Genomic DNA, 143,161 nt, shown 5'->3' with positions numbered 1-143,161 from the left:
GTGACTTCGGACCATCTCGTTAGAAAGCCAGGAGCCGCCTTCTTAAACCAACAGTTCTGGGCTCCTTTTCTGAATCATGAAAACGTCATGACTGCTGGAGTTGTAGGGCAAATGGCTGGGTTCTTCCAACAGCTCCAACAAATGAGGTTTCAATACTCACCCCATCATCGCCCACTGCTCTGATAAGAGAAGAGTGAAGAGCAGAGAAAGGAGGTTTTATCAATGTGCCGTAAGAAGAGGAACCCATAAAGGGGACAGTGACTCCAGATCCATTTTCGGTACACTCATGTGAGCTTCAGCTTTGACTAGAGGAAGAACTGAGGTATGTGGTATGCATAATCGATGCATGGTCAAGATGTGGTCTGGCTGATTATTGGCTGTGTTCCAGTTCTACGAGTGGTTAGAAACGGTGTCATCACTGTCATTGCCTGAGATGACTAATCTGGTTCCATAAGACAATGACTCCTGCTGTAGAGTATGGCCTGCCCATCATGGACAACTGTTCTAAACTTGGGAGTGCAGTGCCCTGTTTACTGTTGCTTGGAATCCAGGGAGACTGCAGGTTCAGAAAATGACTCATCTTTGTGCCTTCAGTCTTGAAGGGGGATGTGTGGTGGTTTGAGAGAAAATGGCCCCCAAAGGGAGTGGCACTATTAGGAGGTGTGGCCTTGTTGGAGTAAGTGTGGTCTTGGAGGAAGTGTGTCACTGTGAAGGTGGGCTTTGAGGGCTCGTATGAGCTCAAGCCATGCCCAGTGAGACAGACCACTTCCTGTTGCTGGCATATCAAGATGTAAAACTCTCAGTTCTTTCTCCAGCATCATGTCTGCCTACATGCTGCCATGTCCTGCCATGATGAGAATGGACTGAACCTCTGAACTGTAAGCCACCCTATTAAATATTTTCCTTTATAACAGTTGCTTTGGTCATGGTGTCTTTTCACAGCATAAAAACACTAAGAGAGGGTGAGATAGATCAGGTAGACAGTCACTCTTTAGTTTCTCAACATACCTCTTCAGACTCAAGCAGGAGTCTCATCCAATGTGAGGAGACACATAGAGTAAAGGCAGAGGAGCCAGGCTCTCATTCTGGTCTTAGCTCAAGGGCCTGAACGAGGAGTCCATCTTTAAATCAACCTCTAAGTGGCTGTCATGGCTTCGTTTGTGGTGGCTATGGGGTTGGATCTTCATGAGCTCTCAGGGAGGTCTAATTCAGTAGTCTTCACCCTGGGGTCCCTAGACCTACCTGTGAGGGTTTCCCACATATTTTAGGGGAGGTTTGCAAGGCAGGAAAGAATAATAGAGTGTGCTGTGTGGGAAGTCTTGTGGGAGCAAGGCCTTACAACTATTTTTGTGATGGTTAAAGCAAGGCCTGAAGGGGCCTGGAGAAGGGGGGTGGGTGCTACAGAGAACCAGCCAGGTCAAGGCGTCTGGGACCAGTGTGACTGGCAGGGGACCGAGTGGCCGGCTGATGTGAGGACGGGAGGGATCTCATCAGCAGGGGTAGGGATGGGGCATAGGGTAGGGGAGTGAGGCCTGAGAGGGAAGGCGAGAGGCAGATGGAGCAGGGCCTCCAGGCCCTTAAAGGACTTCAGCTTTTTCTCAGAGCAAGAGCAGGGTCTTGGCGTGTTTGAGCAGGTTGAACTATGGGAGCTATTCTGGGAATCTAGCCCTGTCTTCCTTCTGGAAAAAGCTTCTTCCCTTTCTTCAAGGATTTTAGTTCTCCTATAAGCTCCCAAAATGCCCAACTTCATCCTATGCACAATTATCCTCAGTACCTATCATGGTCAGGTGTTATAGGAATTCAGTAAATTCTCAGAAGGGTGAGAACATGTCATCTTCCCTGAAGCATGGCTCTGGTTTGAGCTGGTTAGAACTTAGGAAAAATTCAAAGTTGTTGTTGTTGTTTTAAATAAAAACTAGAAAAAAAATTCCTATGAGTAATGATGTATTGTCTTTAGAGAAACCATTTTATTTATTTATTTATTTATTTATTTATTTATTTATTTTTTCTAGACAGGGTTTCTCTGTGTAGCTTTGCGCCTATCCTGGAACTCACTCTGTAGCCCTGGCTGGCCTCGAACTCACAGAGATCCACCTGGCTCTGCCTCCCGAGTGCTGGGATTAAAGGCGTGCACCACCACCGCCCGGCTAAAGAATCCATTATCAAATACCTACTACTCTGGCAGAAAACCAGAAAAACAGCAAGCTGTCCCTTTGCAATGATAAGTAAATCTGAATAAAAGATTCCAAGGCACTGGAAAGCAGAGCCGTGTCTCCTGCTTCAGGTCTTGGGAGGGTTTCGCAGCCCTCTCTCCCCTTATGCTCAGAATGGGGCTGACTTGCACAATGTGGCCACCCTGCCCTGATTGGGACCCCCCAAGGCCTTCCTCTCTTCTCTGCTTCAGTCTCATCCTCCGCCCGCTGCTGACCCTGTCACCTCCCCGACTGCAGGCAAGACTGGAAGTCCGGAAACACTGATGCCTGTGAGAGGCTCTGGACCCCTGTCCCTGTCCCCATGCTTGAGAAGGGCAGAGGGGAGGCCAGTGCCCAGATTCCTTTCAGTAGCTTTATGGAATTCTGCTAACGGGGTGTTGTCAGCTCTAGGCTCTGCTGCTAAAGCGGAGTACCGCAGACTGGGCAATAGAGAAAGTTCATTCAGTTCACGAGTCTGGAGGCTGGGAAGTGTCTCAAGGTGCCCCATCTGGTGAGGGCCTTCCAGCTGTGACATCACATGGAGAGAAAGCCCCCCGAGAGACCGAAGGAGACCCAAGGTGCAGTCTCAAAGCTGCTCTAGAGGATGTTAATCCACTCACAGTGTGGACCCCTCTGGACCTCAATACCTCCCATCAGGCCCCAGCTCCCTCCTCGGCTGCACTGGGCATGAAGCTTCTAACACATTCAAGTCACAGAAGGGATTTAAGAAGACTATCACTGCTTAGCGGAATGGACACGTGCTTTATTAAGTCCCAAGAGTAGCCTCCATATGCTTTCATGGTCTACAGGATGGATCTTTTCTATTTAACCATTTCTTTTCATGAAGCAAAGTCGGGGAGTTATTAAAACTATTTTTAATGGAAATTTAAGCTGGAGAGAAGGGGGAGAGAAACAGTTTCACACACCCAAGTATACGCTTCTTTCCCACTCTTTCTTTCTTTCTTTCTTTCTTTCTTTCTTTCTTTCTTTCTTTCTTTCTTTCTTTCTTTCTTTCTTTCTTTCTTTCTTTCCTCCCTCCCTCCCTCCCTCCCTCCCTCCCTCCCTCCCTTCCTCCCTCCCTCCTCCTTCCTTCCTTCCTTCCCTTCTTTCTTTTCTTTCTTTTTTTAAAGACAGGTTCTCACTGTGCAGACCTGACTGGTTTGAACCCTGCTGTGTAGACCAGGCTGGCCTTGAACTCACAGCGATCTACCAACCTCTGCCTCCCTCATGCACCGCCAGGCCCCGAAGGCTTGGATTTCTCAAGCAAGGCTTACCCAGATGTCTGTCTCTCCAGTCCAGTGGCTGGTCCCTCATCTATCTGTGCAGACCACAAGGTTTCTACTGCAGGAGCAATCACGGTTGCTTCCGCTCTGCCCTGTGTCCTCAGCCTCACTACTTATGTTGACCACTCTTTCATGGGCCTGTTGGCCACTTACGTATCTTCCTGGAAGAAATGTCTGTTCAAATGTTTTGTCTGCCCCATCAGGATCAAGCTCAGGGCCTCGCCCACACGGCACTTCACTCTCCCTCCGAGCGAGACCTTCAGGCCTCACCGCCTAGTTTTCAACTGAGTTGTTTGGATTGTGTTGTTGAATTCTAGGAGTTTATTTATAGTCCGGACTTTAAGCCTTTATCATCTTTGAAACACTATATTTATATGGTTTGCGAATATTTTCTCCCACACTGGTGAGTGTGTTTTTGAGAACTGTTAATAGTATCCTTTGCTAGAGAAATTTATTTTTATTTTGATGAAGTATAGGTTTTTCCCTTGTCTGAGGTTTCGATGTCCCTATCCCCATTTTTCACGTGGACAAACCATAGTAGAGAGAGATTAAGTAGCTTGTATGCGATGACACTGTTGCTGAGGTTGAAGACGTAGCTGTGAGCCGAGGCACTGTGGCTGAAGGTCACTTGCTGGTAAGGTACTCCCTCTACCAGCTGCCTCTCTGTTCCCTAGAGTGGAACAGTGCTTGGCACAACGTGGACACTTGCTGAGTATTGAGCTAATATATGGAGGTGCTCAGTGATGATCCCCAGCTTTCTACACGTTACCTGAGTCAGTTTTAACACCGTGGTGCCTGTTACTCATCTGGGAAAGCGGAGATGTTGCCACACTCCCACTAGAGACAGCAGGGGAACCCGCTGATCTGTTGGTTATCAACCTGGCATCTGGCAAGGCATTGCGGCGATGATGCTGACACCTGAGGTATGGCCTGAACCCAGACAGTGACTGATGGGGAGGACAAGACCCGGGGAGTAAAAGGAGGCTTATTGGAAAAATAAACATATAAAAGCCAGATGAGGTTGACATCATTGCCAGGGGAATAGAGCGCAGAGAGAGATTATGGGGGATGAGGACAATGAAATATGAACTGGATTGAAAGGAGAGGTATGGGGAGGCATGCTTTAGGTGAAGAGTAAGAAGCCTCAGTGCTGCTGAATGGCAGATGAGTTCGGGGCCTCAGAAATGTTGAGCTAGCAGTTGACGATGAAGAAGAAGAAGATCCAGAGCTGGGAGTAGCAGCGTATGGGTAACCCTAATGCTCAAGAGACTGAAAGGGGAGGGTTTTAAGTTTGAGGTCAGCCTGCATTGCACAGTGAGTTAGCAACCAACCTGGGCTGTAGGGTAAGACCTGTCTCCAAAGTGAAAAGGGAGGACAAGAAGAGGAGGGGGAGGAGGAGAGGGGGGAGGAGGAGAGGGAGGAGGAAAGGGAAGGAAGGGAGGAGGAGGAGGAGAGGGAGGAGGAGAGGGAAGAAAGGGAGGAGGAGGAGAGGGAAGAAAGGGAGGAGGAGAGGGAAGAAAGGGAGGAGGGGGAGAGGGAGGAGGAGAGGGAAGAAAGGGAGGAGGAGAGGGAAGAAAGGGAGGAGGAGAGGGAAGAAAGGGAGGAGGGGGAGAGGGAGGAGGAGAGGGAAGAAAGGGAGGAGGAGAGGAGGAGGAGGAGAGAGGAGGAGGAGAGGGAGGAGGAGAGGGAGGAGGAGAGGGAAGAAAGGGAGGAGGACAGGAGGAGGAGGGAAAGGAAGAGGAAGAAGAACAATTGTGCGGGATAGCAAGCCTGCTGTGCCTCTTCAGTGCTAAAACATGATTTTGAAAAAGAAATGTCAGAATATTAGTAAAAATGTATCCGCATGAACTGTCAAAAGGCTCTCATAGCAGGTTCCTACACCCTTTCCTCCCTTTTCTTCACTTTTTAATGATCCATTTATTTTTCAGGCAATTCTTGCAGGAATTTGAAAGTTTAAGCAGAGGTTACAGAGAGAACTAACAGGAAATGTCTCATCTTTCCAAGTTTATTGTTGAGAGTGGCCAGATGTCATTTGTTTGTGAGTGGGAAATGGGAAGTTAGATCACAGAATGTGAAATTTAAAACTGCATTTTTTTTCTCTAAAGAAAGGGGGAGTGGGCCAGAGGAAAACACACAGGGAAGCCACTTTGACTCCTCAGACTTTGTTAACATCATCAGTGGGGCAGTGCTCGGGAGAAAGCCACCCACGAGAGACTATGTTTACCGTCTGAGACTTTGCTCTCACCACGGGCTGTGGTGAACAGCTGGTGTCCGCCTGGCCCGGGCAGGGTGTCAGGGGTTCTCTGTGGATCTGCCCCAGAGAGGGCCAGCAACAGATGCCAATGCTCTTCGTGGTCGTCATGCCTCAGAACAAAAAAATCAGAATATTAACTTGGGCGTCCTTTGACATTTGTTAAGAGAAGTCACAAAAGCAACTCCATTGAGTTTTTTAAAATTGTATTTTCATCCTTGCGGTTTAAACTGTGGCTCACATACTTCCAAGCTGCTGGGGCCTGCTGGCTAAGATCTGGCCCTTGTCTCTGCATTGCTCTGCTGACAGTCCAGGAAATACCCTCTCCATCCTTCCCTGTTGCTATAGTGGGCTTTTGGCATGCTTCTGCTGGGCCAGGTGTTGTCCCCAGTCATCACCATGACAACAATATACAACAAAGACTCCAAGGGGCTTGGAACTGACGGGCCAGAGGTAAGGCCTGGATCCCTGTCTCTAGCCCATGGTTAGTTGATCCATCTGTGTGTGTGTGTGTGTGTGTGTGTGTGTGTGTGTGAGAGAGAGAGAGAGAGAGAGAGAGAGAGAGAGAGAGAGAGAGAGAGAGAGAGAGAGAGAGAGAGAGAGAGAGAAATTGTGTGTGGATTGGGCTTCTTTGGAATATCATGGGCTCAAGGCCAGACAAACAGATGAAATCTTGGACGTTGTTATTGGACCACTGGGCCAAACATGGGACACTGAATGCAAGGATATACAGAGCGAAGTGAGCCAGCAGCAGCTACAAGGTTCAGAATTTCTGTCCTGCTTTGCAAAGAAAAAAAAAAAAAAAAAAAAAAAAGCCCCCAATCTGCCTGCTGGATGTCCAGGGGTAAAGGGAAGATTTTCTCCAAGCTCATTTCCTCTTCTATCAAGGTTTTCAGCGACTCTATGTTCCCTGGGTCCTGCCTAAAATTCTCAGATCCCCACACCCACCTCTCCTTGGAGCTAAATTCTCAGGGCTTCATTTTGCACAAGCATTGAACTGAGCACGCCAGCCCTTTGCCTGGCCCGTCTGCCACACTTGCTTCTCTGCCAGTGTGCCCCTGGACTGTGACAACAGACACAGGTTGTCTGCTTGTTTGAGACAGGCTCTCACTCTGTAGTCCATGGCGTCTTCAAAAGCTGAGATTCCCCTGCCTCAGATGCTGGGGTGCTGAGATTAGTAAGGGCCAACATTCACAATTTTTGGCATTTTCAAGAGTACAGTCCAGTGTTCTTAAGCCAGTGAGTTGTGTTGCCATCACCACCATTTTTAGAACATTCCCATGGTCCCAAACAGGAACTCTACCTATTAAACAGTAATTCTTTAATTCTCCCTCCCCATCCACTGGTCTCCTCCATCCTCCTTCCTATCGATAAGGATTTTGCCTCATTTGAGTATTAGCAGGTATTTTATATTAATAATTATTATCTATGTAAACAATGCAGGCATATATATGTATACACACACACACACACACACACACACACACACACACATATATATATTTTTTAAATGCACAGCCACCTAGAGAAACCTTACAAAAATGGGCTTATTCAAAACATGGGCTTTTTAAGTTAAGATTTTAATTTGGGGGAATTTAGCAGAAGAAAAAGTTATTAAGGCGTCGGCAAGCTATTGCCAAGTGATTCTTTGCAATAAAAAAAAAATATGAGCTGTAGAAAGCTTCCTCTTTGTTAGTGAGACAATAAAGATGTTTGACTCCTTCATTGGCTGTTGATAGTTTTAACTGGGCTGCAGCAGATGCATCACTGAGTAAGGGATAGCGATGCTCTAGCACCCATCCCAGGAGGCCTGCTTGCTCTATAGTGCCCAGACCACCTTCTCAGAGTCAGGCATGGTGCTGAGGAAGAAAGGTGACTCGAGAATTCCCAAGAGGCCATGCAGGATGGTAGCTTACCATCTTGCACACATTAAGTTCCTTCGTCCTTGTTATCCCCTGTGATCAGTGCTACTGACTAGAGAACCTAAGTTTTTACTACATGAGTAAAGACTCAGCAGAGATACATGTTCAAGGTCTCAGAGCTGTGGGACATGGAATGCAGGCAGGCTGAATACTGAACTCACAGGGCCCATCAGAACGAGTAGCCATTAGTCCTTCAAAATCAACAGGGCTTCGCTAGCAGGCTTTACTGGGGTGCGAGGGGTGGTATGAGACAGGGAAAGACCACCACAAAAGTGGACAAATGCAAAGAAAGGTTAGGGATCTAGTAGTTTGTAGAGTCCTTGCCTAGCATGCATGAGGTCTGGATTAATTCCCAACCCTGCAAAAAAAACAGGCATGGCGGCTGACATCCGTAATCCTAGATCCTAGCACTCAAGAGCTGGAATTGGGAGAATTGGAAATTCAATGTCATCATAAACTAACTAGTGAGCTTGAGACCAGCCTGGGCTATATGAGACCAAGTCTTTTAAAAGACCGAGTCTTTAAAATTTTTTAATTACACTTTAAGTTATGTATGTTATCTTTGTATAGGTATGTACATGTGAGTGAAGGGGCACATGGAGATGGGAAGAGGGCTTCTTCTAGCTACGGGCACTTATGAGCCATCTGATGTGGGTGCTGGGAACTGAACTCGGGTCTTTTGTAAGAACATGGCTGCTGAGCCGTCTCTCCAGCCCCAAACTCTGAGCTCTTAACCTGTGATGTGTTAAAAGTGTGATGTGCAATTTCTTCTGCCTCCTCCCTGACATCCTCTTAACAACTCTATCAACAAATGCCAGATGAGGCCGCAAGGTCAGAATGTTTACAGGCTAGGAGACCCTTAGGACTGGACCAAGCTGAAAGCTAGTAGGGTTCCCATGGTTACAGGGAGGACAACAAAAGGTGATAATTACAAAAGAAGAACCCTAATAGATCCCCTGTTTTTTCCTGCTTAGTAGTCTTAAAAATCCTTGGAGGTCATACAGCTGATACACACAGGTTACTAGCTGGCCGTTCATATGCTTAAAAATCATAAAATAACATGTCTGTTGTGTGAGTTATGATAACAGTTGTCTAGGTTACTTTGTAAAAACTTAAATGTGAAAAACCATTGTCTCTTTACTGACGATGACTAAAGGTAGTAAGAGGCTTGGCATCTCTGCCTTCACTTCTTATCTGCTCCCATTCCATCTCAGTTTTTGAGTCAGACTCTGCCGAGCTTTGCACGTGGGTGTGCTTGAGAACTGTGTTAGCTGAGACTGCAGTAGGGGGTAAACTTGGCCGGTAGCCTGGAGTGAGTATGGGCGTGTGTTTTCCTAGCCCACCCTGTGCTTTCTCAGCAGCCTAAGTACCGACAGTGCCTCAGCCCCATCGTAAGGCCAAGTATTTACGTGAGGTGACGATGCCTGAATGGATGGAGTGGACCCCCCTTAGCCCACCAAGTACAAGGTCAGGATGTTTGTACACATGTTTGTTGTGCCCATGGCCAATTGGCAATTGCCAAACTTTAGCCCATCAACCAAAAGGAATCACATGCTTGCTGCTTCCTTTGTCCACATGAACAGTGGTTGGGCCACCTCTGGCCAGCACTGGTGACTTTTGCCTTAAGTCAGCTGGCTCAACTCGAGGTCTCAATAAAGGAGTCTTGCCTTGGTTTGGTTTCATTTCCACTGTCTCTATGCTACAACCTCGTGCTGTCCAGTAGCCTTGGTGACCAGCTAACCCTGTGTGCTGACAGGGCGCATTCCCAGGAGTGAGCTCATTTGCTCGTCTCCATTTTATTCCCATCTGGCAGATGACCCCAGCACAAGCGCAGAAGTGACTCTTCCAGGCACACAGCTCCACATCAGCTTTGGCTTTTCCTTCTAGAACCATCTCCTTCTGCACTCTCTCCCTGAACTCTCAGTTGTCACTTGGAACACTTAACTGAAAACAAAAGATTCCCTTCTGAATGAGCCTTTCTTGCTGGGTGACACATAGATTAAAATCATGGCTACCGGTAACCCATTTCCACAAACTGGGTGTCTTAGCTCAAAATTACATTCACGTGTGGGTTGGGGATACATGTAGAGAAAGGCACTATGGATAAACAGCATAGTGTTCTTCCACAGACTGGGTCACTCGGGCAGTGTAATGCTTCTATCTACCAAGGCAACACTGGGACCCAGCACAGAGCTGTACTCTTCACAGCTCTGGAGACCGTGCATCCAACATCAAGGGGCCAGATGGACCTCACTCCCTCAGAAGGCTCTAAGGAAGAGCCCTTCCCTGTCTGTCCCAACTCTTGGTGGCTTGTGACAGTCCAACATTCCTTGGTTTGTTGTTGTACCAGTCCAATCTCTACCTTCTTCACACCTTTGTTCCTCTTGTAAGGATATTTGTCATTGGACTGAGGGTCCAGTCTAATTCATCATAATCTCACCTCTAGATGGTCTTGGTTTTGTTATGGAGACAGGATCTCTCTACATAAGCCTGGTTGTCCTGGAGATCACTCTGTAGACCAGGCTAGCCTTGAACTCACAGAGATCTGTCTGCCTCTGCCTCCAGAGTACTGGGATTAAACTACCACACCTGGCTTCTTACCTCTAGATGTTTAATTACCTTTAACGAATACTCCTCTTTCAAGTAGCATCATAGTCCCACATTCTGAATGGATGTAGCTTCGTGGGAAGCAGCTACATGCTTCAAGCCCATCAACAGTGAACAAAATAACCACCATACATAAACTTCAGTTCCATCACAGGAGATAAATCCTACCTCCCAGAGCCACAGCAACTGCAAATGTCCCTACATTTTGTCATTTCATAGAAATTCTCTTTGAAGCTTAGAAATATACATCTGCAATCTGTGGATACAAAAGAGGGAAGAAATTAATGCAGCAAAGCACAAAACCCATGAGGCCATACCATCGTCTATATATAGTGTTCTCCTGTTGATCATAAAACACCCTACAGAGAAAACTCTATGATTTGAAGAGTCCCCAAGTGTATAGGACATACGATGGGGGATGAAGACGCTGACGAACTGTTTGGGGGCTATAAACCTGGTCCAGATCCTACATTCAAACCTGAAACCTTCTGTCTGATTTCAGCTGTGTCTCGTAGGGGTGGAGGTGGGAATCCCAAGTCCTCCCACCTTAAAGGAAGCAGACACAAGTGGGTAGGTTGGGTAGATCTTGGCTCCATGATGGTCAAGAGATCTTGACCACTATTCTCTATCAAAAACATCTTTCTTTCTATCCTTCTCTCTTCCCAACCTATCCTACACCAAAAGTCAGGAAGCTGGAGATGGATGCTTCTTTGGTTTCAAAGATCTTCCCTAAAAGTGAGGCTCATCTCTCATCAGTCTGACTCACGGCTGATTGACTCTTCCCCACTGTGCCAGGTGACCTCGGGTTTCCCTCTGAACTCCCTAAAGCTTTCCCACTGACCTCCTTTGTCAGCCCTTGTGATACACCCCTTCCTTGACACCAGAAGGCAGATAATGCCGATTTCCTGTCTCTCTTTATCCCCATCTGTGGGATGTCAGTGTTGACCTGCACTGGAAGCCTCTGGTTTTCTAAGAATGTCCCCAGCTCCTACCCCAGGCCAGTAGTAAAGACACTTAGTTTCACAGAATTCATATGTTTTAGAATAGTTATCTTCCATTGATGTTTAACTTTCCTCAGAAGTGGGTGTAGAATTTCCTAGCTTTGATCCTTTAAAAAGACTCTCCTTATTAGTTGTATTACTTAGCCAAAAAGAAAAGGAAGGCATCATATCCAGGGATCTGGCCATTTTTATCTGTGACTAATGCTGTCATCAGAGAATCTGTGTAATAGGAATTATCAGACATGAATTCCCAAGGCTCCTTCCCTAGAAAGTGACTCTCCAGCAGCCTGCTTACTGTCAAGTGCATGATTCAGTGGTAGACACTTTCTGCCATTACTCGGTGGTCCTGCCTCATAACTCACTCAGGGCTAGTCTGAGCCAGGCACTGTCCACTACTTTTTAAAGAGCTGAGTCCTCTGACAGGCCTATGTAAAGAACATTATTATCATCTCCATTTTAAAGCAAGAAAACTAGGATCCTGGGAAGTTAAATAACTCACCCAAGCTCATAGACTTGGACCTTGGCTGGGCTCAGCTTGTGCATCTGACCAGTACTGTGTCATGGTCATGGCTACAAGGCCACACTGCCACCTTTGGGAAGAAACAGTGTATACCGTAATAACACACACCTGGGATGTCTCAATGTGTAAAGGAAGCATGTTCAGTGTGATAAGGCTTCCAAAGATAATGTGTTAGTTAGGATTTCTATCGCTGTGATGAAACACTATGACCAAAAAGCAAGTTGGGGAGAAGAGGGTATATTTGACTGACACTTCCACATCACCATTCATCATCAAAGGAAGTCAGGACAGGAACTCAAACAGGGAAGGAACCTGGAGGCAGGAGCTGATGCAGAGGCCATACAGGGTACTACTTACTGACTTGCTCCTAAGGGCTTGCTCAGCCTGTTTTCTTATAGAACCCAGGAGCACCAGCCCATGGATGGCACCACCCATAATGGACTGGGCCCTCCCCCATCAATCACTAATAAAAAAAAAAAGTGGTTTACAGGCATTTTCTTAATTGAGGTTCTCCCCCCTCTCAAATGACTTACGCTTGTGTCAAGTTGACATCAAACTAACCAGCATGGGTAATCATGAGGGTGCTGCCTTCAGGTCTATCTTACATGTGAAGAAACTGAAGGAGAGAGTCAGAGTCCAGCTCCTCTGTCCAAGTCCTAGGCTCTCTCTCCCACTCTTAGCTAATTCCTGAGAACACACCTTCTTCCCGAAGCTGACACGATACTCTGGCTCTGCCCTGCTTCTGCTGAGGAAACTCATACCCCGGGAGCATCTTGGACACTTGTGGGCCTCCTTGTCTGTAGTCTGTCTGCAGCTCTGTCTCTCTAGAGCCTGTCCTCCTTCAGTGAGGCTTGAGGTCATCCCCAGACCTGATCCATTCATTCCCGGTAGGTTTCTCCAAGAAATTTTTCAGTTGAAATGCAAATGTGTTGCCTGGCAGAGTGAGGACTCTGTGGATTGTTTTCATCCTAGAGAGCAAGGGTTGGGCGTGGTGAGACTTACTAGGGTGACATGGTACATGGGCGGAAGGCTGCGGAGGACAGTGGTCCTAGACAATTCAAGTGCAGCCCCAGGGAGGTGAGAAGAGAAAGCAGCTCTGGTCCTGAAGACGCACAAGGATGGGACAGGCCCTATTCTCTTCAGCTTCACCACAGCCACCTGGCTCTTGGAAGCTGTGAACCTGATCCCCTCCTCAGGCTACGGAGGCTAATCACTGGCGAAGTCCAAGGCTGTGTCTTCTCAGTCCCAAGAAGGGCAGAAAAGTAGATTCTCCCGGGAGCACTCAGCTGCCCTCTCATTCTCCCCTACTCATTCCAGGTCTGGCTTTCTCTCATAGAACAGCAAATGAAAAGGAGGCATCATCTCTCACCTACCTCCCAGTCAAGTTCATCAAAGGATCTGCTTTCCGGGGCTGGAGAGATGGCTCAGAGGTTAAGAGCACTGCTTGCTCTTCCAAAGGTCCTGAGTTCAATTCCCAGCAACCACATGGTGGCTCACAACCATCTGTAATGAGATCTGGCACCCTCTTCTGGCTTGCAGGAATATGTGCAGACAGAACACTGTATACATAATAAATAAATAAATCTTAAAAAAAAAAAAAAAAGAATCTGCTTTCCCCTTCTCTAAAGGCAAGCTTTCTCCCAGACCTTCTCCCGGCATCAAAATACAAATGTAGATATAGTGCTTAATAATGGATCTCACACAATATACGGTTCCGTGGCTTAGAGGTTCCATTTAAATATATTGGACATCTCCCTGTCAATTCCAGTAGATAACCTATGGTTTTAAGACAGCTGCATTGTATCACATAGCACAAACCCAATGTGTCCCGATAGTCTGAGGTCAGCTCCCTGCAGAATGATACAGTTGTCTTCATGGTTTGTTTTTGTTTCTGTTTTTCTTTTGAGTATTGCTGCCAGCAGCATGTAAGTGCCTGTATCTTACGTGTGTGGAACTGTATCTTAGACAGTTCACAGACTACAGTGTCTATTCCCGTGGTCTGTGCTCAGGAAGGGAGAGGGCTACATCCCTCCCAGACTGAGCCTGCGAATCTCAGCTCCAGACTGCCCTCCTGACTGCGGGGCAGCCAGTGAATCATCATTTCAGGGCAGGTCTGAGCCAACACCAGGGAGATCGACCAAGAGTGAGGATCTTGACCCCACAGAAACCACCCAGGTGGCCTCTGGCCTCCCGTTCCGGGGAACGGAGGCTCTCCGGCATCATTTTCTGTAATGTCAGAGGAAATCCCCGGGGAAGGTGGACTCCCTCCCTGCCTCCCAGAAGGCACTCCCACGGAGATAACCAACCGGACGAGTACTTTCCTCGTCACCACTCACAGCTCTCCGTGGCCTCTGCCTGCCAAAATAACCCACTCTTTCAGCTCACTGCTGCTTCCGTCAGACACAGCACTTCCTAGAAAACCTCACTCCAATTACTGTCTCTCAGGGTGGCTAACCATTTCCCATAAGCTCTTGCAGCCTGGAAGCGGGTTTTTGGCAAATCTCACCAAGTGTCTCCATGAAGAGATGCTGTGTATCTCACATTCTCGGATGCTTAATATATTCCGGAGTAAAGGAAACCAAGAGCCTGTTTCTTTGTTCGTGACACAAGGAAGTGTTCAATAGTTTCAGCACACCCTATGGTGCTTTACCAGCATCCTCTTTCCCTGTTAGAAAGTCCCTGCACTGTGTAGGTACAAAAAGAGAGTAAGACCATTTGCCCGTTACACTGGACGACAGCACAAGTCCCCATACTTGGCCTCGGCCGTTGGTGCGTCATCTCCCACACTTTGAATTCCGTCGAATATTCTGTGAGCCACTTACACAACTAATTTCTCATAGTGTTTAACGGCATTTTTAGTTGCTGGAGTTTCATCCTCATTAATATAATGGATTTGGCATGCTAATCGTATCTTTAATGCATATTAAAATTTAAATTGTTGCCTATCACCTAAAGTGCTCTGGAGCCCAGAACAGTGGCACACTGCCAAACACTGAACCCCATGAGGTCCCAGATTCAAACCTTCCGCAGGGGAGCTGTCTGAAGCTAACAGGGGCTAAGAGAGACTGCCATTTGCCTCTGCATTTTATATAACACGGGTCCAGAAACTGGGTATTGGGAAGGATGGAGGAATTGCCTCTTTTTCATGTGAAAGATAGAGCAGCTGAAGAGAAAACATGTGGACTTAGATACAGATCTAAGTAACCTTGTGAGTGACAATAGACTCCTTGTTTTAAAGTAGGGGGGGGGGCATGTTTCTAAAGAAATCTGAGAGCCACTTTCTAAATTGGAATAAAGAGTAACTGAGATAAAATAATCAGGGTGTCTGGTTGAGAGAGGTATCGTTGACCCCAGTGAAGCCAGCATGGCCTTCAGGGGGGCTGCAAATGTGACAACCGCCCAGCTGTGGGCAGGCCTAACCCAGGGCGGAAAAGACTCACTTGTTTCTGGAGGACCCTGAAAATGAAATGGAAACTCAACAGAAAGAGGCTTCGAGTGATGGGAGAGTCAAGGTCTCTGAGAAATGGAACCCCACTACGGATCCATCAGGAGTCCCGGAGAGATCGTCCTGAGATTATCTCGGACAAGTAGCCGGTGGTCTTTTCCTGGTGCCCTGGGCTCCTACACCTCACAATGGAACCAACAAGCAAGGGCTTAGAAATTGAGGTGAGCTTTCAGGCATGTCTCCTGAAAAACAAAAGGTGAAGTCCAATGTGAGTTGTTTAAAATGGGCAAAGGCAGTGTGGTGCCGTGGTGCAGGGGTGGGCCCTAGATTGGTACCTAGGCTGGAAGGCTGCCTCCACGTCACACCTGTTCTAAAGCACCAACCTATGCAAAGTGCCTGGGACAGCAGGAGACTGACATGGCTAGAGCGAGCTCCAGGAGGGCCCGATGCCTCTGGTGCCGGCACACCCACCCTCCGAGGTCAGGTCTGGGCTCTACCTCTCTACAGCCATGTGATCATGGCCCAGTGGCTTAGCCAACAGAGATCACAGTAGAGATAACAGTATCTAGCCACAGAACCACTGAAAAAATCAAACAAAATACATGGCCAAACCCCCTAAGACCACAGTAGGAACTGGCAGATACTCAATGTTTTAGCCCTGTACCAGGGTCACCAGGCCTCTTGGGACTAAAAGACTGGGCTCTTCTCTCGTTGTCTTCTGGAACTAGAGGACACAGAGAAAAACTCTTGGCCCCAAATAGCATTTCTAAAGTTCCAAACGGCCACTCTGGACTCATGACCACACTTACGCTTCACAAGCCTCACCTGCCTTTGCTCTGGGTCCAGTGTGCCTTTTCAGCTCCCGCATGGTGTGGGGTCCAACCCTCCCCAGCTGATACCACACAGAGGAGGACAGTGTTGGGCCACAAGAAGGCCTGTTCCAGTTGACTTCCTGCAGTGAGATCTCACGCGGTCGGCCTCCCTCGGAAGATGCGCTCAGATGTGCTACTGAGAAAACAACTCGCTTCCTGCGGAGACTTCAAAAGCCCACGCCCGCTCTACCGCGGCACATTTGTGCAGCTGAGGGAGAAGCGGTTGGAAACAGGAGTTTCCCTGATGTCATCGTCCGAGGCCAACTGTGTTCTCTGGGAGACACCAGGGAGTTGGCTCAGGAAGGGCTGGGTGGGAATAGATGCTTCTTTGCTCAAAGGCCCTGGGTTCTTCCCACGGGGAGGCGACGCCCAGCTCCGAGTTAGCTGAACTTTCACCTCCCCCGATGGACCATCACAGTCCTGATTATGAGCTGGGAGTGGGAGAGGGAGGCAGGTACACTGTGAGAGATCCTCTGAAACACTTCAGCCACTTAGATTATCGTCTCCCCAACTCCCCCCGCCCCCCAGATCTCCATCCAATGGGCTCCTCTTGCTCCTCCTGACTCCCACTCTTCAGGTAGTTCTCAGAGGTGCCTGGATGGCCCGGGGTGTAGCTCAGTGGTGGAGTGTGGGCCTAGCGTGTTTGAGGCTCTGAGTTGGATTCTCAGGACTGCAACAACCAAAATTCAATGGGCCCGGTGGCTCATCAAGGCACTCAGCGCACAAGCCTGGCCACCTGGATTTGATCCTGGGACTCCAAGTGATAGGAGTTGTCTGTGGCATGCCTCTTTCCCCTCCCTACGCACATGATACTACACTCACGAGGGAGATTTTTCACTGTCGTCTATTGTTATGAGTTGTTGGGATGATAACATTTTTCTCAGAAAATTGACAGGAAAGAATAAACATATATCCCACCATTCTGGGTGAACTGTACTTCAGAATAACTGAAGAGCTGATAAGGTGGAGCTCATCTTAATGTAAAAGTCCATGCCGCAAATGGAAGCATACACCTATAATCACAGCATTCTGGAGACTGAGACAGGAAGATTTTTGAGTTCAAGATCAGCCAAGATGCCATAGTGAAGTCTTGTCTAAAAAAACCTAACTTTTCTCTAACAAATGCAGAAGGATTGTGGAATTAGAAAACGATGGTTTTGCAATCTTTGCTAAAATGTTGGCTTTAGAAGTGATTATCAGTGGCTGCTAGCTATTTGGAGAAGGGAACTTTAAAACAAGAAAGGATGACAGAGACCTATCTTTTGTTGCTGTTTTTGGTGTGACTGTGTTTGAAACAGTATCTCTGTGCGGTGTCTGGGCTGGCCTTGAGCTTTCGACCCTACTGCCCTCTCCCCTGAGTAGCTGGAATCACAGGTATAAACTGCCATGCCCAGTGTAGAGAACCCGCACACAGGAGCCTCAGCCAGGTGCACGACCGGCCGCACCCCAGCCATCAGGAGGCTGAGGGAGGAGGACCTCTGATTCCCAGAGTTCAGGCGAAGCCTGGAAAGTGTGATGACACGCCATGACTTTCAAAGCGGGGGTGGGGAGGAACGTCAATAGCAGGAGCAGATGCTGTGGCATGTTCTTTGCATGGAAAGTGTTTTCAATAGAGGCAGTGAGATAGATGGGTCAGCAGGCAAGTCTGATGGCCTGAGGTCAGTCCCCAGAATCCACGGTAGAAGGGGGAAACCCATGCCTGAAGGGTGTTGTCTGACCTCCACATGTAAATGTGCGACACCCCGTTCCCAGCCCCCCCCCCCACCTGCACACACTAGTGATACTAATAAAGTTGTAATGGAATCCCGGCGTGGTGGTTTGAATGGAAATGTCCCCCATAGGCTCAGGTATTTGAACACTCTGTCTCGAAGCCCCCCAGTGAGTGGTGCTGTTAGGGGAGATGGTGGAGCCCTGCTGGAAGAAGGGTATCATGGGGCAGGGGGGCGGTGGGCTTTGGCATCTATAACCTCCCCCCACTTCCAGTCCACTCTTCCTGCTGCATGTTTGTGGTGGAAGATCGACCTTCTGCTCCTGCGACCTGCCTTGCCTTCTTCACCATTATGGACTCTTCCGCTGGAAGCGTAAGCCCAAATAAACGTTCCTTTTACAGATTGCCTGGGTCATGGGGATTCATCAGAGCAACAGAAAGTAACCACCACACCGCGTCTCCAGCACTGTGTCGTTCAATGCAATAGCCATGGTGTCCCTCAAACACCCAGAATGTGATATTCTCATTGGGCAACACTTTGAACAGCTAATTCATATCTGATTTTGAATAATGTAAAGATGGACAAAAATATTACAATTTTTTGCTTTGTTTTCTTTTGAGACAGGGTTTCTCTGTGTAACCCTGGCTATCCTGGATCTCACTCTGTAGACCAGGCTAGCCTCAAACTCACAGAGATCTACCTGCCTCTGCCTCCGGAGTGCTGGGATTAAAGGTGTGTGCTGCTGCCACCTGGCTTGTTTATAATTTTAATATCAATCACATTTTGAACTGATAACATTTTGGTTATTAAATTAAATTAAACATATTTAATTAAATTAAAATAAACATATATTATTAAATTAAACATAGCATTGAAAGTAATTTCAGAGTTAAAGAGATGACTCAGTGCTTAAGATCCTTATAGTGGACCTATGGTGGAATTCACAACCTCTGTAATCCAGATCCAGGGGATCCAATGCCCTCTTCTAGACTCTGAGGGCACCTTTACTCATACACAGACAGACAGACAGACAGACAGACAGACACACACACACACACACTTTTTTTTTACTTAAATATTTTTTAAAAGTAATTTCACCTGGTTAACTTTTTAAATGTGGCTGCTGAAATGTTTAAAATTAAATATGGGGCTAGAATTTTATTTCCACTGGACAGCACTGCTCTACCCCCATTTCACAGTCTGTAAAAGTTCTGAGCACAGCAGAATTAGTTGGACAATGCTAGAATGTGGGGAAATTCTGCCAGTACAGAAATCACTTGTTTTCTACAACGACTAAATGGATTTAGAAAGAGAAGGAAAGACAGTGGCTTTAGATCCCAGTCTCTTAGACTGTGTGTCTCAGTTAGGGCTTCTATTGTTGTGAAGAGACACTATGACCACGGCAACTCTAATACAGGAAAACACTTTAGTGGAGGTGGCGAGGTATAGTTTAGAGTTTTAGTCCATTATCATCATGGTGGGACATGTCTGATGTCGGATGTATGCAGACAGACATGATCCTGGAGGAGCTGAGAGATCTTGATCTTCAGGCAACAGGAAGTGAATTGTGTCCCACAATGGGTGTAGCTTGAGCATATGAGACCTCAAAGCTCACCTCCACAGTGATACACCTCCTCCAGTAAGACCACACCTTCTAATAGTGCCACTCCCTATGGGGGCCATTTTTTCTTTCAAACCACCACACTGGGTGATAACCAAATATGGTTATTGAATGTGGAGACATGAATGTTTTGGCAACAGAAATGATTCCTAACATAAGGAATTAGAGGTGTTTCTGGCAGAGCTCTCCTGTGCTGTGTTTCATGCCTTCACTACAGCCTTGGGTGATTTCCACAGCCTGACTTTATACTGCACATGTCATCTCTCCACAAACAACAAACACTGCCCCAAACAACTCAGCTTGGATTACACACACACACACACACACACACACACACACACACACACACACACACACACATCAATACTGCAGTGTTTTTCCTTCACACACAGAATTTTTGTTCTCATTGAAACATGATTTAATTTCATGCAAAGAAAAATTTTAATTCCTACCATCATTCCTGCATGTGAACATCAAGTTACTATACCTTTGTTTTGTATTATGTTAGAATGATTTCTTTATTTATTGGTTTTTCAAGACAGGATTTCTCTGTGTAGCTCTGACTGTCTTGGAATTCGCTCTGAAGACCAGGCTGGCCTCAGACTCACAGAGATCTGCCTGCCTCCTGAGTGCTGAGATTAAAGGTGTGCACCAGCACTGCCCAACTAGAATGTTTGGTGTTAAGAATTGTTATCAATGGGCTGGAGAGTTGGCTCAGTGGATAAGAGCACTTGTTGCTCTTGCAGAGAATCAAGGTTCAATTCTCAGCATCTGTAATGACAGCACAGCCCTCTGTATCTACAGATCTCAGGATCTGACATTCTCCTCTGGCCCCCACAGGTACCAGACACTCGTGTGGTACACAGACATACCTGCAGACAAAACACTTATTCACGCCGGGCGGTGGTGGTGCATGCCTTTAATCCCAGCACTCGGGAGGCAGAGGCAGGCGGATCTCTGTGAGTTTGAGGCCAGCCTGGGTTACAGAGTGAGATCCAGGACAGGCTCCAAAGCTACACAGAGAAACCCTGTCTCAAAAAAACAAAAATAAATAAATAAAACAAGAACACTCATTCACATAAAATAAAAATAAATGCTGTCCAGGGACCGGAAGATAACTCCATGGATAAAATGTTTGGTATGCAAGCATGAGGCTCCAATTTGATATCACAGACTCACACAGAAAGGGTGAACTGATGGGGCATACTTGTAATCCTAGACCTGGGGAGGCATGGACAAGCGGATCCCTGGAGCTCAGTGGTCAGACAGCCTAGTGGAATCGGTGAACTCCAGTTGAGAGATCTTGTCTCAAAAAAACAAAACAGGGTAGAAAATACCCGGGGTTGACATCTGGCCTTCATACACATGTACACACACACACACACACACACACACACACACACACACGTAGAAGGGAGCTAGTGAGGAAGAGGAAGGGGATCAGCCAAGGCAGAAGAAGGACGAGAGGGCAATGATGGACTATGATCAAACACATTCTATACATGTGTGAGAATCTCATAATGAAACCCATTATTATGTATGATTAATATATGCTAATAAAACCACTTTAAAAGATTTAGTTCTTTAGCTAGAAATGAATAAGCACATCCGTCTTATCAGCATGCAAATTTTCTTTCATCTTTTAGTAAATGGCCAAATTACGTATCTACTAATGAATTGTTCATTTAAGTTTTTCTTAGTAACTTTTTAATCAGTAAATTGTACATCTGAATTGTACATCTGTTCTATACATCTAGATTCCTTCTGCTGCAAAGAATGTCTGGGGCAAAGGAGGTACAAGTGGCTAGAGTTCAAGAAGCCTCACTTTAGACTAAAATAGATGAATCAGCCAGGTGCACATAGCATGTGATCCTCATTTGCTTCCTCGGCAACATAAAGAGACTTCTGGAACAATCTGGAAAACCTGAATATTGGGACTGACTATTAGACCATATTAAGATTTTATTGCTTGTTTTGTTGGAGGTAATCATAGCATTATAATCATGTTTTTGAAAATATGCTCAATGAGCTAGGGTGTTGCTCATTGATAAAGCACTTGCCTAGCATTCACAAGGGGACACACACATGTAGCTAGAGTTTTCCTGCCTTGCTCACAGTCAGGACAAATCTTTGTCACCCGCCAGTCCCACAGCCGCTCAGGACCAACCAAGTAAACACAGAGACTTATATTGCTTACAAACTGTATGGCCGTGGCAGGCTTCTTGCTAACTGTTCTTATAGCTTAAATTAATCCATTTCCATAAATCTATACCTTGCCACGTGGCTGGTGGCTTACCGGCATCTTCACATGCTGCTGGTCATGGCGGCGGCTGCCGTGTCTCTCCGCATCAGCCTTCCACTTCCCAGAATTCTCCTCTCTCCTTGTCCCGCCTACTTCCTGCCTGGCCACTGGCCAACCAGTGTTTTATTTATTGACCAATCAGAGCAATTTGACATACAGACCGTTCCACAGCACACACACACACACACACACACACACACACACATTTATCTGTTAAGATTGTATGATGGTTGGTTTTAATGTCAACTTGCCACAATGAAGAGTCACTTGAGTAGGGAGCCCAACTGAAGAATTTTCCTGATTGCTTTTGAAACAGGACAAAGCACCCCATGTGTGGGCAGCAACTTCTTGGCAGTAGCCCAGCTAGAAGAGGGCATGGCAAGAGGAATTATGCTCACCTTTTGCTCACCAGACCTCCCCTCTTGCCTACTCAGCCTTCCCTCTGGACACCAGGCTGATTTATTCTGTTGTTCCTGCTGCTGCTGGGTCCTTCGCTGCGATCAGAACCTGCTACACCTAGGATGGACTACAGACCAGACAGTCTCCAGGACCTATCTAGGGTTCTGGTTCTAAACTGGAATTACTGAGGTACCCAGCCTCCTTGTGGATTGAGCAACTACCTGGTTCTCGGCTTCTCAGGTGTGAGACAACTTGTTACACACACACACACACACACACACACACACACACACACTTTTTGTTTTGTTCCTTTAGAGAACCCTGGCTAATAGAGAGTAGGTACATAGGTATTTGCTTTAAATGCTTTTGGAGTCCACAGCCACGGTGTTCTGAAGAAAGGACATTAGATGGATACACTTCTAAGCAGTCAACATCCAAAGTCTAGAGCGATGGCTTACACCTGAAATCCTAGCACTTGAGGAGTTGAGGCAGAAGGATAACTGTGAGTTCAAGGATAGCCTGGGTTATAGTGACCCTATCTTAAAAGAATAATAATTTTTTTTAAAAAAAGAGATGTGGAGAGAAGGGAGAAGAAAGCCCCACCCTCTCTGGCCTCCAGCCCTGTGGTAACAGGTCATGCCTATGTTATCATGAAGAATGCAGGCTGCCCGGGAAGGAGCTCCAAAGTCCTGGATTCCTAGAATGGGAGGAGCATTGTCAAAGCCTGAGGTCATCTAAGGAAGGCCTGGCAGGAGCTTCGGGTGAGCCAGACCTGACCGTCACACAGGCTGCCACCCCGAGTGCCACAGACTTATCAGTGGTTTATCTGGAAGGCAGGTCCTGAGTTCACAAAGAATGAATGCTCACAATTCCAGCTTGCTAACTGACACTGAGCTACAGCCACCCAGGATCAGGCAAATATCCACAGCTACTGAGCAGCACAATGTGGGAGAGCCACACTCAGAAAAGAGAAGATTCTAGACCACAGTGGGGGCTGATGTTGTCGTCCTATGAACTTTCCCAATGTGCCTGCTCTGCCAGTGGGAAAACAGCCCTAAGGACTGGACATGACTTGCTCTGTAGTAGAGGGGGTGATGGACAAGCCAGTTGAGCATGCCTTGATTTCACCTCTGCGGTGTCCTGGCTGATCACCTGAGTGTCTTCCTCTGTCCACCGTCCATCAGCTTGTGGTCGAGACAGTCTGTTTCTGTAGAGTAACTCTATCTTACTTTTATCAACCTATTCCTCAAGCTTGGATAGTCCATTTCGGTTGCTCTAACAAAACATCACAGACTGGATGCTTCATAGAAGAGTTTATTTCTCACAGTCCTGGATGCTGGAAAGTTCAAGATCAGGGCATCAACTGTTCTGTTGTCAGATGAGGGATGCTCTCTGCTTCCTTTTCTCTGTGCCCTCATGGTTTAGAACAGCAAAAAGAGGGCTGGAGAGATGGCTCAGAGGTTAAGAGGACCGACTGTTGTTCCAGAGGTCCTGAGTTCAATTCCCAGCAACCACGTGGTGGCTCACAACCATCTGTAATGAGATCTGGCGCCTTCTTCTGTATACATAATAAATAAATCTTTAAAAAAAAAAAAGAACAGCAAAAAGAGATGTGTGTGTGTATGTATATGTGCATGTATATGTATGTATATGTATATGAGTGTGTGTATGTATATGTGTGTATAAATGTGTGCATGTGTATGTGTGTATATGTATGAGTATATGTGCATGTATATGTGTGTGTATATTTTTATGAGTGTGTGTATATGTGTATATGCATGTGTGTATATGCATGTGTGTGTGTGTGTGTGTGTGTGTGTGTGTGTGTGTGTGTGTGTGTTTGAGACCGGTCCCAGCTTGCTTGGAACATGCAGTCCTCCGGCCTCAGCCTCCAGAATGCTGTAGAAGTCTCTTTTAGAAGACTCTCACGCAGGCCCCACCCTGGGCTACTGTGTCATTGGGAATCAGGTTTCTATAGGAATTTTAGAACGGCATAAACAGTCAAAGCACAGTGGATGGGGCCCCTCAGTTACCCCTGGAAGCACAGAGGAGGCACAGAATGCATCCTGGGTGTGCAAAGCCTAGCTGTGCAGAACATAGGTCCTGAATACATGTGCCGGGATTTCATCTAATCCCACTGCATCTGTCCACCAATTGTATGACCTTGAGCAAAGAGCCCGCTAAGCCTCGGTATCTTAAAAATCAGGGCCTATAGTATTAGTGTGAAAAAAGCATCCCATAGAGCGCGTGGTTCAGTGCTAGCACCTGGTAGGTACTGACAAACGACAGCTGTGACTGCCATACTCCTGCCATTGTTGAAGTGCAGACTTGGCCCGGCTAAGGGAGTTTTGCTCATAGAGGTCAAAGTCCATGTCCAAACAGGAGCACAGAGCTGCTCCACCCTCCTCCCATGAACCCAGGCTCCTCTTTCCTTCCTTGCCCTTACCTTTTGGCTGGTTTCATTTTGACCTAGAGTCTTACTACACTGCCTGGGCTTGTCCTGAACTCACAGCCTCCTGCCTCAGCCTCCCCAGTTCTGGGATTACAAGGTATGCACGACTACACCTCACTCACTTCCCATCTCCCATCCCCTGTCCTACTGGTCAGGACCCAGCTCTGAGCGTCCTTCTTCCTCGGCAGTCTCCTTGGGAAGGATGGTGTGGATGACGAGGGACAATTCCGTGGCTTCCCTTCAAGGGAATATTTCCTTTTATTTGTTTGATGTTTGTTGAGTTCCAGGGTGTGTGCGTGCGTGTGTGTGTGTGTGTGTGTGTGTGTGTGTGTGTGTGTGTGTGAAAGAGAGAGAGAGAGAGAGAGAGAGAGAGAGAGGAGGAGAGAGTATGTATGTGTGTGTGTGGATATATATATATGGAATATATATATACATATATATGGAATATATATACATATATATATGGAATATATATACATATATATATGGAATATATATATATATATTCCAGGGCGTTCTCAGGCTGCTTTGGCCCACCATGGGTTGAAATTACAGGCACGTGCTACTATGCCCAGCTAGAAATTTGGTTCTGAGCTCAGTGTAAAACCCATGTCAGCTTGAAATCATGAACCTGTAAGAATTCCTGTGAAATTCCCCAAGTGCCGGCACCTGATAGGTACTTTATAAATATTTATTAAGTGATGAATGAGGGGTTTTTTAGGCGGTGATGTGGACTGCTGAGGAACATCCTTTAAGCCTGGGACTTTCCTGAGACCAGTCTAATCATTCCACAGAGGATGGTTTCATGGTTGAGTTACCCAGAAGGTCAGTCCTGGCCGAGAGCCTAAGACCAGCATGTCTGAGGGTGACAGTGGGGGTACTGGAGCACCCCCCCCCAGCTGTGCCTCAGATCCATTAAGGTCTGCTTCTAAGGGATAGCTTCCCAGGGGGGTGGGGAGGAAAGCTCACCACTTAAGTCATTTATGCTCTGATGGTCCAGGCCTGAGAAAAAGGCCCCTGGGAGCAATCCTCAAGTGCGGGAGGTTGCGTTAAATGGCTTAATAGATCCTGGCAGCTTCGGAAAGACTAATGGCTCAGCATTAATTGAAGAGGGATTTCAGATTTGCACGTTCAGCTCTTGCTGGCTTCAAAGCATTGCAGACTCCCAACTCCACGGTGGTTATGACAGAAATAGGAACTCTAGAGTCCCACACCGACCCTCTTCTCTGGATGCCCCTGCTTGTCTCCTCATCAGCGGACTGAGTGTCTAAGTTGTGTCCAGCATGGGGAGAAGGTCCTAGAGATGTTGGGGCCATTGGCCTTGTCCCCAGGAGTGTCTGTTGAGGAGGGCAGAGAGTGAGACTGGCACTGGTCAGGAGACTGGCACTGGTCAGCAGTGTATCAGAGGTGACTTTCAGGACGAGTGGATCACGGCTGTGTCTGGGGCTGGAGGGGGATGAAGGGGGAGCCTTCCTGGTTGGATGGGAGGAACGTAACAGGCCTCTCAGGTGGGCAAACAAGAGCTCTCAGCCAAGGAAGCCCTGTATGAGTCATCTGGGAGCGACACAGGAACACACACATGAGCCAGGGCGAAGAGCATGTGGGCAGGTGAGGTTGGCAGATGCCAAGTCCCTAAGGGCCCAGGTCTTTTCAGGAGTGTTTTGCTTATACTCTGATGTGACTATGAGTCACAAGAGGATGGGAACACAGCTATGACATGTGTAGTTATGGGCTGTGGAAAACATACTCTGAAAGCACAAAGGACATGTACATGAGACCAGAGACTTTTTTTTTTTTTTTTTTTTTTTTTTTGGTTTTTCGAGACAGGGTTTCTCTGCGTAGCTTTGTGCCTTTCCTGGAGCTCACTTGGTAGCCCAGGCTGGCCTCGAACTCACAGAGATCCGCCTGGCTCTGCCTCCTGAGTGCTGGGATTAAAGGCATGCGCCACCACCGCCCAGCTAGAGACTTCTTTTTAAGAGTCACAATGGTGGCTACAGTCTAAAGCAGTGTTAGAAATGCCACTGCTCTCTCTGTAGCAATGGGAGCTTAGTTAGTTACTCGGAGCTCCTTCCCCAAGCTGAGGAACAGAGGAGAAGGAAGATGGACCTGTTTTGTATGCACAGGGAAACAGGAAAAAATGTTTACATGCCAAGAAGAAGATTCTCCAAGAACCACACTCTTCAATGCCTGCATGTCTTAGTTAGGGTTTCTATTGCTTGATAAAACACCATGACCAAAGGCAACTTGTCTCATATGTCCAGATCATAGTCCATCAGTGAGGGAAGTCAAGGCAGGAGCTGAAGCAGAGGCTGTGGAGGAAGACTGCTTACCGGCTCTTCTTGCCCATGACTTACTCTACCTGCTTTTTTATTTCATTAGGGAACACCAGCCCATGGGTGGCGATACCCACAATGGGCTGGGCTCTCCCAGATCAATGATCAAGCGATTAAGAATTTAAAATAGCCCCATTGGCTTGCCTACAGCCAGATCTTATGGAGGCATTTTCTCAATTGAAAGTCCCTTCTCTGGATTGGAGGGATGACTCGGCTGTTAAAAACTAACCAAAAATATAAGAGAATCCCTCTTCCCAAGTGATTCTAACTTGTGTCAAATTGACATATAACTAGGCAGCACACTGCGTCTTGGATATTTTAGACCTCAGAACTCAGAAACAAATGTCTATTGTTGATGCCACCCAATGTATGGTATTTTGTTATAGTGCCCCAAATTAAAATAGTAAGCAACCCTCTATCACATCCCCTCCCCCCAAATTTGGCTAGACAGCACCAAAACATCCTTTACAGGTATTCAGTGTTACATGCGGAGAAGATATGGGTCACTCTTCGAGAACACTACTGCTTGGATTTCATTGCTCTAGTTACAGGACACAGAGTATCTGCCTGAACATGGTAGGGACTTCACCACACATGGCGTTGGATTAGTGAACACCACAGACTGAGTTAATGGACAGCATGGCATATAAGGGAGTCCACATTGCTGAGGTTCTCATGGGGAAGTCCCATACAATCAGCATAACCCTTGAAATCTCTCCAGGGAATCCACTTTAAAGTTACTACCACCAGTTGGTAAATTTGGCGGAATCATGTTTTCCTAGGTCTGGACATGTTACTGTTCCTTCGGTTGAACATGTGGCTCTTACTAGAAGGCAATGCTTACTGAGAAACATCTTAACATCAAACTGAGTGCAGGGAGATGTTCAGGAGGGACCAGGCATGCCAGTCCACCTATCTGTGTCTGAGATGTGCTCTCACTGAAGCAGGTGACAGGGAGTGTGGTGGTATTATGTTCCCCAAAATATTGTGCACCAGAATAAACTTATCTGGGGTCAGAGAACAGAACAGCCACTAGATACAGAGGCCAGAAAATGGTGGCACACACGCCTTTAATCCTAGCATTCCAGAGGCATATATCCACCTGGATCTCTGTGAGTTCAAAGCCACACTGGAAACAGCCAAGCATGGTGACACATGCCTTTCATCCCAGAAAGTGATGGCAGAAACCAGAAAGGTATATAAGGTGTGAAAAGCAGGAACTAGAGCTGGTTAAGCTTTTAGGCTTCTGAGCAGCACAGTTCAGCTGAGAGGCATCCAGTCTGAGGAAATAGGATCAGCTGAGGAATTGGCAAGGTGAGGAAGCTGTGGCTGGTTCTGCTTTTCTAATTTTCCAGCATTCACCCCAATACCTGGCTCCAGGTTTGTTTTTATGAATAAGAACTGATAAGATTCATGCTACAAGGGGGTACTGCTTGCTCCTTTTTGTCCTCTTTCTTTTCCACTACTGACAAGACAGTTGAAACCATAGAAACCCAAGAAGCACCTAATGTCGTGACCTCCGGTTTGTTTGTGTAGTGCCTGTGTTCACCTCCTAGAATGTGTTTAATGAGCGCTGTTCACACCACACTCCCCAGAGCCCATGGCTGTGCCGGGCACACAGTAGGCAGGCTCTCCACCACTGTGGACTGACGGAATGATTTCATACTCAAGGAATCAGGATTGGTGGGAAAGGATTGGGATGAGCAGACAGGTGAGACCAGCCCTCCTCTTATTGGGTATGGTCAGCCTGAGAGAGTGCATGATGTGAAAAGCTTCCAGATCAATGGGAAGACTGTGCTTCCAAGATGGAGGAGCAGCTATCAGAGACTAACAGAAAAAGAGTTGTGGTGGTCATGGAGGGTGTTAGTTAGATTTCTGTCTCTCACAAGCTACTTGAGATAATCAGCTTAAGGAAAAGGAAGGTTTGCCTTGACTCACAGTTTCAGAGCCCTCATTACAATGATTGGTTGGCCATATTGCTTCAGGCCATATAGACGATCATGACAGGAACTCATGGCAGAGGAAGAGGCTGGGGCCCCAATGTCTCCCTCAAGAGCATGACTCCATGACTGTTAGGTTTTCAGAGCTTGGTTAAGAGACGTATCAACAAGTACAGGAGTAAGGTGTGTGTGGTGAGGGCAGTCCTGAAGAAAGCTTCTTCAGTCAAGGAACCTATCCTTAAAGGTTTCTGAGGGAGGAGAGAAGCCTGATGCCATGAGGCAGCTGGCATGGTTAATATGTGATCTGAGCTACGTGACAGAAGTCACAGAGGCACCAGATAGAGAAATGGAGTTAGTTAATGTGCGACCACAGCCAGGCTGCTTTGGACCCCTGGGGGCAAGAGGAAAGGGGGACCTAGGTGTTTGTGAAAACAGCGGGTGGTCTGTCAGCTCCTCCCAAGAGCACCCAGAAAGGAGAGAGGTTCCAGGAGGGGTTGGGTCAGATCTGTGAGGCAGGAGACCTGGAGAAGAGGGCTGGACTCCTATTAGTGAGCAGCTTCTGTCCATGATGCCCCACTTCCCAAAGGTTCCATGGCTTTCCCATAGTGCCAGAGGTTGGAGACTCTGCCTTCCACACTGGAGCTTTGAACAATATCTAAGATGGAAGCCTAAAGTAGATGTGAGACTCTCCTTAGGGGTCCTCCTGACTGTCCTCCAAACTCTATCCTGTTTGGTTCCCTGTCCATCCAGACAGCGCTTGGCGTTCAGCTAGCCGGGGTGTGCTTCACATTGCCTGGTGCCTGGAGCTCACATTTGTGTGACTCTGCTCCTAGAGAAGGTGGTCAGGGGGCTGACTGATATCCAGCCATACCTAAAGTGACATATGTTTCTCTTATCTGCACCATGGGATCAGACACTGTAGGAACTGGTGTTTGCTGGATAATCGCCCTCAGGGGAGGAAGGGAATCCAGCACCCATGCTGTCCTAGTGCAATTCAGAGTGTGGGACCTAACTCTCCTGCTGGGGACAGCTCCCTCCTCCGTGGAGCAAATTCATGCTGTTCTGCTGTCACCGAGAGGAGGGACGTGTCCACCGCCTTGTCTGACTGGCTCTGGGCTGGGAAGACTTTCTCTGCTGTGGACCTTAGATTCACACCTTGATAGGACAGGGTGCAGCATCTCAGCTGTGGGCAGGGCAGCCAGGTGCCACAGAGGGAGGCGGCCACCTGATTCACCAGGAGCAGGTCGGTCACACCCTACATGGAACTCAACATATATTTTATTTTTCTGCAGAAATAAGAGTAACATAAAATTCTCTGCACCTATAGATGCCATGTATTTAAGCCTTTGGGCTACTGTAACAGAAAGATTAGAGTCTAAATGGCTTATGAAGAAAAGAAATATTTTTCCCAGTTCCATTGGCTTGGAAATCCAATAGCAAATCAGAAGCAGATTCCATGAGGGCCTGTTTCCTCATAGATGGTGTGTTCATCAGCTTTCCATCACTGGGGCAAAATTCTTAAGAGAAACAACTCAGGGCTGGAGAGATGGCTTAGCAGTTAAGAGCACTGGCTGCTCTTCCAGAGGACCTGGGTTCAATTCCCAGCACCCACATGGCTGCTCACAACTGTCTGTAACTCTAGTTCTTGTGGATCTGACACCTTCACACCAATGCACATAAAATAGAGCTAAATAAATTTGAGGGGGGGAGGGAGAGCGAGAGCGAGAGAGCGAGAGAGCAAGAGAGAGAGAGAGAGAGAGAGAGAGAGAGAGAGAGAGAGAGAGAGAGAGAGAGAGAGAACTATGAAGAGAAAAGGTTCACTTTAGTTCAGACCGTCGTCACTTAGCTCCTTTTTGTCGGTCGCTGTGGGGCACAGGACAGGACACCACAAGAAGCAGGTGCAATGGAGGAAACAGCTCATCTCAGGGCAGCTACGAAACAAAAAAAGAAAGGGGAGGGGCCGAGGTCCCAACATCCTCCTCAAGGGTGTGATGTAATGATCCACTTCGTTCTGCTAGGACTTTGCCTCTAAAAATTCCTCCGTCTCCCAACGGCATCACAGCCTGGAAGCTGAGGGTCTGACACATGGGCCTTTGGAGGACATCCAGGAGCCAAGCTGTACGGCAGAGGTCATGAGGGCTCCACCTTTGCTAACCCTCTCCCCAGGCCCACCTCCCACCATTGTCACGTCCCAGGGAGGGGCTCAACAGATGAACTTGAGGCTGAGAGATATGACTATTCGGTCTACAACAAATACCAAGATAGAACGGCACCAGTTTATAACATGACATTCCCCCAACACTTTTATCACACCGGGATTACTGTTCAGTGCTTAGAAATGCAGATTTGTCACATTTTGTTTTTGGAGCTATGAGGTAATCTGAATGTAATTGGTCCCCATAATCTCATAGGGAGTGGCACTATTAAGAGGTGTGGCCTTGTTGGAGTAGGTATGGTCTTGTTGGAGGAAGTGTGTCACTGTGGGGGCGGGCTTTGAGGTCTCATACATGCTCAAGATACCGCCCAGTGTCACAAACCATTTCCTGTTACCTGCAAGCTGTAGGACTCTCAGCTACCTCTCCAGTACCATGTCGGCCTGCAGGCTACCATGTCCCACCATAATGATAATGGGCTGAACCTCTGAACTGTAAGCAAGCTAAATATTTTCCTTTATAAGACTTGCCGTGGTTGTGGTGTCTCTTCACAGCAATCGAAACCCTAAGACAAACTATGTAATATTCTGGTGTATGGATTTCCCATAATTTATCCATAGGATCCTGTTTGTTATCGGGCACACTGATTGTTGGCTATTATCTGCAGTTGCTATAGTCAAAGTTATCACAAATGCTTTTGGGCATAATCAATTTTGTTTGATAATTCCTAAAAAGAATGTCCTTGAAGTAAGAGCACAGAATTGAAGGATGTGAATACTATACTGAGTCAATTTACATCCTTCTGGCCATGGACAGAAAGTCTCAATGCAAGCTGGGTGCGATGTTGCGTGCCTTTAATGCCAGCATTCAGGAGGCAGAGACAGGTAGGAGACCCTGAAACTGGTGATGAGGACCAGCCTGATGTGAGAGGCCTATGTTGCCACCTGAGGCCATGGTGATGTCTAGGCCTGTGCTGCCACTGAGGGCCATGTCTGGGTCTGTGTCCCTGAAGCAGCTGGGGTCGGTGTTGATGTCCATGGCCTGTGTTACCATCTAAGGCCATGGGGATGTCTGTGGTCAGGGCTGCAGTCTGAGGACATATTGATGACCTAGTGCTGTGCTAAGCTGGCCCTGCCCCTCACCGGCCACCTCATCATGGTACCAGCGGGTGCAGGAGAGCTGGCTCCAATGGTGTGGGCATAGGAGAGCTGAGCGGGTGATCTGACCAACTCAGCTACCACCCAAGCCCAGATCCAGGGCTTTGAGTTGGCCCACCCCAACATCTACCCCATCTGTGACCTGACAGAGAGTGCTTAGGGACTGGTCCTGTGGAACCAGAGCCACAGGACCTCCACGACTCAGGGCAACATCAGGATATCCACGAGGAGTCGTGGTGAGGGTCCAGTATCGATGGTATACCAGAAGCCAGAGGCCTGGAACCAGACCTGACCCACTGCAAGGAACATCTGCAAGTAAAGCCATTTGGACAAAAGGATACACTGTGTGACACACTGTGGCACACCACAGCTTCCACGGTAAGATTTTTGTTTTTCTTGTTTTTTATTTTTAATTTTTCTTTTGGGAAGAGGTTACAAGGGTGGAGACAGGCATGGAAGGACTAGGAAATGAATGGGATTGGGGTGCAGGATGTGAAATTCACAAAGAATCAATTAAAAAATTGTGAAAAAAGTGTCCATGGAGATACACATTTTTTATTCTAACTTTTTATTTTATGGGCATGGATGTTTTGTCTGTCTGTATGTCTGAGCACCATGTGTATGCCTTGTGCTCAAGGATTCCAGGAGAAGGACATTGGATCCCCTGGAACTGGAGTTACATAGATGGTTATCAACTGCCTTATGGGTGCTGAGAATTGAACCAGGGTCCTCTGGAAGCGCTCTTAATGGTGAAGCCATCTCTCCAGCCCCATATACATTATTTTTTGTCTTTACTACTCTTGAGATTTTTATTTTGTTTTAGTTTTGTGTTTTTCTTTTTAAAATAATTTTCTGATTTTTAAATTCAGGCACATATGCTGCGTGTATGTGTGCATTTATGCATGTGAGTGCAGTGCCCATGGAGTCCAGAAGAGGGCGTCTGAACCCCCTGGATCTGGAGTTAAAAGTAGGTATGAGGAGGTGCTGGAAACTGAAGCCAGGTCCTCTGCAAGAGCTATTAGCAGCTGAGCCCTTTATCCAATTCCATCTAGTTTTTACTTTTGACCTCTAGAGAGTTTGGGAGGTCCCCTTCTACATGTGTAATGTTACTTTAAATTACAGTGAAGCTAGCTTATTTGTGGAAATCTTTTATTTTTTTTATATTAATCCTTTTTTGTTATTTTTTTTTTTTTTTGAGAGAAAAATCTTACAGTATGGAGCCCTGGCTTGCCTGGAATATGCAATGTAGACCATGCTTTCCTCAAAATCACAGAGTTCTCCCTAGCTCTGCCTCCCAAACACTGCACCACCACCTGGCAATTTTTATTTTGTTTATGTTCTTTTTTGTGCATGCATGTGTGTGTGCACATGCGTGTGTATGCACGTGTATGCATGTGCACATGAGCGCGTTCATGTGCATGCCATGTTGCATGCATGTGGAGGTCATAGAACATCTTACAGGAATCAATTCTTTCCCTCAAACTCAGTCATCAGCCTTGGCAGCAGGCACCTTTACCCATTAAGTTGTTTCACAGGCCCATTATGGGAGGTTTTTTTTCCCACTGAGAAGCAAAATGACTCCAGTTTAGAAGATAAGAAAGACCTTGTACAACAGGCATGTGGATTGGTTTGAATTTCCTTCCTGTCACACTCACTCTCTCTGGATCAAACCTCTTCCGACTGACTCGTGGACCATGGAGTCCTGCGTCCAAGATGGCTTCCCTCCTGCATCACCCCTCAGATTTAGCTGAGATTTTACTGGGGTCAGGACTAACTACCATGAGCTCTTACTCTGAGTCCTGAGAGTTAAACACAGTGATCCATGCATGACCACTGCTCCCAGCAGCTGCACCTAGCCAGGAAGTCAGCTATGCCACAGCCTCTGGGCTGCGCAGAGCCTCCGCCCAGAGAAGGGAGGCATCAGGCAGAGCAGAGGATTTCTTAGGGGAAAAGCATTCTGGCCGCGCACACCTGTGATTCTAAGAGCAGCTTCCGAAGGTCGTCATTGCTAATACTGGGACATCTCCGTGCCTACGAGTGAGCAAAAGAAGGTTTAGTGAGGCCGAATAACTGGCCCACGGCCTCTAATTATTGTTGGGAAGGAGGTTGAAATCCCAGGTTGGGGGAAATCCAAAGTCAACAGTCTGCACGGTCTCCTGGAGGCCCAGGAATTAAAGACTTGGTCCACAGGGAAGCGCTATTGCCTGATGGTGGACCTGAAGGAGGTAATGTGACAGCCTCAGACTATTAGGATTCCTGACCCCTTGCCCTGTCCCTCGTCCTTCTGCTTCACTATGCCTTCCTGCCACCAGCCTCATGGCCGCTCAGGAACCCACCAGAGCCTCAAAGTATCAGACTGGCCTGACCTTGCTCTGGAACCCTCACGTCTGAGCTACAATAGCCCTTTCCTCTTTGTAAGTTAATTATGTGGACAGCTAAGGCCCAATGTCTCTTCTGTCTTATGGGTCTCAGTCCAGGCCTCCTCTCCTCCAGGAAGCCCTCCCTGACTTCCTGAGGTTATCTAGCTCTCCATCAGCACTTCTTGGAATCATCCTTTCCCAGGGACTTACTCACTGCTACTCATCTATCTGCCCACCAAACAGTAAGCTCCCAGAGGGCAGGGCCCATCAGGTCCCACTTGCATTCCCAGTTAGTGAGTAAGAGAACATGAGCATCAGAGGGCGCTGGGTGTGAGGAAGAGGGAAGCAGTGGATGCCAGACAGCCACAGGACCTGGCCACAGGCAAGGGGGCTTGGCAAAAAGAAACCTTTGAAAATTTGGTGTGGCAGAAGAGGAAGAGAAGCAGGGTGCCTGGACAGCCAGACACACGCAATGTCCTGGGGACAGATACCTTAGCTCTGCTTGGGACTGTCTGAATCCAAATTCCAGGCCTCCTTCCTGACTCCTTAAGACACTTGGAAAGCTGTCTGTGCCTCCATCTTCTTCATTGGTAGAAAGGGCCACCTATCATAGCAGCACCCAGCCTGGGCGGGGAAGGGCCAGACAGTGGACCAGCAGCCTCCCTGTCCCCCATTTCCTCTGGGCATCTCCTGTTTCCTTGAGACTCTGCTGGAACCATGGGGTGCATGTAGCACATGGGGTTCCAGCCAAAGTGGATCCTCTGCATGTTCCTGTCCTGCTAGTCCCTGGACAGCACTGGTCCACTTTCTGTCTGTGAACTGACAGTTCTGGATGTTTCACACCACAGACGTGTATGGTGTGTGACAGTGTGTGACTGACTTCCCCTTAACGGGTTTTCATTTGTTTTACTTTTGGAGACAGGGTCTCATGCTATCCAGGCTGGTCTCAAGCTTCCTGTAGGGTTGAAGCTGATCCTCTTCGCCTCTGCCTCCCCAGTGCTGGTATTACAGGAGTGTGAATCACACCTGACGCACTCAGAGCATATTTTTGAGGCTTATTCACACGGTACCAATTGTAAGCACTTCATTCCTTTTCTGGCCAATAGTATTCCAATGTACAGACCACCTTACGGATAGCCCACTTAGTCAGTTGTTGGTGGGCGTTTGGGTGCTCACCCTTCCGATGCTCTCCGGTAGTGCTTCTATGAAGATGAACAGTGTCTTTCCCCTTAGCTGCAGAGGAGGTATTCCACAAAATCTGTTTGTGCTATTTTTTTCTTGTGCATGCGCATCTATGCTATAGTTCAATTAGTAAGTTAGAGATTAGCAATAATAATTAATGGTAAAATAGAGCAGTGTCATGGTTTAGTTGTTGGCTTGACACACCTGGGAAGAGGGAATATTAATTGAGGACTTTCCTCCACCAGAACTGCCTAGGGGTGTGTCTGTGGGACATTTTCTTGGCTGCTAATTGATGTAGGAGGATCCAGCCCACAGTGGGTGGTACCATCCCTAGGCAGGTGGGCCTGGGCTGTGTAGAAACCATAGCTGAACATGAGTCTGGGAGCAAGCCAGTAAGCAGCATTCATTCCTCCATGGCTCTGCTTCAATCCGGGCTCTAGACTCCTGCCTTGTATTCTTGTCTTGGCTCTCCTTGATGATGTAAGCCAAATAAATCCTTCCCTCCCCCAAGTTGTTTTTGGTCAGTGTTTTGTAACAGTATCAGAGAAGCAAGCGAGAGAAAAAATAGTGTCATTTTTCTTTGTCCCTTGAAATAATTTTGTATTAAGGTGGCTGAGAGGTGATGTGCACCTTTGTGAATGGAGTCAGCAGCATGCTTTAGTTTGAGGCTGCTACATAAGGGTTATTGAACACCGGTACCCCTGTGCCTTGAGAGCTGCTCTGGTAACTGAAGGGATGGGAGTATACGCTGCTTGTGTATGCTGAGTCAAGGGAAGGTTCGTGTCCCGAGCCAGACCGAACAGGATAAAAATTTAAAACTTCTCACTGGGTGGTAGTGGCACACGCCTTTAATCCAAGCACTGGGAGGCAGAGCCAGGTGGATCTCTGTGAGTTCAAGGCCAGTCTGGTCTACAGAGTGAGATCCAAGACAGGCACCAAAACTACAGAAAACCCTTGTCTTGAAAAAGAAAAAAGAAAAAAAATTTAAACTTCTCAATTGTTTACTTCTGGAATTTTTCATCCAGTGTTTCCCATCGAGATTGACACTGGGTACCTGAAATCCTGGAGGGCGACAATTCAGACAAAGGAAGGCAACTGTGAATGAGTGTTTTTGCTTTAGCATCACCCCTCGGATTCTTTGGGGTATGTTAGGAATTTCTGGGTTCTATGAAAACTCGACAGCCTGCTCCCAAATGAGGCTGCTGCGTTTTACATTCCCACCAGCAACAGGGAGCGTTCCAGTCTCTCCACACTCAGATGATACTTAGTTTCTGGAGTTTTTGTTGGTTTGGGTTTGGCCATAGCTGTGACAGTCTTAGTGTCAACCTAACTGGATTGAGATGCCCAGAGTAAAGCATATCTCTGGGTGTGTCTGTGAGGGAGTTCCCAGAGATGCCTGACAGATAGGACAGTCCCTGAGGATGGGAGACCCACCCTGATCGTGGGCAGCAACATCCAAAAGACTGGGGTCCCCGACGGAATAGAAGAGAGGGACAGCCCGAGGGTGAGGTTCTGCTCCTCCTGGGCGGGAGCACTGAAAGCTTCCTCAGCCTTTCCCGGCACTGGCACCAGCAGAACTTGGGGGAGCCCCGGGCCTGCAGCCTGGGACTGGGATTGCATCATTGCTGCTCTTCCGAGGCTTCAACTTCCTGGGGCTGCTGCAAGGCTCTCTACTTCTCCAGTGTTCAGACAGCTATTGCTGGTCAACCCAGGTTCCAGTCATATAAACCAGTTCCATGAATGCATTTAATTTCCCATGGGCCCTGCTCCTCAAAGGAACTCCAGCACACACCATACATACTGTCTAAGAGGTGCAGTGCAGACGGGCATCATCTCACTTTGGTCTTGATTTGCATTTCCTTGATGACTAAGCCTCTTCCCGCACACTGAGTTGTTGAATCCCAGGCAGATTTTGGTTTAATGGCCTTGGACAACACAAGGAAATGTCTTTAGAGAATGCAAGCTTCTCTTCCCCTTGCCCTTCATAGCTGGGATGCGGGGCTCCCTGCCTGGGTCCTGCTTGACCTCTGGGTGTGTCCACTGTCAGTGGCACCTGGCTCAGACTGAAGATGTATTAGACAGTGGAGTAGCTGAGAGTGAGGACTTGTGGGTTTGCATTGAGCTGTGTCCTTGGGTTGCAGCAGTCCAAGGGTCTGACTTGGCTCCCTGTCTGCTGCTGACTTTAATAACAGTGACTGTCCCACAGAGTCATTAGATGAGATGAACTAATACCTGAAACCAGCACTCAGTAAGGGCTGTCTGGTGCCATCTGAAGCATGCTGTATTTCAGCTCCCTGTGGACATGGCCTTAAGTGCCTGTGTGTTCTTCTGCCCTGTTCTCAATCTCCTTGGAGGTCTTTATGGATGAACTATCTTCATTTGAACTACATAAGGACTCATCTCTGTTGTTTGTGCCAGTCTTCAAAGCAAAAACGCGTGTCTTCGTATGATGGCACATTTTGTGTCTGAGCAAGATTTTGATGAAGGCTTTTAAAGGGGCTGGGAACAGAGTGGGAGAGGTGGAGTTAGGAGAGCCTACCTCCCTCACCACACCACAGCTGCCAGGGCAATGCGGGGCATGGTTTTCCTCTCTCCAGCTCACCCCCTCCATCTCTGACCTCACGGAGACCCCATGGCATGCAGCTGGGCTAGCATAACTGAGCATTCCAGAATCCACCTTAACCTTGCCCGTTTCCAACCACGGTCTCCTCTATCCAACCTGGGATTCCGTCATGTTCTCATTTTGGGTCTGAAACATATTAGACAGAAAAGCTCTTAATTTAGGTGAAGAATATTCCTTTGAATTTTCACTCGAACTACCCCCTTTGAAGCCTTTTTTCCCTAGCTACAATGAACCAAACTCACTTTAGTTTTATTCTTTTTTTTTTCTTTGTAGTGCTAGGATTGAGCTCAGGCCTCCCTAGTACTGTGGAAGCACAGCCCACTGGAAGTCACTCTTCTTTGTGGGGGGATAAGAGATAGGTTGTCCCGGAGCCATTTTGAGTAACCATGGCTAGCAACACAGATTTAGGCTACTCCAGATTCCGTGTTCCAATGTGGAAGCAGTTTCATAAAGTTTTTATAGTTTTACAGAACAAAGAAAGTCACAAATTAAGGCAAGTTTAAAATACACTAGTGTATCCATCAGAAAGGCAGGTGGGGGAAGCTTTTATATAGGCCCAAGATGGAAACCATACTTGTAGCAAAGACGCCAGATATTGAATGGACTGCGGGGGTGGGGGGGTACTCAGGGTAATGCCCTGGCTGTGAGGGTTCTTCCTGCTCACAGTAGGGCAGGGTAGGCACCCAAGGACCCCTTTCAGACAGCAGCAGAGGAGCGCCAGGCTCAAACCTGGGGCCTTCTTGTTGCTGACCTTCATTTGCATGATGGGTCTGATGGCTGGGTCTGTGATCAGCACGGTGTCAGGCCAGCTCTGGCTGATTCCATGGGTCTTGAGGTAGATGTTCCCATGCTTCCCAATTCAATAGATTGGGGTGGAAATCCGGAATGCAGCACCCACAAGCAGGGCAGGAGGATTCCTGGGCACGTCCCGCAGGCTCCAACTCCCTCTCTCCTGGAAGACATTCCAGAGCACTTTCAACATGCCCATCGTACCTGCCAGGCTCCTGTGGGCTGTGAGTCTGCAAGGCAGGAAAGCCCAGGTCTTTCCTGCCTTGGATCACCAGATATTGTCACTGCGTGGGCAACTCCGCCCTCAGTAAGGTCCCACTCACTGGTGTCATCCTAGGAGGTGTATGTTTCTGCTTCCAGGGGGCATTTTTCTCTCTTCCCTCCCTCCCCTCCCCACCCTCACCTCCTTCCCTTTCCCCCTTCTCTCTCCGTCCCTTCCTTCCCCCCTCCTCTCAGGCCGGAACCTCTGGTGACAAGAGACTGCAGACTAAATTGGAGCAGACAGACGCTGCCGTGGTGGGCACTCCACAGAGAGGCCTTCAGGCCTCAGGGGATGGCAGCCCAGATCCTGGATGTGTCGTTGGGCCCGACCACAATTCTGTGTACATCTCCTCTGCTCCACTGTTTTATCTTCCTTCATTTACTCTTTGGCCAAATTCTAGCTCTAGAGAACTGGTTTTCGTTTGTTTGTCTTCCCTGCCCGTATTCTGTAATCCAGCCTCGAGCAGACCTTTTGGACAGGTTAGCTCATGCATGTGCCTCTGGCCATGTCAGTGGGGACCTCCATATGAACTCTCAAAGAAGCAAAGGAATGTGTGCGCATATCTTCATACCTGCTCGTGGATTCCCTGCGCTGCATATCTGTCTTCGTTAGGCTCGGGACGGGGGCTGTAGGGACTGCCCCTTGAAGTGCCTCACATATGCGGAGCATGCTCCTGCCTCAGAACTACCTCAGGCTGTCTGTCCTCGAAGGTCTGCTGAATGAGCCCATGAGTGAGTAAATGGCACACAGGACACCTGTGATCCTTAAGAAGGCCCAGTTTTGAATAGTGAAGGGAAAGAGACCGGATACCTAACCAAAGGGCCTGGGTTTGAGTGCCGCATTTGTCTATCACAGACCAGGTCACTTGAAGTCAGCTGGAAGTGTGGGTGCCTCCACCCCTCATCTATGAAATGGGTTCCATGATACTTACCTGCTCTGTTCCAGACACTTACCAAGCAGTCCACCTTTGTAGCAGGGCAATTCGTGTCTCATGAAGTCATTCAGTATTCAGTTCACATAGGTTTTTGTTTGCGTTAAAAATGTTTAACCTTAACATAAACAAGCCACTTGGCCTAACATCTACTTGGTAAGAAAACCAGGAACTGGCTAAAATGATACCATGGGGGAAAAACAAGCAAATTCGGAATTTGGACTCTTCTTCAAGTCACTTGGCCCGGCCTTTGGAAGCATGTTGGCTTTATGAAAATGACTATAAAGGGGAAGGACTGTTCTCAATTAAAATAATATTAGGAAGTGTGATGGTTAATTCTGATGGTCGGTTCGACAGGACCTGGAATCACCACTGAGCTTGTTGTCCAGGGGTTATCTAGACTAGCTTAACTGAGGTGAAAAGACCCAAATTAACTGTGGGCAGCAGCGTTTCCTGGGTTGGGTCCTGCACTGGATTAGAAATGAGAAATTTAGGGCTAGAGAGACGACTCAGCGGTTAAAAGCACTTGCTGCTCTTGCAAGGGACCTGGCTTCAGTTCCCAGTGCCCACACAGTTCCCGCTGCTTTCACAGCCGTTCACAGCCATCTGTGGCTCCTGCTCTGGGGGGATTCATAGCCCTCTTCTGGCCTCCACAGGTACTGCATGCTTGTGGTGTGCATATACACATACAGGCAAAACACCCATACACATTTATGTGATAACCATGTATGTAGATTCTGACATCCTTTTTGATGGGTCTTTGTTGAGGCTTATAAAGGGCATTGCCAATACTTTTTGACTGTAAATTAATTTTTTTGTATGATGTACAGTTTGGTTAGCCTGAGAGCTTCTATAGATTTCTACTTTTATTATACTTGAATGAGGCAGAAAGCACTGTGGGAAATTTGCAACTCTGGATGCAATATGCAGATATACCAAAAATAAAACAAGGTACTGAGCAGCAATGCTAATGGAATGCTTTATGATCCAGGGGTCAGTGTTTTTCAAGACACATTTTAGTTAAATGAAGTAATTGAAGGTGTGCAGTCTTTTATCTAGATGGTATAGTCACAAATGATTACCTCTTTGATGTGTCAAAGCTGTAAGTCCTTTTTAACTTCTGTTTCAGTCCTTAGATGAGGACCACCCATGGTCCCACCTCTGACCACATGATGTTTAGGATAAAGTAAATCAACTACATTGTGCACATTGGGTGCATTACCTGTGTTAAATCACCATGTTTTAGAGTAGCTTTCATGGGTAATATTCAGAACTCTTTAATAATCATGTACCAAAAATTAAAAACTTAAAATCAGTTACAACTTAATTGTGCCTAAAATAACAACAATTACATGAACAGAATTGAATGTTTCCAAAGTTTGTGTCCATTGTTTTAGCTGAAGAGTTGCTGGCTCACCATGTAACCAGTATTTTAAAAAAGGAAAACAACAACAACAAAAAAAACAAAACAAAACAAAAAAAAAACCCACTGAGCATTGAGGTGTGCTTCGTTGTTCTTTTGCCCTTGAGGCTACAGTATGTCATCTCTAAACTTGACTACTATTGGGAAGATGCTCTGTATAAAAGTATTGCTTTGTGAATTTTTTTAAATATGCAAAATTAAATGTTGAATGAACTCTGCATTGCCATACAGTACCCAACAATGTAGTTGAAAATAAAATTGGTCGCAATCGAAAAAAAAAAAAAAAAAAAAAAAAAAAAAACACCCATACACATAGAATTAAAAATTAATGAATAAAAAAGGAGAAAGCAAGCTAGCCGACCATCAGCATTCATTACTCTCTGCTTCCTGACTATGGCTGCCATATGACCAGTACTCCCCTCCCCTGACGCTGTTCCTTCTCCGTCATGACGTACCTTGAACCATGAAACAAACCATTTCTCCCATAAAATGCTTTTGTCAGGGTATTTTATTTATCACAGCAGCAGGACAAGCAACTCAAGAGGCATGACGTGCATGATCCTTGCTTGGAATGTAGTTTTTAAAAACATCATTTGGCCAGGCGTGATGGCCTGCCATCCCAGTGTTTAGGAGGCTGAGGCCAGAGGATTGCTGTGAGTTGGAGGCCAGTTGGGGCTACACAGTGAGATCCATTTTCCAAACAAAAAAAGACAAGGAAAAAAATTCTCCATCATCTATATAGGCCAAGCCTAGAAACGACAGCAATGTGTAAAATGCTGAACAAACATGTGCTTGGCATTGTGGCATTGCATGCTCCCTCCGCCCAACCCCCGGGCTGGCTTTGACCCTGTGATCACCCCCCCTCCTTCTTCAGTCTCCCCGTCTCACACAGAGGACGGCCTCCAAAGCCTGTGCCATGCCTGAAGATAAAAGAGCCAGGCAGGCAATCCCACCCCCAAGCTGTGGAGGGAAAGATGAGAGGAAGCTTCTGCTCTCCAGAGACATTTCCCTGTACAGTGCGGTCTTGGACACACCATCTAACCAAGCCCACCTGGGTTATAGGCTTTGCCTTGTTTTGATTTGTTTTCTGAGACAGGTTTTTTTTTTTTTTTTTTGTGGAGCCTTGGCTGTCCTGGAACTCACTTTGTAGACCAGGCTGGCCTTGAACTCACAGAGATCCCCCTGCCTCTACCTCCCAAATTCTGGGATTGAAGGTGTGTGCCACCACTGCCTTGACCGGCTTTTCCTTCTTAAGAAAGCCTTTTTTCTCTTTATTTTTATTATTTTAAATCATATGTATACATATGTGTCTTTATATGGATATGCACACACAAAGTGCGCGTGCCTGAAGGGCCTGAGGTATTGGACCCACTGGAGCTGGAGTTACGGGCAGTTGTGAGCCACCTGGTGTGGGTGCTGGGATTCAAATTCAGGTCCCCAGAGGAGCAATAACGACTGCTGGGCCGTCTCTCCAGCACCTCCCCTTTGAAAGAATAACTTACTTTCATTTGTTCTTTGTCAGCTTCATACATGCGTACACCGTATCTTGATCATTCCACCTCCAACTGCCCCTCCCCCCACCGCCCTCCCTCCCTTCGTCTCCTTTGTCTCTTGTTCCCATAATTCACTGAGTTCATTTAGCCGCCTGCTGGAATGTTGGCTGCTTTCGTTGGCCTGATCTTGCGCAGGTAACCATAACTGCTGTGGGTTCGTGAGAGCAACAGCCATGCCGTGTCCAGAAGAGAGCACTCACAGTATGCCTTCCCACCCCCGGGCTCTTACACACCTCCCACCCCCTTTTACGTGATGACCCCTGAGCCTTGGTTAAGGGGGAAATATGGGTGCCCCACTTGGGGCTAAGCATTCAGCAGTTACTTAGTCTCATCATTTTTACCAGTTACAAGTCCTGCATTATGACTGCTATAATAGTGACCTGCCAGGAAAGCTGTGCACGCTGGGGCCACAGTGCTGTGACTGGATTTGAGGCTTGCTTCTTAGGGCAGAATGCACGCCCTGGTTCCGGAGGGCATAGACTCCAGGGGCACCAACCACTATTATTGTTTGACTAAATGTTGTCCAACTGCCTTCCACCTACGTTTATACCCAAAGATTAGTGCTATCTCAATATTGATGATTTTTTTTTCTTGTGGTGTTGAGGATAGAACCCAGAGCCTTATACATGTTAGGCAAGTACTCTACCACTGAGATACACCCCAAGCCCTGTATCTAATTACACAATGCCAACTAAATAAACCAAGCTCAGAAGAACAAAAAACCCTATCATCTGACGCACTACAGTGTGGCTTAAAATATAAAGGATGTCAGGAAGTTGCTAATGCTGTGATATGAGATTTTGGCAATGTGTTTCAGGAGATTTAAACTCTGAAGCACTTTGAGACATATGCACATTCCTCTGAAACACTGAGAAAGAGGGAGAACTATGAGAAAAGGAGAGGGGAGGGAGCATTGATCGGTTAGAGAGAAGTAAAGCCGGCACTGTGGTCAGTTGACAGGCACAGGAGCTGGGTGGCATCCATTGCATTGTATGCTTTGTCTTTAAAAATAAAAGTATGGTTTTTTAGTGCGTGTTTGTGAATGTGAGTGCAACACCCTCAGAGGCCGGAAGAGGGTGTCAGATCTCCCTGGTGCTGGAGTTAAAGGCAGGTCCAATTCTCCATCTTGGCTACTAGGAACCAAACTTGGGTTCTCTGAAGAGCAGCACTCTTACCTAATGGCCATCTCTCCAGCCTTGGTTTTAACTTTTTTTTTTGGGGGGGGGGGGTATTAGACAACTTTTATAGTTAAAAGATGCAAAAGAACATTTCTATAAACTGATAGGTATCTTGGTGTGTGCCTATAGTCCCAGATAATGTGGAGACTGAGGCAGGAGGATTGCTTGAGCTTAGGAATTGGAGACTAGCCTGAGTAACATGTTGAGAACTAACTTTTAAAAAGAGAGAAATACGGCCGGGCGGTGGTGGCACACGCCTTTAATCCCAGCACTCGGGAGGCAGAGCCAGGCGGATCTCTGTGAGTTCGAGGCCAGCCTGGGCTACCAAGTGAGTTCCAGGAAAGGCGCAAAAAACCAAAAAAAAAAAAAAAAACCATGGGGCTGGAGAGATGGCTCAGAGGTTAAGAGCACTGACTGCTCTTCCAGAGGTCATGAGTTCAATTCCCAGCAACCACAAGGTGGCTCACAACCATCTGTAATGAGATCTGGCGCCCTCTTCTGTATACATAATAAATAAATAAATCTTTTAAAAAAAAAAAAAAAAAAAAAAAAAAAAAAAAAAAAAAAAGAGAGAAATAGTAAAGGGAGAGAGGGAGAGAGGGAGAGAGGGAGAGAGGGAAGGAATTCCATGGAACCCCCCCCCCCAAGCTGAGGACTGAACCCAGGGCCTTGCACTTGCTAGGCAAGCGCTCTACCACTGAGCTAAATCCCCAACCCCTCCATGGAACTTTTTGTGTATGATATTTGATTTGTGTTCTGACAAATAAAGCTTGCCTGGAGATCAGAGAAGCAGAGCAGAAGCCACTAGAGACTTCTTACCTCTATGAATCCTCAGACTGAATCCCGCCCCCCACCCAGAGATCCTGTCTCCACCCACCTTATATTCCTGCTTCCTCCTCATGGGTGCTGGGATTAAAGGTGTGTGCCACCACTGCCTGGCTTCTATGGTTAACTAGTGGCTAGCTCCGCCCTCTGATCTCCAGGCAAGCTTTATTCATCAGAACACAAACAAACTATCACACAACAGCTTTTTCCTGTGATTATGTTGTGAGGGATGTGAGCAGTTTGGGTATCCCTTGCTTCTCAATCAGGGTCCTCTGGGAGACTATACCTAGAAGGTGTTTTGCTGGCATGAGTTGGTTTTTTAAAACATTCCCTGAGAGGAGCTCTGTGTGCAGAAGAAGAATTTCTATTTGAGGACAGATTTTAGAAATCATATTTAGGGCTGGGAAGGCAGCCCAGCAGCCAAATTGCTTTTTGTGCAAGGGTGAAAGGACCTGAGTTCAATCCTTAGGTATTGTAGTTTGTAATCCCCGTGCTGGGGAGGCAGAGACAGGTGGAGCCCTGGAGGGCTACGGCTAGTCAGTCTAGCCAAAATTGATAAGCCTCAGGTGTGGTGATACTGTGTTTCCCAATGTATCGTGCACCCTAATAAACTTATCTGGGGTCAGAGAACAGAACAGCCACTAGATAGACATAGAGGCCAGAAAATAGTAGCACACATGCCTTTAATCCTATCACTTGGGAGGCTCTCTGAGTTCAAAGCCACACTGGAAACAGCCAGGCATGGTGACTCATGCCTTTAATCCCAGGAAGTGATGGCAGAAAGCAGAAAGGTATATAAGGCATGAAAACCAGGAACTAGAGCCTGGTTAAGCTTTTAGGCTTTTGAGCAGCAGTTCAGCTGAGATTCATTTGGATGAGGACTCAGAATCTTCCAGACTGAGGAAACAGGATCAGTTGAGGAATTGGTGAGGTGAGGTGGCTGTGGTTTGTTCTGCTTCTCTGATCTTCCAGCATTCACCCCAATAACTGGCCTTGGGTTTGTTTTAATTAATAAGACCTTTTAAGATTCATGCTACATGCCGGGCGGTGGTGGCGCACGCCTTTAATCCCAGCACTTGGGAGGCAGAGCCAGGCGGATCGCTGTGAGTTCGAGGCCAGCCTGGGCTACCAAGTAAGTTCTAGGAAAGGCGCAAAACTACACAGAGAAACCCTGTCTTGAAAAGCCAAAAAAAAAAAAAAAAAAAGATTCATGCTACACTCAGGTCCCAGTGAGACCTGTATCAAAAAGAAAAAAGAAGGAAAGAAAAGGAAGATGAAAGGAAAAAAAAGAAAGAAAAATAAGTATAGAGTGGCTGAGGAAGACCCCTGACATTTCCACACTGGTGCACATACAACCACGCATAAATATGTACATTTGCACACATGGAAATTGTACTCAATGTATTTAATTCATACACTGGGGGAAAGAACTCTTCATTTTCTTTAAACTTTTAACTTTAACTAACAACTTTCATTTTATTTATGAACCTAAATCTTAACAATTGCTTTGAGGGGACATTTTATGTTTCACTTAATTAAATCCCCTTATATATTTTAAAGTGAATTTATAAATGTAGTATATTTGACTTTATTTATAAGGACTTCAAATGCTTAACAATCAGAACATTCCCAAACACTTAAACAATTCTAATAAGGATAATAAATTACACTTTAAAATACAGTACATCTCAAGTACTCATAAACATTCCAATATTGTTTACAAATCTAGTAAAATCACAAATCTAAACAATTACTCAATTACACATTTTAAACTGGAATCATGAGGCTCATATATTAAATTCTTTAATACTGACTCCTTTTAAACATGGCAGACACTGAAAATGCCCAGTATACACAGACCGCTGCTAAACCGCGTAGAAAAGTGCTCACTCCATCTGAACTCTTCCCAAGGTCAACAGACACTTATGCTCAGAGGAAACAGGTCAACCCCAGCAACTTGCAGTTTCCACCTCGGAGACTGAGGCAACGTGGAAGATTCGTTTCTCTTGTGACAGGCACAGACAAGAGGAATCACTGTAACAGAAACTCCATGTCTGTGGAGGGGCTGGATCCCTAGGGCTCAACACTGCCTAAGTGTTCCATCTGTTCTGAGACTTTTCTCTGCCTCTCTCTGCCGCTCTGTCTCTGTCTCTCTGTCTCTGTCTCTCTGTCTCTGTCTGTCGGCCTCTCTCTCTCCCCCTCCCTCCCTCTCTCCTCAGATGTGTTTATTTATTGCCTAATCCTGGTTGGACTCTGCTCCTCAGACCCCTCCCCCTGTGCATTACTCCTGTCTGGTGGGACCACAACGCTAAGCTATTGAGTGACAGCCAGGTGGACTCTACACCTCTCTAATGGCTTTGTTCAGCTCCACGTTCAGAACACAAAAGTCATGCTGGAGGTCAACCTGGAGCCGAGAACTCACAGACTGCCTCGTTGCCACGCTGAGGGCACAGACGCAAGCCATGCCGCTGGCACAGGTCTCTCCGACACCCCAGTCCTAAGAAGCTGTCTTAGCGAGGCGAGGGCAAGGACCTCTTTCTCTGTGTTCCCCCCGGATCTGGAAATACTTTCCTGCTGTGCAGTGAGGGGGTCGGGGAGCCTCTTCAAACCTCGTGAACCCAAGAACATTTTTCCCCTCTCAAGAGTTACAGAAGGCTAGCACAACAGACCTCTACATCCCCCCCCCCCCCGTCTTTTATTTATTTTATTTTGTTTCTTTGAGATAAGGTCTCACTATGGAGCCCTCAGCCTTGCTTATGCTGGAATTAGAGATGTGTCACCACACCCAAAGTGCTCTGTCCTCCCTCCCTCCCTCCCTCTCTCCTTCCTTTCCTTTCCTCCCTCTGTTCCTGCCTCTGTCCCTCCCTTCCTCCCTCCCTTCCTCTTCTTTCCCGCCTCCCTAACTTCCTTCCTTGTTTCTCCTTTACCTTTTTACTTTTAGAAAACTCTGGAGTATTTCAATCATTCAAAGAAGGACAGTATAAAGAACACTGGATGGTGCCTTTTATTGTTTTTGCCTGTGTATTTAAAAGTAAGGCATTTGGCCAGGCAGATCTTTGAGTTCAGGGCTAGCCTGGTCTACAGAGTGAGTTCCAGGATAGCCAGAGCTACACAGAGAAGCCCTGTCTCAAAAGCAAAATAAATAACTAAATAAAAAGTGAGGCATTTGATAGCCAATGCCCTCACACACTCAGCCCTCCTCAGCTTGTCCTCTGAGTCTGACCATTGGAGCTCGACTTAGCACATAGGTATTTTTCAGTAAGTGCATCCATTGTCAACAAAACAGTCCAACATCTTCTGAATTGTAAATAAATGACATCATATAATGTAGCCTTTGGCCATTTGCTTTTGGTTTTCAGCAGTATATTGGTTTATATACAAACAGTTCATTCCTTCCTTCTTGGCTTTCTGAATGAACATGTCCTAATGGGTCCATCCTCCTCTTGATGGAAAGGTTGCTACCATTTTATCTACACAAGCATGCTGGAGAGACGGTCTTACCACATCCTCTAGGGTGCACGTGTGAACTCTTCTCCAGGCATTCTTTGTAGGAGTGGGTGGCTGGATAACGTAGCACATGCGTGCATCTTTGCAGAGTGGGAGGTCAGATACTCCCACCAGCAATGATGGGAATGTCTCTCCCTCCACACCCCAGAGAACCATTCTGACTGTCAGACTTTGATAGACATGAATCTCTCTCTCTCTCTCTCTCTCTCTCTCTCTCTCTCTCTCTCTCTCTCTCTCTCTCTCCTCTCTCTCTCTCTCTCTCTCTCTGTCTGGATTTAAGTTTCATTCTCTGACTGTCAGTAAGGCTGAGCATTCACTTGATGACCCTTCCCTGCAGGATTTTCTAAGCTGTGGTCTCTATCTCCTGCATTCATGAGCAGAGCTAATCTGGTTATTTTTTTTTAAAGGGATGAATAGCTTCAATAGCCCTACAAAGAATATTTGTTTATTTTTCATTCTGAGTTCCCAGGGATCAAACCCAGGGCCTCGTGCTGTCTAGGCAAGTGCACCATGACTGAGCTCCAGGCCCCAGCTCCCACGATGCCTCTTTCACCATTCTGTGGTTGCCTGTGGCTGCAGGAGTCATTCTCAGGTGCCATCATCTTGTGTTGCCTGTCTGGCTTCCTTCTGCACCCTGCCACTGCCCCCCCCACCCCAGCAACTTTTCTTTTTGTTTTGTTTTGTGTTTCAAGACAGGGTTTCTCATGTAGCCCTGTCTATCTTGGAACTCACTCTGTAAACCAGGCTGACCTCGAACTCAGAGATCCATCTGCCTTTGCCTCCTGAGTGCTGGGATTAAAGGTGTGTCCACCATGCTAGGCTAAGGGGCCTTTCTTTAACTGTCCACAAACAATGGCCAAATCCCCAAAGGCTTGGTAGCTTCTCGGATACTCTTCCTGCCAGCATGGTTTGTTTGGCCCTTCGTGCAGTGAGCGCTGCGAGTCGGAACGCTCTGCCCTTTGGTGCCCATCACCTCCTCCCTCACTAGTACCAGGATTCTCAACACATAAAGAGTCTCGGTATTTCTCAGAAAAAAAAATGCAAAAGCTTCCACTGCACCCTAAGGGTGTGAACAGCCTTGAGCCTGAGATACCTGTTAATTCTATGCCTCTTTTACTTCTTTTCACAAAGAAAGTAACAGCATTTTTTATCATCATTTATTGTAGTAGTTAAAGAACACTCAAGCCCGGGGGTGGGGGGACCGGGAGGAGGGATGAGAGGGGGAGCTGTAGCTGGTATGTAAAATGAGTAAGAAAATTAAAAACAAAACAAAACACTCAAACCACCTGCACAGAAGACACTGGCTAGCATCCAGTCTCCCCACTGGGTCCAGGGACCCCTGAGGGATGCCGGCCTCTCAGTTTGTAGATGTTAGATCTTTGCACATCTTAAATGGTGGCACCTCACAGCCCTTGGGGTATTCCCACCCATTAATGCAACATTTGACTGTTAAAAGTTTATTAAGGGCTGACAAAATGGCTTAGCTGGAAAAGGCACCTGCCACCAAGCCTGATGACCTGAGTTCAATCCCCAGGACCATGGTAGGAGGAGAAAACCAAGTCCAGACCTCCATACCACAGATGTGGTGTGAAGGCACACACACGCAGACACACACACACTAAAAAGCAATGTATGTGTAAGTTGATTATACATGTTCGTTTACTTTTTTCCATATATTCTTTTTTATTTAAAGAGCTCTATTGGAACCTCATTTTACTCATCACACAATTTGCCACCTTGATATGTGTGGTTTAACGATTTTCAGTATCTGGAGTTATGTACACCCACCACCATGGGTAGTTCCAGGTCACTTCACCAACCCAAAGACAGACTTGGTTCCTTGTAACTACCACTCTGCTCTCCCTCCAGGACACCCTCAGTCTCAAGCAACTACTGATCTTTCTGTGCCTATACATTTGCCTCTCCTGGACATTTCATAAAAGTGAAGTCATCTATCTGGTATGTTAGGACTGGCTTCTTTCACTTCACACAGTGTTTTCAAAGCTTATCTTGTTATATCATGTACAACGTTTCATTCTTTTTTAGTGGTCAAATAATATTCCATTGTATGGATACACCACATTTATTTATCCATTCATCCTTTGATGTCTATTTGGACTGTCTTTACTTCTTAAACATCTGGACCAGGACTTCTATGAACATTCATGTATATGTTTTGGTTTGAATACCTATTTTATTTATTTTCAATTTTTGTTTATTTATTTTGAGATAGGTTCTTATTATGTACTCAAATTCCTGCCTTAGAATCCTGAGTGCTGATAATTACATGCATGTGCCACCATACCCAGGTCTAAATTATTTTTACTTCTTTAGAGTATAAACTTACCTAGGAGAGTAATTCCTAGTTCACATGGTAATTCTGTGTTTAATTTTTTAGGAGCTTCCAAATTGTTTTCTACAGGAAGTATACCATCCATCTTCTTTCTGTCCTGTGAATTCGTTTCTTTTGGACATTTCATACAATTGAACCTAGAGAAGCAAGGGAGAGTGTTCCAGGGTCCCCAGGTTCTCATCAGCTTTTGTTTCCTCTTAAAAAATATTGTGTGGGTGGGGCTGGGGAAGGGGCAAGGGATGATAGTGGAAGGGAAGGAAAGTATCATCAGAGCCATCCTAGAGGGTACAAAATGATGCCTTGTTACGGTTTTGAATTCCTTTTCTCTAATGACTACGATGTTGCGATCTTGAAGATGGCCCATTGGGCATCTATGTACCTTCTTTAAAGATATGCCTACTCAATTCTCCTGTCCTTATTTTAATTAGGTTGTTTAGCATTTGAGGGATGAGTGCTGATGTGCTTTAAATTCCTGTCTTCCCAGCACAAATTATGTCGAGTTCCTGGGCTCTGGTGCTGGGAGGAGGGGTGTAAAGATGAAGCGGCTGAGACTCCTGTTAGCTGTCATGTGAACAGGGAGTCTACCCTCTTGAGAGTCAGTGCCGAGCAGGAGGGAGCACTTTCAGCCAGATAATCCTGGGGCCCTGTGGAGGGGGTAAAACCTGAGCTGAGTGAACTCGGGAGCCACAGTTGGAGTTAGGGAAATGGTAAGAATGCCTGGCCAGAGTCCAGGGATCCCTGGGGAGGTCCTGAGTGTAGAATGCTAACAGTGGAGGTGGAGGAAGGCATGTAAGTGGGAGTGAAAAATGAAGGGGGAGATATATAATTAAAAGCTGACGTTATTGGGCTGGGAAGATGCTTGCTATTGAAGCATAAGGACTTGGACCAAGCCCGGTGGCAGAGGCTTTTAACGCCACTGTGAAGGAGGTGGAGACGTATACACCCCAGGGCTTGCTGTCCAGCCAGCCCAGCCAAAGTAAGTGAGCCCCAGGTCAGTGAGAGATCTTCTCCCTGACAGCTCCTGAAGAACCACAGCAGGGTTGACCTGGCCTCCACACATAAAAGTACACATGCGTATATGCATTTGCTCACACTAACATGCACCTCTCCCACATAAACATGAGCACACTTGCACATGCGCGTGCGCACACACAATTGACAAGGTAGGCTAGGTATGTAGCTCAGTGGTAGAACACTTGCCTAGCATGTTTAGTCTCCAGCACTATAAAAAAAAATAAAACGGAACTAAAGTAAATTTTAAAATGTATGGGTAAAGGCATAATGCAAAAACCAAAACCCCCATGACTGTTAGTACTGGGACACCAGTAGTAACCGTGGACTTCCAACTATTGTTCTGGACTATTGCCAGAACAACTGCACCTTGCATATTCCAAAAAGCAATATACAGGCTTCCAATTGATATTCCTCACGAAGGCAATCAGAGTCCATAGAAGCCTGGGCTGTGTTGCTCAGGCTTATAGGAGTTACTGAGGATAGAGTCCAGGGTGTCCTGGTTCCTACCAGGGATCATTGGCATCACATTCCAGACTGGAATAGGGATCTGTGACTTTGTGTGGCCTCAGTTCCTGCGTTAGGGTTACTGCTTGGCTGTTCAGGAGCCACACTGGGCTCTGCAGGCTGCCTCCAAGCTCCCAGGTGCCTGCCAGCACCCCAGCCTTGTGGCTTCTCATATCTCAGGCCATCTGCTATGGAGGGGGAAATCAGGAGGATTTAGGAGACTGATTCTCCATTTCCATCTACCGGAGGCCAGCCAGATCATTCCCTGTAGCAGGAATCTTAAAAGTACTTATTAATAAAATCAAACCCGAGACCAGTTATCGGGGTCAATGCTGGTAGGTCAGAGAGACAGAACAAGCCACAGCTGTCTCACCTTGCCAGTTCCTCAGCTGGTCCTGTTTCCTCAGACTGGAAGTTTCTGTGTCCTTATCCCAATGGCTCTCAGCTGAACTGCTGCTCGAAAGCCTGAAGCTTAACCAGCCACATGCTTAACCAGCCAAATGCTGCTAGTTTCTGGTCCTCACGCCTTATATATCTTTCTCCTTTCTACCACCACTCTCTGGGATTAAAGGCTGGCTTTCTGGGATTAAAGGCGTGTGTCACCATGCTTGGCTGTTTCCAATGTGGCCTTGAACTCACAGAGATCCAGAGGGATTTCTGCCTCTGGAATGCTAGGATTAAAGGTGTGTGCTACCACTGCCTAACTAGTGGCTTTTCTGTTCTCTGACCCCAGATAAGTTTATTAAGGTACACGATATTTTGAAGAACACAATACCACCACAATTCCCATTGGGAAGTACCTTCCTAAGCATGAAGGCACTGATGTACTCTCATCCCTCGGGGCCTAAGCGCCTAGCCTACCCTGTCAGTTGTTTGTGTATGTGTGTGTGCATGTTAGTGTGTGCAGGTGCATGTATGTGTGTGCACTTGTATGTGTGGAGGCCAGGTCAACCCTGCTGCGGTTCTTCAGGAGCTGTCAGGGAGAAGATCTCTCACTGACCTGGGGCTCACTTACTTTGGCTGGGCTGGCTGGGCAGTAAGCCTTGGCTTCAGGGCTCTGTGTCTGTCCTGTGGTTTCTTCCTTTCTTGTCATACACAGGCGAGGGTGACACTGGCTTTGGAGAACATGAGGTGTGACTGCTTAAACAAGCCAGGCAAGTCTAGAATTTTACACGTACCCGTGGCTATATCCACCAGAACTTCAAGTCCCTTTGCGGTGGCCAAGTGTGATGGTGGCTGTCTATAGTTTTTGTTGGGGCAGGAGGATCACATGAGTATGGAGTGCAGGGCCATCCTAGGCAACATAGAGATCCTTAGCTCTTAAAATAAAAATGCTATTTTGGCTGGAAGAGCAATGCTAGAGTATATGCACTTCATATGCACGACACCCTGCATCCAATCCCTATGAACCTAAAAAAAAAAAAAGTAAAATTCACATTTTGTCGCCTTGGTAACATTTGCCATCTTCACAATTTGAAGTAAATGTCACTATGGAGCCAATGTCCAGTCACTCTCCGTCTTCCACACAGGAACACTGGACCTATTAAACAATATCATCTCCCTCCACCAGCTCTCACAAACCCTTATTCTACCTCCACGCTTGCAAAAATTCTAGGTGTTTCATATAAATGGAATCATAAGCCGGGCAGTGGTGGTGCACAACTTTAATCCCAGCACTCAGGAGGCAGAGGCAGGTGGGATCTCTGTGAGTTCGAGGCCAGCCTGGGCTACAGAGTGAGTTCCAGAATAGGCTCCAAAACTACACAGAGAAACCCTGTCTTGAAAAACAAACAAACAAACAACAACAAAAAAAAAACCCATAATATAGCGTGGTCCTTTTGTAACTGGTTTGTGTTACGTCGTGCACAAAGGTCCTCCAGGTTCATCCATGTTAGAGTATATATTATGATGACAATGAGGAGGATTGTCAAACATAGTCTTGTTATGTTGCTGAGGCTGTCTTCAGCCTATGGAACTCAAGGGATCCTCCTGCCTCAGTCTCCCAAATAGCTGGGACCACAGATATACACCATGCACTCCTGACTAACTTCCTTCTGGCAACAGCGGCTGGCCAGCGAAGCCGGAGACCTTCCTGTCCACAGCAGCCAGCACTGGAGTTAGAGGATGCAGTGCCTGGATCCCCGGCTGTTTGCCCTGACTGGCCTTTTCTATGGGTGCCGGGGATACAGACTCGGTTCTTCACGCTTCGTGCTCTTGTGGTCAGCTTCACCCACGGAGCCGTCTCTCCAGCCCTCACTTCTTGACCCGTTCAGGCTGCCTAACATTCCTGAGTATTTCTGTTGTGTTTGCCTCGGCCACTTTCACCTTTTAGCTGTGGCGTGGGATCTGCTGCAAAAATGAGTGTTCATGTTGAGAGCATGCTCGGTTTTGAGGGGAGGGGCATCTACTCGGAGCTGCTGGCTCACATGCAATTTCTGGTTTTATTTTCTTTTACTTCGTATTTTTGAGACCACAGTTCAGGCTGGTCTTGATCTCAAGAGCTTTCTGCTTCTATGCCCCAAATACTGGGATCATAGACATACACCACCATGCCTGGCTCGTTCGTAAGTTTTAAAGGGCTAGCTCACTTTCTGTTCCTGCCAACATGGTGGAGCATTCTAGTCTTTTCCATGGCCATTTTAAGACTGGAATATGTTTCCCCAAATAGGTTTATACATTTCATTTGACATGGAAAATGTGGACCACCACATCCTCCTTCTCCTCCTCTTCCTCTTCTCCTTTTCTTCTTCTTCTCTCTCTCTGTCTCTATGTCTGTCTGTCTGTCTGTCTTCTCTCTCTGTCTCTCTGTCTCTCTCCCTCTCTCGTATTTTCCTGACTCCCAGGAGGGGATTTTAGGGGTGTGAAACAAAGAGAAAATGCTAGAAGCAATAAGGCCGATTACAAACCTGGGCCTGCAAACCTATGCAGCCAAAGGGCACTTAGTAGGCTGACAGGCAGGTTCTGCTCTAAACTTCATCCTCTCCGTTTTTTAGGTGACATCTCCCCGATCTCCAAAGTCACTTAGTATCCCACCAGTCCATAAAACACCTCTTCCTTTCCACGATAAGCTATTTCAAACTGACACTCCCTTGTGGAGGATAAACAGAAGGGTCTCAAACAAACAAACTTCCTAATCTGTGGCTCACTCAAATAAACCCTCTGACGATTGAATGAAACTCCTTCCCAAAAGTTCTGTTCTAGGGCTTTGCAGTCCTGGCTCTCCTGAGTTCACTTGAGCTCCATGCGGTGTGCGCTGCAGGTAAGGAACACAGTTCCGGGTTTTCAGCTGGCCCGGGAAGGTCTCCAGAGACGCAATCCAGGCGGTGGAGCACAGGAAGCGGAGCAGCTGGAGGATCTGTGGTCAGGGAATCTCCCCTGGGCCGCAGCTTTTGCTGCATCCAGCTCCTTCCATGACAGCCATATTCATTTCTTCACTCCCTGGCCACATCGTGCGTTTCCTGGCTCTCAGGCCTCCAAGAATGTGAGGGCAGTGACTTGGGCTCCAGAGCCCTCAGGAGGAAAGCACCTCAGGTGCAGTTCCGGGGGCTTTTCCAAGACCCTCAACATCCTGCCTTCCGTCTCAGAAAACCTGACAATGGCCAGCCGGCCCCGAAGGCGGAGAACACAGGGCGGAAATGAAGCAGCAGGCTGCAGACACCAGACTTCCGCTCCTTCTTTCCTTGTCACTTCCAGCCAAGTGGTTTTATAGGTTTCTCTCTGTCTGCCTAATTTCTGTTTTATTCTCTTAAATGCCAGATAGCGTGAGGGCTTGGGAAAGGCTTTCCCTGTTTGATCTGATTGGCCTTGGCAGGACCTCACCAACTTCTCTGGCTTTCTCTAACTCTGCACCCAGGAGAGACTGGTAAGAGCCAAGGCCTTTAGGGTCTATATACCATGTATTTCTTCCTTCTAGCAGCTCCTTGGAAGCAATGGAGCTGAGGAAAACCAATGCATTCATATGCAGGAGATGTGGGAAGTTCCTTTAAGGCAGATGTTGACATGATCCTATTTCTAGATCATAGACTATAGGTATCTGAAGAATGCAGAGGAGCCCAGGCCATATTTGTTGAACATGTACTGTGTATTTGGCTCTGTGCAATGCTAGGACCAAGCCCCCTGAGATAAACAAGAGAGGCCATGTCCTTAGGTACACAGTAATTAATTCCAGCGGAGAAGTTAGAGTATAATAAAACTTATTTGGACGCACGCACGCACACACGCACGCACATAAAAAATTAAGTGCCACTCCAAACATATCTGAGCTTTGTCTTCAGTTCCCAGCACCGAGCTCTAAAACTTAGTTTCTAAGGGGATAGCAGTTTTTCTTTTTATGCATAAGGCACCTCTTTGAATCATATCTGAGTTTATGCTAACGGAGATTGGGCATGTGCCAAGTTTCATGTTTTCTCTTAGAGGGTGAAGGGAGTTTTAACCACCATCCTACTCTGGGGCGAGCAGAGGAAATGGAATCCACCCAGGAGTGGTCAATGGTTTGAGCAACCACATAACAAAAGCCTAGATAAAACATCTTTACTGTTTATTTATTTAGTTTGATACAGAGTCCTCATGTAGCCCTGGCTATCCTGGAACTCACTCTGTAGACCAGGCTGGCCTCAAACTCAAAAAGATCCACCTGCCTCTGCTTCCTGAGTGCTAGGGAGAAAAAAAGTGTACCTCTCTACCCACCTGTTAAAAAAACAAAACAAAACAAAACAAAACAAAACAAAACAAAACAAAAAACCCAACCTCTTGAACTGCTCTTTGGGTGTGATGATGAAGGTATTCAATCCTAGCACTCTGGAGGTGAAGGTCTGAGGATCAGAAATTCAGGGCCAGCCTTGGCTATAGAGCAAGTTCCAGGCTAGCTTCAGGCTACAAGAATAACACTACCATGCCTGTCTCAAAGCAAGACAAGGCAACACAGGGCAGAACAATGAAAACCAATGACCAAAAGAAACCGCAAGGACTCTAAGAAGGTGGAGTTCTAGAGTTCTAGAAAAGTTCTAGGTTGTTGAGCACACACATCGGGTTCCTGGGGAGGGTGTGGACCTACACCCTTTCCCGGAGCCCTTCCCTTGCATATTGTCCAGCTCACTGTTCACCTGCAGTTTCCCACGACAAACCGGAAATACTGCAGTGTTTCCCTGAGTTCTGTGCCATGCGAGGGAATTAGTGGCCCCGAGTGGGGTTATGGGAGCTCCCGAATTTGTAATCAGCTAGGCGAGTAGCCTGGGGACCCCTTTGGCAGCTGGCAGCTGGAATAGAGGCAGTGTTTTGTTACCGAACCACTTACTGTGGTGTCGGTGCTCACTCTGGGGGAGTGTCAGAAATTGGACTGAACTGTCCGGTGCCCAGACAATATCAGAGAACAGGCACATGCCATCCGAAACAAAACAATGCTAGAAACAGGGACTGGGGGATGACTCCTGCCTGCCACTGCCCCTCCTGCCTGCTGTTAAGGTGAGCATGCGCAGTTGCTCCTTTGTAGATACAAAGTTGAGTAAGGGTGGCTTCATTGTTTCAGCCTAGCTCCATCTACTGAAGGCATACAAGGAAGGCCAGGGTGGTGGCGCACACCTTTAGTCCCAGTGCTCAGGAGGCAGAGGCAGGTGATCTCTGTGAGTTTGAGGTCAGCCTGGTCTACATAGAAAGACTCTGTCTCAAAAAGAAAAGAAAAAAGAGAAAGGAAGGAAGAAAGAAGGAAAGAAAAGAAAAGAAAAATCTATTCCAGGCAGTGGTGGCACACACCTTTAATCCCAGCACTTGGGAGGCAGAAGTAGACAGATTGCTGAGTTTGAGGCCAGCCTGGTCTACAGAGTGAGTTCCAGGACAGCCAGAGATACACAGAGAAACCCTGTCTCACTAAATAGAGTGAGATAGATAGATAGATAGATGGATGGATGGATGGATGGATAGGTAGGTAGATAGATAGATAGAGATAGGTAGATAGATAGATAGGTAGATAGATAGATAGATGGATAGATGGATAGATAGATGGACAGATAAAAAAGAAAGAGTACAAGGTGTGGGAAGCACCATCCAAGTCCACTCTGCACCCCCTCCCCTATCCTCAGCACTCTTGACAGAGGGCCTGCTGTTATTTCCAACTTGTACACGAAGGAACTGAGACGTAAGAACGTGAAAACAGGCCCGAGCATCTGGTCAGGGACAGGCAAAGCAGGATTTGCGTTCAAACTGACAGCAGACACTGAGGTTGAGTCTGCGAGAAAAGCATTTCAGTCTGAGTCGCTTAAAATGAGAGGAGGCAGGCTGGGGATCAGCTCAATGATCACGGATCTGCCTCCACACGCAGTGTCCTGGGCTCCATCCCAGCACTGAAAAACTGAAATAACAAAGGTCTATTCTTTTACAATTCTGGAGGCTGGCCACCGGAATCAGAGTTTCAGCAGGTTGGCTCTTTCTGCTAAGGGACAATCCTCTACACCTTTCTCCCAGCCCTGGTACTTGGTATACATCCTCTGTTTCAGCTTTGTGTCACAGCCTCTGCCTGTTGTCACTTCCCCCTGCACCTCCCTACCCTACCCCTCTGTGTCTTCTTTTGAGACAGGGTCTCATATACCCCAGGATGGCCTCGAACTCACTATGTAACAGAGGTTGTTCTTGAATCTCTGATCATGGGGAGCCATGAAATTATAGGTGTATGCCACACCTGGTTTCATGCTGTGCTAGGGATGGTACCCATGGCTTCTGTATATACTAGGCAAGCACTCGACCCACTGGACTACATCCCTCACCCTCCAAGTCTCTTTTGGTAAGGACACCAGTGACAGAATTTAGGGCTACTCTGATCCATTATGGTCTCATCTTGGTTCCTCCTGCAGATATACCATTTCAGCACCTGGGTACACTTTCAGGACTTCATTGCATCTTCTTGGAGGACACGTTTCAGTCTGTTTCAGCACAACTCTACAGGACGCCTTGCTGCTGACACACATAACGTGTCCATGCAGGGCCTAGGATGATCACCTGTCCAGCAGACACCTGGACCACTCAGGCTGGGAGTGAGATGGGCTGGCTGAAGACAGGGCAGGCTTGCACATGTGTGTGTCGGGGTGGGGAGGGGGGGGGCTGAGGTGAAGGAGCTAGGCTCCTGGCTCTTCTCTAGGGGGAGGGGAGGCCTGCAGTGGAGTCTAGGTGGACCACCCAGGATGTATGGGCAAGGGAAGGGGGCATTTTTCTTGGCTGTAGGCATACACATCTCTCCCTGCAGCATGGTTTCAATCACCCTGACAGAAAAACCTCAAGTTTCGAATCTGGGCCGAGGATGCTTTGTTTTTCTTGCTAATCAAGACTCTTGCTTTTGGCTCATGGTAACAAAGATTTCAACAGCCATAGCTAAAAAGGTTGGTAGGCGCTCCTGGAAGGCATTATGTTAAGCTCTCTATGGAAACAGAGCAACGAGAAATACACCCTGGGAAGCAGGACTTGCTGGAAGGTGGGGCCATGTGTCCTTCAGCATCCTCTGAAAGACAGGTCATGAGATGTTCGAGTGCTCTGCCATCCCTAAGTAACTGTAAACCCAGGAAGAGCTGAGAGTATGTAGGAGCAGAGCCGAGGCCCCAAACGCTTTGCCTTGGCATTCTCTGGAGGGCAGGCACACACATCTGGATCTGGGCCCTGCCTTTGGCAGGTCTTGGCCTCAGTGAGGATAATGTTTCAGAGACTAGATAGGAACTCGCTGCTGTGAGCAGATTGATAGAAGCTGCCCCTGTTTCATGCTTTGTCACATAAAGAGTGCATTTAAGTTACCATGTATCTCTTTGGTGAATCTCGGGATGTATTTTGTTTTCCCCCTGGGTTCTCAGGAAACACTGACTGCACATCGAAGCAGTTCCTGCCAGAGAACAACAGCTTCCAGGCTTCACTTAGCAAGAGAATTTCCTTTGCTGTTTTAACAACGGATTCAGTTACTAGAAACCCAAGTGGAAGGTTAAAGACACCATGTGCAATCTGCTAACGCCGCTCTTTAGCCTTGTGGGCCCCTGCCCCAGGGCTGGCCACACACACTCTGTTTCTTGGGACAAACTGAGGTTGCTGAAGTGTGACTCAGGCTAGAGATTGGGTCCAGGCAGGAGGACGCTGTTTCTAGCTGGGTTTTACCTTGGGAGAGGAAGTGCCAAACCTCAGTCTGTCAGCTTTTATGACCTGCTGCCAGGCTGGGTCCCCAGATCTCTTCTTCTCTCACCTCCCCACAGCTGGGTTTGTCTGTTTCACAGCTTCTATGACTCTAGAGTCCCAGGACCAATCTCCTTCCTAAGGGCAGGGCCCATGTCCAGTTATAGGTCAATGACGAGCACGCTGCATCCCAAACGTAACTTCCTTCTCTCCTCCCAGTCCCGGGGTTGGAACCCACAGCCGTGTATGTGCTAAGGCAAGTGCTCTGCCACTGAGTCATATACTCAGCCGTTTCCTACTGAGACAGGGGCCCACTAAGCTGCACAGGATGGCCTTGAACTCACTCTGTAGCACAGGAGGGCTAGAACTTTTGCTCCCAAGATTATATGGGCTTACACTGCCAGGCACACCCCAAAATGTAATTTTTAAAGCTGTGTGGAGCCTCCTCTTTCCACTGAAAACCCCTTGACTCCTTGTGGGTAGCATGCTGCTCTTCAGCCCCGAGAGCTGGCAAGTTAAATCTGTGCAGTTCAACCCTAGACCTCTGTTCTCACTGCCCCCCGACTTACAGACAGCCGTTCTCCATCCGCCTGGTTACTGTAGTGTCTGCCCAGTGTCTGTTCACTTCTGGCGTCTCAGGAATCCACAGAAGCCTGGCAGATTCCATCAGTTCGAGTATTTCACTTTCTTCCCATATCCAAAGGAGCTGGTTCCCATCCAGAAGGATGGCTATTCTCAAGATGGGACCTTCTTAGAGAGTGGAGGCCACTTTTTTCCTATGTTCTGTTTTAGCCACAATGAATATCATTTGCTGACTCCTGGGGCTTCCCTGGAATGCTACCAACCCTATGTCAGCTGACATTTGTCCCCTCCCCACTTTGCTGAGACCTCACTAGAGTCTGAGGCTTCATGCCTGCCACGTGTAAACAAAGGTACTGGCACTGAAATGAACTGTAAACCGGGGCCCTGGTGCAGATGCCTGGTGCAGATGCTATCTGTGGCTAGGCGTGGCCTCTGTGTGACCTGGCCACTTCTGGCCCTTACAGCTTGGTTCTCCCCACTCATCTTTGTACGAAGGTACAGTGTGGGCAACGCATTTGGCACAGAAAGGGCTTCCCTGTCTCCCTAAGCCCCACCGATTTTATATTGTATTGGAAGCAAAACAAATATCCAAGATCCAGGTCAGCATCAGTTTAGAATAATTTCTGCTTACTAGTAGGAAAACAATCTTTGAAAAAGGCACTTCACAGCCAGGTGGTGGTGGTGCACACCTTTAACCCTAGCACTCGGGAGGCAAAGGCAGGTGGATCTCTACAAATTCAAGGCTAGCCTGGTCTACAGAGCTGAATTCCAGGACAGCCAGGGCTGTTACACAGAGAAACCCTGTCTTCAAAAACAAAAACAACCCAAAAAAGATTTTTGCTAGATGGTGGTGGAACATGCCTTTAATCCCAGCATTTGGAAGGCAGAAGGCAGATCTTGAGTTTGAGGCCAGAGTGTACAGATTGAGTTTCAGGACAGAGAAACCCTGTCTTGAAAAAACAAATTGAGAGAGAGAGAGAGAGAGAGAGAGAGAGAGAGAGAGAGAGAGAGAGAGAGAGAGAGAGAGAAGGACATTTCACTTTTTTTTTAACTTGGGAAAATTAGAAAGGTAACGTCTTTCGAAACAGGGTACTTCACACACATACATGCATGTGCACACACACACACACACACAGGCTGGCTTTATGTAGCTCAATCCTGTCAAGGCAGTCTAATCTTCTATGACAGAGCAGCAGACCCAGTAGACCAAGGGGGTGACAGTAGTTAGACTTCATCTTTGTCAGCTTTGAAACTTTTGATTTCTGAGTCTTACTCAATATGATGATCCTTAAACTAGTTGAAAAGTTAGAGAAGCCAGGGCTAGTGCTGGCTAGAGACAGAAGTGGGGCTCCCCAGGGGGTCGGCCTTGAGCCCTGTGGCCCCAGCACTCACATGAACCGCCAGATGACAGCAAAGAGAACTCAAGAGGGGTGGGGGTGGGGCCTGGGTACAGATGACCAGCCAGCCCGTCACAGAATGACCCGTGGAAGCATGGGGGCTGAGCAGAAGAGTGCGCGTTGAGGAAACACAGCGTGGATGTACAGAGGTGCACACGCACACACTAGTCACTACTTGAATATGGTGCTAGGTGAAGACATCCAGCAAGGGGGACCCTGCACCTGTCACCCCACCCTCAACACTAGTCCCTTCCAGACTGGCTCAGCCATGGGAAAGACAGGTGCACAGTGTGAGTTAGTCCAGAAGTAATTAAACTGGGATGGGACATGGAGAGACAGAACAGTTAAATGAATTAGGTTTATTGAACTTGGAGATGGCACTTTATAAAAGAAAACCAAAGAAAAATAGAAACAGATTAAATTTCAACACATGAGAACAAAATGGAATGTGACAAGGATTATCCTTGGCTTTAAGGCTGATGAACAGGCTATTAAATTAGCAGAAACTTCTCCAGGATGGTTTTGCACACCCTAGGCTAGCTGGGAAAAGACCTTGATAACTTGAAAAATAGCTGTCTCACCCAAGTTAGAACACTACTTCAAAGCACTTATTTAAATCCTTCATTGAAAATTAAGCAGCAGCCAGTAAATTCACTGTTACAATGCCTCAAGGCATACTTGGCTGTCATTCATAAAGAGAAGTTCGGCCTGGGGTAGTGGTTCATGCCTTTAATTCCAGCACTAGGGAGGCAGAGGCAGGTGGATCTCTCTGAGTTCGAGGCCAGCCTGGTCTTCTGGCTACACAGAGAAAAATATCAGAGAGAGAGAGAGAGAGAGAGAGAGAGAGAGAGAGAGAGAGAGAGAAGAGAAGAGAAGAGAAGAGAAGAGAAGAGAAGAGAAGAGAAGAGAAGAGAAGAGAAGAGAAGAGAAGAGAAGAGAAGAGAAGAGAAGAGAGAGGAGAGAGGAGAGAGGAGAGAGGAGAGAGGAGAGAGGAGAGAGAGAGAGAGAGAGAGAGAGAGAGAGAGAGAAGAGAAGAGAAGAGAAGAGAAGAGAAGAGAGAGGAGAGAGGAGAGAGGAGAGAGGAGAGAGGAGAGAGGAGAGAGGAGAGAGAGAGAGAGAGAGAGAAGAGAGAGAGAGAGAGAGAGAGAGAGAGAGAGAGAAGTACCTACTATAGGTAGACGGCGGCACTGAGACTGGAGTACATGAAACCCACCCCAAGTGTGACCCCATAAAACATTTTTCTTTAAGTAACTCAGGAAAGGATAGGAGGGGGAAAACCCACAATGCTTTTCTTTATAATGTTGCCAACAGCTAATAACCACAGAGTCAGTTATGTAAGTATTTAATTAGTTCTTTAGAAAACCTCCCGATTAGTAAAAGTAGGCTTATTTTAATAGCCTTAAACATTGGTCACTGTTTAAACAAGACATCCTAAAACAAACAAACAAAAGCAATCACATAATAGTTCATAGTCATTTACAAGAGGATGGTACACATGTAGATACAGAGGTAGAGATTCACTTTTACAATGTTTCACTAATACACATATACCAAATTCAAGGCACAAAATAGTTTGCTTTACAAAAAAATACTGTAAAAATGTCATTTGCTGTTCTACAATGTGAATAAACCTTTCAAAGAAATCTTTACAGCCTTCCACAATACTCCAGACAAGATTTGTTCCCCACGCTAATCAGAGTTGGCACAAACATGGGTACTTTTTAATGCAGAAATTCCCATTTTCAGAAAGTTTCTTTGTAGAGCTGCTGTGTTCTGTCGACAAGGTCCCCCTCTCCCAAACGCAACTCTGCATCCCCCCGAGGAAAGGACACTTTCTATATGCAGCAAAATTCACAGGTAGAAAATGTACAATCTTTTTGATTAATCAGGTCTTTAAACATTCAATTTAGTATTCTAGGGATCGAATTTAAAAATCATCTAGTATTTCAGTCATAGTAGTGTAAGAGAGAGACCCTCTGGCCTTGGCTGTATGTTCAGACAGCACTGATCTCAAATTGACATCAGAAATTCCCCTTTATCAGAGCTAAACCCCCAGACACCATGAGCAAGCCACCCACACTTGCATGAGTGGAACCCAGAACCCAAGACAAAACACGGCACTGTCAGTCCTTAAACGCACAAGGGGCCAGCTGGCTAGACTTTCACAATCATGAATGAATGAGTGAATTCTGTGGGAATTCAGAAGAATCATACACATGAAACACACTGTAGTCATCATTTCTAGACTTTCTGTTCATTAAAAAAATAATGATGTCACATAGTGCTTGTCTAAATACTGGACTCATTTTTAGGGCCCTGTCTAAAAAAAGGCCCCATTGGCAAAAACCCAAGCTCACATTTTTCAAGCACCCTAGTCAGTTAATTTACATTTTATTATTTTTTAAAAAGTTGATTAGAAAAAAAAGTTGACGTGGGGTTAGAATCCAGAGGCTGTCAGTACTGCTGATGTGCATGGACTGAACCACCCTGACAGAAAGGGCACTCCATACAAAGCACTCTTAGATTCCATTTTTTGCTTCATTATTGTTTGTGGCTTGTTTTCTTTGAGCAATAAAGGGATACATACACTTGTCGGCTCCTAGAAATCGATACATGCATACAACTGCTTCGAAGGGAAGGATGCTGCAAAGGAAAGGCAGAGTTAGCAAAGGGCAGGCCATGCGTTCCCTCAGGTCTGGGGCAGGCAGGGCAGGGCCCCTCACTTACCTCTTCATGAAGGTCACGATGTACATGAGGCGGGGGGTGCAGATCATGGGCTGGTCAGTGAGGATGGCCTTCATGGCCTGCTTCACACAGTAATCAGGTTTCAGAGGGGGCAAAAAGGGCTCGATTTCTTTTCTGGAATTTTGTATTAAAAAACGAAATTCAGAATTAACACAATATGGAAGACTGAAAACAATACAGCGAAATACTGTGATGTGAATCGAGGGACAAGATTTTCTGAACATTTTGTTTTCTTCATGGTATTTTTGTTTTGCCTCACATTTTCTTATTATAAACACACTTCATTTTTATCATCTAGTAAATAAATCAGGAGAAAAATAAGCAAAATAAGTTGACTCTTCTGTAAAAAGAGATTCGGTTGTTGAGATGCTTTGTAAGATGCATTTCAAATCATTCTGATGCTTTCTTTGAATAAAAAAGGAGGTACTTGTTATCACAAACATTAAACTCTATCAAGTGGTGTAGCTTTCTCTACTAGACAGGGCTAAAACTGTGCATAAGCAACTCTGCTGCCTTCTCTAGTACGAAACTGCCAGAACCACACTTCACAAGGCTGGCAGAGGCCTGCCTAGCTATAGTCTAAGGACCCCCTTCATTTTAATGCGGTAAATCGCACGTTAAATACCTCACACAGCCACTGCTTTCTTACCACTCATTGTCTTATCACAGCTTTGGAGCTCTGCACCTGCCACTCTGCTAAATGGAAAACAGGACCCTCAGCGACAGGGTCCCATGCAGAACCAAACTCACACAGCACAGGCACACAGGCACAACACAGGCACAGGCAAGGGTGAGAGGCAGACCCAGAATTCAATTTCCTGTCTCTCTCTCATTTTCCTTTTTGAGCTGGGAACCAAACCCTGGCCTTGCACATGCTAAGCACATGCTCCAACACTGAGCCACATCCCAGGCCCTAGAGCTAATTTCTCAGTCTAGACTCAGTGCCAGCAGGAGACTGAAATGACTCAAACCACTCTCCATCACTTGTTCGGCTCATTAAGAACAGTCCCCAACAAACAGGGGACTTGCCTATTGTCCTTTGCCTTGCAAATTCACCCAAGCAAAGCTCTCCATGTCAACAAGTGTCTCTGCTGATTCATGGTTGCGTTTACTCTGTTGAAAGCCTGTCAGGTAAAACCCAATGGTTAGGTATTTATATTCCCATATGCCTCCTTCTCAAGTGTGAGAGGATTCCATTTTATTATTGTTAGTAGCTCTAAATGATTTCATCTTAGCTATATACACCTGCTAGAGAAAAGAAAAAAAAACTTTCAAATCTGTAGTGTGACATTCAGTCTTTTTAGAAAAAGAGGCATGTTAGTCCTTTGTGACGGTGATACTGTTTTATATCCAGGTTAAAGTCACATTAGGGACTTTTCTCCTGGACCCATCACCTGCCAACACTAATAGTAGAGAAATAAAATAACTCTCAATGGTGTAGCTTCTAAGAAAAATCCTGGGCATTTGTACGTCCTCCCAGAGATGGAGAGACGCCCATTCCTGTCTGATTCTCGGAATTAATCCCAGCATGGCATCAAACCCTCACTTGTCAGTCTTAGACATCCATGTTACAGACCTTAACTGGAGAACTTCTGTCTCTTAGCTAGGTCTTACTTTGTAGCCCTGGCTGGCCCGGAATTCACCATGTAGACTAGTCTGGTTTCCAACTTGGGACAATTTTCCTGCCCCCGCCCGCCCCTCAAGAAGTGCTGTGGGATTACAGACATGTGCCACCACTCAGCTCAGGCTGATCCTCTACTGACAGTTAAAGTGGCTGAACATCAACCCCACACATCTTCCCAATGTTACCCTGTTGTATCAGTGTAACAAAATCACCAAAGGTCTTTCAATAAAAAAATCCCAAGCCAGATATTGGGGTGAAAGCTGAAAGATCAAAGAATCAGAGCAAGCCACGGCCATCACCTCTTCCGTCACCAGCTCCCCAGCCTGAAAGGGCCCCTGGCTGAAAGGGGTTCCTCAGCCAAAGAACCTTTAGCTCCTGTCTCCTCAGGTCTACGTAGCTTTCTCTGCCCAGCCATCACTTCCTGGGATTAAAGGCCTGTGTGCTTCCCAGTACTGGGATTAAAGATGTGTGCCACTGCTGCCTGGCTCTGTTTTCTCTCTTAGAGTCATGAGTCAATCTCATGTAGTCCAGGGTGGCTTTGAACTCACAGAGATCCAGATGGATCTCTGCCTCCCAAGTGCTAGGATTAAAGATGTGTGCCTCCACTACCTGGCCTCTATCTAGTGGCTTGTTCTGTTCTCTGATCTTCAGGCAAATTTTATTAGGGTACACAATACATCAGCACATATCAGTAAGAAGATGGGTTTCCACTGACCTGATTCGGCAGCCTCTGAACATGCCTGTGTCTACAAGGTAAGGGCAAACCAAAGTTGTTTTAATTCCATCCTTTTCAGCAGCCTTTAGCTCATGGCTCAGAGATTCGTGAAAACCCACAACTCCAAATTTACTGGCACAGTAATCCTGAGCAAGATGAGAGAGAGAACAGAAATGCTGAGTCTACGCACATGTTCTCAACTGATCTGCAGCTTCCTGGTCCCGTTTAGTTAGATGTTCATGACAAAAGGTTATAGGTAACGAAGCAAGAGAAGGAAATTGTCTTAAAGGACCTCTATCTGATGTGGTTCAGAAAAGAAACAACATTTTTCAGGCAATAACAGAAACAGAAGAAGGCTTTTTGCCACATCAACCAAGTATCATGTTACTTTGGGGGAAGTCACTGCGAAGGGTTCTATGAAAGCTAAAAGGCTGCAGTGAAAAAAACATGCAGGGAGCTTCCCTTTGAAGTGCCTGGAAACTTTACAAATGGCCTCTTGTTTAGTGAAGGAGACTGAAAAACCTGCTTGTTTACGTTAACACAAGGAGAACAAAGCCAAGTTAACTTGGGCTATAAGCTATTATGATCTAAAGTTAAAACACAAGAGCCACCACATCTTCTGAACTTCAACCAGAACTCAAGAGCACATGATACAGAAATATTGACATATTTGCAAGAAGCACTGTTTTTAATTTTCTAGGCATCTGTAGGCCAAGTCTTAGGGAACAATGTGTGAAGATGTTTTTTTTTTTTTTTTTCGAGACACGGTTTCTCTGTGTAGTTTTGCGCCTTTCCTGGAGCTCACTTGGTAGCCCAGGCTGGCCTCGAACTCACAGAGATCCACCTGGCTCTGCCTCCCGAGTGCTGGGATTAAAGGCGTGCGCCACCACCGCCCGGCTGAAGATGTTTTATAATCTGAACACGGTTGAGAATGGGTTAAGAAGCCCAGTTCTACACAATTAGACAGCACCTGCCCCTGGCCACAGGCACCTCATCTACTGAACGAGCCGCAGGCAGCTCACTTTTGTGCACCAAAACAAAACGTGAGCCTTTGGTCTCACCTATCCGTTCTCCCCACACTGCCACGTCACTGCATGGGTCCGTTCTCGACCCTGTGCCTTCTTCCATCCAGCAAGGCTGCTAATGAAAATGGGCTCTGTGAGCACCGGCCTGTCCCTTCTATGCTGTGAAAGTGGGTTCTGTGAGCACCGGCCTGTCCCCTTCTATGCTGTGACAACTAGGTAAATTGGTCCCGGTAATTTTATGGCAGGGAGGAGGACTCCTCCTCCACAGCCGGTCCTGTGTTAGAGGGAAACACCGCTGGCTGACCAGACGGTGTGGAAGCAGGTCTCTTGTGATGTGTTCACTGCAAGACAAACTGTGTGAATGAAGAAAATGCTTTAGAGCTGACAAACCTCAACTCCAGCAGTGCTGAACAGTCCCAGGGAGCTGGCGACGGTCACAATGTGGCCATGATTAATCTCCAGCATCGTCGGAAGAAAGGCCTTGGTGGTCTGAAAGAAGCAAGATGCAAGCTTTAGAACTGACAGGCCACATCTCCTCTAAAGCCCAGATCACAGAACAATCTCCAAGCTGTAAAAATTACATTTCCCAGTTCATCTGAAAACATCTTCCATCTATCAAAAAGAGATGCTCCTTTAAGTGTCTGGCTAACTTAGCACCTTATCATTGCCCTGCTAGGCCTATTATAAACTGTGACCAACAAAGCTATAACCCAGGAGCTTTGGGGGCTGACGTCCAGAGATGAAAAGAAAGTCATTAGGAGAAGGCTCTTTATCATCTTTCAAGTGATAGCGATCTGCTAATCTGAACCACTCCTGGGTCAGAGGCCTTCTCATGCTCATGCCCTGGTTCAGCTGTGTTCTGGTCTATGAGCAACTGCCTGCCTACCCACAAGCAGGTGCCCCATACTGTTGGTTTCCTTGTGACAGTGTTTCCAAGGTGACAGACCCATGAATGAAGAGCCATCCTGGCACTCTGTGACAGTACCCAAGGTTTACAGTCAAAGTAGATTAGCAGGAGGTGAGGTATTTTAGAACATGAGCATTGGTAAAGTACAGACCCATTTTAGTGAAAAATAGTGTCATGATGTGAATGCTGCACTGATGGGAACCTGCAGCACTGAAGGATCACAGTCCCCTGTGGGGCACCTGCAGCGTCTCTCCCACAAAGGTAGACGTCCACCCACTCAGGGTAGCAGATGATAGAGCAGGCCCACAAGGTGGCAAAGTCAGAGGGGCATGCGCTTCGTACTAAACTACTGCCTCCTGTCTCCAGGACACAGGCTGTGTTTAAACAAAAGATCCTTCGAATTACTTAAGATGATCTATAAACCATCCCATCAGGCTCCCAACAGTTTTATAACCCGCTTCTTAAAAGAAAGCAGCGAAGAGCAATCTGTCCACGGTTGAGTTATGGTCTACCGCCAGCACTGGTCCCCATGATTTATGAACTTAAAAGACAAAACACTGCACAGCCTCCTTGGAGAGGAGCTGCGTTCCATTTCAGACACTCTCGTGCTAAGGTATCAGGCTCTGAGCATGCATTTCTAGTGTTTGGATAACTCCTGTGGACAAGATCAAGAACAGGAGTCCATTCATTTGGAAGCTTTCCACGCTCCAATTCATCGAAGAGTTGCCAGATGAATCTTCATCAAGTGTCTCAGGGCCTTGCCCAGACTGTCTCCTGGATCGTCACATAGCACCCCATCCCCCAAACCACATCCCGTTTGTTTGGGTTCCTTTGAAACCCACACCAAGCTCACTTTTATCTGCCCTCATTCCTGTCCTATATAAACCAAAGTGTAATATTAATTACTTATTTACCTAGTTTTTAGATGGTTTTCAAATGCTCCTTATCACTAAAATCTCCAATAATATCTTCACTAATTTTTAAAATCCCTATAATTCTTTAAGGTATTTTGGTCTTCGTGTATATGATATCAGAGATTGAACCCAAAGCATTATATAGCACGCATGCCACTCAAAATACAGCCCCAGGTCATGCTATTTAATATTATTCTAGACCAACTTGACTTTATCTACATTTCTTAGAGTTGTATAATGCATATCATTCACCCTACGAGATTATTATATATTTTACAGTGTTTTCAGTCTGCTTGTTTTATACTTGTCTGGCTGTCCCAGCCAAGCTCAGAGACACAGATCCATCAGTCTTCCAACACTGGGGCAGAACCCTCCCACACCACACGGGGCCAGCACACTGTTGCTGTCAGGAACACCAGTGTTTCCGCTCTACTGTGTTTCTTTGGAGCAGTAAACAGGAGCAGGGCAAACATTTACTAATAATCACCTTGGTCAACCTGATACCACAAAACAGCTGGTGCTCCAGGCCATTTAAAGGCTCGGCTTCAGGCTCTATAACTTACATGTGGTTGTTATAGCACAGAACTGAAATGTAATTTGCAGAGGAGCATATACACTCCAAACTAAAGTAGAAAATATAACCTTAAGTATGAAGTCTTAAGAGTATCTACATCTTCTAAATGTCTAGTTAAGATTAGCTAAAGGGCCAGGCGGTGGTGGCGCACGCCTTTAATCCCAGCACTAGGGAGGCAGAGGCAGGTGAATCTCTGTGAGTTCGAGGCCAGCCTGGTCTCCAAAGCGAGTTCCAGGAAAGGCACAAAGCTACACAGAGAAACCCTGTCTCGGAAAAAAAAAAAAAAAAGATTAGCTAAAGGCCTAAAGCTTATATTTTAGCTTTGCTCATTTAAAAACTGTGTATGTGTAACTGTTTTCTGTATGCACGTGTGGGGTTAAGGTGCACACGGGTGCATGCAGAGGCCAGAAAACTTGTGTGAACGTACATATGTGTGCATGTAAAAGGGGGCTAAGGTGCACACGGGTGCATGCAGAGTCCAGAGGGCAACATCAGGTGACTTCCTCTGTTGCTTTTCCACCTTGGATTTTGAGTCAGGGTCTCTCACTGTCAGAAGCTCACCGATTGGCTAGACGGGCTGAGTGGTGATCATCTGTGTCCCCCGCAAGCCGTAGCAGGCTTGGATTCACACCGCCATACTTGGACTCTTTGTGGGTGCTGGGGATCCAAGTCAAGTTCTTACGCTTGTACAGCAAGCACCTTATCAATCAAGCATTGCCCCAGCTCCAGGAGAATGTATTCTTAATGCTCATCTGAGGTCCTTCCTAGGGACTTAGGAGCCAACCTATAAAGTCACTGTAAGCTGAAAGGGCATTTACTATACCAAATCTACTGAACACTCTAGCTTATCCTGACCCACTCTAAGTGTGCTCAGACCACTTGTGTAAGTCTATAGCTGAGCACAAGCACAGACTGACTGCAGCATCTAATGCTAGCCCGGGGAAAGATAAAAATTCAAGGCACAATTCCTTCTGAGCATATTACCATTTCAAATCATCACAAAGTCAAAGGAGCCCAAGTCAAACCATTCTGAGTTGGAGGGATCGTCTATATTAAGTTTGCCTAGTGTTGAAAGACAGGGATAAATTTAGTGCCTTTTAACTTTTTTGTTTTAAAAGTTCTTAATGTCGGTAAGTACAAGGACTTGACATTATATGCTAAGAAACTGCACAGTCTAAAATGCCAGTAAGATCTTGGTCTTCTTGCTTAGGTGACTGCGTTCGGCAACTGCTGACTGAAAACCCATACACCAGCGTAGGTGAGATCCTGATGAGGGCCAGGCTTTCTGAGCCATGATCCTGTCTACAGGTGTTAAGTGACTAACCCAGATCCCCAGCACAGAACAAAGGCAGGTGACAAGTTCCCAAATATTTCAACTGCAATTTGTTGCAGAGTCCTGAAACTGATTAAGGTCCCCTCCTCCCTCCAGGAAGGAGTCTGGTGGTATCAACGTAGCCACTTGACAGGTATTCCCTCCACATCCACTATCTGCAGGTACCATGTAATGATCTGGCCAAGCAGTAATTAGTAAGACAAGAGCTGGTGTCCCATTCCTGCATTCCTGTCTTTGAGCAGAATTCTATACTCACCTGTGCATCAAGTCTAAGTCAGTTTGAGTCTACCTTTCACAGAAGACAGTTGGTACACAGTGTCAAAACAATGTGACTTGGATCTAATTTTGCTCTGGTGTCCTTGGACCATCTCACCCACCAGCAATGTCATCTGGAAAGCGAAGCTACTTTGTGTTTAAGACAGGGGGCAGAAATAAAACAATCCAAACATGGCGATATAATTAGTCTTTATGTGTGCACTACCAACACTGCTGGAGAGAATGAGTGGCTAGTAATATGATATAGGGAGGGGTCTTTTGTTCAGTTAGGAGCCTCTTTTTAGTCTTAGTTTTTAAAGTAACAGTGGTCAATATTCAATTTGAAGCACATGACTTCTTTGCCCATACAGAGGCACAAACCTCTGTATGAAGGGAATGGAATGTGCCTTTGTGTATTTGACATTTTAAGACAAAGGCCCATATTTTTATTTAGAAAGTGTCCAACTGGAGGTGAAGCTACAAGGCACTACACTTCTGATGATACCCATTATAATTTGCTGTTGACACTAAGAGGTAAAGCCACCTGAGGCCACAGTCAGCCTGCAGGTTTCCTGCCTTACCCTTTGCTAAGCAGTGACAAGTCTGAGGTAACTGGTGCCCACATCAGGATCTCTCCAGTGCCCTGAAGCTGTGGCCCTGGCCCCGCTGAAGTCAAGTACATGAGACCGCACACTGAGGCTATTATTTATTGTCCTGTTGCCTGAATGAATATGGGCAACTACAGCTTGCCACACGCACACTCACCTGAGGTATTAGGTATGCTATTAAATGAACTTTGCCTCTTACTTTGTAAGAAAAATACTGCAAATGGGTGACTAGGAAACATGGCATTTTCAGGAATTTTCTAGAGCAAGCCGACTAGTTTTCCTTTCTGACTCTTCTTGCCCTCAACAGTCGGCTCGATGGCATCTGAGAAAGCAGAGTGTTCCGTCCTTGACACGGCTTGACAGCACAAAGAAACCTGGCACTTGGCAATGAATTATTAATGTGCACAAATATTGCAGCATGTGTGAGGTGGAGACCAGCAAGAGGTGAAGTGCTAGTTGCCATGACACCAGTCAGTTCAAGCTAAGGTTCACGATCGTCACCTCTGTCTCAAAGAGTCATTAGAAGAACATACAGGGCAAATCTGAGCCTCACACCTAAGTGACTTCAGGTCGGAACTCCAGCATGTGCTGCAGGTGCCATCTGAAAGGGGTGCCTGGGGAAGTGCACTGACCACCAAGCCTGTGTTAAGTCAGCTGGAGAGACCAGACTCTAGACGGGCTCTTCAGGCCAGGGAGCTGCTTGGGCTCGTAGCTGATGCCCACAGTGGCTGGTAAGGTTTCCTAGGTCCTGACTTAAATTCAGACAACTGTACTCTGCTTTATCTTGTCCACATGTCTAAGAAAGAGGAAGAAACCTCCTGTTTCACCTGAAAAGCCACAGTTGGTCACAGTGCCAATAACTCTGATTTGAAACAAGGGGGGTCAGTGCCTTTACATTTGGAAAGGACCTAGGCCTGTTTAGTGTCTGTGCCCTCCCTGCCATTTGTAAAAAACGCTTCAATAATTGACCCAGGCTGTAAAGTGTGAGGATAGGGCTTCAATAATCTGCGATTAATTTTATTCCAAGTCTCCAACACCTCAATCTGAGGGCAGCTAAGGGGTAGTGGTGAGATTAGAAAGGAGAAGAACGAGAAAGTGGCATTCCATATTACTATCCGCACAGTCCCTCGGGGGCCCGCTTCAAGCTCTGGGCACTCTGGAAGGGACTGCGGGGTCCCATTTACACTCTGAGCAGGGCCTTCCTAACAGAGAAGCAAGAGGCTGCAGAGGACACTGCATGCCGCAGCTTGAGGAGTCTTTGAAAGCTACGTTTACACCAAATTACCTCCCAACAGCCCGCTGTCCAGAGTGCTCTGGGTGCCCTTAGTGACAGACCGGGCAGCATGGAGCCTGCAGCTGCAGTGTCAGAACCAATTAGGATCAACAAAAGGACGTGGAGAGTGGGGGACCCGGGAAAGTCTAACTTCTGAGATGTGGAGAGGCACCGTGGAGGTGCAGGGGAGACATGCTGAACGTGTCTGAACTATTTCAGGTTCAGACACTAAGGGGAAAATTAATTACTCTCAACAGAAAAAAAAAGGTTTCACACTACATTTTTATATATTTGCCAGACCATTCTATGAGCAATTTCAGAAAAGCTATCTTAAAAAAATATTTCAGAGTATTGTCTCTCAGTTGAATATTCAATGATGAGTAGAGACTCATTGCCAAAGGGGATCATGAATTATATTACAGTGGGAAATGGATTAACAGCTCTGACATACACAGTTAAGGGTTTTCATATCTCCAAATGACAGCATGATATACAAGTTAGGGAAGGAAAAAATAAAGAGGAAGAGGAGGAGCAGGAGGAGAAGGAGGAAGAGGAGCAGGAGGAGCAGGAGGAGGAGGAAGAGGAGGAAGGGGGAGGAATACCACCGAGAATCCATTGAGCAAATATTTCACACATGGGAATGTTATGTCCCCACAGTGGCAATAACATTCTTTAATAGTATCTTTCCTTGTATTTTGCTCAGTCTACCTGTGTTGCTACCAGAGTCTTTATCAGGCTCACAAAACAACATTCTGCTTATTTACAAGACCATCATGGAACCTGGTGGCACTCCTCTGTGAGGCCTGTCACTGCTCCTGGAAACTGATTCAACAGTGAAAACTTTTTGGATATGTGTATCTGTGTGGGTGCATATCTCTCCTCTCTCTCTCTCTCTCTCTCTCTCTCTCTCTCTCTCTCTCTCTCTCTCTCTCTCTCTCTCTCTCTCTCTGTGCATGCCTGCCAGAGATAGTAGTCATTCCTTAGGAGCCATCTATCTCCCCCCCCCCCCCCACTTTGGATAAGGCCCCTCACCAGGACCTGGGATCAAGGATAAGGCTACACTGGTCAGCCAGTGAGCTTCAGGGATCTACCTGTCTCATCTTCCCAGTGCTGGGTCCTTCAAAGCACTTTACCAACTGAGCCGTCTCCCCAGCCCCTGGAGAAAACTTTTTAAGGCACTACAAACAGAGCTAATTGTTTAGGAAGATTAATAGGATCAATCACTAATATGCTCAAAGAGTACACACGCTGACACGTTACTCTATGTAAGGAATAAATGGCTAAATCCTTTGAATTTTACAGATCTGAAGGTATCACTTTGGCCATAGACAAGTGCTACTTGGTTAAGGCAACGTTTAGTACAGACATACTTTTAGCTGAGAGATAAGGTATATGTGCTAGGAATGTACTGACGAATTCTCTCAATGCAGCTGACAGATCCTGCTGTTCACGGAGCTGCCCGAGAGCCTGTGCTCCTTGTCCCAGTTGGGACATTTGCAGAAGCAGAAAGGTCTCTGAATACTTGTGCAACAGAGCCCCAAGGCACTGGAGCCTGGGACTCCTATCCTCTTAGCCTTAACACCACTTAATTTCCATTACATTGAGACACAACATTTGTTTTAAATGCGGGGGGGGGGGGGGGGGGGGGGTTGAAGAATGTCACCAGAGTCACATTTGTATTGGAGTTGCACTTCCTGGCCTTTAAGCCACCTGTGGCTGTGAAGCTGTAGGGAATGGTTTAAATCTGAACAGCATCAGCAGTTAATACTTGACACACATGCACAAGAAGACTCCTACAGTTGCCCTGCAACCAAGAAGCTAATAAAAGCTCAGCTTTTCAAATGAACACCTAGATGATGACACATTAGTTATTCAGCAAAAATAAATGCTTCATTAACTTGTCTTCCCACTGTTAAAGACAGGATGAATGTAGCCTGGGGCAGGAGCTGATTCCAACATCCCCTTAGACTGCAGGGCCTGCTGTACAGAGAGATCAGGAGGGAGGTGACAAGACCATCTGCTGGGAGAGTGCACCGGTCTTCGGAACCCAGAAGCCACAAGTCCTGACTGCCAGTTACTTAACCTTCCTCTCCGTGGCTTGACAGAACTCATTTGTGATACAAATGGAGACCTCCAGGATTTATGCTTTAGTTACAATTCGCATTCATCCCTTAGCACTGGGCACTCAACACAGGTCCTCACACTGCACCATTCCTTCCCTAAGCTTCTCGTAAATGACTCAATAGGGAATCAGCTCTATTACTGCAGCTGCCAGCATCTGGTGATCAGTAAAACATGGACTCATTAAATATTTATTTGTTGTTGTAGCTGCACCTTTTCACATAGTTTAACGTGCATCCATACCTTTTATCTATTAGAAAACGACCAACTGTCTGTGAGAAACACTTGTTATTTTTTTCTGTTTTACTTGAGTCTGGGGCAGTTCCATGTGTTAAGAGAAACAATGACCATGGGTTTTGAAATGCTGTTTCTCCTCTGCTCCCTGCTGCTCCCTAGATGATCAAAGCAGAGGTCCAGAGCACTCAAGTTCAGGCCCCTCACCTATTTAATAACTCGTATGGAATAATGAAAATAGCTCAGAAAATTTCAGCCCTATCACCCGATGAGTGGCAGGCTGTTGCCGAACCCCATGTCTCATCCTTGTGTCCCTTCCCGGAAACCATAATGAAGACAGAGCCTCGGAAGGGCAGACACTGTGGGTGTGCACTAGTGACCAGGAACCCCATCCCGAAGGCACAAGCACACCCACGCCAGCTTAGCTGCTGCTTACAGCAGGATGTCTCTGCCCTGTTCCAAAGGCCCCATGACCATCAGCCCTTGTAATTCACAAGTATAAATACTTCAAATTCCTCTCTGCTTTCTAATGTGCTTACAACAAGACTTTAAAAAGACTTCTTTATTCAACACGGGGTAAGTGTAATCAAGGGGTTAACTCCTGAAAATGTATGCTACCTCTGCTGAGTTAGGTGCGGCTAAAACCACAAAGATAGAACACTTGCGACTCTTAAGGAACTTTTGGAATTACAGAAACCACCTTTTTCTATAAAACAGTGCTTCTCAAATCCTGCCATACACCAGAACTATCTGGGAAGTTCTTCTCTTGATGTCCAGCCACATACCACCAGCTATCCCAGAATTCCCAAGGGGCAAAGCAGGCTCGGGATATTCCCCAGGTGCCTGTGGTAAGTGGCAACATGGGATCTGGTGGTAGAGCAGAACATCACAGACTCAGGGCCACCGGGAAGTCTGGTGTCCCGGAGGCACCTCAGGATGCTGATGCAGCATGCCTCTCCTCTTCACCTGATGCCAAGTCCACCAAGCTGACAGGAAAAAAATGTCTCCAAAGGTTGCCCATGCCCCATGAAGGCAAAGCTGCCTCTTAAAAGCCATTCTCTAAGGAACATGGCCGTCAGTAAAACAAGTTCTATATACAACCAGAATGATTATCTCTTAAGGTTAGGAATACATTCTATGCTGAAAAAAACCTACAAAGTTTTGTGCTCAATATCCCATCACGTTTAGTTTCTATAGCTTTACACTACTACTTTACAACTAAGAAATCTCTTTGGGAAGGGCAATAATGTTGAGGCTACATCTGGGAATTGAACAATATTAAAGGGTGTGTGTGTGTGTGTGTGTGTGTGAGATATGCTGGAGTTCCATACCATGCACACTATGTGTACACACTAAGTGTTTTACTACTGAGCTGCATCCCTCAACAAGAACAACACTACAAGGTAACAAGAAGGTTGCAGGAATCACATTAGTCAGCTCCAGCTAACCTACCCCAAATGCTATTATTCAATTGTGGACTCTGAATGAGAAAATGTCCTTTTTGAGCACAGCAAGTGTTTGTGACACCTGCCATCCCACCCCACCCCACCCCCTCAATCCTGAATATTCACAAAGTGCCAGGGCCCTGGGCTGGGAGCTGGGGCTCAAGCAGAGCAGCAGGGGTGACAGCCCTGCCCCGCAGCCAGCAAACCATGGCCAGAGCTGTTTCAGTTCTAAGCAGGAAGAACACAGCTCTTCATTTGCTGCCACTCAGCTTACAGCAGAGGGCAACATCGACTTGGAGAGACAAGGGAACAAGGACAACCCTAGACTTGCCCTTTCTTACCCTAGATCTGAACCTAAATTAAAAAAAAAATAAATAAATAAACCTAGCTGGGTGTGGTGGTATTTTTCTGGAAGCCTAGCACTGAAAGGCTGAGGCTGGAATACACTGAATTCCAGGCCAACTTAGGCCATATAGCAAGACTTTGCCTGGAAAATAGGTAATAAATGACTCGGGTGGGTAGTTTCAGTAGAGAAACTGTTTGCTGTGTAAGTGGGACGACCCTAGTGTGAATCGTCAGACTCTAAGTGAAACTGAGCACAGCAGTGTGTGTCTGTAATTCCCGAGCTCCTATGGCAAGATGGAGCACCCTCAGAAGCTCAGCTACTCACCATGGCATACCCAATGACGAACAAGAGAGCCTGTCTCGGGCAGGGTGGGAGTGAGGACAGAGACTCAAGGCTGTCCTCTGACCTCCATGGGGACACAGGTGTGTTGTGGAGTTTGTGCATCTGCACTCACTCATACACATGAACACACACACAAAGACAGAGACTGAGACACACACAGAGTCTTTTCTGTTTAAAGAAAGAAATCTTGATGAGAGTGGGCTCCATCCACAGTGTTCCACAGGCCATTTGCCTGGTTTAACAGGCTGGTTAGCTTAAGAAAAAAGGAAGGAGGGGGCTGAGAAAGCTGGGAGATTAGAATGAAGAGCCGGTCCTCTTCAGACAGTAGCAACTGCCTAGTCAGACGCAGATTCTCAGAGGGGAGGCTGGGACTGCCCTGCCCGCCCTTTGGACTCCCATGCGGCCACTGCTCTGGATCTCCTTCTAGTTAACCAGCAAGGCAGGGCACCTGCTCTGTCCAGCACTGGGCCACCATTTAAAGGGCCCCAGTGCCTTGTATGGAGAGATGACGGAGGGGTCCACAGTATGTCTCTGTGCCTTGGATCTTTTTCTGCACTAGCATGCCTTTATTTCCATTAGAACAAGGTCTCAAAGATCCAACAGAGTTCCAAATCCACAGATGCTCTGAAGGTGGGGCCATTGAGACAGTGGCCCTCCCACTCCCTAGCTTTCTTTGGAGCAAGTCAAGCCCAGCTTCCATGCTCTGATGGGCCTGTGAGAAACCCACCTAGGAAGAGATTACCTCTGTACAAGTCAGGTGCCTCGGCAACAGTCAGCTGGTGGAAACTCCAGGATTTTGAAAATCCACGATTAAGGTTTTTAACGAGAAGCCTTACAGAGCGATGTGAATTCTGATCTCGTAAGATGCTTATGTAACAGAATAAAGGTTTTTGCATTTTCCAGGAGCTAAGCAAACAAAATCAACCCACTGTGACTGAATCTTGCACCATGCACTTACAGGGCCTTGCTCATCTGTCCATGTAGAAGAGGCCTTCTCATGAGCCATCCTTTCAGGCCCAGTTAGCAATGCTGTCATAAACCAGGAAGGAAGCTGGGTGAGCAAGGATGCCACCACATGACTCTCCAAGATCTTGGCCGCCTCCAATAGAGACATGGGAAATCACAGAAAGGACACAGAAAAGCCTGGAGCCGGACTTTGGTAATACAATTCTAGTGTGACATTGATTCTTCAATCTAGAATTTTACATGCATGTCTAATTTATAGAGCAAACTTTCTGGGGATATTAGCTAGGGTTAATAAGTTATTGCTAAACTTACCATGCTAATAAAAAATCACATTTGAAGATTCTTACATTATACCAGAGGGCAAAAACTGTAAGTGAGTCACAGGAAAATCTACTGTACAAGAGCTTTGAACATTTAGTAAGTACTTTACGCGTTCTAACTTGGAGCTTTCAGCAGAGGGTCTGGGTCCTAGCGCCTGCTTGCCTGCCTGCCTTCCTGGTAGGAGACCTTGAGACTGCTGTTCTGCCCACCACTGAAAGGATAATGGCCCTACTTGACTCAGGCTTGCTTCAAGCTTGCTCAAATGAAAGCTGCTCCGTGTTGATGAAGACTCTGCCAGTGCATTCAAATGCCATAGAGAAAGGACAGAGAATGGACGCAGGCTTGTTAAGGGTCTATTTGCAGGCTGTGTGGGTTGAGTGGTGTCTATTTTCGGCTGGGTCACTTCTTTCTTCAGGCTCCTGCAGCTCCTGGTTCTTACTATGTATAGCTGCCAGGCCTTCCTGCCCTCCGCACAGCACCAGGCCATACTCTGGGTTAAAACCCCGGATGTCAGCACCAGAGGAAGCCTGTGGCTCACACTGCTGAACAGTTGTTTCACACGCCTGGCCCCTTTCTTCCAGAATCCCAGAGGATGCTGGGAAACAGAAGAAACACTTCACAGTAACACCTCTCTTCTAATTCTTTTCTTCAGTCCTTTTGGATTGCGAGCTGAAAGCAACTGTTTTAGATGTGAACCAAAATACTTGAATACAGGTTAAAAATACCTTACTACAAGTCTGTGCAGAAGTATTTAAAAGAACTGATCACACCAATTACCCTTTATGTTCCTTTCCCAAGAGACCTTAGAAGCGTCCCATTTAAAAACCCTTGAGAAATCAGTAGGGGGCAGTATGCTAATTACAATTTGCAGGTGGGAAAATTGAGGCTTTGAATTTTAAGTTTCACTTGTCCTCAAAATACCCATGTGTTTACGTAACTTACACTTACAAATATTTTCCCAGTTACACTGATTTGGGAAGTGCTATTTTGAGCCTCATTGCTTAGAATAACACTAAGAAACCAAACCTCGTTAATATTCAAAACCTCCAGCACTAAGGTATTTGAAGGAAAAGCAACAAATCCGTATTTTGTGCAAGCAGCAAAAGCATCTGCGTGAGCTTGGAAAGCTTCACAGACCAAGGAACGTTTGGTTTTCAAATGTGAGTCTGTTCTAAGTATCTTGTCATTGTAAGGGCTGGTGTGGCAGCACTCAGGATTCCTCAGTAATGGCCCTCACTTGTTAAACATTCTAGCAGCATATGTTGACACTTCGGTGATTTCCAAAGGAGATTCCTTTTCTCCCTGTTCACTTAATTTTATGTTCCAAGCATTTAGGAAAATGGGCCCTGACAGGTGTGCACTTGAGTTTTAAGAGAATTGATAAATACAATGAAAATGAAAAAAGGAATTCATGAACAGTCCACACTTAGGAAGTGCATTCCTGTGGGTGAAATCCTTCTTGACAGTGGGGATGTGGAAGCCTGCACAAACCCGGAGATCCAGGTGACTGAAACTGGTCGGCCAGGTATGCCACGGGAAGTGTGACTAAATCTTGAGGCCATGCTCTGCCAGCCAGGGTTAAGTCACAATACAGGGGCATTTTCTGATGCTACCTTCCTACTTTACATGTTCAGAGAAAAAAGTCCAAGCTCCCGTTCCTTGAGTTATTTGCTAATCATGCTTGGGGGACGTTGGGGGGAAGGGCAGGGGACGGACTCAGTCTGAAAGGAGCTTCTGGGATGGCAGACAAGAAGTCAGAAGGCAAGGCTCTCTGAATAGTTAACATGCTGCGTTACCCTCTGAGATAAGGAATCACTAGTTAATCCAAACAAGATTAACACATTTTAGACCGAGTTTGGGAATTATAGGCTCAAACACTGGATTTAACTCATTCAAGTGAGGCAGGCGGTAGATCCTATTCCCAGTGACGGTTAAGACACACACACTCTCTCTCTCTCTCTCTTTTGCCATACTCTAAAGAGTAACAACAAAGGGTCCTTTCTCCTAGGGAAAAACTAGTTATGTTTTGTTTGTAGGAAATAAGATATAAATCTGCCCTGCCATGACACCCCCTAGTGGAACTTCAGCAAAGTACAGTTTGGGGGCCCAAAAACATCTTGGTACAGGTTGTTTCCCTAATCCAAAATGCCTGGAGCCAGAAGGGTTTAGATTTTTCCCGTATTTGCATATGCTAAATGTGATGTCCTGGGGGTGGATCTCAAGTCTAAACACACATTTTATTTATGTTTCTCATATATATTTAGCCCAAAGGTAATTTTATGTCCATATTGTGCTTCTATTCTGACCTTATCATATGGTTAGTGTTTCTGATCAAGGGGTGTTCTTGTTCCTGGACTTCCAGTGAAACGGACTTTCTCAAGGCCAGCGGCCATGTGTACCACAGTCACCTGCCTCCTGCTTATCGCTGAACAGAACAAAAACAAGTAAATAAACGAAGCATGGCCTCTGCAGATTCCCCCACAAGCAGGATCTGAGGAAAGGCAAGCCGGCCATTTGCCTCCACTCAAGAGGCTTCCTTTCAGTTTCTGAAAGAACTGAGGCAGGAGTTTAGGTGACTCTGCTATTATTTATATCCCTTATCCCAAGAAAAGCTTTAAATAAAAGGGACTCCTATGTAAAACTCTTCTAATTCTCAAGTAAGATGATTAAAGTGCTTCCGGTAATTTTCTGACTGTCGGAAAATTAATTCACTAAGGTCACAGAATCAACCCACTGGAATTTGCAAAGATCTTGAATGGCTCACAAACAACTGGACCACAAACAAATTTAAGGGGAAAGAATAAGCCAGAGACTGTGGGCGGCTGTATGTTTAACTGTGGCGTTTGTGGCTCCTCCCCCTCCCCAGGAACCAGTCCTGTGAATGGCTAAAGACTGTGCCAAGGGCACTCTCCATTCAGCCTTTCTGAAAAAGCCACTCACTGTGAGCATCAGCATGGGTTAGAGTGTCCCACTCTGATACGTCTTCTAGATTAATTTCTACTTGGGCAGATGATGAATAAAGCCCTGGGCAGAGAAACTCCCAGGCAGAGAATAAATACCAACTTTGCTTCAAGGAATGGAGATAAACCGCACAAGTCACGTGGGATCAAACAACAGGGGCCATTCCCTGAACCAAGAATTTGGGGACTGTCTATCTGGGCCTCCATCTTTAGATAAAGACACGACTCGGCGTCGCTTCTCTTTCACAAGTATGACTGACGTGCATCTGTCTGTCTCTCCGAGACATGGAGTCACTCTGCAGCCCAGACTGCATCTAATTCACGACACTCCTGCCTCGGCCTCCTAAAATTTGGGATCACAGGCCTAAGCCACCATATTTGACGTTTTTTTTGGAAAACATGATTGACTTTTGTTGTCTCCTGATAAAACCAATTCTTCTCAAGTGGCAGAAGTGCTTCAGTGAAGCGACCCAGGGCTGTCAGGACAGCGAGGCATCTGGTCCAGCTGAGGCTGAGAGAGAAAGTGCCAGGGGACAGGACAGGTGCTGAACCGGGAAGATAGATGACAAGCAGTTTTGGACCGTTCAAGACACCATGCTAATGGCCTTCGACTTCCCACTGTAAGCAAGAGGGTCACACAAGGCTTTCAGTGGCATATTTCAAACTCAACACTGTTTAGATAACCTGGGTTGGGCAGCAAATCGACACAGGGAAGAAGTCTGGAGGCTCCTCAGAGTCCAGGTGAGAGGTGACGGGGGGCATGAGGATGAAGTAGAGATTTGTCCAACGAGGACTTGGTGGCCCATGGATGAGCACAGGCTAGACAGGTGCTGTCAAGCTTGGTGACTTAGCCAGGAGAAAGGAGTAAAGAGGGGGTTAGCTTAGTGTCCTCACAGGAACGGGGCCAGCCAAGAGAGTAGCATGAGCTTGCTAACGGCCAAGAAATCAGTTAGGCAACTGAGACCGATCACCCAGTTAGATAGACACACAGTGAGAACTGGTGTGAGCACATAACACGAAGGAGCCAGTATTTTAAGGGTGGAGAGAGAGCTAAGAGGTGGAGGAAGGGGAGCAGGTGCCTACACCTGCGCATGTCAAGGAGGTGATCAAGGCCAGATTCTGCGAGAACACAGGCTTCCCTTGGTATCAGGCAATGAGGGAGCACTGCTAATTCATTGTCCAGACAGCCGAGAAGTGAAGGAACTGGCCACCCAGCAGTGTTTCCCAAATAAGTCTGATAACCAGGCCCAGATCACACTGTATTAAAGATGGGGTGGAGCTTTTGATACGAGACAACATCTTGTTCCCTGCTTACACCAGTAACGAAAAGTACATTTTATCATGTTGTAAAATCTAACTTTTAGGAGCAACAGATTTGGGCCCAGCATACATCAAACATAGAAATTCAAAATTCAACACAAATGTGATCTCTTTCTGTGTACAAAGTACAGTCGCAACATGCCTCCAGGCAGTTGCCCATCTAAAGAGATGTTACGTCAGTTTCCAACTACCCCAAGGACCTGACAAGGTATGCCGACTTGGACCTCAGCTCAGACACTGTCTTGATTTCTTGTGCTCTCACAGTTACGAACAGGACACGAACTGGGGAACAGAAGTCAGTTCTGGCATACTTATTAGTAGGTTACAAACTCCACATTTTCAGCATTTACTCTACAACAGGAAAGTGATATTCTATAAAAGATTTAGTTTTATAGTATTATAGTATAAAGGAGAAAGCATTAGACAAATAATTTTATGAGTACTTTAGAAAACAACAACAACTTTTAAATTCTAAGCCTAAGAGAGCTTAAGCCAAACTAGATTTCTCCAGTCAGGGAATACAGGGATACAGCATAGAAGATTAAAAGGCAGTAAATCCCGTAAGAACTCCAGCATTAATTACCAGAGACCATGCTGGAGACATTAGGTACAGCGGTAGCACACTAATGTCGCTAAGTGCCGCCTTACTCTGATCTAGCTGGTGGGCTTTTACTTTTCTTGGATGGATTTTAACTAAATACACTCTAGACGTTTGGATATAGATAAATGCTGAATTCAGTAATTAGTATTTTAAACCTGTGAAACCTTTTAAGTTAAGTGGTCTATTAATTAACTACCAATTATCCTGTCTGACTACCATATCAATAGAAGTAAATTACTGACTAGCGATCTGACAGATTTAGTCCTTCACCATGGAGAATTTCTTGTGCACAGAAAAGGCCTGGGGTTGAATACCTCTGCTTTCCTCTTTTGGGTAATCAGGAGATCAGTTTGCCATTTTGATAAAGGCCAAACAGAGCTCCTCGGTTAAAAAGGACCTACAGATAAACTCTGGCTCAGAAAAAAACTAAGACTCTACTCCTCTCTAGAAAAAAACAGTAAGTGAAGCTGAGTTAATTATTTTGGGGGAAATGTGAGACTGCAGCCACTGTGTGGGGAGGCCAGGCTAGCACGTCACTTGGTGGAATGGAGCGTGTTTTCTTTTTTTTTTTTTTTTTTTTTTTGGTTTTTTTCGAGACAGGGTTTCTCTGCGTAGCTTTGCGCCTTTCCTGGAGCTCACTTGGTAGCCCAGGCTGGCCTCGAACTCACAGAGATCCGCCTGGCTCTGCCTCCCGAGTGCTGGGATTAAAGGCGTGCGCCACCACCGCCCGGCTAGGAGCGTGTTTTCAAGTTCTTGCTCTCACTGAGACAGCATTTGTGTGGAGGACTTCGATGCCAGCATGCACTTGTTCTCGGTGGTCTTATTGCAAGCAGACAAGGCTGACTAAAGCCTACCCCCACCTCATTCATTTCCTGCCTGGAGACCACGAGAAGGCCCCTGGAAGATCTGCTAGGGACAGAGCCACTCTGAAGGCTGGTGTCATGGCTGACAGAGGCCTGTGCCAAACGTGAGAGCTAATGGAAAAGCCTTCCTGTCTGCGGGAGTGTGCACGGCTCAGCCTGCAGGAGTGTGAGCTGCTGGAGTGTGCACGGCTCAGCCTGCGGGAGTGTGCGGTGTACGGGACTCAGCCTGCAGGAGTGTGCGCGGCTCAGCAGGCAGGAAGCGACGGCAATGCGGGCTCTCTTCCTGAGGCCTGAGTCACAGGACAATGAATGATGGCCGCCGTGGATTCAATGTGTGTTTGATTCACACTGGGACACGAACAGCTGTCTTCTTAAAAGCCTGAGCCTTACACCCACCCAGGACTAGGCTTAGCACACTAAGGAAAAAAGAGTACAGAGGTGGGGCAGGGGAATGAAAAATGAGGGTAGGAAACAAAAGGAGATACAGACAATGAATGGAAGGCAGCTCTGATTTGAAGTCCATAGCTTGAGTTGGTCCAGAATGATGTTTCCCCTTTCAGAACCCACAGCGTGGGCCCATGTGAGGGCTCTCTGAATAGGTTACCCTCTAAATATTTAAGCAGAAGCCCGCTACATATGATCAAATATTTATTAACTAAGTTAGAATACAGTTCCAGGTGTGTGTGTGTGTGGGGGGGGGGTGTCAGGTATAACAAACTGCCATCAGACAATCTGTCATCAACTTTGTTATGTACGGCACAATGTAGACAAAGTTATTTCAAAAAACACTTACTATGCACCAAAGGACAAAATGACAATGTATGCCACAAAAAGTTAGCAGAAAGGAAATAAAAACAACAAAAAAGTTTTACATAATTCATTTAACTGCAGCTTCACTGGAAAAAAAAGGATGAGGCTGGGGGGTGTAGCTCGGGGTAAAGCCCTCATCCAGCATGTGCAGGGCCCAGAACACAGGGTGCTGAAGAGGCAATGCTACCGCTCCTTACAGCTCCAAATCCCAGGTACCGGTGACGGCGGGGGTGGGAGGGAAGCGCACACCACCATCCTGAAATAGACCTTAGGAGGAGGAGGCGTGCAGGACGGGGGAGCGCTGGCCAGTAAGAGCAGTGGCTGGAGCTTGCAGGGCACTGCCAAGGTGCAAGTCCCATGTTAGGCTAGTTCAGCCCACACAAACAAGACCTGAACTCTGAGTCAGGGTCAACACACAACTTGTTAGTCTATGAAAACAGACACTGACGGCTACTTAAGAGTCTGGCTCGAGATGATCTGTCCAAACAGATGAATGTACTCTTCGCTCAGTGGATCTACGATTTTAACTGGATGGGGCAACTTCTTTTCCCTGCCCAGGCATAGTCAAAAGACACACTGGTTATTTTCTTCTGGAACAAGAATGGTAAAGGCCAAGGCAATACAGCTTGGAAAAGCCACCACTAACGTTTTCGACTAAGAAAACCAGAGGGGAAGCTGAGTTGCGGTGGCGCTCAGCAATACTATTTCAACCCCACAGCAAGCATGGGAAAGGTTAACAGCAGCCTTCTTTTATGTTTCAGTTGCTAACTCGCAGCTTCTCCAAAGGTTTGTGAAGTCTTGGCAAGAAGTCAGAAATTCCAACACTAAAATGAATTTTCTGACTCAATATTGAAAATAAATTCTTCAGTTTCGATGCTTAGAGGAAAAACAGCTGGAGAATTCAGGAGCCTCCCAGAGTTTAATACAAAGTGATGTCATTACCAACCAGGCTTCCAAGAACTCCCTAAACTGTGTGGTTAAGCAACTTCCCAAAGCTCAGCGAGGAGGGTAGGAAGGTGGCGCTCACCCCTGGCACATGAATTTGGGTCTAGGGGAAGAGGTGGTGTGATTTCTTCCTTAGGTTAGAGAGAGGCCAGAGGCTGCACTAGATCGGTCTGCACCCTTTCACAGGAGGCCGGGGACTGTCTTTCTTAACATGAAATCAACACTTATCTCACATCTGAAGAAGGTATGCTGCTGTTCTGTGGTACATACTTCACTGAAGGCTGTGCGGTTTCTTTAAAAACCTGGATATATTTACAATTTTGTAAGTTAGCAAAATGATTATGCAGAGAATAGTCAAGAAGGTGAAACTTGAGGGACTTGGTGAAGGTTAAAGTTTATAGTTAGGAAATCTTGCATCACCTCAAAGGTTATTGAGGGGAAAAATCAGTGTCTGGTTAATATTAATCTTCCAATGGATGTGCATGTTTTCAAGGTGGACAAGGTAACTGAAATCAACTGGAATCTCTGTGGCAGTTCAACCGTAGAGGTTTCAAATATGGACACTATACTCTTCCGGCAATTTGTTTTCTAATCAAATGCTGACCCTATTTTAGTTTGTTTGTTTTGGAGTCAGGGTCTTGCTATGTAGCCCTGGATGGCCTGAAACTCACTATGTTATTAGACCAGGCTAACCTTGAACTCATAGAGATCCATCTACCTCTGTCTCCCGGGTGCTGAGGTTAAAGGTGTGTGCTGCTATGCCTGGCCTGGGGAGTTTTTTTCACTCAGAATTATAAACACACAGGATTCTTGACAAATTAACCTGCCAAGTCCACTCAGTTGGCCTATACTCACCCACGTCAGTGCTGGGACACTTGATGCCTGCTCTTGCAGCAGCAAAGTCTTGTCTGTTTTGCACGCCCACTGTTTTGCACACCTATGTACATGTACATGTGTGTGCTCAATCCCCCAAACACGACACGGTGATCTCCTCACTCATTTAAAATGCCGCAACGAGTGAGCTCAGCTTATTCATATCTTCATTTCCAGAAGCTTGGAAATAAATTATATAAAGCTCACGTTTCCAAATAAAACCTTAGGATAAGCTTCATCCGGGACCAGAGAAGAGCCTTGATACTGGACAAGCAATACCTGAACACTTCGGAAGCCAGATTAAGTTTGTAAGCAGTTGCTAAAAAATTAACGAGGTTTAATGTGACCTATTTAGGAGAACCGACTCTTTGTTGAGTTCTATCAGAAGACATCTCTGCCTGGGGGGAAGGGGGGGTAGAATCCTACCTCCTTACCCTTTCCTCCTTCTCCCTTAGTGCAGGGTATAACCCACAGCCCTGCACAAGCTCCGTCAGCATTCTACCACTGAGCTCCCTCGAATTCTCCTCACCTCTCTTCACTGGATCATTTCTGTCTACATAAGGAAAATACAAAGAAAAAACTATAAAACGGATCAACACAGCATGCACAGAATTAGAGGAGAAAGTGTCGCCTCTACCTGTATTGACAATTCAGCTAACAAGTTGGGAACAGAAGACCGCTCGCTCTCTCCGGATGCTGCAGGATACTTTGAATCCCTGGCTCACCACGCCTCATAAATCCCCTTCCCCTCTCCGTGGTCCTTTCAAGGTGACTCCTCATCTTGAGGCACCGGAGAAGCGGACACGGTCCTGAGATGTCCACCATCTGAACAATGTGCGTGGCTAGTGGATGTTAAGTAGCTGCTAGGATGGCCTGGCCACTCCCAGTGAACCACAGATGCTGATCTCAGAATTTCTGGCACTTTCTAAAATGTGGCTGAGCAGTAGTTTGGAAGCCTAGCCCGACTTTACGAATTCATAAGAACCAGGGTTTTATAAACTCAACAGAAGCTAAATAAACAAAGCCAGGGCTTATCCTCCCTCTTGTTATTTTTACAGCAATCTTTCAAACTAGTTTACCAGTCAAGTTCTTCTACCTTCTTGAGGAATACCGAAGGGGAGCAGTTTCCACTAACCACAGACACCCGTGAGAAGTGGAGGGTGCAGTGGCTTTCACGGCGGCACCCGACTCTTTCTTTCCCCGCCTTCTCACTGAGGACCCAGGGATAAAAACAAAGACATTGATATTTACCCAGAAGTGTGCGTGGCAGTTGACCATCATGGTTCTCTCAATGAGCTCATCCGGACATTCCAGAAGGTGATGTCCAGAAACCACACCGGCATTATTGACCAGGACCGAGACCTCACCGACCTCCTTACGGACCCTTTCGGCTGTCAGGTAGACATTCTCCCTTTTTCCCACGTCACACGTGTAGGTAAAAACCTGCAAGTTACATGGGGGCAGGATTTCCTCCTCACCATTGCCAGCTGTCCGCCGCCGAAGTCCAGATGAGGGGAGAATGGAAGAGAGAAGGGGTACAGAAAGTGAGCCACATGGCAAGCAGTAGGACAAAAGCCATACAAAGCCCAAACACTACAGTGAGCTTCAAGTTTCTAACACTGTAACGCTTGCCAATAACTCAGCTTACAGCTGCCTTCCTCCCCTGAAAGTCTTTGGGAATTACAGCAATTTACTGGACAACCTTGCTTAGGGGAAAGTCATGTAATTGTGGCAAGTCCAATACAAGTAGACCACATGGGATCAACTTGCTGGAGCTAGACACCTGCAAAGAACTGATCTCAGCCCAGAGAATAACACACATTACACATTCCTGTTTTCAGATGGGGGTGGGGAGGAAGCCAGTGGCTAGAGAGCTCTGCCCTCAAAACTGAAAGTCACTCCAAGGCTCACAAATCCAAACTGTAAGCAACAATCTGAGCTCACTCAAAGCCAAGAAATGAATGGGAAGTTTCTAATGAAAGAATAGAGGTCACTGGTTTGTCTGGAAACTGATTCCCCTAAGAATTAATCTCACAGGTGGAGTTTAGAAGTTAATATGCAAGTTTACCACATTGGAGTTCAAACAATATAAAAATCAAAATCCCTTTCCTAAAAATGAATATTGCTTTCTCCTAGGTTTGGGCAGGGAGCACAAATGCTCAAACTTGTTGTCTCTTCACGCAAGCTTTGAAAATGTAACATTTTGAACCTCACATAAAAACACAGGTTCTGGTAAGTTTGGTATCAAATGACAGGCATGCCGGACAGTAGAGCCCAAGGCAATCCAGTCGCCATCAAATTTCCTAGACCGGTATCTAGAACTGATCATGATCTCCACTTAGGCTTACATTTTTTTTTTTCAGATGCTAACTCGTCGTTAAGCACATTAGATGCAGATTGGGGTACCCCAAAACCACAAGAGAAGTTGACAAAAGATCAGAAATCACAGAAGCCCTTTCTCAGGAGGAAGGGACTCGCTCTCAGTTTAGGTTGGTAACTAAAGCATTTACTTAAGGATGGGGAAACAATGTAATAATTTCCCAGAGTTAAAGTTATAGTGAAACCATCCGAAGAGCTCCAGCCTAAGCTGCTCAGACCTCACAGAAACAGATAACTGCTTCAGTCCATCGTGGGAACAACTTCCCAAAGACATTTTAGCTTCCCATCATGCCACATGCAAGTCAGACTGAGAGATTGCCTTCGGATCTGAACCAGTGGTGGTAGCAAGGTCCCCGCTGCCTTCCACTACTAGCAGAGTTTAGGAACCCCCAGCGTGGTGCCTAAGAAACAGGCTCTCCTACAGGACTGGGGTTAACGCACTTCCAGTCCGATAACACGGAAAACCGTGCTCTCTCATCAAGGGGGCAAATTCCACTCGCCTTCCCGAAGACCAGCGGGGTGTTCTTTTCCTGGAGAGCCGGGCTGCCCATGACAGGGGTGTGTGGAGACCCTCCCGGGTGCGGGGAGGTTTGACCCAACAATGCACGGGCACTTTACCTTGCAGAGCCGCGGCGTCCGCCGCCTCCAGGTCCCGGTAGATGTGACGAACCATGCCCGCGGTCTCCTCGTTGCTCTGCGTGTTGATGTCCCAGAGAACCAGCAGCGCCCGGCGCCGGGCAAACTCCAGAGCAAAGAGGCGGCCCAGGCCGCTGCCCGCGCCGGTGATGAGGCACACCTGGCCGGCCACGCTCTTCTCCTTGGGCCGCACGAGCCAGCGCGCCGCGGCCAGCACGAACGCCCACAGCACTTTGAAAGTGACCACGAAGAACTCCACCACGATGTTCATCGCGACGCCCCGGGTCCCGCACGAGCCCAGCGCCGTGACCTCCTCCTCACTCTCCCCCAGCCAGACAACCCAGCCCCTGGCCCCGGGAGCGCTTGTCACCGCGATCGGGACGCGAAGGCTGCACCCCGAGTCCGCCCCCGAACTGCCGCGGGGCTGAAGTGCGCGCGGGGCCAGTCCCGCCCGGGCTCGGCGGTGGCCACGGGCTGTGCCTGCCGCCCGGCTCGGCGCCTCCTGCTGGCGGCCGCTTGCTTGCCCCGTACCGCCCGGCCGTCCGGTCCCGCTGCAGCAGCGGCGGTGACAGCCACGAGTTAGGCGACGCGCGCTGCCCTCATGGCCAAGGCGCCGCCGCCGCCGCCCGATCGTCCCCTGCGCCGCTGCAGCGGCTCCCTCTGCTCCGAGGACGGCAGCGGTGCGCCGTGCGGGTGGCTCGGGTCGCGGGAGTTGTCAACTTGACTCAAGTTGCGGGAGGGTGCTGCGGGGCGGGCAGCGCCGGGAAAGGGGCGACTCGTGGGGCGGCGCACGCGAGGGGCTGCCAACCGCTCGAGCTGCCAGCGCGGCTCGGGGCCCCTGCCCTGCACTCGCGCCGCTGTCACTCGGGCACCGGGCTCCGCAGCGCAGCTACGCCCGCGAGTCGGAGCGCTCCCAGCCGGCTCTGAGAGCGCTGCACACACGGCGCTATATAACCCAGCGCCGGGACGCGCCGGCCGCTGCAGTGGCATCGGCCCTCCCTCCGCTCGGCCCTCCCAGTCCCCGGGCGCACCCCGCCCCCCGGCCCCGCTCCCCCGCCTCCCGCCCTCCGCCCGCTGGCCGCCCCACACCGGGCCGGGCGAGCCCCTCTCCCACGACCGTGGCCGAAGCCTCCCCGCCCTCGTCGCGTCTCTCTCTCCTGGCGGCTCACGCCCCCTGCCGTGGGTCGCCGCGGCCGGCTCCTGCCGGGTCCCGCGGTCGCCAGCGCAAACCCCATCCTCCTCGGACCGTCCGGTCGTCGCTCTCGCCGCTCTCGCCACTTTCCGCCCGCCGGGGGACTGTGGACTCCGCGGCCTGCGATCAGGCGCAGCGGAGGACAGCCCCACTGGCGGGCGGAACGAGGACCTCGGCAGCGCGGCCGGCCGAGGTGGGGGCTGCCGGGCTGCGCGGCCACGGGCGGCAGGGAGCCCGCGGAGGTGGCCGGCGGTGACTTCGTAGCCCAGCGAGCCTCTGGGGACGGGGACCCCCTCGACTTCAGAGAGCCTAACGGGAATCAACGCCGCCAAGGCTGCCCAGAGGCCGGGTCAACATCGCCCTCCAGCCCGGGGGGCTGGGGAGTGATGCATGCTGGGACTTGTAGTTCACATCCATGAACGTGGCTCTTGGGTCCGACGAGTCCGCGGAGCCTGAGCTTAACTTGGTCAACGCAACCTGGGGGAGTTAAGCCCCGAGCTGACAAGGTGTCAGCGTCGTGCTCATTAAAAAAAGAAAAAAAAAATGTTTTCAGTGCTTTTGTTTCCCCGTGAGGTTTACCCTGAAGTTAATTGGCAGTGGCTAAGTCAGACTGTTGTTAATGTTGCGCCTGCAAAGTGCGCTCCCAATTCTAGATTCTTTTCTGGCTTATCCTAGGACAGCTATAAGTCCTGGGGCTTCGCGCTCGCGGTCCTTTAAGGGGACAGCGCGCATGCGCCGGCTTCCTCTCTTTTTTCCGACTGGAACCATGGAGGCTGTACCGTAAGTAGATTCTGCGCTTCTCCCGAATCCCCCTCCATCCCCGGCAGCGGGGCCCTTTCGTCCCCCTCCTCCAGTCTCTGACTGTCGCCCGCACCGCTGCCTACTTGTCCGGGTGTTTGTGACGCTGCGGGACAGCAGGACGGGGTAGTGGGGGCCGAGGCCTCGGGAGCCCCGGAGCGAACCGGGCAGAACGCGTGCGGAGCCCGGCCCTGGGGCGGAGGTCCGTCTCCCGGTGCGCAGCATTTCCAGGGACCCGGAGTTAGGTGCCTCTGTGGCCAGAACTGACTTAGGCGTCTGCCTACGGTCCGTACCTTCCCCATGTGGGACTGGAGACTTGAACCAGGGAAGCTTTCTGGAGCCCTGGAGCCCTGGCCCTGAAAGCGTGGGGAGCGATTTCTGCAGTGTGGTTGGCCGACTTTTGTGACTGTCCAGTGTCCAGGACTGATGGCCGGGGTGGGCATACGTCCTAACGCCCTGTGCCTGCCTTTAAGTAAGGCGTGTGTTAAAGCAGGACGTGTAGGACAGCGGCGGAGACGCCAGTGTTAGAGTGAGTGGCTGTCCTAACGCCAGCATGGCAGTGCCGAGGACCTGGCGAGTTTAGTGCAGCACCAGGAGGCTTTGGACTTAACTAACGATGTAGTTTGCTAATGACAGGGAGAAGAAGAAGAAGGTTCCTGCTGTGCCGGAAACCCTCAAGAAGAAGCGAAGGAACTTCGCAGAGTTGAAGGTGAAGCGCCTTCGGAAGAAGTTTGCCCTGAAGACAGTAAGTAAACTTTGGGCACCTGGTGGCGACTGAGAATGGAGAGTGAGATGTTAGTAAGGTTTATCTGCTTCCTTGTCGTAACAAACGCTCGCTAAGGGGCTTTACCGTGGTCATATGGCCGGTGGGTCGTTCTGGAATATCTGTCTTTTAAGAAGTCCAGTGCGCCGGGCGGTGGTGACACATGCCTTTAATCCCAGCACTCGGGAGGCAGAGGCAGGCGGATCTCTGTGAGTTCGAGGCCAGCCTGGGCTACCAAGTGAGTTCCAGGAAAGGCGCAAAGCTACACAAGAGAAACCCTGAAAAAAAAAAAAAAAGTCCAGTGCACACTGTGTCGAGACAGTTTTCTAGCTCTTTGTGCTTGGGAGCTAAATTGTGAATAAACGTGTTGATTGGCTTTCAGCTGCGGAAGGCCAGGAGGAAGCTCATCTATGAGAAGGCAAAGCACTATCACAAGGAGTACAGGCAGATGTACCGCACCGAGATTCGGATGGCTAGGATGGCAAGGAAAGCCGGGAACTTCTACGTGCCTGCAGAACCCAAGTTGGCGTTTGTCATCAGAATCCGAGGGTGAGTGCACTTGGAATCACGATCTGGGAGCACTGGTGCGGAGGCGTCGACAGACAGTGTTGTGGATGTAGCTGGAAAGGGGGACCAGGGATTTGTTGAGGGTTGGTTTGTAAGACCTGTACCTAAGCTGTCCACTGTGATGGCACGGTAGGAGTGGGTGTCCCGCGGGGGTCTGAGTTGACGACACACTGTAGTACTGCAGCACAGATGGTTGTGTGACAGAGAAAGGAATTCAGGGCTGGAGAGACGGCTCAGGTTAAGAGTACCAGCTGCTCTTCCAGAGGATCCGGGTTCAATTCCCAGCACCCACATGGTGGCTCACAACTATCTGTAGTGAGATCTGGTGCCCTCTTCTGTATACATAATAAATAAATGTTTTAAAAAAAACAAAGATAGGAATTCAAAGCTAGAGGAGGCAAGTTGGTAAGTCTGTTTATTGGGACTTGCGTACAGTCTGTTGTTTAGTTTCCTGTTCTTATTTGAAATACGGTAAAAGCTGGGTGAACATTTTTGGTCTCTTTCTGTGACAGTATCAATGGTGTAAGCCCAAAGGTCCGCAAGGTATTGCAGCTTCTCCGTCTTCGTCAGATCTTCAACGGGACCTTTGTTAAGCTCAACAAGGCTTCAATCAACATGCTGAGGATTGTGGAACCCTACATTGCCTGGGGGTGAGTTTTCTGTTGAGTAGGTTAGTTATATGACTAGATGAATTTAGATACTTCGATGGCTGTATCCTTACTGATCACTTCCTGATTTTCCTATTTCAGGTATCCCAACCTGAAGTCAGTGAATGAGCTCATCTACAAACGCGGCTATGGCAAAATCCATAAGAAGAGAATTGCCTTGACAGATAACTCCTTGATTGCTCGATCTCTTGGTAGGTTGTGCTTTTGGGGGTAGGGGTTGATGCTAGACCAAGGCCATATTTTCTGGCCACACTTGTATTTTTACTTTTATTTGTATACATGTGGGTGGAGGCCTAGAGTTGATGTCACTACATTACATGATGGGGCTGGGTCTTACTGAGACTAGAGTTGCATTCTGACCTAGACAATCCCCTGTCTCTGCATGTACAGGCAGGCCGCTGGGCCCCTCTTGTTTTGGGGGGTGCTTCATTGTTTGTGAACTCCAGTCACTACTCTTGTGCAGAAAGCTCTTTTATCTCCTGAGCATTTCCCATGCCTGGCCTCTATGACTAATCTTTGCATGGTCCCCCAAATCCTTCATGGTTTTAAGAAAACGAAATGGAAGGAGGCTTCACATCTTTACTTTTGAGACAAGGTCTCCATCTCCCTGTGTCTCTGGCTGGCCTGGAACTCATTTGCTTGCCTCTGCCTCCCAACTGATAGGATTAAAGGTGTGTCCCATCGTGCCTGGCTTGTCCTTCTTTATATGATTGATCATTTAATTCTGCCTATAATGGTATTTGTTGAGTGCTTTTTAACATTTGGTGATCTTAGACTCAATTTTTTTTTTTTTTCAGGTAAGTACGGCATCATCTGCATGGAGGATCTGATTCATGAGATCTATACAGTTGGAAAACGCTTCAAGGAAGCGAATAACTTCCTGTGGCCTTTCAAATTATCTTCTCCACGAGGTGGAATGAAGAAAAAGACAACTCATTTTGTGGAAGGTGGAGATGCTGGCAACAGGGAGGACCAGATAAACAGGCTTATTAGACGGATGAACTAAGGTGAGAGATGGTGTATTGAGACAGGATCTCTACATATTTCTGGCTGTCCTGAAACTTAGTGTATAGACCAGGCTGGCCTAGAGCTCAGAGATCTGACTGCTCTCTTCATTGCAAGTGTTGGGATTGAAGGCGTGTGCCACCATGCCTGGCTGAGAAATGGTTTTAAGGGGGAACCTGTAATCTTGAATGGTTTCTGGGAAATGTTGACTGGGTGTGTCGTTGAGTTTTAATATGAGGGAATCTGCTGTCTGCCTTGAATGAAGTATGCTCCTTTACAACTGCTGTTGACTTGTAGCGTGGAGGGTAGTCTCTAATGTGTGTGTTTTTCCCTTTCAGGTGTTGCCCATGGTATTTTTGTAATCTGGTCAGTTAATAAACAGTCACAGCTTGGCAAACTGAAATGTGTTGGAGTCTTTGTTGGCCCGCCTCTGTCCTACCACTAGTAGTAAATCTTAGAACAGGAAAAACTCAGTCAGATCAACAGTCGTGTTATGTTTCTTACTTTTAAGTTATGCTGAGTCAAACTTGATAAGCATGTCTCCAGCTTTGGTTTTCCTGGCAACCTACACCTGAATACATTTTTCCTTTTGTATCCCATCTTGTTTCAATTTGTAGTTTTATGTACGGATGCTTTGTCTGCATGTGGGTGCTGAGGCTCCCGACTCGGGAAGAACCACCACTGCTTTTTACTGCTGAGCCCCCCTAGCCCTTCCATTTAATGTATAGTTTAAATGTATAGACATTATTTCAGAGCATCTTAGGCAGTTACCGTGAGATTGGAGAACAAAACCTAAAAGCTTTTTTTGGACATGTGATGTCTCATCCCCTCACACTAAACCCTTTTATCGTGGGTCCTTGTACTTTCATGTCTTCTCGTGTGTGTTGCCTACTGCACTTAATTCGGTTGCCTGTGTGCACACAGGATGTAGAGTTGTGTGCCCTGACGGAAGGCAGTTTACCAGTAACTACCACTAAGGGATATGACTCCCCCTCACCCAGCAGCTATGAACTACCTACCTCAGAATGTAATAAATAACATAGTAAAGGTTTTCTGGTCTTCATTAGTTGTACCAAAAGTCTTGAGTGCATTGTCAACTAGATGACTTAATTAATCTGGATGTAGTGCTACACACTTTGAATCCCAGCACTTCAGAGACAGGTGAATTTGTGCCAGCTAAAGGTACATAGTGAGACCTGGTCTCAAAAAAGATGTATGAAAGCTCATCTGTGTGTGAGTGGAGTTAAAAGGGTCTCGTGAGCTGAGAAGTGAGCCATGTCCAGCCCCTTGCTCAGTTCGCCTTAAGTGAACAGGTGGAGCCAGAGTTTATATATAGTCTGTCTTGGCATGTCAATCAACTGTCTTGAGAAGTCGGCCCATTTCAACTGTTGGTGCCTCCTTGGTTTCCAAGTTTTAGGGGAATAATGAGGGTGATGAATGGCCTCTGAGCAATCAGAATCATGAATACAGTAAACTAGTGGGTGGGTGGCCCTTATCAAAATCTTAGAGCTATCTTGTGATAGTCTTAGCTTTTCCTGGCGCGCATATAGTCCAGACTGCTTTAGCTCTTCTGAGTGCTGTCACTGTAGGTGTGTACCACCATCTGCAGCTACATGTTCACAGAAATTTCCCATCATTAACTGGTGTACTTTTAAAAATCTCTGGGCAAGTTAGGTATAAGTTGATGTGTAGGGAGGCTTGAGATGAAGAAATGGACTACATTCTTTCTGCAGATGTGTTGGGGGATGGGTTTGCATGTAGAAATCAGACATTCAGAACCAGCGAGAAGATGAAGGAACTGCAGGAAAACCATTGTGACTAAGATAAGCAGATAAACTGGTGTCAAGGATCAGTTTCCTGTGTTTTCTGCACTTGCTGGACTTAACCATTGTTTCCTAGTACATTTAACAGGTCATTTGTGGTTGCAGCTGAATTTTAGGATGAGAATTGATGGGTCTATAACCCATCTCCACACTGATTTAGGTTGAAGTCTGGAGCCTGGGAGGTAGCTGGGTAGGTTAAAAAACGTGTGGCACACACGCTAGACAGATAGCCTAAGTGTCAGGAATCCGTGTGTATAATGGGGTGCATAATCTCAGCACTCCTACAGCAAGATATGGGAGTCACACACACACACACCCTGCCCCCAGGAGCTTGTGTACCCCATGGTCTGGAGTATCCAGCACAGGCATACAGGGCATCCTTCCTCTAACGGAGCTGGAGATGAGGACGTTTCCACATGTGCTATTGGAAAGTGCACTCTGTGCTTTAAGGAAGTCTCCCTTGTCAAATGGGGAAAATTCTTGGATATAGCCTCATAGGGTAATGAAGGTTAAGTATTTGTGGTCATCTAAAAAGCTACTTGGTAGTGTAGCTTGGACACAATTAGCTTGTCCAACACTAAACAATATAACTTCTGCTTTTGCACATCCATCCAGCAGACAGGACAAACAGGTCTGGAGATGGGAAGCCCAGTCAAGGTGTCAGCAGACCCACGATCCTTCAGAAGGAAAGTAATCGCCTTTAAAATGAAAACTGAGTTTACCTTTACATCTTCCCTCATTTGTAAAATAGATAAGTGGTACAGGAGAGATGACTCAGTGGTCAAGAACACTGGCTGCTCTTCCACAGGACTCTCGTTAATTCCCAGCACCCATGTGGCAGCTCACAACCATCTGTAACTCCAGTCTTGGGGCCTCTCAGACAAGCATGAAACACCCATGCATGGAAATATTTAAAATTAAACTTGCCTTTGTTTTGTGTGTATGGAGGTACCAGTAATTGAACGTGGGTCATCAGGGTTGGTGACAAGCACCTTTTCCTACTGAGCCATTTCATTGTACCCTATTTAAGGGCCTTGTGACATCGAGCCACTGGAAAAAGCCCACATAATTTCTCCATCTCAGGGTCTTTAAGTACATCTGCAGTCTTGGTCTGTGTGGTGTTCACAGGCTCCAGGATTTGGAACATGGAAATTTCACAAAGGGATGCCCAAACTACCCTGTCAGCTGTAGTCCGGAGTCTGAAGCACTGGGCCCACCGTCCACCCCCCACCGGTCCCTAGCCTAACTTGGAAGCATTTGGCACATCTGAAACTCTGTTGCTCCTCCTAGCCACCAGTGTAAGGCTTGATGCTTAACCACTGTAGAGTAGCATTAAAGCTCCTGATGGAGTTGTAACCACTTCACACACCCTTTCTGTACATTCATTAACTGACTTACAGATTTTAAATAGATTAGCAATCAATTAAGAAAGTCGTTTTAAGTCAACAAGGAAAATTTATGTCCTGGCTAGTTTCTTGTCAACTTGACAGTAGTCATTTTGAGAATAGGGGTCCTCCATCTTAAAAATCCCTCTGGGCAAGCCTGGGGTGCGTTTTCTTGATTAATATGGGAAGATGTAGGTCATTGTGGGCACTTGTGTGCCACCTTGGGGCACTTGGTTCTGGGTGGTTTTTGTATTTTAAAAAGGCTGAGTAAGCTGGTAAGCAGCATTCTCCCACAGCTTCTGCATCAGTTCCTGCTTAAAAACCCTTTCCTCCCCATGATGCTTTTGGTCATTGTGCTTATCACATCAGTAGAAACACCAAGACATATACTTCAAAAGAAAATGTAAAATTGTTCTTAATTGGTTTCCAAAAGCCAATCAATTCATTCGGTCCGTGTGGCTGGGGTTCTTACTAAGCACTGTTGGCACCTACTTCTGTCACATTTACGTTGTTGTGCATCACCTAGAAGGCTGCCACACTTGTCCAAGCATGTCTTAGGTTTTTTTAATTGATGCTACTACTCTCTAAAGCAGAGCAAGGGTGTTTGACCACTCTTGGAAAAGTTCAAATCCTTCATGAAATCAACTTGACAAGTCTTTCTTGGTTCAATTATGAGGTTAGAAAAAAGCCATTTCCTTGCAACACCCCAGAGAGATTACACACACACACACACACACACACACACACACACACACACACACACACACACACACACACACACACTTGTTCCTCTGCATTGTTGGGATTAGACATGACACCGGTAGTCCTTTGGCTGGGTCAGCAGGGTGGCTCTGCAGGCTGAGTCTCATGCTGCCTCACCTGAGTCTGCTCCCCAGAGTGGGAGAAGAGGACCGACCAACTCCCGAAGTCCTCTGACCCTCACATGTGCTTGTGCACAGAGGAAATAAACTTGGTTTGGTTTAAAACAGTTAATACATAGGAAATACAGACAGCTTTGTGGGAAGATTCCAAGTCTCCTGCCTTCAAGTGAACACTAGATTATCTTTCTCTAAAAAACTTGATAAAGCTGAATCGCTGAAGCAGCCATCAGTTCCAGTTACCAGTGTCAGCCCCCTAACTTCCTCTTTGCCAAGGAAAGCCATTTCCCACCCCAGGATCGAGCACTGAAACATCCAGTGTTACCTACCTCGGTTCGTTCTCTTCCCCAAACAGACTTCTCTGACTCCATACTCTTGACTGCTACCAGGTCTCCCTCAAACACAGGCCCTGCTGCCAGCACCTCCTGGGCAGATCTGTCTGCCTTGGGACTGCCTTAGCACTGCCGAGGTCCCCAGTGCCTGCTGAAGATCCAGTGAGTCAACTTACTTAGAACAACAGCGTTTGAAATTCCAGGCCTCCAGTTAGCTGGCACATTATGGTTATGGGGTATTTGTGGTAGAGGATAATAAGATGGAACATGAAGTGTGCATCTGTGTATAAGTGTGTGTATACACATACTATATATTTGTAACAGTAGGACAGTTATATAGGAGTGATGGGACAGAATAACATTACAGGAACACAGTTCATATTATATGAATTGGAAAATTTTATAAAAGAAGTTGGGGTACAGATCTCTATTGATACTGTCTCCAAGACATGAGATGAAATAATTGTGGACTGCTTAGGCTTAGTAGGTAGTATTTCCCATTAAATCAATTAAGTTTTTAAAATTTAAGTTACTGTGTTATGCATGCATGTGCATGCATTCACTCTGTTCGAGTGCGTGTGTGTGTGTTCGTGTGTTCGTGCATGCGCATCTCGGGGGAAAGAGGACAATCTTGTGGAGTTGTTTCTCACCTTTATGAGGATTCTAGAGATTGAACTTAACTCATCAAGCCTGCATCGTAAGCACTTCTACCCATTTGCTGGCCCCTAATTTACTGTTAAGATACTATATTTGTTTTGTATATGTGTATGTTATTCACAAACCACAGCGTGCCTGGAGAGGTCAGAGGAAAACACCTGGGATTCCTTTCCTGCCATCTTGTGGGATCATGGATGGACGGGACTCAGATCAGGCCCTGGAAAGTATCTCTACCTGAAGAGCCATCTCACCGTCTCTAACTTGAGAGAGAGAGAGAGAGAGAGAGAGAGAGAGAGAGAGAGAGAGAGAGAGAGAGAGAGAGAGAGAGAGAGGCTGTGAAATCCAGATTGGCCTTGAACTCACAGTCCTCCCTCAGTCTCCCTCCCACATGCTGAAATTACAGGTGTGCACCATGAGTAACTTGTCATCAAACATTACATGTTAGTAATTGTTAGGTTATTTATACTAACTGTATGTGGAAGGTATTAGGTACCCTTTACCTTTTAAATAGCATCATTGTTTTGCTTTTAAACAAATGAGAAAAACCTTTTTTGGCTAGAAGAATGTAATTGCACCTTCCATTCTGTTAAAAAGTCTAAGTAAACATGTGAGTTTGCCACTTTTCTGTGAATTATTTTCACATTTTGCCCTTTGTTGGTTCTGACTGGGGTGTGGACAGGCTTGTGCTGGGGAGATGGCTCAGTGGCTTGATTGCCTGATGCCCAAGTGTGAGGTCTGGAAGCGGCAGAACGCATGTAAACCTGGATGGGATTGAATATGTCTGCCCTCCCTTTGCTCCTAAAGGGAGATGGGAGGCAGTTAGAATAATCCGCAGACGCTCAGGGCCAGCTAGTCTGGTGTGGACAGCACAGACCTTGTCTCAAACAAGGGGGGCAACAGCCATGCTTGTTCTCTACCAACAAACATGCCTGCACTCAGACAAACGCTCATGTGTACCACCACCATGTGCGCATGTGCACAGACATGGACACACACACACACACACACACACACACTTTAAAAGACTTTAAAGAGAGATGGTAAAACCATAAAATAATGTGGCCTTTCTGGATTTTATGTCATTGGCAAATAGTATGAAGTACATTTTCTAGACTTGGCTCCCTCTGTTTCTAGTGTTTTGAATGTTTGTGTTCATGTTGAAACTTAATGCTCAACAACATTAAGAAGTACAAGATTGTACCTTGTGGTAGTTAGGTTGAGAGCCTTGTCCTTATGGATGGGACAGTGCCGTATAAATTGGCTGGGGGCAATATGGTAGATCTCTTTTTGCCCCTCCCCATTTGACACTGTCTTTCTGGAGCATGCAGCGTTCAAGGTGCCCTCCTGAAAGAAGGGACTAACTAGACTGTGCCCTCACAAAACACTGACCCTGCCTTCCCTTTGATCTTGGACTTCTTAGCAATAAAACTTTAAGAAAACAAACAAAAAGGTTTAAGGGAGATTTTTAGATACCCAGCAAAGAGCAGTTGGGGAAAGGCCGAGTTTGTGTGGTGCAGGAGCCAAAAGGACACGTGAAAGAAACATTTGAATCCTGGTATATTGTTTGATCCATATCATCTCTTCTATGTGATTCTCCACTTTGCAACCCCAGAAATGAATTTATAATTGATTTTGAGATGGACTCAGACATGTTTTCTCTTAATTTCTACCCACTAAATTCTTCCTTTAAGTTAATATGCAGCCCAGTCTTCTATATGTCTCATTAGCCTTTTTTTTTTTTTTGGCCAATAATTCTTTTATTTATATAAAGTATACACATACATGTATTTATTGGAGACAGGATCTCATGTATCCTAGACTGGCCTTGAACTCACGATGACCTTGAACTGATCCTCCTCCTGCCTCCACAGGGTTTGGGATTACAGAGCATATGCCACCATGCATAAGTGACACTAAGCACCAAACCCAGAGCCTTGTACGTGCTAAGAAAAGGATCCACCAAAAAGTCTAGATGCCCAGCTCCACTGAGCCTAGTTTCAGAAGAGGGGTTAGCTTTATCTACCTTAGTATTACAGTCCGGGTCTAATTTGAGTTAGCTTTCTTAACCAGAGGACCTGAGGACTGGTATGCTGTGTGTTGAGCAGTGAGGCATTGAAATCTTACTGAGTAGGTGCGGGTGCTAGACTTCCAAGGTAGGGAAAGGACACCCTTTTCACAAAATACTTGAAAGAGTCTAGTTACTCTGAATCTGAAAGATGAGGTTGATATCAGCCGATGTGCCAGCGGCCTAAGAAGCCAAACTCCCCGCTTTATCCAACGGTCCATTCTCTCTCCTACCCTAGGACGAGTGTTAGACTGCAGAGCTCGCCACTCAGCAGTGACCTAGAGGCAGCAACAGTGTCAACGGTCTCCTAACCATCGGGGCATCCACCCTGGCCTGGTACCCTGACGCCATGTCCTTTTCCTGATCTCCTAGCCATCCCAGCATCCACCCTGGCCCGGTACCCTGTCGCTAGGTCCTTTAGCTGCTGTACCCGCCGAGCTCAGTGGGGCGGCCCCAGGCTACCGGCGCCTAGCAACCAACGGCGCACCGGGCAGGCGGGGCCACGGCTGCAAGCGCTCGCTGGCTCCGGCAGGACCGGGCCGTGCCGAGCGGCGGCCGCGCTCCGAGCGTCGCCGGGCTGCCGGCCGCTGAGCATGCTCGCCCGGAGAGTGGTGCCAGTGCGAGCAGGCTGCGGGCCGCCCCGCCCCGCCGCGGCGGACAGCCCCGCGACACCGCTGGCCTGGGCCGAGGGCTCGGGTCCGAGCCAGGCCGCCGCTGGCTCCCACGCTGCCCGCTGCCCCCGCTGGCCGAGCAGCACACTTTGGTGCCTTGGGTCCGGCACCTGAAGAAGCCCATCTCCTCGGTGCAGCTGCGGGGACGGTGAGTTCAGGGAGTCGGGGCTCCAGGCTGGAGGCAGGAAGGGCTCCCACCCTCTACTAGAGAGCCACGTGGGCCACTCCAAAGCTGCTCTCGAGGCACTTCGGCAGGATGGCCTGGGCATGGGGACCTGACCAAGCATGCTCCACTTGTGGGGTAAGATGGCAGGAAGTGAGGAAGAAACCCAGAGTATTTATTATTTATTTATTTTTTCGAGACAGGATTTCTCTGTGTAGCTTTGCTCCTTTCCTGGAACTCACTTGATAGCCCAGGCTGGCCTCGAACTCACAGAGATCCGCCTGGCTCTGCCTCCCGAGTGCTGGGATTAAAGGCGTGCGCCACCACCGCTCGGCTCGGAGTATTCTTAATACTGGACACACCCTTACAGGCTTGCCCTCCACTTCTTCCAGAGCTTAAACCTAAGGTTGGGAGCAGAGATGTGTTCCCTTTCTTGACTTCCGTGTGTCCCCCTTTCTCCCGCATAGTCTCAACTAAATGGACCAGAACTCCAGACGTTGCCAGTCCTGGCTTGTATAATTTCCGATGTGCTCATATTTGTGGGTATATTTTTTATTTTCACTAGAATCTGAAGATACTAGGAAATAATTGTGCTGGGCAGGTAGACTGTTTCATGTACTGGTCATCCACACTGGTTGTCCAGCCTTTTTGAAACCATAGGGACAAATGCAAACAGCTTTGCAAACAAATGGTCTTCGGCCACTGTACTCGGAGAAGCAAAGAAGCCCAGGTCTTGGGTTTTATGCACGTGTGCATGTGTAGTCCATGTTATCAACTGTTAGAATAATGAGCTGTTGGGTTTTCTTCTACTTTAGCCCCACATTGGAACACCAACATATTGCTGGTTGTTTTTGCTGTTTGGTGGGGCCTACCACCCAGCTCCCAATAAATCACACACGGAGACTTCTTCTTAATTATAAATGTCTGGCCTTAGTTTGGTTTAGTTTCTAGCCAGCTTTTCTTTAATTATCCCACCAAACTTTTGCCTCTGGGCTTTTACCTTTCTCTTACTTCTGTAAATCTTACTTTTCACTCTTACTGCATGGCTGACTGGGTGGCTGGCCCCTTGCATCCTCCTTTTTCTTTACCTCCTTTTTTTCTCTTTCCAGATTTCTCCTCATATTTATTCTCTCTGCCTGCCAGCCCTCATTGTCCTTTCTCCTGCCTTGCTATTGGCCATTCAGTTCTTTATTAGACCATCCAGTGTTTTAGGCAGGCAAATTAACACAGCTTCACCGAGTTAAACAAATGCAACATAAAAAAAAGGCAACACATCTTTGCATCATTAAAGCAAATGTTCCACAGCACAAACAAAAGTAACACCTTAAAATGATATTCTACAACATTAATGTTTCATAAGACTTTTGTTGTTGCCTTTTAAAAAGTTATCTGTGGTTTTGAAATTACATTATGGCATATTAGGGCTTCTCGTTGACTCAGCAGAGATATGTGAGCAGGACCCAAAGGTTTCCTTATTTGCTACCACTTCCTTTACTTTTTAATACATTTAGTGTTCTTCTGTCTTCCACCGTTTTAACTTTGGTTTTGGCCATGGATGGTAGAACCTATACAATCCCAGTTGACAATGGTTCCCATTTTTCCCTTTGGCAAACAACACAACTGTGGTGGTATTGTGTTCCTCAAAACGCTGTGCACCCTAATAAACTTATTTGGGGTCTGAGAACAGAACAGCCATAATATTAAACATAGAGATTAGGCAGTGGTAGCACATGCCTTTAATCCTAGCATTCCAGAGGCAGAGATCCATCTGGATCTCTGTGAGTTCAAGGCTACACTGGAAACAGCCAGGCATGGTGACTGACGCCTTTAATCCCAGGAAGTGATGGCAGAAAGGTATTTAAGGTGTGAGGACCAGGAACTAGAGCTGGTTAAGCTTTTAGGCTTTTGAGCAGCACAGTTCAGCTGAGATTCATTCTGGATGAGGACTCAGAGGCTTCCAGTCTGAGGAAACAGGATCAGTTGAGGAATTGGCAAGGTGAGGTTAGCTGTGGCTTGTTCTGCTTCTCTGATCTTCCAGCATTCACCCCAATACCTGGCTCCAGGTTTGTTTCTATTAATAAGACCTTTTAAGATTCGTGCTACAGGGGGCTGGAGAGATGGCTCAGAGGTTAAGAGCACTGACTGCTCTTCCAGAGTTCAATTCCCAGTAACCACATGGTGGCTCACAACCATCTGTAATGAGATCTGGTGCCATATTCTGACCTGTAGTCATATATACTGTATACAAAATAAATAAATACATCTTTAAAAAAAAAAAAAGATTCCTGCTACATACAACAGTGAACATTCTTCTACCGGTCGGGTGGGAACTGGGAAACGGCTCAGCAAGTGAGGGCATTTGCAGTACAACCCTGATGTCCAAACTCACACAGAGGAAAGAGAGGACAACCCCACAGGGCCGTCCTCTGGCCTCCACAGGCATGCTGTGGCATGTGTGACCTCCCCGCTCCCCTCCACATACATGGTGGGGGGAGGGAGTAAAAAACAGAACTACTGAGTCAGATGTACGTACATGAAAATTTTTGACAGAATTTTGCTTTTAAAAAGGTTATGTTGGTTTGCATTTTCGTGTGTGTGTGTGTGTGTGTGTGTGTGTGTGTGTGTGTGTGACAGTATCATGTCATCCAGGCTAGCCTTGAACTCACTATGTAGCTTGAGCTGGTCCTCTTCCTATTACCTCCCAATTATAACTGTACCATCATGCAGAGCTTGGTTTACCTTTGCATCAGCAGGCTGTGGTGAGGGAAAAAATATTTATTATTATTTAAAAATAACTAAAATCATAGTTTCTGTTCGCAGAGTGCTTATTACATGTTACTGCCTGATGCTCAAAGGTGTTTTAGAAATTCAGTCTTTGTCCACTTATGAGAGGCAGGGGCATGACCCTGTGAGTATGTAACTATCAGGAGACAAAGTGGAGACTAAAATCCAGGTTCGCTTTACTCTAACGCTAGGTTTTGTAGGCTTCAAAGCCTTGTTCCAGTGACTCACGCAGCAAGCCCAGCTTTTGGTTAGATTCAGTCAGTGTCTCCTGAGCCTGAGGCAGAAGGCAGAGAGCTGAAGACGGGCATAGGCCCATCCCTAAGAACCCATCCGTCTGCAGCGACTTCTTCCTCAGGCCTAAACCTCAGACCTATTTGGTCCCATCAAGTGGAGCCTTAAAACCTAGGCCTGATATGGGGGGGGGGGGGCATACCAGGGCAATTGGGTAGTTGGAGGCGTACGTATTATGTCTTTCTCCATGCTAACTCCTGTCCACTCAGATATGGCCCCTTGCCTCCGTGATGCTCTGGGTTGTCTGTCTCTCTAGTCACTCCTCCTCCTGAACCTTGTCTGTGTCTTCATACCCCGCATAATCTTAAAAACTATTCTGCTTTTCTTCTCTCTCTCAAATCTCCTTTGCCAACTTTAGTAAAACCTTACTTCTCATCCGTAAATAGATAGTTTTTAACCTTTTGTCTCCAAACCAGTTACCCCCAGTTTCTGCTGCGTGGTTCCGGGTTGTGCATGTCCGCTGGATACCCTTCTGTACTTGTGTTCTGTAAAACAGCGTTTCTCATCACCTGCCAACCTCCACTCCAGCTCAGTCTCTTTGGACTCTGTATTGGTCAGGTTCTCCTGCCCAGTTAACAGCCACAGTCACCTTTATCTCCCTCTTCCGGGTCAGAATGTCAGTATTTGGTCCATTGTCAATTACATTCTCACTGGACTGTTTTAGTAGCTTCCTAGCAGGGTAGCAATGCACACCTGTAATCCCAGGACTGGAGAGGCTGGGTAGGAGGTGTGTGAGCTTTTCTGTAATCCTGGGCAACATAGTAAGGCAGATCTTGTATAAAGAAAAAAGAAAGAAAGAAAGAAAGAAAGAAAGAAAGAAAGAAAGAAAGAAAGAAAGAAAGAAAGAAAGAAAGAAAGAAAGAAAGAGGGAGGGAGGGAGGGAGGGAGGGAGGGAGGGAGGGAGGGAGGGAGGGAGGGAGAGAGAGAGAGAAGGAAAAGGTCAGGCAGTGGTGGCACACACCTTTAATCCCAGCACTCGGAAGGCAAAGCCAGGCGGATCTCTGTGAGTTTAAGGCCAGCCTGATCTACAAAGTGAGATTCAGGACAGGCACCTAAACAACACAGAGAAACCTAGTCTGGAAAAAAGCCAACCCCCCTAAAACCCAAAACAAACAAAAAAAAAAGGAAAGAAAATCACTTGTTTTAGCAATTTCCTAGCTATGATGACATACAGATTCCAATATGCTGTTTACTTTTATAAATAGAAGTTGTTCTTGCTCACATTGTAACAATCCCAAGGCAGCTTTCTTCCAGTTTTTAGAGGAACCCAGGCTCTCCCTTAAGTAGCACTTCACTGTTATCTAAATCCAGCTAGCACACACGTGGTGGCTAAGTTTCAAGAGAGTTGCCATCTATCTGAGCCATGGTAGGAAAGAGTGAGCTGCTGAGGGGTGGAGCTTCTAAGCTAGACCAGCTCAGCTCTGGGGCCAGAATTCCCACTGCTACATAGTTAGAGACTGCAGCCCAAGAAGATGGCTCGATTGTGCCTGTAACTCTGAAACCCCAGGCCAGGCAGAGGTCAGTGGGAAACTTCTCTGTTTAGCAAAGTATCCATTGCTGAAGCAACAGTTGACTCCTGGCGGCAGCGCCCTCTCCAAGTCTCACGTGAAAAGTTACAAGTGATGTAAAGAAATTAACCACAATCAGGAGAGACAGCACATGCAGTTAATGGCGTATTTGTGTACAGCAGCAGCTCCGAGCCCCTCTGGGCCCAGCAACACTCCTGGTGTGCCGAGGAGTTGGCACAGGAGTCAGCGTAAAGAAAGGGTGTCTTGCATCTGCTCCCAGAGCTGCCCTGTGTGCGGCTGCTGGAGCAGTGCAAGGCTTTTCAAAGCGCAAGGGGGCGCTGCAATGGGAGCCATCTTGAGGAGGTCCCAGGAAGCAGCTCCTGAAAAAAAGGAAGGGTGTCTGTCCCCCAGCAGGCTTCTTTCCGAGGAGCTCAAAGTCCAAGAAGAAGTGGGAGGAAGTGCAGACTGGCAGAGTGAACGTCTGTCCTTCCCTGCATGACCACTCCGGGTTTTTTTTTTTTTAACTTCGGGGTGTGTTTGCTTTTTGTGTGTGCTGACTGGTTAACTGGAGGTGTGTGTGTGTGTGTGTGTGTGTGTGTGTGTGTGTGTGTGTGTGTGTGTAATTTCATATAAGTGCAAGCAGTTTTCGTTACCCTTCTCTTCCTCTCCTACTGAAATCGCCTCTCCTCCGTCTCTCTTTCCTCCATCCCTCCAACCCTTCTCTTTCCCTGTCTCCCTTCTTCCCTCTCAAGATGAAGCCTTTCACTTCCACTTTTCCCCTGTTTTTATGTTCTGAATATTAAAATTTTTGCTTTTCTCTCTCTTTTTGTTTTTTAAATAATTTACTTATTTTGTGTACATTGATGTTTTAGTGCCCTAGGACTGGAGTTACAGACAGTGTGAGCTGCCATGTGGATGCTGGGAATTGAACCCGGGTCCTCTGGAAGAACAGTCAATGCTCTTAACTGCTGAGCCATTTCCCCAGCCCCTTCTCTCTCTCTCTCTCTCTCTCTCTCTCTCTCTCTCTCTCTCTCTCTCTCTCTCTCTCTCTCTCTCTCTTTCTCTCTCTCTCTCTCTCTCCAACCTTTTATCATAACAAAATGTAACCGTTATGCTAATCCTTTGGTTTATACTATTTCTCCACTATTTTCCAGTTGCTGTCGTTCTTAGAGTTGTGGGTGCTGTAGTTGGGACTTGGTCATTACTGTATTTTTGTGTCTGGCTCACTGTTATGTGCTGTTACTGTTTTGGTTTTCTCCTTCCCACAATGTTTGGAGAGTGCTGTGTGGATGTTGTGTTTATGCTGCCAAAGGGTCCACACCCAGCCCAGCCGACAGTCAGTACATGTTGCTCTGCACATAACCTTCCCTGGCTCAAACTTAAGCAAATACATAAACTCAAAGAATAGAAGTGATAAAAATCCCAAGCCAGGCTCTAAGTAAGCATGGTGTGTGTGTGTGTGTGTGTGTGTGTGTGTGTGTGTGTGTGTGTGTGTGTGTTATGGAGTTCCTGACCCTTGGGAAAAAACCATAGATTTAATCTAATTATGATTAAAGGATTTATCGATTTCTCCTAGCAGGACAACAGTCTCTGAGATAAATTTAAGATTTACTGTGAGAATGGGGGTGGGGGAAAGATTTTTTTTTTAATTTCAAGATTTATTTATTATGTATACATTGTTCTTCCTGCATATATGCCTGCAGGCCAGAAGAGGGCACCAGATCTCATTACAGATGGTTGTGAGCCACCATGTGGTTGCTGGGAATTGAACTCAGGACCTCTGGAAGAGCAGCCAGTGCTCTTAACTGCTGAGCCATCTCTCTACCCTGGGGAAGGATTTTTTTTTTCCCCCCCGAGATAGGGTCAGGGTTTCTCTGTGTAGTTTTGTGCCTTTCCTGGAACTCACTTTGTACACCAGGCTGGCCTTGAACTCACAGAGATCCACCTGCCTCTGCCTCCCAAGTGCTGGGATTAAAGGCGTGTGCCACCACCGCCCGTCCAGGGAAGGATTTTTAAAGGCAAAACCCACAAGAAGACCTTGAGTATCTGCAGAAGCAAGCTAAGAGTTGTTTTGGGGAAAAAAAAAAAAGGAGTTGTTTTGCTTGGCCAAGATTGGGCACAAGCAGGTTACAGAAGCCAAAAAGCAGTCAGTCACAACATAGCCAGTAGATGGTCCTCACTGTACAGTTCTGAGTGGGTGGTCACTAAGTCAGAGTTCCTGGGAATTTATCTTCCAGGGACTGGAGTCAGAGACAAACAACCAGTGGGTACCAAGACGGATGCCTAGCGTAAGACAGAGGGTTTTTGTTTGTTTGTTTGTTTGTTTGTTTTGTTTTTAAGCTGTCACAGTTGTGCTGAAGACCTGCTCCTCAGTGTTGGCAATGGCAGAGAAAAACTGAAAAGTCTATGGACCCTGCTTCTATAAGGACCACAGCACAGGCTGAACCCACATCCTCAGAACACACATTCTCACCAGGCTAGAGCTGTAACGGAAGGAGGAGGGCCCAGTGTTTACATTCTAGTGTTTACATCTTCTGGATCCACTCCTGTGGAACCTCAGTTCTAAATAGTATGTCCTGTTTGAAAATACACTAGTCCTTAACCAATACATAAGCAGGAAATTATACTATTAAACCCATTAGGAAATATATTCACCACTTCAACATTCTCATGTCATAGGATATCTCACCAAAGGAAATCTCTTCCTAAAAAGGTTACCCCATGAATTGGAAATATATCCATCCAACATGGAAATACAAGAAACGTGAAAAAACAGGCAGGATGACTCCTCTGAAAATTCATAATTCTCTAGAAATTGCCTCCAAAGTTATTGAAATGGATGAAATGCTGGATTAAAAGCCTCCGAATAGCTGGGCGGTGATGGCGCATGCCTTTAATCCCAGCACTCGGGAGGCAGAGGCAGGCGAATCTCTGTGAGTTCGAGGCCAGCCTGGACTACCAAGTGAGTTCCAGGAAAGGCGCAAAAGCTACACAGAGAAACCCTGTCTCGAAAAACCAAAAAAAAAAAAAAAAAAAAGCCTCCGAATAATGACTGTTTAAAAGACCAATGGAGGCTAGAGATAAGGCTCAACAGTAATGGTACTGCTGCCAAGTCTGACAGCATGAGTTTGATTCCTGGAGAGAACTGATCCCTACAAGTCGTCCTCTGATCTCCACACATGTTCCATATGTACACACACACACACACACACACACACACACACATGAATAAATGTAAAAAATTAAAACATCAATGAATTCCAAGTGAAGGGGGGCCTGAACTAATTAAGGAGAATAATATAGGATATGAACAAGAAGTTCAATAAAAATAGATTTTTGAAAAGAAAACAAAATGAAATGAAAAACTGAATAAGGGCTGGAGAAATGGCTCAGAGGTTAATAGCATGTGCTGCTCTTCCAGAGGTCCTGAGTTCAATTCCCAGCACCCACATGGTGCCTCACAACCATCTGTAATGAGATCTGGTGCCCTCTTCTGGCCTGCAGTCATACATGCTGGCAGAAAGCTATATACATAATAAATAAATAAACCTTACAAAAAAAGAAAGAAAAAAAAAAAAGAAAAGCTGAGTAAGTCAAAATTAAAACAACTCAGTGGGAAGCTTCACCAATAGAGGAAATCAAGATGGGAGAATTTGGGGACTTGAAGATAAAGTTCATGAGTTAAATGATTCAAACAGGAATAAAGAAAAAAAATCTGTAGTAATTGAGAAGCTGGAGTAGGAAAATCATGGGCTCGAGGCCTATCTGCCTACAGAGTGAGTTCAAGACCAGCCTGAGCAACTTAACCTTGCCCCCAAATAAAAAGCAGAGGCTGGAGAGATGGCTCAGCACTAAGTGTTCACTGCTCTTCTAGAGGACTCAAGTTACCTTCCCAGAACCTTTGTTGGGTGGCTCACAACTTCCTGTAGTTCCATTTCAGAAGAGAACTATAAAGCATGAACGTACAGGAAAGAATAAATCCCAGTAGAAAAACAGATAAGCAATAAAAAATGAAGACCATCAAACATTAGAAAGAAAAAAATTATAGGAACTAGGACACACTTCTGTATTATAACCTTAAGTGTAAATGGTTTTATTTCTCTAATTAAAAGATACAGACTTCTGGATGGAGAGGTTGCTCAGTGGTTAAGAACACTGGCTGCTCTTCCAGAGGACCCTAGTTAATTCCCAGCACCCATATGGTATCTTACAACTGTGGGAGTCTGTGAGAGTCCAGCTCCAACCTGCTCCCACCTTTTGAAAGGTTCTTGGGTGGAGGAGAGAGGAATTAGAAAATTAGTTAGAAAGACAGACCTAGACAGCAAGGAGAAAGAGACACAAGATAGTTTCAGGAGGGCCCTGAATCAATACCCAGTTACCCAGAGCTTTATGCAAAAGGACTTTTTATAATATGCCAAGGGGAGAGGCAAAAGACCTCCCCCTTGCAAGATCAAAGCACACCGTATAGCCAAGTGTAGACTCTTTCAAACACCTGGTAAACATGCCTGTGACCAAGTCTCCTTACTTAACCCTGCTAGGTAAAGCAAGCTCAGATTCTCTGACCTTTAGTAAGGTCTCACTAGGAAGCCTCTGCGGGTCTCTACACAACCATCTGTAGTGGGATCTGATGCCCTCTTCTGGAATAAAGTCATACATGCAGAAAAAAGAACTAATATTGTTGGAGGGTTTTGCTCTTTTTTTGGGGGCGGGGGCTGCCACCCAGCTTTCAAATAAATCACACACGGAGGCTTATTCTTATTATGAATGCCCAGCCTTAGCTTGGCTTAGTTTCTAGTCAGCTTTTCTTAACTTTAAATTATCCCATCTATCTTTGGCCTCTGGGCTTTTCCTGTTCTTTTCCTTATGTAAATCTGTCACTCTGTGGCTTGCTGGTTGTGTAGCTGGGCAGCTGACCCCTGGTGTCCTTCTTCTCTGGCTGCTAGATCTGTCCTCCCAGATTTCTCCCTCTATATATTCTCTCTGCCTGCCAGCCCCATCTATCCTGTCTCCTGCCTTGCTATTGGCCAGTTCTTCATTAGTCCATCAGGTGTTTTACACAGGCACAGTAACACAGCTTTACAGAGTTAAACAAATGCAATAGGAACAAAAGTAACACACCTTGCCGGGCGGTGGTGGCGCACGCCTTTAATCCCAGCACTCGGGAGGCAGAGGCAGGCAGATCTCTATGAGTTCGAGGCCAGCCTGGACTACCAAGTGAGTCCCAGGAAAGGCACAAAGCTAAACAGAGAAACCCTGTCTCGAAACCCCCCCCCCCCAAAAAGTAACACACCTTAAAATGTTCTACTACACACTCATATACAATAAATAAATAAATAAATATTTTTAAAAAGATATAGATTGGCTAATTAGATTAAAAAACAACTTTCAACTGTTTGTTCTTGTAAGAAACACACCTCACCAGCAAAGACACATATATATACACACACACACACACACACACACACACACACACACACACACACGCTGAAGGAATGGAAAATAATACTCCAAGCAATTGGAATCTGGAAGGAAGCAAAATGAACTGTGTTCATATTTAATAAGCATATTTCAAGGCAAAATTAGAAGAAACAAGACCACTTCATAGTACTACAGGGAAATCATCAGGGGACATAACGAGTGAAAATATATATGCACCAAATGTTGATGTAACCAATTTATAAAACAAAACAAACAGAACACTAGAACTTCACAATCAAACAAAAATTACTGGACATAAAGAGACATGGAGGCCCCAGTATAATTATAGTGAGTGACTTTAATACCCTATTCTTACCAATAGGCTGGTGGCCCAGAAACACCCCATGGGGGGATCACTGGAGGTGATGAACTAATAATGATAGATTATAGAATATTATAAATTATAGATGATAAATGAATGGTGCTAACAGACTCTGAAGCTTCATCCAAAAACTGCAACATACACATTTTTTCACATATTTTATGGAAATTTCCTCAAAAATATATCTCTGAAATAGTTATTTTTAAGCCACAAAGCAAGTCTTAAGAAATTTAAAACATTTGAAATAATTCCTGGCACCTTATCAGATCATAAAGAAATGAAGTTAGGAATCAACAGCAATCTATGCTACAGAAACCACATAAACACATGTGTAGACAATACCTTTCTGGAGAGTGAGCAGGTCATTGAAGACATAAGGAGAAAAATGTAAAAGCTACTAGAATAAAATTTAAAATGTAGACACCTTCTACCGGAGCATGTGAGATGTAGCAAAGGCAGTTCTGAGAAATGTATAGCTTGAGAGCCTACATTAAAAAGACAGAGTTCTCGGGTAACTTGATGATGCATCTCAAGGTCTTAGAAAAACAAGAACAATTCCCAAACCAGTAGAATGAAAGGAGGAATACAGATCCAGAGTTGAACTCAGTGCAATTGAGGCCAGAAGTACAATACAAAGAACCAGGAAGACCAGGGAGCTGGTTCTGTGAGTAGGCTAACAAGACTGATGAACCCTTAGAGAAGCTAACCAAAAGAGAGAAGATATAAACTGATAGAGATGACAAGCAAGATATTATAGTACAGCAGAAATCCAACAGGTTTACCAGGAATTTTTCAATCAACTTAAAATAGAACTACTATAGTATCTACCTTCCATGACCGGCACAGCCCTGGGGTGGACCTTACTGGGGTAACAGTGAGGGAAGAAACTGCAGACAAGACTGGGATGGGGTGGGCTATGTGAGACAAATCAGCCGCCTACTGGTATTTACAGCTGAAAGGGTGGATTAGCTGATCTCAGTAGGAGGTCTCTGCAGGAGAGTGGTCTCAGGCTTCAGTCATCCAGGATGAAGAAGCGTTCTGCACACATGGTCAGCATCCAGACGGGGATCTGGGGAAGGCCTTGCCGTTCCCATAGGTCGGAGGTATTAGGGTCCTTGACATGGCTGTGCTCATGTCATGAATGCTCACTCATACAGGGGTGCATTTGCTCCCCGTATCCACCCATACCTGGCGTATAACTGAAGGAATCAAAGCCATCATACACTAGAGATACCTGCAATGCTATGCTGATTATGGCACTATGCATTCAGCCAGGTTACCGAATCAGCCTGGGGGCCTAGCTGTGGCTGAATGAATAAAGGAAATGTGGCACATTAGAGTGTTAGCCAGATATACAGAGGATGAAATGATGTCATTTGCAGGAAATGGATGAATAAAGACCATCATATTAAGCCTGGGTCAGGTGATTCCAAGTTCTTAGCCTCTTATCCAAGAATTGAACATAAGAGCCCAGACATATTTTCAAAAGTGGGATGACTTTCTTCAGAGCAAAGCAGCAGTGTAGGCTACAGGAGTAAACACTGTCAAGACTGACATGGGACAACATGAGTGACAAAGGCCCTGACTGTTGTTCTGAGCTTCCTTTTAAGGACTTGGTTACTAAAGGGCTTTTCTTGATGGTTATCTATTTTGATTGGTAGGTTATATAATGACTTCTCCATTGGGCATGTCCTTCCTTACATTGCATCTGATTTTCATCATATGCACACCCAATTATGCATAAGCATAAGATGGTAAATAGTGGATCCTTCCTATAAAGTTACTAGAAGACAGTTTTTGCCTTACTATGTATGCAACCAAAACTAGTTTAGGTCCGACTGGCCCTTCTGTCTCCATACCAGATACATTGGGAATACTGAGAAAAACTGTCCAAATTTGAAAACTTCAGAGATGGGAGTATGTGTGGTCTAATGCAGATGGTGGGCGGGGGTTGGGGGTGGGGCAGCTTCTGAAGTCACTAGATGCATTGTTTGGAGAGGGTGTGTGTGAGTAGTTATATGCAAGGGAAGGAAGTCAGTTACTGTCTTATGTCAAGAGGATATATGTGCATAACCCCAAAGCATATGGGGATCTTAGGGCATCAGTCTATTTCCTCTGCTTGCCTGCCTTGGTAGAGATTGTGTTTATGAGAAACATCAGAAAAGCATTTGGTTTGGGGCCAGGAAGAGCTTAGCAGATGAAGGAGCCTAATAACCTAAATTTGATACCAGAGATCCACAAAGTGGAAGGAGAGAACCAATTCCCACAGATTTCTCTGACCTCCACATGTGTGGTGTGGAATGTGCAGGGTGGTTTTCTGTTTGTTTGTTTGTTTGTTTGTTTGTTTGTTTTTGTTTTTTATTTTTGAGATAGGATCTCTCTAAATAGACCTAGCTGGCCTTGAACTCACAGAGACCCACCTGTCTCTGCTTCCCAAGTACAAGGATTAAAAATGTATGTCACCACGCCTGGCCAGTATTTTGTTTTTTATTATATCAATACATTCTTGAAGTTGTAGATATTTGCACATTTGGATTATTATTTTTCAGTTTATATTTTTAAATTTATTTCTCTTTCTTTATTAAAAAAAAAAAGGTTTTTTTTTGGAGACAGTCTTATACCACCCACACTGGCCTCAAACTAGCCAAGGATGGCCCTAAGGTTCCCATTCTCCTACCTCTCCACTCCTGGGATTACAGTTTACGTAGTATGGTCTCTCTATGGTCTCTCTCTCTCTCTCTCTCTCTCTCTCTCTCTCTCTCTCTCTCTCTCTCTCTCTCTCTCTCCTCTCTCTCTCTGTAGCCTTGGCTGCCCTAGAGCTCGCTATATAGACCAGTATGGCTTTGAATTTCCCACCTTGCCTCTGCCTCCCAGAGTGCTGGGATTAAAGCTTTTCACCACAATACCAGGCTCTCAAATGTGGACTTTCAAACAAACTTTTATCATAAAAAAATGTCAAACATAGATTTAGAGATTAGAGATTAGTGTAATGGGTCTTTGTGTATTTAGTGTGTGGATGTTCTAGAAAAAATCCAGTTTTAAGAACATTTTAGCAGGGTAAAATGCCTCAAGGAGGCCGTTCCAGTGTGAGATGCTTGGAAGTCCATCTGAGCATCCCTGTCTTCCCTCTGCCACTGGAAGAAAGCAGCCTTACGTCTCTGCCTCACTTCCTGGGCTGTTGAAAGGGAGCAGGAGGCAGGCTGGAAGCTGAAAGTTATCCAGTTCTCTCTGTAGATAAAAAGGAAGTTCTTAGAATGGAGTCTGGATTGTGATTCTAAGAGTTTTTTTTTTGTTTTTTTTTTTTTCTTTGAGCCAGAGTCTTACTATGTCGATCCAACTGTCCAGGAACTCCCTATGTGGACCAGGCTGGCCTCGAACTCACAGAGATTGGCTTGTCTCTCCTTCCCGAGTGCTGAGATTAAAGGTGTGTGCCAACATGCCTGGTGAACTGAGTGTCTTTGAAGAGTTTGGAAGCTATCAGCGACTTCATGTTTCATTTGAGGTCATTTTCATGGGTGTCACTCAGAGAGTGGTCTCCTTTGGCCTTTGCCTCTTTGGCCACCAATCCTATGACATCAAAAGCACTTACAAGGTTCCAAGGATATCAAAGTACTGGAAGTGGTAGTATCTTCCTGTTATCCCAGCTCTGGGGAGGCAGAGGCAGGAGGATCGGAAATTCAAGGCCATCCTTGCAGAGTTCTCTTTAGCTTAAGTTAATTGAGACCCTGTCTCAAAATGCCAACCAAATGAAAACATTCATTTAAATGCTTAAAACATAGCAAACTTTATTCTTTTTTTTTTTTTTTTTTTTTTTTTTTTTTTTTTATTTTATTTTTTTTTTTTTTTGTGATATATATTTTTTATTTTACAATACCATTCAGTTCTACATATCAGCCATGGGTTCCCCTATTCTCCCCCCTCCCACGCCCTCCCCTTACCCCCAGCCCACCCTCCATTCCCATCTCCTCCAGGACAAGTCCTCCCCCGAGGACTGTGATCGACTTGGTAGACTCAGTCCAGGGAGGTCCAGTCCCTTCCTCCCAGACTGAGCCAAGTGTCCCTGCATAAGTTCCTGGTTTCAAACAGCCAACTCATGGAATGAGCACAGGACTTGGTCCCACTGCCTAAATGCCTCCCAAACTGATCAAGCCAATCAACTGTCTCACCTATTCAGAGGGCCTGATCCAGCTGGGAGCCCCTCAGTCTTTGGTTCATAGTTCATGTGTTTCCATTCATTTGGCTATTTTTTTTCAATAATTGAGTAAAACTGAAATTTATTATATGCCACAGTCGTCCTACGGACCTCCATGCTATATATATATAGCCTCTATGGTTCTATGGGTTGTGGTCTGATTGTTCATTTTATATCTAGAATCCACCAATGAGTGAGTACATACCATAACTGTCTTTCTGGGTTTGGGTTACCTCACTCAGGATGATATTTTCTAGTTCCATCCATTTGCCTGCAAATTTCATGCTTTCATTGTTTTTCTCTGCTGAGTAGTACTCCATTGTGTATATGTACCACATTTTTTTCATCCATTCTTCCGTTGATGGGCATCTAGGTTGTTTCCAGGTTCTGGCTATTACAAATAGTGCTGCTATGAACATAGCTGAGCATGTATCTTTATGGTATGTATCAGCATTCTTTGGGTATATGCCCAAGAGTGGGATGGCTGGGTCTTGAGGTAGTTTGATTCCTAATTTTCTGAGAAACCGCCATACTGATTTCCATAGTGGTTGTACAAGTTTACATTCCCACCAACAGTGGAGGAGTGTTCCCTTTGCTCCACATCCTCTCCAACATTGGTTGTCATTGGTGTTTTTGATCTTAGCCATTCTAACAGGTGTAAGGTGGTATCTCAGAGTCGTTTTGATTTGCATTTCTCTGATGATTAAGGATGTTGAGCATTTCTTTAAATGTCTTTCAGCCATTTGTAGTTCTTGTTTTGTGAATTCTCTGTTTAGCTCTTTAGCCCATTTTTTAATTGGACTGTTCAGTGCTTTGATGTCTAGTTTCTTGAGTTCTTTATATATTGTGGAGATCAATCCTCTGTCAGATGTGGGGTTGGTGAAGATCTTTTCCCAATCTGTTGGCTGTCTTTTTGTCTTATTGACTGTGTCTTTTGCCCTGCAAAAGCTTCTCAGTTTTGAGAGGTCCCATTTATTAATGGTTGTGCTCAGGGTCTGTGCTGTCGGTGTTTTATTTAGGAAATGGTCTCCAGTGCCAATGCGTTCAAGAGTGCTTCCTATCTTCTTTTCTATTAAGTTTAGTGTAACTGGATTTATGTTTAGGTCTTTGATCCACTTGGACTTGAGTTTTGTGCATGGTGACAGATATGGATCTATTTGTAATCTTTTACATATTGACATCCAGTTATGCCAGCACCATTTGTTGAAGATACTTTCTTTGTTCCATTGTATAGTTTTGGCTCCTTTGTCAAAAACCAGGTGTTCATATGTGCATGGATTAATGTCAGGGTCTTCAATTCGATTCCATTGGTCCGTATGTCGGTTTTTATACCAGTACCAAGCTGTTTTTATTACTATAGCTCTATAGTAGAGTTTGAGGTCCGGGATGGTGATGCCTCCAAGGGTTGCTTTATCGTATAGGATTCTTTTAGCTATCCTGGGTCTTTTGTTTTTCCATATAAAGTTGAGTATTTTTCTTTCCAAGTCTGTGAAGAATTGTGTTGGGATTTTGATGGGGATTGCATTGAATCTGTAGATTGCTTTTGGTAAGATTGCCATTTTTACTATGTTAATCCTACCTATCCATGAGCATGGGAGATCCTTCCATTTTCTGATATCTTCTTCAATTTCTTTCTTTAGAGATTTAAAGTTCTTATCAAACAGGTCTTTCACTTGTTTAGTTAGTGTTATCCCAAGGTATTTTATATTATTTGTGGCTATTGTAAAGGGTGATGTTTCTCTGACTTCTTTCTCAGCCCTTTTATCATTTGTGTATAGGAGGGCTACTGATTTTTTTGAGTTGATCTTGTATCCTGCCACTTTACTGAAGGAGTTTATCAGCTGTAGAAGTTCCCTGGTAGAGTTTTTGGGGTCACTTATGTATACTATCATATCATCTGCAAATAGTGAAAGTTTGACTTCTTCCTTGCCAATTTGTATCCCTTTGATCTCCTTTTGTTGTCTTATTGCTCTAGCTAGAACTTCTAGTACTATATTGAATAAATATGGGGAGAGTGGACAGCCTTGTCTTGTTCCTGAATTTAGTGGTATTGCTTTGAGTTTCTCTCCATTTAATTTGATGTTTGCTGTTGGCTTGCTATAAATTGCTTTTATTATGTTTAGAAATGTTCCTTGTATTCCTATTCTTTCTAAGACCTTTATCATGAAGGGGTGTTGGATTTTGTCAAAGGCTTTTTCAGCATCTAGGGAGATGATCATGTGGTTTTTTTCTTTCAGTTTGTTTATATGGTGTATTACATTGACTGATTTCCGTATGTTGAACCATCCTTGCATCCCTGGGATGAATCCTACTTGGTCGTGATGGATGATTGTTTTGATGTATTCTTGGATTCGGTTTGCCAATATTTTGTTGAGTATTTTTGCATCAATGTTCATGAGGGAGATTGGTCTGTAGTTCTCTTTCTTTGTTGCATCTTTGTGTGGTTTGGGTATCAGGGTAATTGTAGCCTCATAAAAAGAGTTTGGTAGTGTTCCTTCTGTTTCTATTGTGTGGAACACTTTGAAGAGGATTGGTATTAGTTCTTCTTTGAAAGTCAGGTAGAATTCTGCACTGAAACCATCTGGTCCTGGGCTTTTTTTAGTTGGGAGACTTTTGATGACTGTTTCTATTTCTTTAGGGGTTATTGGTCTATTTAAATGGTTTATCTGGTCTTGATTTAATTTTGGTATTTGGTATTTATCCAGAAAATTGTCCATTTCTTCCTGGTTTTCCATTTTTGTGGAGTACAGGTTTTTGAAGTATGATCTGATGATTCTCTGGATTTCCTCATTGTCTGTTGTTATGTCTCCCTTTTCATTTCTGATTTTGTGAATTTGGGTGTTCTCTCTTTGCCTTTTGGTTAATTTGGCTAGTGGTTTGTCTATCTTGTTGATTTTTTCAAAGAACCAACTCTTTGTTTCATTGATTTTTTGTATTGTTCTCTTGTTTTCTATTTCGTTGATTTCAGCCCTCAATTTGATTATTTCCTGGCGTCTATTTCTCCTGGGTGAGTTTGTTTCTTTTTGTTCTAGAGCTTTCAGTTGTGCTGTTAATTCATTGGTATGGGATTGCTCCATCTTCTTTATGTGTGCATTTAGAGCTATGAATTTTCCTCTTAGCACTGCTTTCATAGTGTCCCATAAGTTTGGGTATGTTGTACTTTCATTTTCATTGAATTCTAGGAACTCTTTAATTTCTGTCTTTATTTCTTCCTTGACCCATTGATGTTTCAGGTGGGTATTATTCAGTTTCCATGAGTTTGTGGGTTTTCTATAATTTTTGTTGTTATTGAGTTCTAACTTTAAGGCTTGGTGGTCTGATAAAATACAGGAGGTTATTCCAATTTTTTTGTATCTGTTGAGATTTGTTTTGTGTCCAAGCATGTGGTCAATTTTTGAGAAGGTCCCATGGGGTGCTGAGAAGAAGGTATATTCTTTTGTGTTAGGATGGAATATTCTGTATATATCTATTAGGTCCATTTGAGTCATAACATCTGTTAGGTCCTTTATTTCTTTGTTAAGTTTCAGTCTGGTAGATCTATCTTTTGGTGAGAGTGGTGTGTTAAAATCTCCCACTACTAATGTGTGGGGTTTGATGTGCGTTTTAAACTTTAGTAGTGTTTCTTTTATGAATGTGGGTGCTTTTGTATTTGGAGCATAAATGTTTAGAATCGAGACTTCATCTTGGTGGATTTTTCCTGTGATGAATATGTAATGTCCATCCTGGTCTCTTTTGATTGATTTTAGTTTGAAGTCTATTTTATTAGATATTAGTATAGCTACACCAGCTTGTTTCTTAGGTCCATTTGCTTGGAAAACCTTTTCCCAGCCCTTTACTCGGAGGTAGTGTCTGTCTTTGGAGTTAAGGTGTGTTTCTTGTATGCAGCATATGGATGGGTCCTGTTTTCTAATCCATTCTGTTAGTCTGTGTCTTTTTATAGGTGAGTTGAGACCATTGATATTGATGGATATTAATGACCAGTGATTGTTAATTCCTGTTATTTTTTTGGTTGTGTTGTGTTGTCCTTCTGTGGTGTATGTTGGTGTAGGATTATCTATTGCTTGATTTTTCATGGATGTGTTTAGCTTCTTTGGGTTGAATTTTCCCTTCTAGTGCTTTCTGTAGGGCTGGGTTTGTGGACAGGTATTGATTAAATCTGGTTTTATCCTGGAATATTTTGTTTACTCCGCCTATGGTGATTAAGAGTTTTGCTGGGTATAATAGTCTGGGTTGGCATCCATGGTCTCTTAGTGTCTGCATGAGGTTTGTCCATGATCTTCTATCTTTCATAGTCTCTATTGAGTAGTCTGGTGTTATTCTGATGGGTTTGCCTTTATATGTTACTTGATCCTTTTCCTTTGCAGCTCTTAATATTTTTTCTTTATTCTGTGTGTTTAGTGTTTTGATTATTATGTGGCGAGGGGACTTTTTTTTTGGATCCAGCCTATTCGGTGTTCTGTAAGCTTCTTGTATCTTCATAGGTATTTCTTTCTTTAGGTTAGGAAAGTTTTCTTCTATGATTTTGTTGAATATATTTTCTGTGCCTTTGAGTTGGTATTCTTCTCCTTCTTCTATCCCTATTATTCTTAGGTTTGGTCTTTTCATGGTGTCCCAAATTTCCTGGACGTTTTGTGTTAGGACTTTTTTGTCTTTATTGTTTTCTTTGACTGACGAATCTATTTTCTCTATCGTGTCTTCAGTGTCAGAGATTCTCTGTTCCATCTCTTGCAATCGGTTGGTTATGCTTGTTTCTGTAGTTCCTGTTCGTTTTGTCAGGATTTCTATTTCCAGCATTCCCTCAGCATGTGTTTTCTTTATTGTCTCAAATTCATTTTTCAGATCTTGGAATGTTTCTTTCATCTGTTTAATTGCTTTTTCTTGGCTTTCTTTGATTTCTTCCCATTTTTTGTTCGTTTTTTCTTCCATTTCTTTAAGGGAGTTTTTTATTTCCTCTTTAATGGAGTTTTTCATTTCCTCTTTAAGGGAAGTTTTTATTTCCTCTTTAAGGGAGTTTTTTATTTCCTCTTTAAGGAAAGTTTTTATTTCCTCTTTAAGGTAGTTTTTCAATTCTTCTTTAAGGAAAGTTTTTATTTCCTCATTGAGGGAATGTTTTATTTCTTCTTTAAGGGCCTCTATCATCTTCTTAATGTCATTTTTAGGGTTGATTTCTTCTGTTTCTTCTGTCATGGTATGTTTAGGTCTTGCAGGTGTAGAATCACTAGGTTCTGATGTTGCCATATAGGTCTTTATGTTGTTGCCTGTATTTTTGCACTGGCGCCTACTCATCTCTTCCTCTGTGAGGTGCAGGTGGTGTCTGTGTCTGAGAGTGCCTCTCTTGTTCTAATTTTTAGTCTTGGTTTAGTAGGGGTTCTTGGTTAAATTGGTGCTTTTGGGCTATTTCTTCAGGGGCAGCTGATTTCGATTGGTGAATTATATACTTATGATTCTGGTGATCTGGTTTGGTGTCTGGGTAGCGCCTTCTTCTGTGTTCTCAGGTCACTTTTTGTTCATTTGTCAACTCCTCAGCTGATCTTGTTTCTTCAGACTTTAAACTGTAGGCATCTGAATCCTCTCCCAGATGGGTTTCAGCTGAGCAGGGTAGTCTCACCAACACCTCCAAGTTGTTGGGTTTCACAGGATCAGCAGCTGGGCCCTGGGTTGTCCTCAGACGGAGTGTTCAGATTCGTTCTGGTTCTGACCCACGGAGATAGCTTCTTCCCCAGATGTTGGGGTTAGGGGCGTCCCTGTTCCAAGCTGTGTCTGCTTGTCTCCGTCCCTGGGCCTGTTTACCTCTGCGGTCCGCCGCCGGGCCTGTATGTCCCTGTCGGCCGCTGCACGTCTACCTCAGCGGGCTGCCGCTGGGCCCGTCTTCCTCCACAGGCCGCCGCCACAGGCCTACCTGCGTCTGCTTGTCTCTGCCGCCGGGCCTGTCTACCTCTGTGGGCCGCCGCTGGGACTGAATGTCTCTGCCAGCTGCCGCCGGGCCTGAATATCTCTGTCGGCTGTCGCCGCTGGGCCCGTCTACCTCAGCGGGCTGCTGCTGGGCCCGTCTACCTCCGCGGGCCGTCGCCGCAGGCCTACCTGCGTCTGCTTGTCTCTGCCGCCGGGCCTGTCTACCTCTGTGGGCCGCCGCTGGGACTGAATATCTCTGCCGGCTGCCGCTGGGTCTGAATATCCCTGTCAGCTGCTGCCGCTGGGCCCGTCTACCTCCACCGGCCCCCGCCGCAGGCCTACCTGCGTCTGCTTGTCTCTGCCGCCGGGCCTGTCTACCTCTGTGGGCCGCCGCTGGGACTGAATGTCTCTGCCGGCTGCTGCCGGGCCTGAATGCAAACTTTATTCTTAAAACTCTCTAGCTTTCAAATCCCAAGACTCTGCTGGGCACGGTGGCACACAGCTTCAATCCTAGCACTTCAAGGCAGAGGCAGCTATATCTCTGTGAGTTCAAGGCCAGCCTGGTCTACATAGTGAGTTCCAGGCTAGTCAAGTGCTATATAGTGAGACTTTCAATAAGCAAAATAAACCTCCAAGAATGAATATTTCCACATGATAGTAAATGTGTGTTAATATTTAGTCTTCACGGTAATATGAGAAAAGATATTTACAAGAAATGCCTGTGTTCTTGCCTCCCCTGCCCCGGAGCAGCGTGTCCTTCTCATCCGGGCTACTGAAAGAAGAGAAAATGGCAATACTATCTCCTGAGATCAAATTTGAGGCTTCCAAAGTCAGTAGACATTCCTTGGACAACTGCTTTCTGTTCGAGAGTAGCTGGAGGAAAGCAGTCTTGGAAACCCAGAAGATGAGGAAAGGTAACTTCATTTCAGTTGTAATTCTCTTGGAGAAACAGAAGGGATGCCTGGAATTGACCTCCGTTTCTCCCCTAAGCAGTCAAGAGACATTATGAACTCCTGGACATTTATATTGGGCTAGCATATTAAATTTATGGAAGGGGAAGGGGAAGCAAGTTAAGATTAATATTCTGTGAGCAATGGAAATGCGTTTTATTTATTTACTTATGTTTTAAAATTGTTTTATTTATTACTTACATTTTTCAATTGTTTTGAGGCAGCCTCTTTATGCTGTCCTGGCCTGGGGCTTGCCACGAATCTTTGAAATCCTCTTGCTTCTGCATCTCAAGTTCTGGTGCTATAAGCATGCACTACAATGTTCAGCTACAGATTTTAAACAATTACCTTGTTTCTCCTATTTTTCTTTCTAACAGGGTTTTACATACCCTAGGCTACTCCTGAACTTGTAGTCTAGGCTGGTCTTTTAATTCCTCATCTTCCTGCGGCCACCTCCCAAGTGCTAGGATTTCAGGATGGCACCACTGTGACCTTTAAGCTTTTAGCCTCTTAATCTACCTTTTCTGTTTAATGCCTTTGTTTTTATTTCTTTTGAAGATGTGTTTATTGTTTGTGTTTTCTGTACATGAGTGTTTGCTGCATGTGCGTCTGTGTAGCAGGTGGTAGCTGATACCCGCGGAGGCCGGAAAAGGGTGTAGGATCCGTTGGAATGCAGTTGCAGACAGTTGTGAGCAGCCGTGTGGTGCTAGGAAAGCAACCCTCTTCCCCGGAGGAGCAGCCAGCGCTCTAAACCTCTGGGCCATCTCTCCAGCCCCTGTCTTGATTTCTTAACTTGGGGCTGAGGAAAGAACTCAGCCAGTAAGGCACTTGCTGAGTAGGCAAGTCCAGGTCCCCAGAACACATGAACAGGTCTGTAGGAATGGCAGCCCTCCTGTAAACCAGCACACCGGAGGAAGAGAGCGGCCATTACCAGAACAAACTAGTTTAACTTGACAGCTCTGGGTTCTTCTGGGTTCTGCCTTAGTAAGTGAGGTGAGAAGGATTGATGAAGAAAAAAGAAATCAACTTGAAGCTAAGTATAGTGGACCATACTTGTTGTGATTCTAGCTCTTGGGAGGCAGAGAAATTGTTGCAAGTTCAAAACCAGCCTGAGCTACATAGAGAGACCTTGTCTCGATTAAAATCCCAACCAACCAACCAATCCAGCAACCAACCAACCAACCAACCCTAAAACCCAAACAAAACAATTTAAAAAAAAACTGTGGAGTCAGTGGGAGCAATCTGGACACTTTCTGTTGGTTTTTACGGATTTGGTATGCATTTCATGGAGAAAAACTTCAAATCGATGCAAAGGGTAGGATTTCAGATCATGTAATTTCTGCTTTGTGGTTATTTACACAAGAGCAGGACACACTGAGCAGCAGGCAATGCAGAAGTCTTGAAAGTGATTTTGTCTACATACTCTGTGGACTCTAATTAAATGAAACAGAGGAGGCAGCGGAGCAGCTGGACACCCTTTCTTTTGCTGCTATTGCTCATATTTTTGTTTTGGGGGGAAGGGCAGGTAGGATTCTGGGGGCAGAACCTAGAGCCTCGCGCACACTTGGCGAGCCCTGTTACTGAGCTGCTTTCCAATCTCTTCAGACCCAGTGTCGCTAAATTGCCCAGGCTGGCCTTGAACTTGTGATCCTCCTGCCTCAGCTTTCCCGGCACTGGGATTGCAGACATGAGGCAACATGCCCGACTCTCCTTGTTCCCATTCTTATCCACCCTCCAAGTCTCCTCCTCCCTGTGCTCAGTCTGACTGCATTTGGCAGTCATTCTCCTGGGAGGGCAAACGGCAGCAGCTTCCGGCCCTTTCCTCTGTGCCCGGTTTCCTTTGCAGTACTATGCATTTTAGTAAGTGGTAGAAGAAATGTGCATTTAACCAAGAGAATTATGATTTTTTTTTTAATCACAATGCCCCATAGCATTTGGTCTAGAAGAGCCCAAAGAATGTCACAAAATGCCGTATTTGCCAGAATTGCCAAGTTGCCCAAAGAACTTAAATTCAACTACACTCGAGATTCATAAGCACCTGCTGCACGCTGAGACGGAGATCCCTCCGATCAGGTAGGTGACCTGAATCTGACTCCCTTGGTCGCGTATTTATTTGTAAGTAAAGATGCTGAAGGTAGAGGGCTTTCTGGGCTAATAAGTCTGATTCTTGCTTATTGAATTGTTTTCATAGAGGATTGAATTTTTAGCTTCCTCCCTCCCTCCCTCCCTCCCTCCCTCCCTCCCTCCCTCCCTCCCTCCCTCCCTCCCTCCCTCCCTCCCTCCCTCCCTTTCCATCTAAGTTAGCCATTTCCTTCAAGTTGACAAACAGGCACTTTTCTCTCTTTTTAAGTGGCATTGCTGGAAAGGATTAACGGGCCTCCTTTTAAGTGTATTTACTGTCTGAGCCTAGTTCAAGTGCATAAGAGCACGGGGATGATTATCTATAAGGGTTTTAACTCTACAGCCTTGGCAGGTTTTGGAAGATTGTGGGTGAGACGGGTGTGTGTGTGTGTGTGTGTGATAAAACCTTGCACCATCAGGAGAGAGAGTTTCTGCCAGGCACCCACCTTTGTAAACTGCCACTAAAAGCCTTGTCTGGCTCAAGAGCTGGGCATGTAGCTCAGTGGCATGGTGCTTATCCGGCCATCTAGGTCCCGAGTTTCATCTCCAGTACTGAAAAAAAAAAGTCCGAACTTTGTCTACATATCTGTAATCTCAGTACTCAGCAGCTCCAGGCAGGAGGATTTGTACTTCAAGGCTAGCCTAGGTTACATAAGGAGGCCCCCATCCCCCTAAAAAAGAGAACCCTACTTTTCTAATATAATTAATATAACTCTGACATACTAATCAAAGAGTCCCCACCCCCCAGACAGAGTTTCTCTGTGTATCTTTGGCTGTCCTGGAACTAGTTCTGTAGACCAAGCTGGTCTCAAACTCACAGATATCCGCCTGCCTCTGTGTCCCTGAGTGGTGGATTAAAGGCGTGGGCCTTTCACTGTTTCACTCTTGGAGGATAAGGCATGCACAAAGCCAGCCTAGAGAGGTGGGTCAGAGGTTAAGTGTGTGCACTGCTCTTCTGGGGCTGGAGTTTGACTTCTGGCACCTTCTTCAGGCACTTTACATAGACAGCCTCGTGTAATTCCACCTCCAGGGAGTCAGACACACACGCAGGTGAGGTTGCTGAGCACCGAGATTAGCCACTACAGACTAGTTCTTGTTCATTTCTTATAGAAAAGAAACATTATCTGAGTTGTAACTTTTTTGAAGGAAGTATACAATGTATGTATGTATGTATGTATGTATGTATATATATTTTTTTGTTTGTTATAGGCACAAATCACCATACCTGGCACACAGTTTTGTATGGCCTTGCTACTACAAAAAACTGTAATCATTCACCCACAGACAGCATTTAAGACTGGGATTTGAGATTTCTTTCTTTCTTTTTTTTTTTTTTCAATTGTCTTTGAAATGGGGTCTCACTGTGTAGCCCTGACTGTCTTGGAACTCACTCTGTAGACCAGGCTGGCCTTGAACTCACAGAGATCTGCCAGCCTTTACCTTCCAAGTTCTGGGATTAAAGGTGTGTGCCATCACGCCTGGTACTGTTTGGTTTTGAACTGCTGGTGATTGAGGTCAGGGCTCTGTGAATGTTAGGCTAGCAATCTACCACCGAGCCACATTCCCGGCCTTAGCTTTGTTATTTTGTTTGAGACATGGTCTCATGTAGCCCAGGCTGGCCTTCAACTCACAGTGGAGCAGAGTATTCTGTGAATCCCTGATACCCTGTCAAGTTCTGGGACTATAGGCACGTGGATCACACCTAACTCTATTCCTTTAAAAAGATATTTTTATTTTATATGTGTGCATGCTTCCCTTGCATGTACGTCTGTGTACCACATGCATGACTGAAGAAGCCAGGAGATGAAGTCGGATTCCCTGGGATTAGAGTTATGGACAGTTGTGAGCTGCCATGCCGGTGCTGGGAACTGAATCTGGGTCCTCTTGCAAGAACAGCAAGTGCTCTTCCCTGCTGGGTCACCTCCCCAGCTCTCAGCTTTCTTTCTTGAGTTTACCAGATCAGATCGCTGGCTTAGGCCTGTAATATTAGAACTCAGGAGAGTCAGGGGAGTCCCAAGTGTTGCTCAGTCACTTAGTGAGTTCTCTGACAGATGAGACACGTGGGGAAACCTTATATCCAAGTAAATAAATAAATTGAAAAATACTGGAAGATATTTATCTAGATGATGTGGAAATTTTCAAGTATACAGAAAATCTGGAGAGAAAAAAAGAAACACAATTTAGAATGTTTTTCTATACTTCATTTTTGTAGATTTTTATTTATTTATTTATTTATATTTATTTATTTATTTATTTATTTATTTATTTATTTATTTATTTATTTTTTGGTTTTTTCGAGACAGGGTTTCTCTGCGTAGCTTTGTGCCTTTCCTGGAGCTCACATGGTAGCCCAGGCTGGCCTCGAACTCACAGAGATCCGCCTGGCTCTGCCTCCCGAGTGCTGGGATTAAAGGCGTTCGCCACCACTGCCAGTCGGATTTTTATTTTAGTTGTGATTTTAGTGTCCCTGTACTTTTCATTCTGCACCTTTCCCCAAAGACTGTTTGCAGGAATACACACTCATGTGCACATGAGTTCAGGTGCCCAAGGAGGCCAGAAGTGTTGGCGCCCACAGATAGATGTAAGTTTGGGGAAGAACACTCTTTGTTCTTAGCTGTTGAACCACCTCTCCAGCCCCTTTTTATGCTTTTTAAAAGTTATTATTGACCAGACATCATGGTACAAGACTTTAATCACAGCACCAAAGTAGGCAAGTGTCTGTGAGTTCAAGTCCAGCCTGGTCTACAAAGTGAGCTCCAGGCCAACAAGGGTTTCATACTGAGACCCTGACTCAACAAAACAAAACACAAAAAATCACAGCACAAAATATCCAAACCCAGCCCCCCGCCCCCACTGCTGAGCTTGATACTTACCATGTCATACAATCTTCACTTGACACGGTCTTGCTAGCCACACTGTTGTCCGTATATTGCTCTGTGGTTTACCCAACCGTTTCCTATTTTAGACTTGGAAGTTCCTGTGACATCTTTGGTTTTGTAAATAATGTCACAAGGGAACATATAACGTTTGTCAGCACTTTCAATGTTTTTCTGAAGACAGATTTTCTGGAATCAAAATGTAAAAGGCGGGGCTGGGGATCTAGTACAGTTGGTAGAGTGTTTGCCTACCAAGCCTGAAGTCCTGAGTTGATACCTAGCATTGTATAAACTTTGGTAGAGCATCCTGCCATCCCAGTACTCAGGAGGTAGATGCAGGGGTATTCACAAGTTCAAAGTCATCCTCAGTTGTACAGTTACATGAACTACATGAGACAATAATCTCAAAAAGAGAAGGCAGAAATAGAGATCGTGACAGAGAATCTTCACCCTCTTTCCTACTTGATCCGGTGTTGGTTGTCATTTGTGATCAGGCTGTTCAGGAAATCACTTCTTGACATTTTCCATTGACAGCTGTGAATTTCATCACAGTCTGGCTAGTGTTCTTCATACAGAAAGAGGAGTGTGGGGACTAAGTGACGTGGTGTCTGTGAACTCTAGGCAAATGTCAATGTTCACGCGTTTCCTTGCTTTTGGTCGAAATGCCTTGAGTTCAGCCACTCCAGTGAGGACACACCCAGTTGCCTCACGTGTGTTATTCCCCTCTGCATGTTGCACATCGTTCTCTGAGAGAACAATCTTGGCAAAGCAGGGAAGTACTCTGTTATTTGTTTGTGCACAGTTTCTTACCTTCTTTTTGGCCCTCCAATGTGTGAATATTTGACTCCAAAACTCTGGTAAATGTCTAATCTTTTCTCAAATGTTCTTAATGAGGACCAGAAATTTTCAGTGACTCTCACAACACACAAGGACTGTAACTGACGATAGCATCATAGAGGTAAAGATTAGAGTCTACCATAGTTATATGAAATGTGGAATCTTTACAATTCCTTACCCATTTCCCCTCATAATTTGTTATGGCAGTCTGTTCGTTTAGGTGCAAAATTATAGCAAAAGTTCAGGTCATGGTGACTGATGAAAAAAGTGCAAAAATATGGGACCCGGGTGTCTGCATTCTAACACGTCCAGACACATTAGTGTAGCTGCTGTCCTGACTACTTACAGTTACCACAGACGCCTGTGAAGAATTACACTCCGTGCCTAGCTACTGGCGAAATGTATCAGGAAATCTACCGTTGCGTTGGTTCATTCCCACTGTTGGGGTTAGTGAGGGTGGAGTTGTTTCTCTCCTGTGCCACTGGTTTTTGTCCCCATGTGGTATCATTGGACAAGGTGAGTTTTAGTGGGACACATCATAAGTTAACCAGACGCAGGAGCGTGGGACTTGTCCCCGCACAGAAACAAATTGAGCCACACAAAACGTAAGAAGCCGGTGAGCGTGACTGAGGCTTTGCTGTTAGCCTCTTGTGTCTTTCAAAGTCAACAGCCTGTGGGTTACTCTATGCCATTTTATGACCATCCGTAATCTTTAGGATTAAGAAGACCAAGGAGCCGTGCACCGTGCCAGCCCTTCAGGAGAAGTCAAAAGGTACTCCATTGTTCCATTGCCTGCTCCCCACACCTTTGCTTTTTGAACAGGGTTTTCCTGTGTAGCCAAGGCTGGCCTGAAGCTCCCAGCTATCCTCCTGCCCCAGTCCCCTGGAGTGCTTCTTACAAGCACCGGTTGCATGTTAATGCTTCTGTTAAGCTTTGCTTAGTCTGTAAATGTAGGGGGTTTGAGGTTCATTACACATGCTCTGTTGTCTCAGGACCCAGGCCAGCCTCCAACATAGCTCACCTGGGCCACTTAGTAGCCTTCAAGCTGGCCACCTTAGTTTAAATTTCTGAGTTTTAAAGTCGGTTCAACACTGCAACAGAAGCATGCAGCCTTGACGCCTAATCACGCTACCCCCCTATTTCAGAAACACCTGCTCCTTACCACGGACTAAAATGTGAATGCAGTATTGAACCCTTTACCACCTTCCCAGAAAGTTCCACGCTATCCTTATCTTTTTAAAAGAACAACTGTTGTTTTATGTGTGTGGTGCTTTGATTGCTGGTGTAGTAGTACTGTGCACCATGTGTGTAGTGCGCTAAGTGTCCAGAAGAGGGCATGCGAGGATCCCCTGGAACTGGAGTTATCCACAGTTGTGAGCTTCCATGTCCTGGGAATCAACCCGGGTCCTCTGGAAGAGCAGCCAGTGCTCTAAACTGCTGAGCCATCTCTCCAGCCCCCTATCCTTATCGTCTATTCTTTTTTAAGTTAATTCTGTGTACTGAACACATTTCGCTACAGCAGCTATCTGTATTGCAATTGTTTAGAGCCCCAAACTGACTCTTATTTATTTATTTTTTTATTATGTATACAGTGTTTACAGTGTTCTGCCTGAATATATGCCTGCAGGCCAGAAGAGGGCACCAGATCTCATTATAGATGGTTGTGAGCCACCATGTGGTTGCTGGGAATTGAACTCAGGACCTCTAGAAGACCAGTCAGTGCTCTTAACCTCTGAGCCATCTCTCCAGCACCCCCCACAACTGACTCTTAAATCAGTTTCTTTCTAAGCACCACTGAGTATTCCTACCATATCTGGAGGGAGTCTGTCCTTTGCTACTTTAGAATCAGACATTCCCAGTTTCTCACTTCTGATATACTTGATTAGAAATTTGTTTTTTGAGAGTAGACATCAAAACCTCTGCTGAGTCAGGTAACTTAATTACATCTACAAGATTACAGAGAACCTTCTAGGAATTCAGGCGTCTGCATTTACTGCCTCCTCCCTGTACATGTTAGATTTTGGAGGTATAGTGTCAGAGGCAATGCATATGGCATGTGACAGAATAGACATATCTGGTGTGTGAGCCCTGTAATCGGCTCTTAACATTTCCCTGAAGTAATTGGTAACCAAAGTTAGTGGTAAAGTTTCCTGAGCCATATACTCAAAAGTTTTCCATTCTTTGGTTTTGTCAGAAGTAGGCATTAGCCTTTCTGGAAAGTTCCAGGTGTGCCTGCAAAGACTCGGTAGGGTTTCCTAGGCATCAGTGGAAGGAACCACACTCCCTCATCATATACAGAGCTCACTTTCTCTCACACAGGTTCTGTCTTCAGTGACCCTTTCACAGGAGCGCCCTCTCAGTTTCTACAGAGGCTTTCCAGAATGGCCATATTGGAATACGACACTATTCGCCAGGAAACACACAAGAAGGCCAAGCGAGGCAAGAAGCGAGATCTCCGAGACTGCTGATGGGTCCCGAGATGCGCCACGCTTCTCCCCGGGCCGTGGCTCACATTGCCGGGTTTCTTTTTCTTTCTTTCAGTCTTTTTTGATATGTGATATAATACAAATGGAAATGTAAATAGCAAATAAATATTTTATGTTATATATGGGATAACTCGTATTTTGTTGAACATGGCGTTTCATCTTTTATTTTACTTTTTTCTTGAAAATGGATATTTTATTATTAAAATGGAATGATTTTACTTTTTAAATAAAGATGGTACTAGGTATTGAACCCAAATGTCTGTGTGTGCTAGTTCAGTTTTCTGCCCACCTATCCATATTACATAAAAAACATTTGAATTATGCAAAATATGCATGATAGAAGTTATATTCTACAAGTTTTAAGCACATTATATGTCTTTTGATCTAATTTGATAAATGCTTTTGAGACTTATCTTTCCAGTGGACCTCACTAGTTGTCGCAGAAAGTTTAAGAAGAATCCAGGGATGGTGTCATACATCTGAAACCCCACCATTCAGGAGGCTGAGGCCAAAGGATTTTTGAGTCTGGATTACAGAGTGAGGCTCTGTCTCAAAACAAGCAAAGAAAACAGATGAAAGGGAAGTAAGTGTGGGCGTTAGAAGGGACCAGTAGCTGGAGAGACGGCGCAGCTGGAGAGAATGCTCACCGCTCTTCCAGAGGACCCAAGCCCGGCCTCACACAAGGCTGCGCCCAATCATCTGTAGCTCCATGTCCAGGGGATCTGACTCCCTCCAAAGGCAGGCACCTCCTCAGCTGTGGCATACATCCACATAAAATAAAAACTTGTTTTTATTTAAAGAAAGGGTCAATGAAAGGGTTTTTTCCTGTATGGAAACTATTCAGCCAGTTGAAGAGGAAAGTCTTGTCTTTGTTTGCTGATGAAGTCTGGGTGGGTAATCCTGCCTTTGCTTGGGAGACAGCAATGGACCTCCCAGTGCTGAACTTTAGAACGGAGCAGGTGAACACACGCAGGTAGTACCTCCTAACCTCTCTCAGGGAGCTCCGCTTCCCTGATGACGGAGCATTCAAATATTTGAGCCAATGGGAGCCAGTCCTATTCAAAATACCACACTTCCAACAAATATCTAGAGAGTCTCTAGTTAGAAAGTGGAAGAACTGGGATCTTCCACTTTCTAGTTAGAAAGTGGAAGAACTGGGATAGTGGAAGAACCCACCTAGGATCTAGTTCATATACATAAACTCTTGGGAATAATAATTTTTAAAAATCTTCAACTTATCATACCAAAAGACACATCAAAATGGTTTGAGTATCCTCTTCCTGCCAGAGGCCAACAGGACCATCCTTTTATCACAGCAGATGTAGTGAACTGTAGTAACAAATATAGCCAAATACTACAACTGTGTGGTTGATCAATCAACCAACCTCAAATTTAGCTGATAATATATTATATTAAATATTATAAATATATAATAAATATAACCATGGTTTAATTGATTAAAATTTAGGGTAAGACAAAAATAGCTGTTTCAAATCATGACAATATGATATCACAGATTCATGCCTGTGGAATGGGAACCTGGGATGGATTACTATGTCTGCATCACCCTATCTCCCTAGGAAAAAAATCAACTTAAGCCAGTTCCAGAGTGGAATATTTTGGTATTTTTTTAAAAAAAGATTTGTTTTTATTTATTATAGGGACTGTGGGGGAATTATGCCACATGTGAGCAGGAGTCTTTGGAGGACAGAAGAGAGCATTGGATCCTCTGGAGCTGGAGTTAGAAATGGTTGTTAGCCATCCTACATGGGTGCTGGGTACCAAATGCAGGGCCACTTGAAGGACAGCAAGCATGCTTATCCACTGAGCTCTCTCCAGCCTCTATTGTTTCTTTTTAACAAATGAGATGGACTGAGAGTAGTTGATCACTTGTTTAGCCTTAGAATCCAATTTAGCTTACGATTTTTATTAAATCTTTTCTTGCTGTTTGTTTTGAGACAAGGTCTCATGTAGCTCAGGCTGGCCTCAAACTTGAAATGAGGTTGGAGGATGACCTTGAATTCCAGATTTTTCATCCTCCACCTCCCCAAGTGCAGGGGATAATGGCATGTACCATTAGCATATAAGGAAACAGGTTCATTAGGCTGAAAAAAATTTCACAGACTCTACTACTTTAGATCACATTTACCCTTTTTCTTGTTTGTTTTTTGTTTTGTTTTGTTTTTCGAGACAGGGTTTCTCTGTGTAGCTTTGGAGCCTGTCCTGGAACTCACTCTGTAGCCCAGGCTGGCCTCGAACTCACAGAGATCCGCCTGCCTCTGCCTCCCGAGTGCTGGGATTAAAGGCGTGTGCCACCACCGCCCGGCCACATTTACCTTTTGTACTTGATAGAACTTGGAGGAAAACTAGTATGTATTTAGAACACAAAAAGCACAAGGCACCTCCAAGTTGGACAAACCAAGGACTTAGAGAAGGATCAGAACCAACTGAAAAAAAAAAAAAAGATTTATTTTTAATGCATATGGATGTTTTGCCTCCATGTATAGCTGGGCACCATCTGTGTGTAATGCCCTAGGAGGCCAGAAGAGGGCCTTGGAGCCTCTGGAACTGAAGTTACAGATGGTTGTGAGCCCCGATGTGAGCTCTGGGAACAGAACTCCTGGTCCTCTGCAAGAGCAACCCATTCTCTTAACTGCTGAGCCATCTCTCCAACCCCTAGAGACTGACTTCTATTACTGCAGTCACCATGAACAGTAAGTGTTTTGTCCTTGTGATTTGGAAACTCCCTCCAGAGTAAGCGGCACCATTTCCAACCTTGAGGACCTGAACCTTATGATAATGTTTAGGATGGAAAATGGAGTTGAGAAAACAGCTCATTTAAGGGTTTAAGTATGGTGTGTGTGTGTGTGTGTGTGTGTGTGTGTGTGTGTGTGTGTGTGTGTGTGTGTTATGCTTATATGAGGTCAGTGCCCAAGGATACCGGAAGAGAGTGATGGATCCCTGGAGCTGGAGTTACAAGCACCTGACCTGGGTGCTGGGAACCAATCTCTGGTCCTCTGGCAGAGCTGTATGTGCTTTTAACCTTTCCGTTATCTTTCCAGCCCAAGAACAAAGTTCTTTACACAGAATAGTTACTTTGCACTCCGCAAGGTACTATGGTTGTTAAGATTTATTATGCCAGGGTGGAGGGGGGGTGGAGAATATCCCCGGCAAGCCGGGAAACATGCTGGGCAGATGCAGTGGCGGGCTGGGTGCCATGTGTACATGGCGGCAGTGGCGGCTGCCAGGGATTCACAACCCAGACGCTGCATCCACGTGGAGAGTTTATTATAATAGAGCGATACAGAGACAGAGAGAGCCCGGGGCGGGGGGGGGGGGGGGGGGGGGGGGAGATGGAGGGAGGGAGGGAGGGAAGGATGGATGGATGCACACCTCGTAGGGGGAAAAGGAGGAGAGAAAGGGGCAGAGTTTTTCCTTAAGAAGAGGCTTCTGTCAGGACTCAGGGCGGTCCCAAGGGGTGGGATCAGAATATTAACATTGGTGATTTCCCAGAATGCTCGGTTGGATTCGGTGTGTGTGTGTGTGTGTGTGTGTGTGTGTGTGTGTGTGTGTGTGTGTGTGTGTGTGTGTCTGTGTGTGTGTGTGTGTGTGTGTGTGTGTGTGTGTGTGTGTGTAGATAGCATCTTGCATTGTGGTTCAGGCTGACCTTAACCCAGGATCCTCCTGCCTCAGCTTCCCAAGTGCTGGGATTACAGGCATATAACGCCACGTCAGACTCCCCATAAGGAGTAAATGACCTCCTCGAATCTTTTGTACCCTATCTGTCACTTTTGCCTGGGTGCCTGAAGATTTTCTTGGTTCTTAAAGCTAAGTAAGAATAGTTCGCTGGGCCGGGCGGTGGTGACTCACGCCTTTAATTCCAGCACTCGGGAGGCAGAGGCAGACAGATCTCTGTGAGTTCAAGGCCAGCCTGGACTACCAAGTGTGTTCCAGAAAAGGAGCAAAGCTACACAGGGAAACCCTGTCTCGAAAAACCAAAAAAAAAAAAAAAAAAAGAATAGTTCGCTGTAGCAAGTCTCAGAGCAAAGTACCCTGACGAATGGTGGACTGTTTCAAGGTCCCAGATTCAATCCTTTCTTCATTTGGGGAAATCTTCTCCTGCAGCTATGAAATTTTAACTCTTTCTGTTCTGTGGTTTTAAGTCCCCCTTTTCCCCGAGAGGCACAAAATATCCTTATTTGGGATCACTTTCATCTGTTCTAAATATCTGCAGAGGGAGAAAAGGAATTTGTGAATATTTTCGATTTTCTTTCTGATTGCTTTAATCTGTGGGCTTTTCCATCCCATTCATTGTTGATTATCTTAGCATTGTTCTAGGTCATCTATCTAGCCTCCAGCTCTGCTTCCTCGCTGTTTCTAATTATTAATTCTGTAATGATATCATTCCTGTTTTCAATTTATGTGTTTTTTAGGTCTACAATCACTCTTATCTAATTCTGTGTCGGAGATTAGCCATCTACTTTTTTTGAAGTGGAGAAATACTGTAGGGCTGATGAGCCATCCAGTCTCAGTGCAACCACTGAACTCGTGACATTACAGCAAGAAAACTGTCAATTAATAGGTATGATTGTGTGCCAATAAAACTTTATTTACAAAAAAGGCATTGACTAATTTATTCCTAATTGTAGAATGGTTTAGCACATACTGTTCATTAAGTGATTGCTAGCATGTTCCTCTTTCCCTCATTAAGATCAGATTTTAATTCCCTGCCTTGAGGGTTAGTTAACATATTTTCCTGTGGATGCCTCTTCAGAGGCATCTTGATCATTACCAGGTTGATTTAATAAGTACTGTTCTTTTTTTTTATATGCTCATTATGCACAGAACACTGTGCAAAATGCTTTTCATCTTTTGTCTTACTGAATCTTCACAACATTCCAACTGCATAATCCCTGTCAGCTCCCTTCTTCTCACACCATCCTTACAAGTGATTGCCTTCCTTAACCTCTCATTTCAAGATTATGACCCTTCTTGTTTTATTTCTAAAGCAAACTAGACAGAGACCATCTGGCCCTGTGCTCATCTGTGTGCACACACATGCTTGCATGCCTGCTTAAGTGTATGTGCACCATGTTTGTGCAGGAACCTGTGGAAGCCAGGAAAAACTGGAGTATATAGGGCGTTGTAAACCACCATGTGGGTGCTGGAAGCTGAATACAGGTCCTCTGCAAGAGCAGTAAATGCTCTTAATCCATCTTTCCAGTCCCACAGTTTCCCCTCTTAATTATTTCTGCCAGTATGAAACTCAGTGCAAGGGCAAGCACACACACAGCTCCTGGGATGCACCACTGCATCCGTCTTGAGCAAACACACACGCACACGCACACGCACTCGCACTCGCACGCGCACGCGCACGCACACAGCCCCTGGGATGTACTACTGCATCTCTTCCCCTTTACAGCAAACTCCTCCAATGTGTGGTCTGTCCATGGCCTCTGCTTCTTTGACCCAACTCCCTTCTCTTTCTACCCATTCCAAGCACGTCACTGAAATTGCCTGGTCAAGCTTTCCATAACCTCCCTGTAGCCAAGCCAGTGAGAACTGTCACTGTTACCTTACTTGACCAGTAAAGGGGCATTTGATAGAGCTCTCCTCCTTTTATGAGCAAAGAGGCGAATACTTTCAGGCACTATTATCCGCTTTCCATCCTCCTCCTCCCTTTCTGGTCACTTCTCAGGTATTTTACAGAGCCTGTGGTATGTCTGGGATTTGAACTCCTCAAAGGCAGATACTAATGATTGTTTATTGCTGTATTCTCAATATGTTCTATTATGCTTAACACATGGTGTGGACTGAGAAAAGTTGTATTATTTTTCACAAAATGTCGGAGCTGGAAGTCCATTGATGATGATGCAGTTCAGACGAGACACTGAACTCTGTGTAACATGAACGCAGGACCAACTAGCGGGCTTTCTGAGGAGCAAGAAAGAGCTGGGAGACCCAAGAAGGTGAAGTCAGCAGGCAGCCTTCGGTTAGCACCTGACAGAAGGAGACCTAGTCTTGACTGACAGGCGTGGTCTTCGAAGACTAGCAGCATGGGAGACCATTTTCTGGTCTTTCCTCAGCACTGTCTGAGGACAGAGTTACTGAAGAGCCAGACTCCAAGTTGGAGCTGAGTGTACAGGACGTTTATGGGGGTACTGTCACTCGGTTGCACCGAGCAGAAGGAGGAACATGATGATGCACCAGGACAGCCTTGGGGAAGGACGACTCATCAATTCCACAAGGACCCTGGGAGCTGAAAATCTCCTCAGTATTGTCTCATCCTGAAACAAGGAGATTCACCTATAAAACCGCTGTCCAGCTGACACCGATCAATTTTTGGATCATAGGATGTGAACTCTTCTTTGGGGGTGAGACCCTGAACAAAGTGGCTGCCTTCTGAGAGAAATTCCTAGAGAGGGGCTCTGAAGCGAGCATTGTAAGCAACTGGAGCACACACGCTCCAGTGAGGCTTTCTGAGAGCACACGACAGTATCTACTATACATGTGCACAGAGGAACAAAAAGGTTACGTAGAGAATGAATCCATGCGTCTAAGAGTGGACAAAGAAAATGGCCTGGAGTCAGTGAGATGGCTGAGTGGGTAAAGGGCCCTGTCTCTAAGCCTGATGATCTGAGTTTGATCCCGGGACAGAGCTCCAGAGAGTTGATCCACATGGATACCAGGATACCATGGTGCTGTAGCGCGCACACACACACACACACACACACACACACACAGAGAGAGAGAGAGAGAGAGAGAGAGAGAGAGAGAGAGAGAGAGAGAGAGAGAGAGAGGTGGGGTGGGTGGGGATGCAATGAAACAATTTTGAAAAGAATATGGATATGGCGTGGCCATGTTTGGTAAAGCTCCTGTTAGGAAATGACCCAAATGAAGAGGGATTATGGACAGAATGAAAGAATCCTAAGCCTGGACATATCCAGAGAATAAGGAACAGAAAGTTGTCACTACTCACTGGGCCAGAGAGTCAAAGGCAGAAAGAGAGTGTCAGGTGACCCCAGTGCAAGTGGTGTTCTAAAAGAGAGCTGTCGTTAAGAGGGTTACTAGAGATGGTGCCTCGCGAGCGGATAAATCCCCGACTCTTTCCACCTCCTGCCAATGCCTCCCACCAGTCAGCTCCAGTTAGAAGTCTGTCCACGGTGAAGCCTGAGTGATGAACTCCACGGGAACGAGCCGCTGAGCACAGAGCTGAACGCACAGAGACACCCAGGAGCAGAGACTATCCGGCAAAGAGCAGTTTTCTGCACTTGGGAACATGGAGAGCGGGTTCCTCCTTGAACGGGCTCTGAGTGTTGTGTAACTGATGTCAGCAGACAGCGCTGAGCAAAACGGAGTTGAGACATGCTTTACAATAAATATTTGTGATTCCTCCAGTAGTTCTTGCCTCTTAATGTATGGCATTTTCAAAATGCTTATAGCCTGTATCCTGATGGATGTGTCTGTTTAGAGAACTATAGGCATGGCATCGGTACCTGATGATCCCACCAGGGTATTAAGCTAAACAAAGAAAATGAATGCGTTCCCAACCACAGGCGCAATTTACAGTTCTTGGAACAGAAGTTGACATGAACTCCAACTAGGTATGTGTTGGGAGGATGCGTTTTGACTCATCCAGAGGGCTTTGCTCATGTTTTTATCTGAAACTAGAGCCTGCCTGTGCTTCCCCCTAACTCTACGAACCTGAGTAAAAGCTTCGGCACCGTGCACATGAAAAGAGACCAAAGTCTGGCTGTGGTAAGATGAGTCCCCAGGGACCGTAGCCTGAGCTGACAGTTTCTGATGTGGCTGACAGACTTAGGCCTGGGCTTTCTGGGTATTGTTTTGATGACAACTAAGAGGACCGAAGAACAGAACATTAGCTTTGGCTCATGAATAGGATTTCATCTAATAGAAATATATTTTTAGCAGATTAAATAATTTTTACAACTTGATTTACAAATTAGACAATTTGCACACATGCTTAAAATAGTTTCAAAAAACTTCCTTCCCCAAATATAAATCATGTTTCTGTAATTTTTTTATTTTGAGATAGTGTTTCATTTAATCCAGGCTGGTTTTGAACTCACTATGTAGCTGAGGATAGCCTTAAACTTTTGATTCTCCAGCCCCTACCTCCCTAGTGATAAGATCACATAGCACGTGCCTGAGCCCTTTAAAAAATTTTATTATGAAAATGTATGTAAAACATAACATTTATAATCTTAACTATCATTCTGTTTATAAATTTGAATGGATGGCTAAATGTAAATCTGTGCACCATATATATGGCTGGTACCTGCAGAGGTCTGAAAATGGCATCACATCCCCTGGAACTGGAGTTACAGAGAGTTGTGAACCACCACGTGGGTGCTGGGAACCGAACTCAGACATTCTATGAGAGCAGCCAGCGCTCTTAGCCACTGACCACTGAGCCACCTCTCTAGTTCATGGTGTGTGTGTGTGTGTGTGTGTGTGTGTGTGTGTGTGTGTGAGAGAGAGAGAGAGAGAGAGAGAGAGAGAGAGAGAGAGAGAGAGAGAGAG

At 46.1% G+C, this 143,161-nt stretch overlaps 3 protein-coding genes across 3 annotated transcripts; 2 read left to right on the top strand and 1 right to left on the bottom strand.

The window, feature by feature from the left end:
• Positions 1–64,104: 64,104 nt before the first annotated feature.
• Rdh10 (retinol dehydrogenase 10) lies at positions 64,105–92,479 on the bottom strand. Its single transcript, XM_006974713.4, has 6 exons — positions 91,896–92,479; positions 90,150–90,385; positions 69,278–69,376; positions 67,863–68,008; positions 65,506–65,637; positions 64,105–65,421 (listed from the first exon to the last, which is right to left on the bottom strand). Exons 1-6 carry the CDS (start codon positions 92,182–92,184, stop codon positions 65,298–65,300), a joined length of 1,026 nt encoding a protein of 341 aa, XP_006974775.1. The 5' UTR covers positions 92,185–92,479; the 3' UTR covers positions 64,105–65,297.
• Positions 92,480–93,732: 1,253 nt separating this feature from the next.
• Positions 93,733–97,309, top strand: Rpl7 (ribosomal protein L7). Its single transcript, XM_006974712.4, has 7 exons — positions 93,733–93,885; positions 94,540–94,648; positions 95,049–95,215; positions 95,746–95,883; positions 95,983–96,092; positions 96,699–96,908; positions 97,245–97,309. Exons 1-6 carry the CDS (start codon positions 93,836–93,838, stop codon positions 96,905–96,907), a joined length of 783 nt encoding a protein of 260 aa, XP_006974774.2. The 5' UTR covers positions 93,733–93,835; the 3' UTR covers position 96,908; positions 97,245–97,309.
• Positions 97,310–104,522: 7,213 nt separating this feature from the next.
• Positions 104,523–134,873, top strand: C2H8orf89 (chromosome 2 C8orf89 homolog). Its single transcript, XM_015993514.3, has 5 exons — positions 104,523–104,865; positions 126,098–126,261; positions 128,229–128,370; positions 132,848–132,903; positions 134,451–134,873. Exons 2-5 carry the CDS (start codon positions 126,135–126,137, stop codon positions 134,597–134,599), a joined length of 474 nt encoding a protein of 157 aa, XP_015849000.1. The 5' UTR covers positions 104,523–104,865; positions 126,098–126,134; the 3' UTR covers positions 134,600–134,873.
• Positions 134,874–143,161: the final 8,288 nt, after the last annotated feature.

Source organism: Peromyscus maniculatus, chromosome 2 (genome assembly GCF_049852395.1).
Source record: "Peromyscus maniculatus bairdii isolate BWxNUB_F1_BW_parent chromosome 2, HU_Pman_BW_mat_3.1, whole genome shotgun sequence".
Lineage (NCBI taxonomy): Eukaryota > Metazoa > Chordata > Mammalia > Rodentia > Cricetidae > Peromyscus > Peromyscus maniculatus.
The sequence above is the reverse complement of the archived record's forward strand: the minus strand, read 5'-3'. Positions and strand labels throughout refer to the sequence as shown.

Excerpts from the sequence above, each read along its gene's own strand:
- Rpl7 (XM_006974712.4), top strand. The coding sequence starts at position 93,836 with ATGCGCCGGCTTCCTCTCTTTTTTCCGACTGGAACCATGGAGGCTGTA. Across the intron at positions 93,886-94,539 it reads GGAACCATGGAGGCTGTACC|GGAGAAGAAGAAGAAGGTTC; the intron begins GTAAGTAGATTC and ends TGCTAATGACAG. Across the intron at positions 95,884-95,982 it reads GAACCCTACATTGCCTGGGG|GTATCCCAACCTGAAGTCAG; the intron begins GTGAGTTTTCTG and ends TTCCTATTTCAG.
- C2H8orf89 (XM_015993514.3), top strand. The coding sequence starts at position 126,135 with ATGGCAATACTATCTCCTGAGATCAAATTTGAGGCTTCCAAAGTCAGT. Across the intron at positions 126,262-128,228 it reads AACCCAGAAGATGAGGAAAG|CATTTGGTCTAGAAGAGCCC; the intron begins GTAACTTCATTT and ends AATGCCCCATAG. Across the intron at positions 128,371-132,847 it reads ACGGAGATCCCTCCGATCAG|GATTAAGAAGACCAAGGAGC; the intron begins GTAGGTGACCTG and ends CGTAATCTTTAG.
- Rdh10 (XM_006974713.4), bottom strand. The coding sequence starts at position 92,184 with ATGAACATCGTGGTGGAGTTCTTCGTGGTCACTTTCAAAGTGCTGTGG. Across the intron at positions 90,386-91,895 it reads GGACGCCGCGGCTCTGCAAG|CTGGCAATGGTGAGGAGGAA; the intron begins GTAAAGTGCCCG and ends GGCGGCGGACAG. Across the intron at positions 65,422-65,505 it reads ATCGTGACCTTCATGAAGAG|CATCCTTCCCTTCGAAGCAG; the intron begins GTAAGTGAGGGG and ends TTTCCTTTGCAG.